The sequence below is a fragment of the Pinus tabuliformis genome, chromosome 7 (genome assembly GCF_031772625.1).
Source record: "Pinus tabuliformis cultivar Carrire ecotype Pingquan chromosome 7, CPIR1, whole genome shotgun sequence".
In the NCBI taxonomy this organism is placed as follows: domain Eukaryota; kingdom Viridiplantae; phylum Streptophyta; class Pinopsida; order Pinales; family Pinaceae; genus Pinus; species Pinus tabuliformis.
The window spans coordinates 385,535,460-385,679,638 of NC_142293.1; the positions used below are offsets into that span (position 1 = coordinate 385,535,460).

General features: G+C 38.7%; 1 protein-coding gene across 1 annotated transcript; it reads left to right on the plus strand.

The window, feature by feature from the left end:
* Nucleotides 1-75,993: 75,993 nt before the first annotated feature.
* LOC149247603 (putative WD repeat-containing protein C2A9.03) lies at nt 75,994-109,920 on the plus strand. The gene is made up of 2 exons (XM_089444707.1): nt 75,994-76,089; nt 109,504-109,920. The coding sequence occupies exons 1-2, from the start codon at nt 75,994-75,996 to the stop codon at nt 109,918-109,920; spliced, it is 513 nt and encodes a 170-aa protein (XP_089300833.1).
* The last annotated feature ends 34,259 nt before the right edge of the window (nt 109,921-144,179 follow it).

Consider the following 144,179-nt stretch of genomic DNA (forward strand, 5'->3'; position numbering starts at 1 on the left):
ACTCTGATCATTTCCCGATTTTTTTGGATCTCTCTTTCCCCCCCCCCAAAGCCTCCTGCACCTTTCAAATTTAATTCCTCCTGGCTGCAAGAATCATCTTTCATCAATCTTTTTAAATCCACGTGGATCCATCCTGACAGAATTACCAATGACTGTAAGAGTTTCTTATTTATGGAAAATCTGAAGAGATTAAAGAAAGCAACCATCTCTTGGGCAAAAGAAAGACAAAAAAAGCAAAATGAAGATCTGTTAAAAATCAGGGAGGAATTGAAGTCATTGGAAAGCATTGATGCAGATGGATACTCCTCGCAGGCCTCTAAGGACTGAATCCTCTCTCTGGAAAAAGCCCAAAATCAGATCCTTCTAGCAAAGGAAGAGGAATGGAGACTGAAGAGCAGAGCAATATGGCTAAAATCAGGAGATGAAAATACAAGTTTTTTCCATAACTATGCAAAAGGGAGGAAATCTGCTAATACAATTTGGAGCCTTAAAGATGAGGAAGGTAGGGTGGTAAAAACTTTCTCAGAACTTTCGGGATTGGGTCAGAGGCACTTCCAAAGAACCTTTTCTGATTCAGGAGAGGCTACAATAGCTGAGGTTATGAGGACAGCTCAATGTTTTCCTAGTTTCCTGGAGGAGGATGAAGCAGCTGAGCTATCAAGCCCTGTCACCAAGGAGGAGGTTGAGGCAGCAATGAAAAGCATGGGAAAGGACAAAAGTCCTAGTCCGGATGGCTGGACTATTGAACTTTTCCTTCATTTTTTTGATCAGATAGGGTCTGATATCACTGAAGTAGTGGAGGAATCGAGGTTGAAAGGGGAAATATACAAACCCTTTAATTCAACTTTCATCGCTCTGATTCCTAAAAAAGACGAGCCGTAGACCTTTGAAGACTTTAGACCCATATCTCTTTGTAACTGCATCTACAAAATCATCGCCAAAGTGATAGCAACCAGACTTGTTCCAATTCTGTCCAGGAATATCTCAATGGAACAATTTGGCTTTTTGGACGGCAGGCAAATACATGAGGCGATCGGTGTCGCCCAAGAGGTACTTCATAGCATCAAACAAAAGAAGAAGAAAGGGGTGGTCCTTAAAATAGACCTCTCAAAGGCATATGACCGTATCAACTGGCTATATATCAGATTGCTGCTCACTCATTTGGGCTTTAACTACTCTTTCATCAGCTGGATCATGGGATGCATTACAAATGTGAGTTTTGTTGTGCTGATCAACGGAGCGGCATCCCCTTTTTTCAAAAGCCAAAGGGGTCTCAGACAAGGGTGCCCCTTATCCCCTCTCCTCTTCTTGCTTGTGGCAGAAGGGCTTAGTAGACTGATCCACAAAGTCAGAAGGACAAACAAGATAAAAGGTATTGAGGTGGCTTTAAACCTCTATATCACCCACCTGCTCTTTGTTGATGATATTGTGATTTTCTCTAATGGATCTTATGACGAACTTAAGGAATATAAAATTATTATTGATCTATTTATGAAAGCTACAGGAATGCAGATAAACTATGGAAAATCACAAGTGTGTGTTGCAGGATATAACAGGAGAGAATGCAATACAATGTCCAATCTTTTCCCTTTCCATTTACAGCCCTTGGCCTCTCCTTTTAAATACCTGGGCTTCTGGTTAAAACCGGATGCCTACAAAAATGAGGACTGGAATTGGCTCATAGCAAAGATTGAAGCAAGAATATCCCATTGGAGCTTTAGATGGCTTTCGAGAGCAGGAAGAACGACACTTCTAAAATCTGTCTTATTGGCCATTCCTGTTTATTGGGCTGCTCTTACTTGGATCCCAAAGGGCATAATGGAGAAGATCAGAAGGCTCTGTTGCAGATTTTTATGGGCCGGCTCAAATGAAAAATCAGTTCTCCCTTGGGTGGCATGGGACAAGATTGCCAGACCAAAGGAGTGGGGCGGATGGGGTATCAAGAGACTACCAGAATTCAGCCTTTCATTGGCAGCAAAATCTGGATGGAGACTTATCACAATGGAAAACCTTTGGACCCGGGTGATCAAAAGAAAATATATTGATCCAACCCCCCTGGAAGACTGGATCAGAAGTTAGGAGAAGAAGTCGAAACAGTCCTCAGTGATATGGAAGGCCACAATTGAAGCTTTCTCAGTGATAGAACAGGGTTTGGCGTGGAAAGTGGGCGATGGGAAAAATGTAAAAATTGGTAGGGATCCTTGGGTTGGATGTAACGAATCTTTTGCCCTCTCCCCTGGCCTCTTGAGACATTTGGGTAGTAGAGGCATTTTCACTCTGAATCAAGTGGAGAAAGTGGGTCAGTCAAACATCTGGGGACAGGCATGGAAAAGTGCAGAAGACCTTGGATTAAATATTAGATGGCATCCTGAATGGTCCTCGTATGTCGAAGAACTCCATCGCTCCCATGTTAGAATAAATAATGAACATGACAATCTGATGTGGGCACATGGAAAAACAGGAATTTATTTTCCAAAAGAGGGTTACTCTTTCCTGATGGAGAAGAAAGGATGGTCTGCCGCGGAGTGGTGGTCGAAAAATTTATGGAAACTCAAATGTCCTATGAAATCCAGGATCTTTCTATGGTGTATGCTAAAGAGGAAAATCCCAACATGGGACACTCTTCAGTCCAGATTCTTCATAGGGCCGGGGAGATGTCCTCTTTGCAAGGCGAATGAGGAAACGATTAACCATCTTTTCACATCCTGCGCTGTTTCCTTAAAAATCTGGGGAGAGATAACAGATCTGTTAAAATTAAAAGTCCACTGGGGATCCGCTCCATTAGAAGATGCGTGGAAAAATTGGTGGAACAACCACCCCGATGGTAACCTCAGAAACCTTCCCCCAATTTTTTTCTGGGGTGTATGGCTTGCAAGGAATAACAGCATATTTCAAGACCAGGCCATATCCACATCAACAATTGCATCAACCTGTGTGGCTATATACTCATCTATCCCTCCTCCTGAACCAAAAAGTGCACAAAACCGAAACAGTCCTCCAGCGATAAAGGAAGGTTCTCCTTGGGCTTTCTTCGACGGGGCATCCCAAGAAAACAGGGCAGGTGTTGGAATATGTATTCATTTAAACCACGATCAGTCTTTTAAAGCTTCTGTGGGTCTGGGTCAAGGATCAAATAACTATGCCGAAATGTCTGCATTACGTCTCCTCATGTGCTGGGCTTTAAAAAAGAATATCTTGTCCATTCAAATCTTTGGAGACTCCATGAACGCTGTCAAATGGGTTAATGGCAAATCCATGTGTCAAAACCAGATCTTGAAGACTATCCTAGATGATATAGTTTCTCTAAAATCTCATTTTAACAACTGTTCTATTTGCCATATTTACAGAGAACACAATGCATCAGCAGACCAGCTTTCAAAAAATGGCCTTCAGCAAGCGACGGGGAGTTGGTCTATAGAAGAAACATGTCAGGGGCAGATTACCACATCACAGCTGCCTCCTTTTGCTCCGCCTCTTTGATGGTTTTTCCAAATACATTTTACAGCTGCAACACGTTTTCTGCTTTATGGTCATCTTCTTCCATGGTGTCGTTTTCAGGAGGGCCGCGTTTTTTCTATCTCTCACACAGGATGCTGAAGCTGACTAATATCTTTATTTTTCCTGCATCCTTTACATTCGTTAAATGTTTACATATATTCGTGGCTGTTTATATGTTTATATGAAGGAGGCCACATAGTCTTTTTTAAATGGATCATGAAGAAGTTTTATTGTGGATCCAGAGAACCAGAACAGATAAATATGCTTCTAGCGGCAGTTCAGATCCTCTGAATGCGTTTTCTTTTGGTTTTGTTATGTGGAGGTTGACAATGGGTCCCTCTTCTCTCTGCTCACAGTTCTAAAATAGGGAATAGTCCTATCAGTTTGGATACCGCTTCTTGGTGGTTCGATGATGATTAACTGAAAAATGTAACTTTTTATACCATTAATAAAAAGTTTTGATTTTTTTCTCCGGAAAAAATTAAGAGAATATTTTAATTATAATGGTCATTATATATATTTTAAATGCTCTATTATTATTATATTACTAAATAATTATTATTAATAATATATTTATTTAATAATAAAAAGATATATAATTGAATTCATTTGTTAGTTTAATATTATTTCAATTATCTACATGGTCAATATATATTAATTGATTTATTATTATTCAATTGCTATCTAATTATTATGTAATAATACGCTACTATTTATAATTTAGTTACAATGGATAATTGTGTAATAATTTCTTAATGGTCCATTGGTAGGTTAGTTCCTTATTATTTAAATATAATGGTCATTAAACCTATAATATATGCTTATTGAATAATCTATAACTACTCACTAACTAAACAAATTGTTAAACCATTATTCTTCCTAGAGTTTCTTATCCTAAGTAACTGCCATAATTAAGGGTAAGGTCCAAGTTAATTCATAATAGTATTATTCCTTTAATGGTCAAATAATCCATATTAGTTCAATATTTTTTATTCAAAAATAAATTATTACTTATAGGGTTGAATGATTATTCCTAAGAATATAACTAAAATCATTCGTTATTATGATCATAAATTTATTAATTATTCCTTGTTAATTATTTCTATGATTAATTGAGTTTCCCTTTAACTATTGTCTAAAACGACCCCCCTTTTTTAATCCTTATATATTATAATATTATAACAGAATTAACTTTAATATTTTTGAATAAATAGAATTTGAATATTGACTATTAATAATCTTACCTTAGATTTTAAGGATAAATTATGATTGACGAATGATTTTAGTTATATTCTTAGGAATAATCATTCAACCCTATAAGTAATAATTTATTTTTGAATAAAAAATATTGAACTAATATGGATTATTTGACCATTAAAGGAATAATACTATTATGAATTAACTTGGACCTTACCCTTAATTATGGCAGTTACTTAGGATAAGAAACTCTAGGAAGAATAATGGTTTAACAATTTGTTTAGTTAGTGAGTAGTTATAGATTATTCAATAAGCATATATTATAGGTTTAATGACCATTATATTTAAATAATAAGGAACTAACCTACCAATGGACCATTAAGAAATTATTACACAATTATCCATTGTAACTAAATTATAAATAGTAGCGTATTATTACATAATAATTAGATAGCAATTGAATAATAATAAATCAATTAATATATATTGACCATGTAGATAATTGAAATAATATTAAACTAACAAATGAATTCAATTATATATCTTTTTATTATTAAATAAATATATTATTAATAATAATTATTTAGTAATATAATAATAATAGAGCATTTAAAATATATATAATGACCATTATAATTAAAATATTCTCTTAATAATATTATTAATATATCGAATTTTAAATTAATTTATTTAAATAATAATTGAATAATATTAAATCATTGAGTATATATTATATAATGACCATTATAATTAAAATATTAATATTATCCTTAAATTAACAAATAAACTCCTTTATTTACCTATTTTAACTATTTCTTGAAATATTAATTAGTTATTTGAGTAGTTTGACCAGGTTCATTAGGTCAAATTAGTCGTTATCTTATAGCCGTTGGAGTCTCTGCACACTCTATTTAATCGAGCTAAGCCTGATTAGATCTTCAACTTGTCCTGACGATGAACCACACTGGTTGGTTCGAAACGCGTCGACAAAAGATTGGTTATGTGATTTTGCCGAAGATTATCTTAACTACATTATTTTTTCTGATTATTTTTGGTCATCCCTGAGGAAGTAACACAGATCATTAGTAAGGGACAGGGTTTGATCTCTTTTGAAAATTTAATTTTGCTAAAGACTTGTTTGAGTGTAGGACATCAGCCTTATGAAAAAGACACAGAAATGAAGTCTTATTACATTACTTTTTTGGGATCTGGTGATTCGTTGGATATGTTGTTCTGAAGTTTGATGGGTAAGGCCACAAGATTGTTTTAGCCATAATCCTTTCAAAAGGGTGTTTCTCATCTATGGCTATAAGAGAGAAGATTCATTAAGGCAGTGAGGTAGCATAAGTGTCTCATTTTTTGTCACAAGAGACACATTTTCTTAATGTAGTCTCGGTGACAAAGATTAGCAAGGTCCTTTTTAAACAGTCCACATGATCATCAAAAACCTTACCCTACAGTGAAGTAGTCAAATAAAAGAAAATGAGAAATACATTACTAAACAGTGGCATGAGTGTTGAGTCCCAAACTTGCATCTTCCCTATATACCTTTTCAGCCTTCTTTTCCATTTACTTGACCACCAAGCTGTCAAATCATTGCATATTAGTTTAAAAAGAGCTTATAAAATGGTTTCCTAACTATGTTTGTGACTGCTGTTTGATTTAGATTTTTGTTCAATCAGCTGCGGAAACTTGTCACTTTCCGCAGCCAGCTCAAGTTTCCACAGCCATTTTGTCAAAGACTATGTTACATGTGTCTAATGGAGAATCCGGCCACATGGGAAAGTTGCAAATGACATGTACATGGAGCGTGTCCCCTTGGTTTAGCCGAATCACTCACAAACAACCATGGTCAAAGATGGTCAAAGTAGTGGTCAAACTAAGAGTTTTGCAGTGGCACGGCTCTGTTTTGCCCACGTGAAGTTTTGCGTGGCAAGATCCTCAATCTCCGGAGGTGTGCTAACACCTGTGGATCAATCCGTGAACCAAATCGAGCAGCCACCACTCCATGGATTTATTTGTCATGATTACCATACCGCTAGATCTCAGGCCGTGGAGATTTACGTGTCTATTTGGCAGCGTAGAATCTAGGAATCAGTTATAGCATTTTCACTTATAAATAACGCGTTATCATATGCTTGATAGTTAGCTTTTACATGTAATCTTGATTGTGTTTACCAGCCCACTGTGTCGTGCTCTATTTCTATGTTTTTACTGCACTTTAATATATGAGAAGACAACATTCTTGAGTTCAATTTGTGAATGAGTACTGATTGGCCGAGGTTGCTTGGGGCCCCTGTACACCAAGGCTCTGTATCTACTGTATAGTTTCTCGCTTTTTTTCATTATGTTACTGCTTTTATAATCAGTTGCTCATGTATATATTTCCTTATATTTATACTAACTGTTGTTCATCTTTTCTTTTATGCTTTCTCATGATTGCTAGCTGATCAGTATTTTTCTTTCAGGTTCTTGTAGGCAGCCTGGACAAATTACATAGTTTTAATGACTAATGACATGAAATCATCTTGTCCTTTTTGCTGATTCATTTACTGAGTTTTAATTTCAGCATTGTCATTTCCTTCAGTTTTGCTTTGCTTATTTACTTTTCTGCAACTTAGACATCATATTACTAATTTGTTTATGATTTCCTTCCTATAGCCAAGTGACTCAAATAGTGAGGAATCAGAATATTACTCAAATGTACTATGACTTAGTTTACTTTCCTGCAAGTTAGTGATTAAATTACTTATGTCATTTTCAAGAATTGAAATATGAATGAGTAGTTAAATCTTAGTTTCATTTTATGCAATTTCATTTCCTGCAATTTAGATATCATATTACCCAGTTTGTTTATGATTACTTCCTATAGCCGGAGCGAGTCGAAAGGTGAAGGGTCAGAATATGGGTTGAAGTAGTGTGATTTAGTTTTCTTTGCTTTCAGTCTTTGAATTGCTTTGAGTTTTAAGTTTTTATTTTCTTTTTATACAGCAGTAAGGATACTGGGCTTCATTGTCACTAGTTCATTGTTTTGGTACATTTTTATTTTCTTTTGAGAATTGATTTCATCACAGCCAGTTTGAAACCTTCTTTTTGAGAACTTTAAAGTTTGGAAAATCATTGTAGAAATCACCATTACCATCCATACTTGACCTTCAATTTTGCCATCTCACACTAGGGAATCCACAGAAGATAAACCCAAAAACAAACCAAAAACTCAAAAACGACAAAGAACTAAGAAATCGGTTATCTTGCATATACAGTGCACTTCACTTCAGCAGTTTACGACTCCCGGATTAACATTTTAAATAGCAATTTAGGACACACTAAATTTACCAAACATTTTGGCGCCGTTGCCGGGGAAGTGAAACTAGGTAGCCAATTTCTTTAAAAAAAAAACAAGAAAATATCAAGGAAAAATTGATAAGTTCTCAAAGTATGCTCTCCTCTTGCACCTAGTGTGACCTGGAGGATCAGAAAAGAGAGAGTTATTGGTTTAATAATTTCTTGAGTATGCTCTCTTCTTGCACCTATAGTGACCTGGAAAATCAGAAAGAGAATTATTAGCCTGACTTGAAGAAAAATAAAAAAAATAAAAAAAAATGACATGCATAGAGCAAGAGATTCTAGGGGAAGGTTTTTAGCTAGGGCCAAGAATTCGATTTTTACAACTCCATCTACTTCAAGGAATAGACAAGAGACACCTCCATCATCTCCAACTCACACTCCTAGCCTTAGGATTCCTGGAATTCAAGAGGCAGTAGTTGAATTAAGAGACTCTCCCACACCATCCATCGAATCTAAATTAGGAAAAGACCCTTTCTCTACTTCTACAAGAAAACGCATTGTAATTGAAGAAGTAGAATCACCTGAAGAAGAAGAAGGAGAAATTCCTCCTCGTTCGCCATTAGTAGAGGAACCAGAGGACTCTGAAGTCTCTAAGGAAACTATCATGACAGAGGAAGTAGTAAACGGATTTGGTAGAGGTAGAGGTAGAGGAGGAGGAGGAAACAATGGAGGAGGTAGAGGTAACAATGGGGGAAATAGGGATGGAGATAACTCATTCGGATTTCCTATAGTTGATGAGGATTCTTGAGCAACAATGAAAAAAATCTCACTATCTGTCCTCCCAAACTTTCATGGGTTAAGAAATGAGGATCCTGAAACATTTCTATTTGAGTTTGAAGTCGTGTGTCGAACTTATGATTATCTGGAAGACTCTCAAAAACTCAAATTGTTTCCTTCAACATTGAAAGGAGTTGCTTTGAAATGGTTCATGGGATTAGTCACTCAATCCATTAGGACTTGGAATGATATGAAACAAACATTTTTGGATAGATACCTGGACTATTGTATGCTCGCCAATCATAAGGATGAGGTATTCAAAATGGTGCAAAGAGAAGATGAAAACTTAGAGGATTTACTTGAAAGATTTCAATACAACCTGAAAAGAGAAAAAATGAATAACTTAGATGAGGAAACCTTGAAATCCCTTCTATTAAAAGCCATTAGAGATGAATGGATAGATATTTTGAACATGATGGGAAAAGGAGATATATCTCAACTTCCACTTCATGATATAGCAGAGCTATGTGTCCATCTCTCAAGGGGAAAATCTAAAACTAGAAAAGGGCCTAGAGATCCTTCTCTCATTAGAGCAAACAAATCTACAATGGGATCAGTAAGTAGGGCTGAGATTGGCAACATGCTTGATGAATTCAAAACTGATATCTTAGGGAGTCTTAGTGAACAACTAGACACCCTTAAAATACAAAACAAGCAGAAATCAGAAGCTGAAGCTTTGGCCATCTTTTGCCCAAAATGTAGAAAGAAACATGCTCTAAGGGAATGTCCCTTGGATGCAAAAGTTGTGGAAACATGTGTGATTTTTTCAGAAAACCATGAGACCAAGTATTGTCCTTCAATTCCTGGGCTCAAAGCTGTCTTTCAAGAAGATCCAAATTCAATTGAGTCTCTATGTTTTGTTGCAAGGAGACCTTGGCAGGGGCAACAAAATCAAGGGTTTAACAACTCTATGAACTTTCAACTCCCACCAAATTGGAATCCTTGGAAACAACCTTGGTCCCAACCTCAAAATCCTTTTCAATCATGGGTACAAGGTATGCAAAATCCTTATGCGATATTTGCTCAATTTTATCAATATCCTCCATCTTTTCAAAATCAACAAGCTCCAAAACTTCCAAATCAAAATCCACAACTATCATTGCCATTTCCACAACAATAACAACCTTCTCAACAGAATCCAAATTCTCAACTCTTGCTTCCATTCCAACAGAAGACAAATCAACTACCTTCCCATCCATTGCCGAACCCCAACAATAAAAACCCTCAAAATGCTTACATGGTAGAAGGACAACAATTTCCTACTTATATGTTTGTTCCTCTCAATGATGTACAACTCAGATCTGGTAGAGTTTTAGATAAGCCTTCTATAGATGCTCAAAATCAAAGCATTTCTGAGGAAGATTCTCTTGAAGCCAATAGAGGTTCTGAAGCATCTCTTCAAAACCCAAGCACTCAAAAAGAAAAAGAAAAAGAGTCAACCCCCACAACTCCTATAGTTGAGCAACCTGCGTCTTCATCCACACCTCCTTTTCCTGAAAGATTGCAAATTGACAAAGGAGTGGAAAAACAAATCTTGTTGCCTGACTATGATTTTCTAGGTGAATTAAAGAATGTCTGCATCAAGATTCCCTTGTTACAAGCCATTAGAGAGATTCCTATTCTAGCAAAAACAATAAAGGAGTTGAGTCTTAAAAGACCAGGAAGGAAACCGAGAGATACAAGAAGAATCCACCTGGTAGGAAAAATTGCAGATATCATGATGGGAAAAATTACTATGCAGAAGTATGTAGATCCCGATAGTCCAATTCTCAAAACACATATCAATGGGGTAGAAATTCCAAATAATTTGATTGATTTAGGGGTTGCTTTCAACATTATGAGTAGACAGACTATGGAACAGCTAAAACTTCCTAATCTTCTTTTTACACCTACTTTACTGCAACTTGCAGATCTATCAATTATCAAACCAGATGGTGTATTAGAAGACATTTCGGTCTCCTTATACTCTTGGGAATATCCAGTAGATTTCATGATTTTAACTCCCAAGAGTAATTTAGGAGGACACCCTCTCATCTTAGGAAGACCTTGGCTAGCCATAGCTGATGCTTTTATCAATTGTAGGTCTGGGGATATGTATATTTCTGATGGTAATTCGACAAAGAAATTCAATCTGTATCCTCCAGCAAAAGCAATTACAGAAATAGTAGATAATTAGTGGGTTGATGATGAGGATACTATACAACCTGTCTTTACCATTTCTGAAATCAGTGAAGATAGTCAAATTCTGAACACATTAGAAAACTTTGAAACATCTTCAGAATATGACCACACACAATTTCAGTTAGATTCTGACATTGAGTATCTATCATCTAGACAAATGTCTCTTTTCTCTATGGAAGAGTTTGGTAGTTCCGCCATTGAGATCTTTCCAGGTAAAACATTGAATATCAACAAAAACTTGGAAAAATCACAACAGGGAGATCTAACCAAAATCTTGCAAAAACATTCTACTGCATTTGCATGGGAGTATATCAATATGAAAGGTATTGACCCTAAGACTTGCATTCATCACATCTATATCGAGGAAAATAGTAGACCAATCAGACAACCTCAAAGAAGGATGAATCCAAACCTTAGGGAGATAGTGAAAGAAGAGCTCCAAAAACTACTCAATGTAAACTTCATTTATCCAATTTCAAATAACCGATGGGTTTCTCCTTTGGTTATAGTACCTAAAAAGAATGGTAAATGGAGGGTATGCATTGATTACAGGGAATTGAACAAAGCAAATTTGAAGGATCACTTTCCTTTACCCTTTATCGATCAGGTATTAGATACTTTAGCAGGCAAAAAGTATTTTTCATTTTTGGATGGTTTTAGTGGCTATAATCAGATTTAGGTAGTATCTGAAGATCAAGATAAGACCACATTTACCTGTCCATGGGGAAATTTTGCTTACCGAGTACTTCCTTTTGGATTATGTAATGCACCCGCAACATTTCAAAGGGCAATACTAGGAATCTTTTCTGATCTAATCCATGATTGTGTAGAGGTTTATATGGATGATTTTATAGTTTATGGTAATTCATTTGAACAGGCATTAGAGAATTTGGAAAAAATCCTTATAAGGTGTAAAGAAACAAACCTTTCATTGAGTCATGAAAAATTCTTTATGATGTTTACTGAAGGTATTGTTTTGGGACATCATATTTCGGGGGATGGGATTAAAGTTGATAGATCAAAAGTTGAAGTCATCTCCAAGTTGCCTATTCCAAATTGTCAAAAAGATGTTAGAAGTTTTCTTGGATTTACTGGATACTATAGAATATTTATCGAAAACTTCACCAAAATAGCATCTCCACTCTTCAAATTACTTACAAAAGACTGTGAATTCAAATGGGATCCTGATTGTCAATCTGCATTTGAAACTTTGAAAACAAGAATATCTGAAGCACCCATTTTGAGAGGACCAAATTGGAAACTTCCTTTCCATATTTCTACAGATGCTTTAGATACAGCTCTAGGAGCTGTGTTGGGTCAAAAGGATTTAGTTCCTTATGCCATTTACTACACCAGTAAAAATTTGACTCCCACCGAGTTGAACTATACTGTGACTGAAAAAGAGTTCTTAGCTGTTGTTCATGAAATCAATAAGTTTAGACATTATATAACAGGCTATGAAACTTTTTTCCATACTGATCATTCTGCAATTAGATATCTAATGAACAAACCTGTTACTAATGGCAGAGTTACAAGATGGCTCTTACTTTTACTAGAATTCAATATTACTGTGTTGGATAGACCAGGGAAACAAAATACAGTAGTTTATTTCTTGTCTAGGATCCAAAATACTAACGAAGATTCTCCTGTAGAGGATAAGTTTCCAGATGAATATTTATTTGCAGTAACTACTAAGACTCCTTCGTATGCAGATATTTCTAAGTATTTGGTTACAGGGAAGCTACCTCCACATTTATTTCCTAGTGAAAAAAGAAGAATTATTCAGGAGAGTTCGAATTATTCATGGATTTCTAACGAATTGTTTAAAACAGGGCTAGATTGTGTGATCAGAAGATGTGTTCGGGAAGATGAAATGCGTGACATCCTCAAGGCATGTCATGATGAACCATGCGGTGGACACTTTGCTGAAAAAAGGACAGCCTATAAAATCCTTTCTTTAGGATATTATTGGCCTTCCCTCTTCAAAGATACAAAATAATATGTCAGAAGGTGTGACAGCTGCCAAAGGGTTGGGAGACCGACTCTTTCAAATGAAATGCCATTACAACCACAGGTACTCATCGAACCCTTTGAAAAAATGGGCTTTAGATTTTAGTGGACCCATTAATCCACCATCTAAACAAAAGAAGTATATATTGGTATGCACTGATTATGTCACTAAATGGGTAGAAGCCAAAGCATTGCCTTCTGCCACTGAAAATTCAATTGTTAATTTTCTTTATGAGGATATTTTTACTCATTTTGGTGTCCCAAGAGAAACTGTGACAGATCAGGAAAGTCAATTTACATCTAACTTGATGGAGAAGCTAATGGAAGAATACAAAATCAAGCACAGAAAATCTACTCCTTACCATCCGCAAGCAAATGGCCAAGTGGAGTCTACAAACAAAGTTCTTGATAGCATCATCACCAAAATTGTCCATCTACACAGAAGAGATTGGGCAGAAAGGCTTTCTGAAGCCTTGTGGGCCTACAGAACTACATGGAGGAATACAACAGGACATTCTCCCTATGAACTTGTTTATGGGAAAGAGGTCTTGCTCCCCATTGAATTTCAAGTCAAGACTTTCAAGATGCCAGTTCAGTTGGGGATGAATCTATCTGAAGCCCAAAAGCACAGAATGGAGCAGCTGAATGAGCTAGATGAGATCAGACAAGAAGCAATTTTAAGAACTGATCTAGTTCAACATCAAAGAGCTAAGTGGCATGACAGATACATCAAAGAGAAAAAGTTTCAAGAGGGAGATTGGGCACTACTGTTTGATTCCAAGTTTAAAGACTTCAAAGGTAAATTTCAGACTCATTGGCTTGGGCCATATGAGATTGACAAAGTCTTTAGAAATGGAGCTGTAAGAATCAATACCATTGATGAATTTCAAACTCCTCTCATTGTGAATGGCCACCGATTGAAAATTTATCATAAGCCACTCCCAAAAGAGGAATTTGTCAAAATGTTTCAAGAGAATTCTGCAATAAGGCTGGTGAACAAGAATCCTTCTTCCCCACTAGTGATCCAGGTGGATGTTGGTGGCCACCCACCAACCCATTTGGACCCCCACAACTGTCTCTTTCAGTCTTTTCAGTTTCCTAAATTGTAGCACAGTTTACTATTTTTAGTAGTTTTTCGGGTCCTGAACTTCCGGAGCCGTTTTGAGGCCCTAAACGACGTTTTTTTGGGAATTTGGGGCAACATGGGTCCACGAACCGATGTTGCCTCCCAAATTTGTAGTGCTCGAATAGATCTTTCTAACGAGCTATTGTACGCGTCAAACGGAGATCGTATGCCAAAGTTACGACCCCGGGAAATTGATGTACCAATTTACCCAAACGGGGCCCACAATTTGGCGTTTCATCTTCTAGGGTTAGATTTCGGAATGTTAAGGGTTTTCCATTGTTTCTCAACAATAAATAGGCCTTTGAGCCTCATTGTAACACAGTTCAGAATAGTTCAGAGGCATGTAGCCGCCACATCTCTTCTCAGAGATAAGCTACCATCGCCCTAGCTGATTTTCTGTTTGTAAGCACATTTCAGTATTTTACAGTAATGAAATGAAGTATTATTTCCGCTGCATCTTTTTTTTCATGGTTATCACATCTCTGTATTTATGGTTATCTCTGTAATCTATTGCGTTCCTGCTTAAATCCGGATCAGTGGTATCAGAGCGGTCTGCTTTTTCTCCCTTTTTCTTTGCATGTCCCCAACGAGGTCGGGATATAAGGAGTTAGGGCTTGAACTGGTCGAACCTTTGCAAGACCAGCCTCGCAAATCCCGACAGCCTCCCATGGCGGATGAGAAGAAAGACGAGGGGGTAGGAGATCCTATCAAAATCTTGCTCGAAGAAGCACTCGAGCGGCAAAGGAACGCGATGACGGATAGCTTTGCGCAGATCCTTCAGCGGCTACCCAGAGGTGACGCATCGACTTCCAACAGCAACTCTGGAAACACCGCGCCGTTTAAGGTACAAGTTAATTTTGAAATCCCCATATTCGAGGGTCAAATAGATGCAGATGCCGCAGATAAATGGTTAAATCTGCTAGATGGGTATTTCTTTGTTCACGAATTTTCAAGTCGGGAAAAGATTGTTTTTGCTCTTCTCAAAGCAGCCCCCCACGTCAAGGACTGGTGGGAAACCTACTGCGAGCAGAAGGATGAAAGTACAGGCTCACTATTTTCAGCCGCACCCACTTGGAATGACTTCCGGGATGCCATCAAGGAGCAGTACTACCCTGTCGGAAGCTATGAGGACAAATACATCAAATGGACCACACTGCGGCAGGGACGAGACCAAGATGTGCCGGAGTTCACAAACATTTTTCATACCCTTTGCACACAGTTGGGTATCAAAGATTCTGAGCTGCATCTGGTACTCAAATACCGCGGCTGCCTACACAGATACATCCAGGAAGAGATGGGGTTCTTGAACATCCCCTCACTCGGCATAGCATACCGATACGCTGTCAAAATCGAGCAAAAGTTCAAACAGAAGAAGCGAGACTTTGGATCTGCAAATCCGAAGCCCAAAGGACAAAGCCAAGGCGGGGTGACCCAAGACAACCCGTCGAAGTCGCAAGAAAAGAACAACACCACGAAGTCGAAGAAGGACACAGGAAAGTGGTGTGAGTTCCACAAGAGTCCCACTCATAACACAAGTGAGTGTCGGACCAAGCAGTCCCTGGTGGCCGAGTTGAAGGCTTCCGAATCAGATGCATGTTCCGACCCTGAGCCAGAACCCGACAAGGGGAATGGCAAAGGGAAGCAGATCATTGATGCGGATCCCAGCGCCACTGTTGCCACCGCCAAGATCCAGAAAGATGAGCCCGAAAATCCAGAGGAAGGGGAGCGTCTTTTCCACTCACAGATGTGGGTGAAGGGTTCGCCGCTACAATTCATTGTCGACAGTGGCAGCCAAAAGAACCTCATTTCAGCAGAGGTTGTGAAGCGGTTGGGCCTACCGACTACACCGCATCCGCAGCCGTACAGTATCGGGTGGCTTCACGAAGGACGAGATCTGAAAGTTCGCCAGCAGTGCCGCCTTCCCTACAGCATCAAACCCTTCACAGACGAGGTATTGTGTGATGTTACACCTCTGGATGTTTGTGATGTATTATTAGGCCAGCCATACTTGTGGAGGCGACATGCTGTGTATGAGTCAAGGCCTCGCGCTGTCATTATTTCTTTGGGTGATTCATTATACAGGATACCGGAGGTAGCCCCACCTACCGCCACATCTTTGATCACTACCAAGAAAGGCAGCAAGCTCATATCACAAACCAGGAAATTCATCTATCTGGTCCACTCCCAAAGTAAGGGGAAGATCGTTGCTACATCCATGACCCCTGCAAAGGGTTCCTCTACGCAGCAGCAGCAGCAAAGGAATATGGTCATGACAGAACACAGGAACAACTTCTCACGCACAGGGGTACCACACAAGCTTCAAGTGGGCGACAAAGTCTGGTTGCATATGCAGAGAGAACACCTTACCAGAACCCATCAGAAACTCAGACCACTCCGACATGATCCTTACATCAGTACCAAGGCTACGGGAAACAATGCTTTGAAGCACAGCATTCCTCCATTCCTTCGCTTGCACCGAGTGTTCAATGTGGACCGTCGTCGACCATGCTTCCCACCATTACTGGACACATCAGAGATTGCAGGACAAGTTCAGCAGATGGAGGAACTCAACGCAATGGGGACCATTGCTTCCTAAGGGGGGAGGAATGATCCAGGTGGATGTTGGTGGCCACCCACCAACCCATTTGGACCCACACAACTGTCTCTTTCAGTCTTTTCAGTTTCCTAAATTGTAGCACAGTTTACTATTTTTAGCAGTTTTTCGGGTCCTGAACTTCCGGAGCCATTTTGAGGCCCTAAACGACGTTTTTTTGGGAATCTGGGGCAACATGGGTCCATGGACCCAATGTTGCCTCCCAAAGTTGTAGTGCTCGGATAGATCTTTCTAACGAGCTATTGTACGCGTCAAATGGAGATCGTATGCCAAAGTTACGACCCCGGGAAATTGATGTACCAATTTACCCAAACGGGGCCCACAATTTGGCGTTTCATCTTCTAGGGTTAGATTTCGGAATGTTAAGGGTTTTCCATTGTTTCTCAACAATAAATAGGCCTTTGAGCCTCATTGTAACACAATTCAGAATAGTTCAGAGGCATGTAGCCGCCACATCTCTTCTCAGAGATAAGCTACCATCGCCCTAGCTGATTTTCTGTTTGTAAGCACATTTCAGTATTTTACAGTAATGAAATGAAGTATTATTTCCGCTGCATCTCTGTTTTCATGGTTATCGCATCTCTGTATTTATGGTTATCTCTGTAATCTATTGCGTTCCTGCTTAAATCCGGATCAACCAGCCTAGCCTTTGTTTCTTTCAGTTAAAAATAATAATAATAATAATTGTATAAGACTGAAAACCAATCACAGATTGGCGGTCTTATACAGAAAATGTAGAGTGAAAATCAGGGACACCTGACACTCTATATTTTCAACAAAAAAAAAATCTCTTCTCTCCTTCTTTTTCCATCTTCACTCCACCTCATTTGCCATTCCACTCCATCTCCATCTCATTTTCATTTCACTTCACTCCGCTTCATCTCACTCCATTTCATTTCATCAATAAAAGTCCCTTTCAGGACCATTTTCACTCAGTTAGTTATTATCTAACTATCTTTGTTCAGCTAAGTGGGTGTTGTGTCAGTTTCCGCAGCTGGTAGCAGTTTCCGCAGCCAGAAGCAGTTTCCGCAGCCACCACTCTGTTTTTCAAATCCACAGTCAAAATGTTAGTGCAATAATCATGAAAATGCAGGTGTGATTGAGCATATGCTATGAAGACATGGAGCATCTCCAGACATCAATGAAGAGCAGTTGGTTAAAAGCTAATGAGCAACAAATGACAAGGTTTCCAAAGGTATGAGCAAATTTTTTTTTCAAATAGAAATAAAAGTCACGATTATGCATAGTTATCAAACCATAAAAAGCTCTACTATGTGTAATGATCATCACGATAGCTCCATTATCCACTACCATTCCATGATATTATTCCGCACACCATGCATTCATTTCTTAACGGTCTCATGATTGATTTTCGGATTTAAACTCATAGTCGACTGCACTTTCATTCACCACCTGTAATCATGAGATGTGACCTATCTCATTACGGCTCCTCTCCACCGCATTTCCTGCAGCCATCCATTAAAATGTGTAACATTTCGTACGCAGCCGTTTAATTCAAAATCCCGACTTCACTCCATTCCCTTACCATTCTATTAAGACCATCTTCTTCACATACATCTACACTTCATCTTGTGAACCCACTACGGCTACTCATCCTCTGTTCCGCCTGTAATTCCGAAGCACTCCCGTTACCTGCTATCCATCTACCGATTATAGCCACTGTATTTTACCATAAACCCTGCAATAGAGCCACCTTCCCTCTGCTAAACCCTCACACGCAATTGAGTTTTCAGTTGAAATTCAAAACAGAGGAAGGAATGGGACGATTACTAAGGGCAAAACTAGAAGGACCTAAATATTTAGAAGGTTACCCTCAAGCAAAAGATTTGCTGAAGAAAGCAAAATGGTTACGCTTCATCCAAAAATTCAAGGGCCATAATAAAGAGGTAAACAAAGCCTTTGCACGGTCTTTTGATGGCCAGATGGTGGAAAATGGAGACTTAAAGCTCACGGTGACTGAAACAACAGTAGCAGCTGCCACATGCTTACCCCAGGAAGGTGAGCGATGGTTTAAAAACAAAAGCATGGACGAACATGCATGGAGAATTATGCTACGAAACCCACATATGGACACCACTGTGTTTACAAAAGGAATTCATGTTCATGCATTGAAAGAAGAATGGGCCAGCCTGTTGTTAGTTATCCAAAAATTTATCACTTGCGAAGGACACTTTGGTTCAATGTACATGTACCATGCTAGATTGTTGATGAATTTCTGAGAGAGTCAAACTCTTAATTTGCCTTATTTCTTACTGCTGAGTTTGAAAAAGATGAGTATCACAATCCAAAAGCACATAGGAAATATAGAACCTCATCTATATCATCATGGACTTGTAAAGATTCTCATTGAAGACCAACTGAAGAAAAACAAAGATACCTGGGAACAATTCTTAATAAGAAACTACTTTCAAGAGCCATCTGAGGCATCTAAAAGTAGTACACCAAAGACACCAAGAAAGAGTATGAGAAAAGAAAAGAGTGCCATAGTCCAAGACTCTCCTACTACCGAAACTCAAGAAGTTGGTCAAAAAGAAAAAGAGAACATAACTAAGGACAAGAAACAGAGAAAAGTGAAAGGCAAAAGAAACATAGAAGAAGTCTACCAATCACCTGAGCCATCTATAGAGGAAGATTATCAAACATTGTCGGAGAGATTAGTGCATCTTCAAGAACAGGCTGCTATAGCAAAGAAAAAGGAAAAAGGGAAACAGAGCATACAAGAAGGGAGTACGAGTCCACCATATTTAAGAATAAGCACCAGGATTAGAGGAAAGGGGAGTAAAACACAAGTAAATCGGCCCCACTTCATTGACTTGGGTGGGGAAACACCCGAGAAACCTCCAACTGGCCATAGTCCACCTCGTCCTCAGCCGAGTATTGAAACTAGTCCTCCACATGTTGATGAAAGCCCTTCTATGCCAGAGCTAGAAAGTAGTCCTCCTCCTCCACAAGACTTTGAACTCATTACAAGAAAGACACCTGAAATAGATCCCAGTCAACAAGAGGTATGTTACTACCTCGAATCTTTAGAAAAAACAGCTGCAGGTCCGAGTACCACTATGCTCCACATGACACTGGATGCACAAGTTCAATCCTTAAAGTAAGAGGTGTTTGAATTAGAGGTTCTAAACAGGCATATCAAGCAAGAAAATGAAGCACTTAAGGAGAAGAGCAAAGTAGATAAAATTATTCATGATAATACTATGCTTCATTTGGGACTATGGAAAAAGAAGAACAAGAAACTAAAGAAAAAGTGCAGAAAGTTGAGCAGAGAATTGATCAATCTCAAATTCAGATGTCTAATAAGGAAACCCAGGATGGTGGTAGCACCAAGGAAGAAGAAAAGAGGACTAGATGTCTTAGCAGAGGCTTCAGAACATATGGATTAAAGGGAAATGACTAAAATTTTGGTTGCATGAGGACATGCAACACCTTCACAGTGGGGGTATGTTGAGTCCCAAACTTGCATCTTCCCTATATACTTTTTCAACCTTCTTTTCCATTTACTTGACCACCAAGCTGTTAAATCATTGCATATTAGTTTAAAAAGAGCTTATAAAATGGTTTCCTAACTATGTTTGTGACTGCTGTTTGATTTAGATTTTTGTTCAATTAACTGTGGAAACTTGTCACTTTCCGCAGCCAGCTCAAGTTTCCGCAACCATTTTGTTAAAGACTATGTTACAGGTGTCTAATGGAGAATCCAGCCACATGGGCAAGATGCAAATGACATGTACATGGAGCGTGTCCCCTTGGTTCAGCCGAATCACTCACAAACAACCACGGTCAAAGACTGTCAAAGGAGTGGTCAAACCAAGAGTTTTGTGGTGGCACGACTCCGTTTTGCCCACGTGAAGTTTTGTGTGGCAAGATCCTCAATCTCCGGAGGTGTGCTAACACCTGTGGATCAATCCGTGAACCAAATCGAGCAGCCACCACTGCATGGATTTATTTGTCATGATTACCATACCGCTAGATCTCAGGCCGTGGATATTTTACGTGTCTATTTGGCAGCGTAGAATCTAGGAATCAGTTATAGCATTTTCACTTATAAATAACGCGTTATCATACGCTTGATAGTTAGCTTTTACATGTAATCTTGATTGTGTTTACCAGCCACTATGCCGTGCTCTATTTCTATGTTTTTATTGCACTTTAATATATGAGAAGACAACATTCTTGAGTTCAATTTGTGACTGAGTACTGATTGGCCGAGGTTGCAGAGGGCCCCTGTACACCAAGGCTCTATATCTATTGTATAGTTTCTTGCTTTTTTTCATTATGTTACTGCTTTTATAATCAGTTGCTCATGTATATATTTCCTAATATTTATACTAACTGTTGTTCATCTTTTCTTTTATGATTTCTCATGATTGCTAGTTGATCAGTATTTTTCTTTCAGGTTCTTGTAGGCAGCCCAAGCAAATTACATAGTTTTAATGACTAATGACATGAGATCATCTTGTCCTTTCTACTGATTCATTTACTGAGTTTTAATTTCAGCATTGTCATTTCCTTCAGTTTTGCTTTGCTTATTTACTTTTCTGCAACTTAGACATCATATTACTCATTTGTTTATGATTTCCTTCCTATATCCAAGCGACTCAAATAGTGAGGAATCAGAATATTACTTAAATGTAGTATGACTTAGTTTACTTTCCTGCAAGTTAGTGATTAAATTACTTATGTCATTTTTAGGAATTGAAATATGAATGAGTAGTTAAATCTTAGTTTCATTTTATGCAATTTCATTTCCTGCAATTTAGATATCATATTACCCAGCTTGTTTATGATTACTTCCTATAGCCGGAGCCAGTCGAAAGGTGAAGGGTCAGAATATGGGTTGAAGTAGTGTGATTTAGTTTGCGTTGCTTTCAGTCTTTGAATTGCTTTGAGTTCAGTTTTTATTTTCTTTTTATACAGCAGTAAGGATATTGGGCTTCATTGTCACTAGTTCACCATTTTGGTACATTTTTATTTTCTTTTAAGAATTGATTTCATCACAGCCAGTTTGAAACCTTCTTTTTGAGAACTTTAAAGTTTGGAAAATCATTGTAGAAATCACCATTACCATCCATACTTGACCTTCAATTTTGCCATCTCACACTAGGGAATCCACAGAAGATAAACCCAAAAACAAACCAAAAACTCAAAAACGACAAAGAACTAAGAAATCGGTTATCTTGCATATACAGTGCACTTCACTTCAGCAGTTTACGACTCCCGGATTGACATTTTAAATAACAATTTAGGACACACTAAATTGACCAAACAATGAGTACAGGACAGTCTCATTTACAAATTGTTTCGTCATCAAGGATAGCAAAAGAGAAGTAAGGGTTGTGTGTTCAAGCATCAAGACTTCAAGGTGACAAAGACAACATTGTAGTACATTCTTCCTACATCAAGGTAAGTCAAGGAAGAGGACAAAAATATGCTTGGGACATTAGCAAAACATCAAAGATTATAGTATTTTGAAGCATTTTAAGCCTTGAAATTCAAAATTATATCTACGATGTATTCAAAATGTCATTGCAGCTAGCAAGGACCATACATCAACAAGGGTAAGTCTGTTATAACAAGGTATGTCCATTCAGTGTTTATATTTTGAATTTTGAATTTCTCTCTGACAGATGTTTTGCAGGATAGTGTAAGTATTTTTTTTGTGTATTGGTTTGGGTCTTGTTTGTTAATGCATGTGCAGGAAGGAGGACACTCTAGGACAACTTGGACACATATTGGAAGAACGTGTAGTACCAAGATACCATCATGTGAAGCAAGCACAACAGTGCATCAGCAGCTACAAGTGATCTAAGAAGAAGTGTTAAGCATCAGGCCTTATCAAAATTCATTATTGTAAAGGATCATTATTGTAAAAGAGTCATCATTGAAAGATTCATTATTGTAATAGAGTCAATCTGCCTAGGGTTGCAAATGCATTGTTGGGAGGTATAGGAGTCTCTGTTGGGATGATGTCATGGTTGGGTTGCAGGCATAGTGTGATTGGGTGTTCGGTCAAAATCATTGTAAATCATATTGTATCATGGATGTTGTCCCTGGTACAAGAATCCACACTCTTGACTCATTTCAGTCAGTATAGGGTGGCAAGGAGGTGCTAGGAAGCTGCATGAAGTCGCCTACAAATTGCAGCCTGTGAACACTTCAAGTTGGTAGGTTGGTCGAGGATGTTGGGGCATCAATTCAGTTGACTACTGAACAAACCAAGGCGTTGGGGCGTCCTTCCAGTGGGAGTTGGAGAAGAATTCTTTTCTATAACTCTAGGAAATTGTATCTTTCATTTCAGTTGGGGCTAGAGATTAAATAATTTATTAGAAAAGCATTCGGTGGTTTTTACTCGAAGGGGGTTTTCCACCTAAAGTTATTATGCCTATTGTGTTCTATTTTTTACTATTTTTACTACATAAACATTAATAATAATTGAATATTAACTAATGCTCTGAAAGATTTTAAAAGTGCTAATTGCTAAGGAATATTGATTCACCCACCCCCCCCCCGCGCATATTTCCAACAACTGGTATCAGATCTTGATTCCTTCAATAGCAGTCTAATAACTAGAAGAAGATCATGGAGTATACTAAGAATAGAGTTCCTTTGTTCAGTGGAAATAACTATGCAATTTTTAGTGGAAGAATACAGGTTCATTTGCTGGTGCAAGGATACAAAGTATGGGAAATCATTGACAAAGGCTTCACACCGACCCAGGATGAACAAGGTAAGAAAAATATGGTATATGATGCAAAGTCTAAAGATCTTATTATCAGTGGGCTTATCGAATTTGTTTATCTTAATTTATTGAGTTTCAAAACTGCTAAAGAGGTATGGGGCAATCTTGAAAATGTATATGCATGTAACTCAAAGGTGAAAGAAGCAAAGCTTCAAATTTTTAGGGAAAATTTTGAGCAAACTCAAAATGAGGGAAGATGAAGATATTGTTGCATACTTTCAGCATATTAATGAAACAAAAAATACATTGGAAGGTTTGGGAAAACCAGTTGAAACGAAAATTGTTGTCTGAAAGATCCTCAAAACCTTGCCAGCAAGATTTAACCCTAAGGTATCTGTCTTGGAAGATAGATCAAATCTGACCAATCTCATCATAGATGAATTACATGGAATTATTACGACATATGAAATGAGGATTCAAGAAGAGGATAGTACATATCACTTAGAAACAACATTTTCCGCATCCAAGAAGAATAGTAAGGACAAGCAGACTCTAAAAGCTAAAACTTGCAATTGTAAGGATGAGGAAAAGGAAGAAGTTGAAGAAGAATTCTTAGATAAATAGTTTGCTTACTTCACGTAGAAAATGAGAACAGGTATGGGAAAATTCAAAGGTAAACTTCCATTAATATGTTTTGATTGTGGTGAGGTTGGGCATTTTGCAGCCAAATGTCCTCACAAAAATGAGGTTATTATGAAAGGAGAGAAAAGTCCTAGGAAGTTCAAAAAGGAAGGTAAGAAGAAATGGTTTAAGAAAAAATTCTTGTCCAAAGAAGATAGCTCCTCATCCGAAGAAGAATTCAACGGAAGAGTATTGTTTATGGCTAAGCACAATAAGAAAGAGGCACCTAATGAAGAAGAAGAAATGACTGAGGTTGAATTTCAAAATGAAGTAATCAAGGTTATCAAAGAGCTCAAGGCTGAGAAGAAGCATGTCAACACTCTTGAATACGAATTAAAGACAAAAAGGGAACAGGTCCTAAATCTTCAAATCAAGGTTGAAGAATACAAATGAATTGAAGAATCGCTCAAGAAATAATTAAAGGAAAGCAGTAAGGAAAGATAACCATTGGAATTTGAAATCGTTTCTTTACAAAAGGAAATAAAAAATGGAAAAAACTCTTCAAAACTATGCCAACAGCTCAAAGACTTTGGATGAACTCATCAGCAACCAGTGATCATGCAGTGACAAGATTGGTCTTGGTTACAAAGAAAAATTCGAAAAGGAGTCAAGACCTTCTATGACAACTAAAGAAGATGGATATGCAAAATCTACCAAGCAGGTAGATCTCCTAGCTAGATCAAGAGATCAAGACTTGCAGGAAGAACCTTGGAAGACAATTACTCGAAGAATATTTTCTCCTAGGTATCACACTATCTTTTACGGTCATTATTATTAATGTGGAAATTTTGGACATAGAGCTGCAGAATGTCGCATGTATGTTTGGAATGAATATAATTCCAAGAGATCTCTTAGAAATGGATATTCTAGAACTCAGTAGAATATTAACAAATTTTATCATTTGAGAGATGATGTCAAATGTTACAAATGTCATAATTTTGGACACTTGGCCAAATATTGCAGACTTGGAAGCTCTTCAAAGGAATTCTCACAAAATCAAAATGAACAAATATGGAAAAGGAATATTGAAAGGTGTGCTCTCGCTCTCAAGGCTCAAAGAAATAGAAATGTATGGTATGTTGACAGTGGTTTCTCAACACATATGACTGGAGATAGAAATAAGTTCATATCCTTGAAAGAAAAGAAATATGGAATAGTGTCTTTTGGAAATTATGGGTCTTCGATGTCATAGGAGAAGGTACAATCACTCTTCGAAGCAAGGATGCATTAGCAAAGGATGTGTTGTTGGTTGAAAATATGAATCACAATTTTCTCAGTGTTAGACAGATCTGAGATCAAGGACACACGATGTTATTTAACTCAAAGAAATGTGAAAACAGGAAAGGCAAGTTTGGTAAAATTGTGGCTACACCAAGCAGAGCTCCAAACGACATATATATTTTGGATGAGACACCTAAAGGGTGTTTCTTGGAAAAAGAAGACAAGAGATGGTTATGGCACAAATGAATGGGACATATAAATTTCGACAATTTGGTCAAGATCAACAAAAACAAAGCAATTAGAGAAATGTCGAAAATCTCAAAACCTACCAATACGATATGTGAATCTTGTTGGCACAGCGAATAGACAAAAGTCGAGTTCAAGGCAAAGGAACAGTTTTCATCATGTCCATTGGAATTAATACATATTGATCTATGTGATCCTATGAGAACAAAAGGTTTAGACAGTGAATTATGTTTTATGTTAATGATAGATGATTACACCAAAATGACAGTTGTTAGTTTCCTGAAGAAAAAGTCTAAGGCATTCAAATGTTTCAATATCTACAAGGAATTGGTCGAAAATGAAACTGATTTGAAGATCAAATTTCTAAGATCAGATAGTGGCAGAGAATTCACGTCCAAATCATTTCAGCAATACTGTGACAAACATGGAATAAAAAGGTAATTCTCAACATCTAGAACACCACAGCAAAATGGAGTAGATAAAAGGAAAAATAGAACAGTACAAGAAATGGCTAGAACCATATTAAAAGACTCAAATTTAGATAATAAATTATAGGTTCAAGCAATTGATACTACCGTATTCATTATAAACAAAGGCCTTCTCAGGAACAATTGTAACATGACTCCATACGAACTACAGAAAGGAAGACCAGCTAATGTCAAATACTTCAAAATATTTGGAAGTAAATGCTACATCAAAAGAGAAGACCAAAAATTGGGAAATTTTGATTCCCATGTTGATGAAGGTATTTTCGTTGGTTATTCGTGTTGTTGGGAAAAGTATCCAATACGGAATGCCCCTATCCCACTCTAAGAGGTGATAGTGCCTTAGCAACAAACAAGTAAACTTATTCGAGTATTCTTCTTTATGAAATGCAAGTGAGGAAGAAGGATCTAACTAACCTGTATCTTCCACTAGTTTGTCGATCCAAAACACTCCTCTCTTCAGTAGCTCCCAGCTTCTTGCTCCTTCACCGGCCCAGCTTCACCGAATTCCTGCAAGATCACAAGAGAGAGAAACTACACAAAGATACAGATATACATTCATAAAAAGCTCAAGATCAGATTAAGCTAAACATGTAAGCATAACAAAACATCATTGGTATACAACATGTAGGAGAAACTCAAATAGTTTATTGATAAGATAATAAAGTCTGAGAGGAGATACAACCAAGTGAGTTCCGATCCAGCATCTACCTCCTAGCAAAGGAATCCCTTCCTCTCCTCCAACAAAGCATAAATCACCCAATGTGTTAATCTCAATCTCAAACCAACAGCAATTCTCTGCAAAGTACAAAATTCCAGCCTCCTGAACCTCTGGGTGAGAGATCCATATATAGATGTGAGCAGAGAGGATGAGTCAGCTCATGTTTTGACTTGTGGCTTCTCTCTGTCAGTTCTTGCTTCCACTTGGAGGTTGAGAACCTCTTACTCATCACTAGTTGAATTCATTGAGGCAAGTGTCATTGGAGAAGATTCTGGAAGCTTCCAAGGCCTTTCCACCTCGTTGAATGAACTTGCCATTTGTCATTTCCCGCTCAGCGCACCCTGGTAGTGCTTCTACCTACATTGTAGTGCACCTAGCCAGTGTAATCTCTGCATTTCAGCGCAGACAGCTAGTGGAGCCTCTGAATTGATCCTGAATTGACTGTTTCTGAGTGGTTTTTGGTGGAGAACTTCTGGGAGAAGATGTCTTTGGTTGACCTTGTTCCTCTAGGGGTAGGAACAACTTATTTAGGGACTTTGGATCCCTTGGATTATGGACATTTCATGCTCAATGTTGTAAGGCACAAAAATGTCTATAACAGTTGCCCCCTAAAGTATGAGGTCGTTTATCGGGTGAAATGCTTTATTAGGAGGATCCAAAGTTCTTCCAATGCTAGGAGGAGACCTGTAATAAGATACAATACAATACATTATTTTTCATACTGCTTTCATGATCTAGCTGAGGCGGGCATTCCCATGCTCAGCTTTATAAATTCATTTTTTTGTACATAGAACAGACAATCATCTGATGGTAGACTGATGATTTTGATGAAATCATCATCCTTTCGGTAGGATGATTATCTCCTGTAATGCTGTACATGTCAATGTCTTTATCTTTCCTGAATATATATCTCAGCCCGGATGGATGAAACTAGATCCGGGGTCTTCAATCTCGTTCGATCTTCACTCTAAGTACAAATCGATCCATGTGAGAGATGTTCTGAAGTCGAACATGGAAAGACATTGCTTGATTACCGGTCAATGAGGTAAACCGTTAACAAGCGCGAGAGGAATCACCGATAATGATAATGACCCTCAAGGTACTGCAGTACAATTCACGTGGTGTTAATAAAGGACTTGGCGTCGAACACCACGCAAAATATTTCGGTCGAAGGTCATTGATGTATACCTGTCGCCGGAAGTGAGACTTGCCATTGAGGCATGCAAGCTTCAAAGTACTGAGGGGGGTGTTCCTAGATCAACTTCTTGGATAATGAGCTGATGTCGACAAGAAGCGATCCGTCAAAGGAGGGCCTTAACGTATCCCACATCAGTGACACGGAACGGAGTAAATGATTTTGATGGAGGTGAAAACGATCTGATGATGTATGATTCAGGGTGGCGGTCATGAAAGAATGAAGGATAATGTATGGTAGTGGATGGGACACGGTTGACTTCTCTGGATGACTTCTCTTGAACATATCGGCGACACTTGTGTGATGGATTGGTAGCATTTACCCCAAAGGTGGATGGTATGGCGAGACCATGGCGATGTGACTGGTGAATGAATCAACCCAACCCAACTCAAGCACGGAGTGGAAGTGTCATGTTCAAGAGCGACTTGCTACCAATAAAGTTCTTTGAGTTTCTTCCCAATTTTTCCCCAGTCATTGCTGACCAGTACCTCTTTATTTTTGTCAAGCTTGAGGAGGATAACATATGCTTGTTCTATAATTTTCCCTTCGGGCAAACCCATCGCTATGTTTTAACGAGCCTAGCGATAGTGAAACTCGTTCTCGTCTAAAGACAAGGTTGTCGCTATTTAATGCTTTTAACGAGTCTAACGACAAAGATAACTCGGTCCTTTTCATTTTTAGAGAGTCTGAAAAGGTACGTAAAGTCAACTCCGAAAGTCCTTTTTCGTCATCTAATCCCTTAAGTCCGAAAAAGTATAAAACAATACAGAAGGGATGAGTTTTCGATAGTTTTAACAAGCCGAACAAAACAAGCGTTCGATCTTTTTGTGCAATAATCCCTCAGGTCCAAAAAGATTAAAATCTAGAGGAGGGATAGCACCTCTGGTCGCTTTAACGAGCTGGAAGGCCAAAACTCGGCAATCTTTTCATATGTTTAGAAAATCTTCGGCAAAATCACATAACCAATCTTTTGTCGACGCGTTTCGAACCAACCAGTGTGGTTCATTGTCAGGACAAGTTGAAGAACCAAACTGGCTTAGCTAGATTAAATAGAGTGTGCAGAGACTCCAACGGCTATATTGCCAACGGCTAATTTGACCTAATGATCCTAGTCAAACCACTAATCTTATTATTAATAAAAACATATAATTAGTTAATATAATAATTAAAATTATTATTTAAATATATATAATCTATATATATTATTTAAATATAATCTCTATTTATTATTATTTAAATGTAATTTATATAATCTATATTTATTATTTAAATATAATGGTCCATATTAAATTCTATCTTCATGTTTATTAAATAATCTATATTTATTATTATTCCTAAATTATATAAATAAATAGTATTAAAATACTATTATTCTTAGAATTTAGTTACAATAGGTAATTGTGTATATAATTTTAATAATTATTATTTAAATCTAACGGTCCATTGGTAAACTAGATCTTCTCTATTTTTCTTTAAAATATATCATTTTTATTAATTATTTTAATACAATGGCCCATTCGAAATTCAATTAATAAGTTATATACAATAATTAAAGTTATTGAATAATCTATAATTACTTAATAATTTATAATTCCAATATTATTAAAAAACATTTAAATAGTATTCTAGTTAAATCATTATTATTCTTAGAATTTAGTTACATTAGGTAAATACCATAATTTAAGTATATGTTTTTTTTTTTTTTACTAATATAACTAATTCAAACTAACTCAATGTTATTGGTATATCATATATTTATATTAATTTCTTGTTTATCATTTAAACCTAATGGTTAATTGGTAACTAGATCTCCTCTTATAATTAATTTAGTAATTTGTATTCATTAAATAATGAATATCTAATCACTAAAATTTTTTTTATTAAAATTAACCATGTTATTAGGTAAATAAACTATAACTTAGAAGGTTTAAAAAAGGGGTTTTTTTTTTTTTTATTAATTAAATAAATAGGAAATTAGTTAGAGGGAAATTTCAAATAGAGATTATGGAACCAAAAAATCTAAACTAATAAGAATATACCCTTTAGAATCATAAACGGGATAATTAGCCCGAAATCGGGATGTAGTGGTCTTAAAAGCGGATAAAGGTGGGGCTTCTGTTATCCTAGATAGAAAGGATTACAGAATGAAGATGCTTGACCATCTCTGTAATAGTGGGAGTTATAAGAAGCTTTCAAAAAATCCCCTCAAAAAGGTTTCCAGAGCGGTCGCTCTTGCGATCAAGTCGTGCAATTCCACGATTCCTCTAGCCCAGAAACTTATTGAGGGAAACCCCATCACTCCTAGGATTTATGGTCTTCCTAAAATCCATAAGGATGGGGTCCACCTGAGACCCATTGTCAATACCATTGGTGGTTTGACTTACCTCCTGGCTAAGTTCCTCGCTGCAAAGTTGAGACCCTTGGTTGGGCAGACTGAGTCCTTTGTCAAAGACTCAGCTTCTTTTATTGAGGATCTTAAGAGAATTAAACTTGAGCCCGAGGACATTCTGGTAAGTTTCGACGTGGTCTCTCTTTATACTTGTATTCCTATCAATGAGGCCATGAAGGTAATTAATAAGTTGACTGACCCTGATACGGCTAAGTTAGTTGAGCTTTGCCTTACCTCCACCTTTTTCAGCTTCGAGGGAGAATTCTATGAGCAGACTTGCGAGGTTGCCATGGGCTCCCCCTTGTCCCCTGTCGTCGCTAATCTCTTCATGGAGGAGTTTGAGTCTAAGGCTTTGGCCTCCTCTCGTCTCTTACCGAAGCTTTGGAAAATATTTGTTGATGACACTAGTGTTGTCTGGTCTCATGGTCCTGACGAGCTGGAGCGTTTCTTCAATCACCTCAATAACCAGTCCACCGCCATTAAATTCACGATGGAAAAAGAAGATAAAGGTTTTCTTCCGTTCTTGGATGTTCTCATCTCAAAGAAGGTGGATGGTTCCTTTTCTCATCAGGTGTTTAGAAAGAAGACGCATACTGAGCAATACTTGCATGCGTCTTCGCATCATTTCCCCGCTCAGGAGTTAGGGGTTCTTAGCATGCTTGCCACTCGTGCTGTAAGAATTTCGGATGAGGAGAGCCTGGAAGCGGAGAAGGCTCATCTCCTAGATGTCTTTGAGAAGAATGGTTACAATAGGCACCTCGGTCAAAAAGCCTTCCTCAGGGCCAAGAAGGAGCCTTCAATCCGAAGAGTTCCTAAAGATCATATCATGGGTGTGAACCTTCCTTACATCCAAGGGACCACAGATAGGATTGCGAGGATTCTGAGGAAGTACGATGTGCCCGCAACTTTTAGGCCTCTCAACACTATCCGTAGCTCCCTCAGGTCTGTGAAAGACCCTATTGACCCTAAGGACATGAAGGGCGTCTATGTCATTCCCTGTTCCTGTGGGACCCCTTATATTGGTGAGACTGGTCGCTCTATCAATCAACGGATTAGCGAGCATTCGGCTGACCTAAGACATGGTAGGACCAAGTCCTCAGCCCTGGCGGAGCATGCGGGGAAGACTATGCATCATGTTTGTATAGAAGAGGCTCAAGTCATTGCCAAAGTTGCGCAGTTTCACCATCGCAAATTTAGAGAGGCCCTGGAGATTGAGAAAAGGCCGAACAATCTTAATAGGGATGATGGCTAGAAGATTAGCAGTTGCTGGGTCCCAGCCTTGTCTTCCTAGCCTCCTCATTCCCCTTGTGTTAGGTCTTAGGGTTTCTGTCTTCCTCTCCTTAAGTTTTATTGTTGACGGGTTAGTCATATTATTATGAAGTGCTTGAGTTATTTATTAAGTAATTTCGGGCTAATTATCCCGTTTATGATTCTAAGGGGTATATTCTTATTAGTTTAGATTTTTTGGTTCCATAATCTCTATTTGAAATTTCCCTTTAACTAATTTCCTATTTATTTAATTAATAAAAAATAAAAAAAAACCCCTTTTTTAAACCTTATAAGTTATAGTTTATTTACCTAATAACATGGTTAATTTTAATATAAAAAAATGTAGTGATTAGATATTCATTATTTAATGAATACAAATTACTAAATTAATTATAAGAGGAGATCTAGTTACCAATTAACCATTAGGTTTAAATGATAAACAAGAAATTAATATAAATATATGATATACCAATAACATTGAGTTAGTTTGAATTAGTTATATTAGTAAAAAAAAAAAAACATATACTTAAATTATGGTATTTACCTAATGTAACTAAATTCTAAGAATAATAATGATTTAACTAGAATACTATTTAAATGTTTTTTAATAATATTGGAATTATAAATTATTAAGTAATTATAGATTATTCAATAACTTTAATTATTGTATATAACTTATTAATTGAATTTCGAATGGGCCATTGTATTAAAATAATTAATAAAAATGATATATTTTAAAGAAAAATAGAGAAGATCTAGTTTACCAATGGACCCTTCGATTTAAATAATTATTATTAAAATTATATACACAATTACCTATTGTAACTAAATTCTAAGAATAATAGTATTTTAATACTATTTATTTATATAATTTAGGAATAATAATAAATATAGATTATTTAATAAACATGAAGATAGAATTTATTATGGACCATTATATTTAAATAATAAATATAGATTATATAAATTACATTTAAATAATAATAAATAGAGATTATATTTAAATAATATATATAGATTATATATATTTAAATAATAATTTTAATTATTATATTAACTAATTATATGTTTTTATTAATAATAAGATTAGTGGTTTGACTAGGATCATTAGGTCAAATTAGCCGTTGGCAATATAGCCGTTGGAGTCTCTGCACACTCTATTTAATCTAGCTAAGCCAGTTTGGTTCTTCAACTTGTCCTGATGATGAACCACACTGGTTGGTTCGAAACGCGTCGACAAAAGATTGGTTATGTGATTTTGCCGAAGATTTTCTAAACAATGTTATGGATCACAGAAGTCTAAATTCCTTAATCTTTTCATATTTTACGAGTCAGATGAAAAGAGCTTAAAGAAGACTCGTCTTTTGAGGAACGAGTGATGAAATGGGTTAGCAGCTGATTCCAGGTAAGGGTTGGAATTTTCCAAGCACGGCAGTGTCACAAGGATGGCTAGTGAAATCACTCTTCGCAGCTGTTCCTCAAAATGGGTAAACAATCATATGGAGGTGAACGATCGGCCAATGAAAAGTGGAGGTGATGGTGCAAACACGACCAAGGCTTTAATGGCTGATAATGTTACATTCACGGTGGCTATTTACCGGAAGATAGTTCATTTTTTAACGAGCTTAAACGCGGAAAAACACTGCTCAATTTTATGTTTATTTTTTAACGAGCATGAACTATACGCTAAAACTGCTCGATAATCCAGTCATATGATAAGAATGTCTCATGTAAGATTCCATTTTTTATGGAGCTTGCGCCTTACAAAGCTATGCCCCACATCCTTTTGTTATGCAAGTTCGGAAACGACTAATCCTACGAGTTTAAAGGGTTAGACCTACAGGTTTAAAGGGAGGACCTAAAAATTTAAAAAATAAATAGCCGCCCCTTGCTTGCACTCCAAAAGGTTTGCATGCCCCCAGGTATAAAATATGGTTTCAAGGTTACCCCTTCTTAGTCCAATAAAACATTTGTTTTACCGGGAGAGGCCTACCTCTTTCAGGTTACCCAAAGATTGTTCTGTTAATCTTTCAAACAAAACACTTCTTCGGCGATGTCCACCGAGATGAACAAAGGTGAGTGACTCTGTTCTGTCAAACACATAACTTTGAAAAAAGAATCTTATTCTAGAACAACCCCTCTTCCAATCACAGACGGGGTACAGACTAGTCATATTCTCCCATGGAAACCTACCCTATACCCAAAGTTTTCCTGCCGAAGCAGACCAGGACGCATGCCCCCTGGGTTCCAGTCATATCCCTCCGAATTACTCGCGCTCATCGGGAGGACGGACCGTGGGTTGAGACATTTCTTGCGTGAAGAGACCATTTAGGGAAGGTATATGACTATTTGCGATGCGTGATCCGGGAAATGAAAGCTGGTCCACGAGCTTGACCACTCTTCCTTCGTGCGGAAAACACATTACTCTAAAGAGTGAGGAGACGATGACTCCCATGCAATATATATAGTCTCGTCTAAGGAGTAGGTTATAATCCAAGGGTCCTTGAACGACCATCACATTCATTTGAACAGTCTTCCCTTTCAATGTTATGGGCACATTGGGGAGGATCCCTAAAGGTCGACTGGTTCCTTTATCAAAGCCTGTCAGATTTCTCATTTCAGGCAAAAGCACTGGCGAACCAAGCACTTTCCAAGCAGTGGAGGAAAGGATACTCACAGACGCCCCTTCATCAATGATGGTGCCAGCCATGACCATTCTGTATATTTGGATGATAATTCTGAATGGTATGCTTGCTGGCAAACGGGGTCTACCTAGTTGGTTCTAGTCGAAGGAGACAACTAGGTTGCTTGGTGGTGGAACCGAGTAAACGGACGGGTATCGCTCTGACGAACTTCCTTCCTGCGATAAAGGAATGGGGGGAGGGCCCCCATGCTTGTCGGAGTCTGTGTTGATGAAGAGAATTTGGATGGTGTCATCTTTATTCTCTTCAGTGACTGTATCATTCGAAGATAAATCCTCTGAAGGCAAGACCGGGTCAACTGCCGCCTCGACCTTTTGACTTTCGTCAGGTATGGATTCAGCTGGTTCATCTTCAATGATCGGCGCTTCAGCTGACCACTTGAGCGGGCCAGCTGTATTTTCAACTAACGAAGGACTCGGCAAGAGTTTTTTATATCCAGGAGGAAGTCGTAACGGTGAAACCGGACGATCATCCAAAACTCTTTTCGCTTCGTCTAAGAAGGGACAACGGTGGATGGCGTGGTTGCCTTCGCACAGTCTACAGGGAGATCTAGCTCTCCCTTTTTGTCCAAGGACTTCACTCTCGCTAGTTGACGGTATGCATTCAACATGGCTATCAGAGGTTGATGCCACCGGATTGTGCAAATGGGGAGACCAGTCCCTTAGTATCCAAGGGATGCAGGGACAATCTCTATGGAAGTGGTCTCCCTTGCATATGACACATGGCGATTTAGGCCTAGTCAGTGTTGTGTGTGGATTTCTGTCAGACGACACTTGTTTGCCCCCAGTCGCTTTTGGCTCCTTCTTCTTCTCTTTCTTCTTCTTTTCCTTCTTCTCCTTAGGAACTTGGTTTTTTGTTTTACCAGTTCCGTCAAGAGAAGAGGAAGGAGGAGAGGAAGAATTAGAGGAAGTAGAAGGCTGGTGGGAAACTCTGGACTGGTCTAACTGTTGATTCGACTATTCAGGAATAGTGGTGTTCTGAACGACATTGGTTGAGAAGAGCCAGACCGGCAAGCCAATTGTCAGTCCTGGAAGTGACAATGTGGCCATATGGGGCGCACCAACATCTCCCCAAGAGGAGAAGGGACTAGGATTTCCACCAAGGGGAATTCCTTGGTTGGTGGGTTCCATTTTCTCAACCTAAAGATCAACGCAGGAAAAGAGGGGTGATTGTTCCATTTAAAATAAATTTTAACAACGCTTTAGACACAACTTGCTTTTTCAATTTTAAAGAGTCGAGAAAAAGCTAAAGATGACTCTAGTCTCCTTCGATGTTTTAACGAGCCCGAAGTGACAAATGCTCGGATGGACTTTTTCCGTTATAGAGTCTGAAAAAGGCCAAAAGGAACTGCTCTGGAGTTCTAGGTAGAGGGTGTGCCAAACTTTTCGCAAAACCGCAGAATACTTTTTAAGGTACGGGCGGTCAATCTTCTTGAATGCTGTGTTCAGTGCATTGCGATCAGTAGGGCGGCCGACACGGCTTCCTAAGGATAAAGGTTTTATGCCTATAGGGGTCTCCCAATATATACTCGACGGTACGTGGGAGCACAATCCGTACTGGCGCTATCGTCCCTCAGGAGGAATCACCCAACCATCAGCGAGATCGACAGTCACCAGGTTTTACGATGCCGGAACACGTCTCTAGCCTAGACCTCTATGTTGTGCGTTATGTTACAAAGCATTGTTAAGTTCATTCAATTTATTTTAGGTTGATCTTTCTTAGAAGTTTGCCTTTTTGGATCACCACGAGATGTATGATACAATTCCTAAATGCAGTCTAAAGATGATAAGCAAGATTTTATATCTCTTCAACAATGAAAATCCTAGCTACAAGGGGAAAAGGAAGATACAAACTTTTCTCAAAGAGCATAGAGCACACTGTAATGCACTTTTCCCTAAATCAAAGCATGCAAACTATCAAAATGCAAATGCACAAATGCATGTATTTGTTTTCGCTTCCTTAATATTGATGCCTAAAAAGAAAGCTGTTGTACAAATTTGAATTCGATTTCAAGTGATAACATAAACAAGTTCCTTTTTCAAAATCAAAAAGACGATTACGACACTTTATGATTTACTTGTTTCGACACTAGAAATGCATAAATTCAAACCAAACAACAAAATTAAAAGCTCAATCAACTGTGAACAGCAAACAAACTCACTCCTAAGATCAAAACGACACTTACGACAGGTCTAGATCTAAGGGCGACAGTATGACTAGTTTACTTTTGTAATGGGAAACTGCAAATGACGTAACAAATACACAAAGAAAAAATACAGTTTCTCTATACAACCGAGGTGGAATTGAGGCAGAGAAAAGGGGTTTCAGATAGGTACACTGACTGATAACAGGCTGCAAAAACAGAGATGAAACTGAGCAAAAGGAATCAGGGAACCACAGCTGCACAAGGCAAAGACTGATCAGCGCACTACCAACATAGAGGTTTTGACATTCAGCGCAGGTAGCCTTCACGGGACCTGTGTTGAAATGCAGAACCTCTTCACAAAGTATGCGTTGAAGCAGAAACGAGAGTTGTTTCTGGGTTCTGGGTTACGGCTTGCAGTTAAATCAACAGTTTTTGGACGGATCAAAGCTATCAATTAGGTACAATTAGGAGGATGATTTATAGGAGGACTAAGATCTATCACAAAGGGCTGTTAGAGCACTTATGGATCAGTTTGTTCAGATCATAAAAACAGGCCCAGTGAGTGGACTAGAGTGGCAGATCTCTACTTTGCACTTGAAAATGGCAAGTGCATTTCGATTCAGCACTCCTGAGTTTATGAGAAGAACAACAATAGAAACACAAATAAACTAACAAGATACTTTCCCCAGCGGAGTCGCCAATTTGTTGTTGGGAAAAGTATCCAATACGGAATTCCCCTATCCCACTCTAAGAGGTGATAGTGCCTTAGCAACAAACAGGTAAACTTATTCGAGTATTCTTCTTTATGAAATGCAAGTGAGGAAGAAGGATCTAACTAACCTGTATCTTCCGCTAGTTTGTCGATCCAAAACACTCCTCTCTTCAGTAGCTCCCAGCTTCTTGCTCCTTCACCGGCCCAGCTTCACCGAATTCCTGCAAGATCACAAGAGAGAGAAACTACACAAAGATACAGATATACATTCATAAAAAGCTCAAGATCAGATTAAGCTAAACATGTAAGCATAACAAAACATCATTGGTATACAACATGTAGGAGAAACTCAAATAGTTTATTGATAAGATAATAAAGTTTGAGAGGAGATACAACCAAGTGAGTTCCGATCCAGCATCTACCTCCCAGCAAAGGAATCCCTTCCTCTCCTCCAACAAAGCATAAATCACCCAATGTGCTAATCTCAATCTCAAACCAACAGCAATTCTCTGCAAAGTACAAAATTCCAGCCTCCTGAACCTCTGGGTGAGAGATCCATATATAGATGTGAGCAAAGAGGATGAGTCAGCTCATGTTTTGACTTTTTTCTTCTCTCTGTCAGTTCTTGCTTCCACTTGGAGGTTGAGAACCTCTTACTCATCACTAGTCGAATTCATTGAGGCAAGTGTCATTGGAGAAGATTCTGGAAGCTTCCAGGGCCTTTCCACCTCGTTGAATGAACTTTCCATTTGTCATTTCCCACTCAGCGCACCCTGGTAGTGCTTCTACCTGCGTTGCAGTGCACCTAGCCAGTGTAATCTCTACATTTCAGCGCAGACAGCTAGTGGAGCCTCTGAATTGATCTTGAATTGATTGTTTCTGAGTGCTTTTTGGTGGAGAACTTCTGGGAGAAGCTGTCTTTGGTTGACCTTGTTCTTCTAGGGGTAGGAACAACTTATTTAGAGACTTTGGATCCCTTGGATTATGGACATTTCATGCTCAATGTTGTAAGGCACAAAAATGTCTATAACAATTCGCGCAAAAGAAAGGCTTATGATGCTACAATCTGAGGCAAAAACAAATAGTCGAAAGTATAAATGTTACTTTTGATGAAGACTGTGTTCTAAAGGATAACAATGAGATCATCTCTTCAAGCAAATCTGAGGTCCTTGAGGTATAATCTATGAAGGATGAAGAAGAAGCTCCAGAACAAGACCAATCAAATAAGGGAACACGAGTCAACCAAGAAGAAATAAGAAATGATCAGCGGGATGTACAAGAAGTTTCTCCAAAAGGTTCAAAAGAATGGTATTAGAAGAATCAACCGTCAAATCAAATCATCGGCAACACAAATGAAGGAATTGGAACCAGATAAGTCAACAACTTCGTTCATCACAACAAGCCCATCTTGCCCTTTTAGTGACTTTTGAGTCTAGCAATTTTGAGGAAGCTAGTCAAAATGAACACTAGGTAGCAGCTATGAATGAAGAACTGGATCAAATTGAGAAGAACAACACTTGGGAATTGGTTCCATGACAAAAGGATAAAAATATTATTGGAACTAAATGGGTCTTCAAAAACAAATTGAATGAAGATGGACAGGTTACCAGGAATAAAGCAAGATTAGTCTGCAAAGGATATACACAAGTTGAAGGAATTGATTTTGAAGAAAAATTTTCTCCCATTGCCAAAATGGAAGCTATCAGGATGTTTCTCGCTTATGCATGCTCGAGAAAAATCAAGGTCTACCAAATGGATGTTAAGTCAACATTTCTAAATGGTGAATTGGAAGAAGAAGTTTACATTGAACAACCTGAATGTATTCTACTCACTGACAAAGAAAACTACGTTTTCATATTAAAGAAGGCACTATATGATCTCAAGGAAGATCTTAGGGCTTCGCATTCTCGTCTTGATAGGTATATACATCAACAAGAATTCAAGAAAGGAAGCGTTGACAACAATCTCTATGTGAAAGTGGATCAAGATAACCTAACGATTATCGAGGTATATGTGGATCATACAATTTGGAAGCAATGATGACAGATTAACTAAATACTTTGCCACAAAAATGCAAAGTGGGTTTGAAATGTTTATTCTTGGTGAGCTGACATACTTTTTTGGGCTTCAGATTTCTCAGCAAGATTAAGGAATATTCCTATATCAAACCAAGTACATCAAGGAAATGCTCAGAAAATTCCAAATGGAATATTTCAAGCGAGTCCTTACTCCCATGACAACAGGTTGCAAGTTAAGCTTAGAAGATTCATCAAAGGATGTGAACCAAAGGTTGTAGAGATCCATGATTGGTAGTCTCCTATATGTGATAGCCTCTCGGCCTTATGTGATGTAGGAAGTTGGACAAGTAGCAAGATTCCAAGAAGCACCAAAAGAATCTCATATTATTGTCGTCAAAAGAATTCTTCGGTATCTTAAGGGCACAACGGAATATGGTCTATGGTATCCCAAAGGAAATGATCTGGTTATCCAAGCTTATACAGATGCAGATTGGGCAATAAGTGTTGATGATTGTAAGAGTACCAGTAGAAGCATTCTATCTAGGTGGTTGTCTTGTTTCATGGTTAAGTAAAAAGTAGTCTTTAATCTTGTTATCCAAAACAGAAGCAGAATATGTCACAGCAACAGCTTGTTGTACTCAAGTTCTCTGGATGAAGCAAACTTTGCAAGATCTTTAGGTCAAATTTGATGACCCTATTCCCATCTTTTGTGATAACACTAGCGCCATCAGTATCTCCAAGAATCCTGTGATGCATTCCAAAATGAATCACATTCCGATTAAATATCCTTTCATTAGAGAGCGGTTCGCCAAAAAGAATATAAAGCTGGAATATGTTGGCACAAAGGAACGAATTGATGACATATTTACCAAACCATTACCTCATGAAGCATTTGACTATCTTCGCCAAAATATTGGGATTCTCCCAAGCTTTCATTAGACTCTTTCTCTTATCTACTCAAGTAGAAATGGGGAGTGGAGGTGTGTACAGGTCCGCAGGATGGCTATTTATCAGCGGGAGTTACCCTTTGCCATTGATGAAAAAGGGGGAAAGAAGGCATTAGGAAGAGGTTTCATGATGGCAGGGGGAGTACTTGTGTTTCCATCAATGCAAAATGGGGCTATTGTTGATCAGTGGTTGTCATTGATGTCAACCCAAGCAGCACCAAGGGCTACCCGGATCTTGCATGGGAATATTGACTTGACAACTCATATTATTTTGTGTCAAAATTATTCTCAATGGATTCTACTCATCGAGATGTTTCCATTGATATATGGTACGCCTCCCAGTTCTTCACGGTTAGAGAGTTATTTGCATTTGGAGTCGAAAAGCCCCATTAGTGGGCTAAAACCCTAGGAGTTGAGACATCACCTTATTCCCCAACGATTTTCAATATATGATAGGGATTCTCACCATAATCTCACCTTGTATAAGTTGATTAAATTTAAATCTAATGATACTAATCCAATCATTGACTTTACACTCGGGTAGGACCATATGCACTAAGCCAGTCATTGATTTCAAATTTTTAGTGGAATTGAAATTTTTTTTTATAAATATTAATAAGGGGTAGTAATTAATTAAATTAAGGATATTTATTATTATTTAAGTAATAATAATAAATATTACTTTGTGGCTGGGTTCTAGATCTAATCTTCTGCTGCTAGATCTAGATCTAACCTTCTACCTTATTTCTCTGCAGTCGGGTTCTAAATCTAATCTTTTGTTCAATCTTCTGCGACTAGATCTAGATCTAATCTTCTGCCTTATTTCTTTGTGGCTGGGTCCTACGAAAAATATGGCTCCCAGTTTCACGAAACTAACTGTTGGCTTAGTTCCGTCCGCTTCTGGAGGGCAACCTCCTGCCCATATCGTCAGTGAAGCCCCGGATCCCACTATCCAGGTGGTCCAGGCCTCACTCGATGAGGCTTTGAAGTTTTCTGAAAGTGCCCTAATCTGTCTATTCAATGGTTTTTGGCCGTGGCTAACAGCTCTCCACAATTGGATCTCGAAGGTATGGAAGCCTGTCATTTCTGATGAAATTAATATCTACCCTTGTGCTAGGGGTTTCTTTATAGTAGATTTTGAAAATCCTGAAAGCAGATAATGTATTCTAGATTCCGGCCCTTGGTTTTGGAAAAATTAGGCCTATTCATGAAGCCATGGAACCCATCATTCAATCCCTCAACAACAGTCATAACCTCAACACCATTTTGGGTGAGACTGCCAAGCCTACCCTTGCATCTCTGGAATCTCTCCTCGCTAAAAGCCATTGGAAATGCAATTGGGAAATTTTACTGCAGGTGCCCAAAAACAGAGGAATATGCCAGAACCACTTATGCACGCATTTTTGGGGAAATGGACTTCAGCACCAGATTCCTACCTGAAATAAACCTAAGTAAAGACTATGTGTGGAACCAGAAACTCAATTATGAAAGTGGCCTCTTCCGATTTCGATCCTACTTTGAGACTGGCCATCTACCCAAAAATTTCCCAAAAGCCTCGTAGAAAAATTCTGCTAGAAAAAACCACCACAGATCTACATGGTGGGAAGGAGCACAAAAAGAACACTACACTGTCATCAAAGAAGAATACTCTAGAGAAAACTCTGAATCACAAGAAATCGGGCAAGAAAGAAACAACTCTCAAGACACGCAGGGAGAAAGCCCTTCCCAACAACAAAAAAGTGAACTCGACGACCCCTCAAGCATCAACAGTTATGAGGATTCGAATACCGCACAAAATAAATCTTTATTTAACAACAAAGCAGATCTCCTAGACCAAACTTATTCCCCGACTATCTTCAAAAGGACGAACACAATAGATTGCGAAGCTAAGACACCAATGTCCCAAGAACCAGAAGAGATGAAGGAGATGCAAGATAAAGGAAGCTGGAAGACTGTAGAGAAAAAAAAGAAAGCTACAGAACCAATCTCGCCAAGAAAGAAGAGGAGCCAGAAAATTAAAAACTAAGAAAATTATAGGTCTGATAGACCAATTTGGTCTCAGTGGACATTAACCACTATCATCATCATCATCATCATCATCAATAAGTATTATGAGTTTTATTAAATCTATTTTTTAAAGTATTTAGTATTTATTAAGAATCACTAAGCTATTAAAATATGAGACCTTTGGATTACATGGCACACTTAAAATAAATTTTTAAATTCCTAATATGCCTCCCTAACATCTACCTCATAAAATTCTCTAACATTCATATTTACAAGCCCCTTCCAATTAAACCTTAGTCTATAAAAGAGACAATATACATCATTCTCTATCAATGTACTTTTATATGACTCATTCGTAAGATTACTTCTGATTTTTTTCAGTCATCCCTGAGGAAGTAATGCAGATCATTAGTAAGGGACAGGGTTTAATCTCTTTTGAAAGTTTAATTTTTCTAAATACTCATTTGAGTGCGAGACATCAGCCTTATGAAAATGACATAGAAGTGAGGGCTTATTACATTATTTTTTCTGATTATTTTCGATCATCCATGAGGAAGTAACGCAGATCATTAGTATGGGACAGGGTTTGATCTCTTGAAAAATTAATTTTGCTAGAGACTTGTTTGAGTGTAGGACATCAGCCTTATGAAAATGACACAAAAGTGAGGGCTTATTACATTATTTTTTTGGGATCTGGTTATTCGTTGGATATGTTGTTCTGAAGTTTGAAGGGCAAGGCCACAGGCTTGTTTAAGCCATAATCCTTTCAAAAGGGTGTTTTTCATGTGTGGCTACAAGAGAGAAGCTTCCTTAAGGCAGTGAAGTAGCATAACTGTCTCATTTGCTGCCACAAGTGACACATTTTCTTAATGTTGTCTCGGTGACAAATATTAGCAAGGTCCTTTTTATACAATCTACATGATCATCAAAAACCTTACCCTATAGTGAAGCAGTGAAATAAAAGAAAAGGAGAACTACAGCATTAAACAGTGGCACGAGTATAGGATAGTTTCATTTACAAATTGTTTCATCATCAAGGATAGCAAAAGAGCAGTAAGGGTTGTGTGTTCAAGCATCAAGACTTCAGGTTGACAAAGACAACATTGCAGTACATTCTTCCTGCATCAAGGTGAGTCAAGTAAGATGACAAAAAGGTTCTTGGGACATTAGCAAAACATCAAAGACAATAGTATTTTGAAGCATTTTAAGCCTTGCAATTTAAAAGTATATCTACAATTAATTCAAGAGATCACTGCAGCTAGCAAGGACCATACATCAACAAGGGTAAGTCTGCTACAACAATGTATGTCCATTTAGTGTTTATATTTTGAATTTTTAATTTCTCTCTGACAAATTTTTTGCAGGATAGTGTAAGTATTTTGTTTGTGTATTGGTTTGGGTCTTGTTTGTTAACGCATGTGTAGGAAGGAGGACACTCTAGGACAACTTGGACACATATTGGAAGAACGTGCAGTACCAAGATACCGTCGTACGAACTAAGCACAACAGTGCATTAGCAACTGCAAGTGATCCAAGAAGCAGTGTCAAGCGTCAGGTCTTATGAAAAGTCATTATTGTAATGGATCATCATTGTAAAAGAGTCATCATTTAAAGAGTCATTATTGTAATAGAGTCAATCTGCCTAGAGTCAAAAAGGCATTGTTGGGAGGTATAGGATTCTCTGTTGGGATGATGTTACAGTTGGGTTGCATGTCATAGTGTGATTGGGTGTTCTGTCAAAATCATTGTAAACCATATTTATCATGGATCGTTGTCCCTAGTACAGGAATCCACACTCTTGTCTCGTTTCAGTCAGTATAGTGTGGCAGGGAAGTGCTAGGAAGGTGCATTAAGTCACCTACAGGTTGGAGCCTATGAACACTTCAGGGTCGTAGGCTGGTCTAGGATGTTGGGGAATCCATTTAGTTGAATATTGAAGAAACCAGGGCGTTGGGGTGTCCTTCTGGTGGGAGTTGGAGAAGAATTCTTTTCTAGAATTCTAGGAAGTTGTATATTTCATTTCAGTTGGGGCTAGAGATTAAATAATTTATTAGAAAACCGTTCAGTGGTTTTTGACCCGGGGAGGGTTTCCACCTAAAATTCTTGTGACTACTTTGTTCTATTGTTTACTATTTTTACTGCATAAACATTAATAATAATTGAAGATTAACTAATGCTCTTAAAGTTTTAGAAAGTTCTAATTGCTAAGGAATATTGATTCACCCCCCCCCCAGTATTTCCAACAACAATACCATGGGAAAATACTATGGGTGAATGAATACCATCAGTGGATGCCACTTACAATACCATGGGTGGATGACACTTACAATACCATGGGTAATTCATTGGGTGGATGAATACCATGGATGGATGACATTTTCCATTAGGATCAAACTGTTACAGCCTTCTTTCATTGCTCCCAGCCCCAACCTTGATTGTGGCCTTCCTCCAAACACCTCTGCTCCAATTTGTTGTTGGTTTGGACTAGTATTCAGACACAAAATAAGTGTCACAGTCTCCCATCTAAGAGATCCAAGGCCTGCGGCCTCCTTTCAAGGCTATCTAGTCCTGTGACATACTTGAAACACACAGCTAGGGATGTGGAATTTTGAAGAAGATAAAAATCCAACCACAATTATTCCAAATGACATATAGAACTCCCTCTTGAATGTGTCTTCCTCCCTATTGCAATTCAGACCTGTGGGGGACCAAAAATCAATCCCAAACACATGAAACAATTTTTACCTTGTTGCACTCTAGCTTGGGCATATGTTGCCTAGAGAGAAGATTTTATTCATGCCTTCACTCCCTCCAAACATCTTACTAACTAGTTATTGTAGCAGCCCTCTTTCTGTAGCCTATAATAGGGATACAACACACCAAATAGCATAGAAAAATACCCAAAAAGCATACCTCTTACTATGGCTCTATCGAGCAAGAAACTCACACCCAAAATCAAGAGATAAACTTGCCAGAAAATCCTCCTAGCCACCACGCATGGTGCCTCAGACCTATGGCTCTCTCTCCCAAGGAAACCACACCCTAAACAGAGATAAACATCTTCATAAACTTGACTCCTTGACACCTGTGTCCTTTCCTTAGATGTCATTCTATTTCAGAGGTGTGGATGATACACTTGGATGTATCCAAATGAGGTGGGAGGACACCTCTATATATACAATTCAATGGGGGTCAAGAGACGTGACCATTGGGCTTTGATGAGCTGACATAGAGGTGAGGCCGATCTTGATAATTTACATGTGAGATAACATAAATTTAAAAACCCATTTCTCCTTATCCAAATTTGATGATATTAGGTCGATTTTGGTCCTCTTGAAAAGAGGAATTCAATGCCATCATTATCTTCTTTAAAAGACATGTCCATAGTGGAATTTTTCCCTAGTTTCCAATTTTAACACTCGCCCTCAACTAGGGAGAATTCCACCTGCCAATCCATTTATTATCATGCCATCCAATCATTATGTGCAATCTATGCATCTAGTCTCAACTATGTTGAACACTGATATAGATAATGAATAATAATTGATCAAGGGTGAGTCACAAGACCTTGCCACTCTCCATTTACTAAATTCATTTCACATAACTAGATGTAAAACTGCAACCAGGGCTGATCCCAAGTGATCAAGTTTGTTGAACATCATTCATCCTAGACATATGGAGTATGCTAGTACACGATGCGTCCATCAGTAGTGCTATGGTCCCAAACTGCTTTTCCCAATTCTTTGGCCAAATGAGAGGTACTTCCCATGTGTCCCGGACTACATGGGTAGGATGATGCAAGAACATTAGCAGGGAAAGAATATATCACATCCTACTCACAACCACATGTAGGGAAAGGAGAAACCACATCCTACAAACACATGTCATAACCACACATAGGGAAAGGATGAACCACATCCTACAAACACATTTCATAACCACACATAGGGAAAGGATGAACCACATCCTACAAACACATGTCATAACCATACGTAGGGAAAGGATGAACCACATCCTACGTGCATGCAAATCACCGAGAGTAGGGAAAGGATGAACCACTTCCTACATGCATGCCAACCAATCAATCGTAGGAAAGATCCTATTTGTAGGGAAAGGATGAACTCCTATTTGTAGGGAAAGGATGAACCACATCCCACCAACATGCCAATTGTTGATCATAGGGAATGAGCATCCTACATATGGGAAAATAATGAGACACATCCCACTGACATGTCCACAAGTAGATGCCTGAATGCATCTCTCACATGGGTATCCACAGGAGAAGGTGAACCACTCATCCTACTCATATGTCATAGGAGAAGGTAAACCACTCATCCTATGCATATTTCATCAAACATAGGGGAAGGTGAACCACTCACCCTACACATATGACAACCACCATAGGGGAAGATGAACCACTCACCCTATGGTCACTCATAGAATCAAGAAGTACCTTATTCCCCAAATAGATCCCAGAGCTCAAAGTTGAAATGATACCCTCATAGTAGGATCTTTCCATGACTCTCGGCCTTTCTTTGAAGGAGGATGAACTTGGCCTTACCAAGAGGCTGCGCATCCATCCTGAAATTATGGAGCTTGATTGTACCATATCCAAATAAAGTGGTGCATGTTGCCAATATGCTTAGAATGGTTGTGGGACATGAGATTCTCTGAATCTTAGTCTGCAATTTACAATAATGGAGGATATTAGCATGTGCAAAAATGGCTAGCTAAATAATTTCCTTAAATGGAATCATAATAAGTCATACTTGCAGCTTTATATGTTCACTTTAATGAAGCTTTTGGAGAAACAGACTTCAATATTTGATTTATAGATAAAGGGGGACCTTAAGAGATGAAACACATAGATGTTCTTTTACCATTTACTATACTATTATATCAAAAACTTAGTTATATAACCCTACTCTTCAACAAATCCAAGCACATAGCATTTCTCCTAGTAGGTCTTCTCATATCATATTAACCTGTCATCAAATATAGACCCTGAGATATATTGACTGCTCAATAGATTATGAATCTCAACAGTAGATTTTATTATTAAAACCTTAGCTTAGCAATACAAGCCAAATCTAGGTTCAATATGCTAGATGAAGGTACTATAATATTGGAAAATTGAAGCCAATACATCAAGTTGTACCATGATTGTCATACATAATCATACTAATAGTAACAGATTATGAATTCCCATGATAACAAATAAACTGATTAATATTCTATTCAGGTGTAGACATATGGAAAATACTTTGAAAACCTTGGTACCTTTGCTTAATCTATCAAGAAAGCCCTCGAACTTTTGATTAGCAAGTCTTCCATATTTCATTTTCTGCCACATGCATCTTGCCATATGAGTTATCAACACTATAAATCACCTTTATAGAATTTGACAAGTCTTGTTCAAAGTCAAACCTTAGGCAACACTAAGAACATTGAATCTCAACCTTTGATGTGAATTATACTACCCTGCAATCATTATTTCACAACTATGTATTCATTAGTATTGACTCATGTATAATGATTCTAATATATCTAAATGTCAAGTCTTTCACAAGTATTAGCCATTGCAAAAGGCATATGACACTTACTCTCAACAAATTTAACTATTTGAAATGTTGACAATAGAATATCTGGAGAAGAAATTGATGTGACCTTTCGAGCTATTGCTTTAGATACAGTGAGTTGATATTTCAATCTCCAGAAGGGATATAGCAAGATTCAGTAGTAGTAAGCCACCAACAAGTATGGATGATCAAGTGAACAAGGTAATCATCATAGTGTTCCAAGGGTGATCTCCACAAGATGAAAAGATTTTGTTAGACTACCTCAGCTTATATTCTTCATATTTGAGCCACATAAGTATTTCAACTAATAAAATTTGATCTTAAAATATTGACACAATGCAAGGGTGTGATCAACTTAAACCCTATATGATTTTCTGAACACCTCTTTCATTTATCTTCACCCTCAGGAATGTGCCACTTATATCGTGTATCATCAACTACAGGCTTTATTGTGCTAGAGATGCAACCTTGTCAATGATACTTCTATGTAAGGTTTTTGACAAGTTATAACCTAGATCTAGGATATATCTCACAGCTACTAATTTCGGGGCACTTTGATAAGGTCGTATTACAGGAGTAAGTTGTCTCTAACTATATTATAGTTTAGACTACTTTAAATAATAGTCACAAGTTTGAGCTTGATTAGCACTAAGTTAATGACATCTGAATTATCTTATATTACGAGGTTACAATAGTACAAATAGGTCATCATTCATAATTGTAGTCACTGTCATGAGATTTGTAGAGTATTATTGTCCATGTGTCATATCTCATCCATCATATCATGGCCAATATGGAGTTTGAGCATAATATTTTACATATCAAGTTGTTATATAGACATAATGAGTCACTCTCACACCGCTAGAGTGATCTATAGTGATTCGTTTGAATACCAAGTGGGCCAGAGCTTATAGAATGCGAGTAATAGGAACAATGCAAGTTGAGGACCTTAGAGGGCTGAAACATTTTTGTAATGTTGAGCCGACCAATTATTGAGTCTTGGCAGATATGCTGAGAAAATATATGTATATATAGTGTGGATATCAGTCATTATATCGGGATCATTGTATATATATGATGCTACCATACATTGTATTGAAATAACAGTGTTGGAATTATACTGCCGAGACTATAAAGGAGACTTAAATTAAGTGAAGCCATATTAATACTATAACTCAATAATGCAAATATCATATATATATCCTAAAAACATTTGGGAGACAGAGAGTAGTCCTGAAAAGTTTTCAAAAGAGTAGAGTCAAGATATTATAGACTTGTAATGACTGCAAAGGAGTATAGTCCATACGAGGATTCTAGATCATGCTGATCTATGCCAATAATTTCAAAATTGTGCTTTCATTTGAAGAGCTAAAGTGAGTTGTACCTCAAGGCCTCTTCAAATCAAACCTATTCAGATCTTCTTTCAGCTCATCTTAGAGATGGAAACTTATATATTGATCCCAATATTGTGATTTTCTGAACAACAAACTCAACTTTGTGTGGGCTATTGAATCAACCCCTCAATTTTAAAGATCAATGCTTGAATTGCCCTCTAAAGTCTTCATTCTCCTTTGATAATATTTTGGTCTAGACAACCTAGAATTTGACAAAGAGCTCGATCTTAGAACTATGGTGTTCTTATTTCCTGGCTAGGGCTAAGAGGAGGCCACACAAAATTTTCAACAAACCTTTTGGTGATTTATTTTACTCTTCTTGGGATTGACCTCTCCTGATCTATGATACCATGTTAATTTTGACTTAACATGTTATTTTCTTAGGTCAGCTACTGCAATATTCCATATTAACCCATTAACTATTTCCATTAGAAAACACAATAGTCATTATCATATTGACAGTAACTAAAGAAAGAACATATACAACAAATGCAGAAGATAAGACAAGAGAAGAGGGCACATTAATATGGCTCAAGCCAAGGAAAAACCCCAAGATGGGGAAAACCCTTGATGAATTCTTCTTATTATAAATAGAAAATGTCTAGCAGAGGGAGAGTACAATACTTTAAAGTCAAAATGACTTCCCAATGTGGATATCCTCTATCACTACCCTTAGATACATATCTATCTCAAAAATATAATTCTAAGAAGACAAATTTTGTTGAATAAACTTCTGTGTTCTGGAGTTTTGGAGAGGATTTGATGGAAAATTGTTACAACCTTCTTTCATTGCTCCTGGACTCCTACCTTGACTGTTCCCTTCCTCAAAATACCTCTGCTCCCATTTGCTGCTAGTTTGGGCTAGTATTCAGGCACAAAATAAGTGTCATGGTCTCCCATCCAAGAGATTCAAGGCCTGCAACTTCCTGCCAGCTTTTCAGCATCCTGTCAAGGATATCTAGGCATGCATACTACCTGAAACACACATATAGGGCTGCAGCCTGCTGAAGGAAAGAAAAATCCAACCACAATAAGCCCAAACAACATATAGAACTCCCTCTTGAATGCGGCTTCCTCCCTACTACAGTTCGAACCTATGGGAGACCACAAAGCAATCCTATTAAATTATGGTATGTTCTATGCTAGAGCAATTTATTTCAATTTTCACAATTAGTTCGATATCTTTTCAAATTAGCAATCACATTAGCATTAAAGTAAACTGTAAATAGAACATAAATATAAATCATAGAAGACAAGCCAAGACAAGAGGACACAAGATGTGGTGCTAGCCAGGGACAAACCCCAATGTGGGGAAACCCTTGATCAATTCTTCTTTTATGTTCTTCAAAGTTCAGCAGATAAAGTGAGAGAGATAGTACATTTACAATATAAGTCAACATTTTAACTTTTTATATTTTTGTGAAATCAGTTGAAGACATATTGCTTCAACTGATTCTCTAAGGTGACTCCTTCACCTATCATAGTGCTGCCTCTCATCCATTTGCTGCACCTTACCGTGTGGCACCATGATGTGCCATCACAGTGTTGGACCTAGATGACTGAGCTGCTCTCATTTGTTCTCATCATCATGTTGCTCTTTACTAACATGCCCATCGTGCTGCATCATACATCATCATGTTGTCTCATATATCAACATGTTGTCTCATGCATCATCATGTTGCTCATTATGCTGCACCTTCTATCATCATGCAGCCTTATTAATGCAGCAATAAGTATATCAGCCTTAGCTGCTTGCTATGGCTTGCAGCCTAGCAAAGCAGCTAGGCTATAGTTCGAGATTCCTTCCAGCAGACCCATCTTAGACAATCCTTCTATTTTCATGCTGTCACTTGTATTGCGGCTTAGGGAAATGTTAAATGTTGTAGCTAGGAGACTGTGCTAATCATTTCCATAGATCCTCACCATGACAACGTTAGGCTACAACCATGATTCCTTTTGGGACAGAGCTTAGGTTTCTATGTGGTTAGATCGTGACAATATTCGAACCCTTGTTTCATGACAGCATCTTAGATTAGGGCTCTTCTGTACAGTGATTAGAACCTTTTTATGACAGCGTATAAGTCTTCATAAAGTCTTCTCCTTTACAGCATTTAGGGCTTCACGTGGCTGTAGTTTAGGGCTGCGTAAAACTTTGGCAGCTACAGGTCTCCTTTTGACTGCGGCCAAATCTCCTTGACATTATTCTGACTGTGGCATCTTCCATGCTTGACTGTGGTTATGACTGTGGCTCTTCCATATGAATGTCACTACGTGTAAGGAGTCTCTCTGCCCTGCATACAAATGACTTCAAGAAAAATGTATAAGGTGTTACTTGAACAGCGTATAAGGTGTCTCATGAACAGCGTATAAGATGTTACCATGACTGCGTTAGATTAGGGCATCATTAGCAGCTAGGGCATCATACTAGGTCAACGTATTCTCTTTTGTCTCTCCTTCTCCAAAAACCCAAGATGTGGAGAGGAGATCACATAAAGAATATGTGTATAAAATGACTTCAAATCCTCTTTTATTTATACTAAAACGTAGATGATGAATAGACATGTCCATTGGGCTTCTGTGTTAGAAAATTATATATTACAGAGCAATGGAACACATAAAACATTGCAGAAATATAAACACAGAAAACGCACAAAACAAGAGAGACACAGATATACGTGGTTCACCCAGTTTGGGCTATGTCCACCCCGAACAGCCAGTCCTTCCTTTCTATTATCCAGCAAAATGAAGAGACACAACCTACAGCAAATCCGCTGTAATATCCTCTGTTTTCTCTCACAGTCTCACCTCTTTGTTTCTCGCTCACAGAATACACATCTATATCTCAGCCTCTAATACAATACCCTCATACAAAGAGAGGGGTTGCCTTCTAGGGCAAAAAACCCTAAACTAAACATAAGTTCTACTGTCAGATCATCCGCCTAATGAATGGCCCAGATTGACTAGAAATTACTATACTTTTACAAGGCAATTTTACATTTGTTTTTAGCTTCGGGGGACCGCTGGCCCCCGGACCCCCCAGCGGGGGGGGATGGGCCCCCCCCCCGGACCCCCGCGGGGGGGACAAGTCCCCCCCGCACCCCCCCGCGTGGAGGGGTGTACAAACTTCCTGGGGTATACATCCAGTTGAAACAAAGACCTCTGAACAATCATGCTCCACACACAACATTCTGAGCCTACTCAAGTTGTTGGTTGACTTGACAATTTGTCTTATAACATAAATAAATTCATAACTCCATGAATACTTATCAAAATCGGATGATATTTAGATCAATCCTACACCTCTTGATGAGAGGGATCCAATAAAAATATCAGCTACCATAAATAAGATGACCTATATAGATTTTGGCCCTAGTTTCCAATTTTAACACTCCCTCTCAACTAGGGAGAACTCCATCCGCTGATCCATATGTAAGACTATACTATCTCTACCATCAGTGCCCTGCACTACTCTACTCAGCTCTACTGGCTCTGCTAGGCTCTACTTAGCTCTGTTGGCTCTGCTCATCTCTATTGGCTCTGCTCATCTATGCTAGGCTCTGCTCAGCTCTGTTAGCTCTGCTCTGCTCTGCTGAACCATGAAGAAGAAGAATTGATCGAGAATGTGTCGTACAATTCTCCACTGACCCAAAGTCAGTCTCAGAGTGTGTGTACCACTGGTCCCAGACCAGTCCTCAACTGACCTGAAGTCAGTGTCATAGTAGGTACAACTCCTACCACTGGTCCCAAACTAGTATTCTACTGACTCGAAGCTAGTCTCAGAGTATGTACCACTGGTCCCAGTCTAGTCCTCAACTGACCCGAAGTCAGTGTCATCATGGGTACAACTCCTACCACTGGTCCCAGACCAATATTCTACTGACTTGAAGTCAGTCTCAGAGTATGTACCACTGGTCCCAAACCAGTTCTCTACTGACCTGAAGTCAGTGTCATCATGGGTACAACTCCTACCACTGGTCCCAGACCAGTATTCTACTGACTCGAAGTCAGTCTCAGAGTATGTACCACTGGTCCCAGACTAGTCCTCTACTGACCCGAAGTCAGTGTCATCGTGGGTACAACTCCTACCACTGGTCCCAGACCAATATCATTGATCCCAGATCAATGAAGGTCATCCTAACATAGGGAGTACGGTAGATACAGCGATGCATCCATCGATACTACTATGGTCCCTATTCTCATTTCCCTACTCATTGATCAGATGAGAGGTACTTCCCATGAGTCCCAGACTGCATGGGTAGGATGCCTCGGCAGGAGAACTAATCATCCTGGCCCACAAGAGAGCGAATCATCCTGTTCCACAATCGCCATGGAGAACACATCATCTAGGCCTCAGAGAATAACTAAGCATCCTGCTACACAATCGTCATGGAGAACACATCATCTAGACCTCACAGGAGAACTAATTATCTTGCTACACAAACGTCATGGAGAACACATCATCCAGACCTCACAGGAGAACTAATCATCCTGCTACATAGTCGCGACAGGGTGTTACAGGGAAAGTTTTGATTCTTTTACCCTGTACATGTACACCACCAGGGGATGGTGAGTCACCCTGTGGTCATATGTCGCTCCAGTAAGAACCGCAAACGCCCAGAGCTCCTAGAGTTTGATGTATGCACCATGTAGGACCCTTTTACAAGGGTCTCTTGATGACTCCAAGTCATTCAGGAAGATCATAGATTTGATCTTTCCCTAGGGCTTTGACAAAATGACGACGACGTATACATCAGTCTCAATGCGATGGAGCCTCCTTGCTCATCGACTTACCATATCCTAGATAAGGTAGTATCTGACGTCTATCTGCTGGAGCAATCATTGAATACAGGATTCCTCTACAATCGAATCCCTCCTCTATTTATCACAGAGAATCACAGTGGTATTCATCATGTGTACAATCATCTCACTTAAGAGCTGCTGCAACCATGCAGCTTCACACGAGATCATACTCGTAGCTATGTATTCGATCTTGGCAATGCTTATAGAAACCGACTTCTGCTTCCTTCTCATCCATGATATCGAAGAAAAATCTAGAGAGAACCAGCACTAAGAAGTGCTCTAATGATCCTCCACACTGCCTGCCCATTCAACATTCGAATAATCATGCAGTTTCATATTTCCAGCAGTGTATCTCAATATTTTATAGACATTTTTGGGCACTGCAACCCCAATCATAAATGTCCATAAACCAAGGGCTCTTAAGTCCCTAAAAGTGTTGTTCCAACCTCTAAAAGAACAAGGTCAACTGATTACATCTTCTCCCAGAAGTTCTCCATGAAAAACTACTCATAATTGGTCAAAACTGGACCATCTCACCTGCTCCATGGTCAAAGTGCACTGCATCCCACATAAATACACACGGGAGGTGTGATGCATCTTGAAAAGCCCTTCTATGGGGTGCGATGGGCGAGAATGGATAAATGGCAGGGTCAATCTACAAGGTGGAGGATCATGGAATCTTCCAGAAACTTCTCCTGTGACACTTGCCTCTCTGCATTCGCCTAGGGATGAGTAAGAGATCATCAATCTCCAAGTGGAATCAAGAACTATCAGAGAGAGCACACTAATCAAATCTCAAAAGCTGACTCACCCCCCTTGCAAACATCTATATATGGATCCCTCATCCCAGAGATCCTGAGGCTGGAATTTGTATCTTGTAAGGAAGTGATGCTGGTTTCTTGGTGCAACATCATAGTGTTGGGTGATCTAAGCTTTTCATGAGGTGAAGAAGGACTTTCTTGCTGAGAGGATGATGCTGGGTCAGAACAATTGGTTGTAATCCTCTTTGCTATTCTTGATTATTAATAAAGCTATTCAAGTTTTCCTCCACATTCTTGTATGATTGATGATATATGCATTTGTGTCATCAATATATATCTGGTCCTATATTGTTTATGATAATAGATCTATGTTCTTGGATAGTATTATGCTGCTTTGATTCTACATGTGCTCTTTGAAGCTGGGTAGACGAGGAAGCTAGTGGCAAAGATCTATCAGAAGGGAGAGGAATCAAGCAAGGAACCAAGCGCAAGACAAAGGTTGGTCTCCTTTATTCCCCTCTTATCTATTTCTCATAAAGGAAAACGAAAGTGGTTTTAGTTTGTTTGTTTCTAAGGTAGCTACCAGCTTTAGTGGGACTAACAGCTCTGCATAGACACTAGATTTCCCGATAACAAAATGGCGACTCCACTGGGGAGCGAATAGATTGTTTGTTTATCTACATTTGTTTACTTTATAAACTTACAAACGGAACCTGAAGTCAAGCCAGCTAGCCTTCGAACTGCATTTGCTATTCAAGTGCAAAGTAGATCAATGCTGCTTCAGTCTATCTCCGTGTTTTGTTTATGAACTAAAAAATCGATTTACAAGCTCTCTGATTGCCCTTGTGGTGGCTCTAGTAACCTCCTTAGATCTACCCCTGTGATTGATTTACTGATTACCACTTGCTCGGCCTAAATCCCTGAACTGAGCTACAAACTGTGACCCAGAACCCAGTTGAAGTCTCGTCCCTGGACCATCGCACTGTCTCTTCTTTGGATTCTGGATGAATCGCACTTCCCGAGTGTATTAGGTGCACTGCATCTCTTTTTCCCTGTGTTACAGGTGCGCTAATTAGACAAGGCCTCTTCTGCTCTCAGATTTTGGTTTCTGTGTTCACTCTTTTCAGCTCTATTCAGGAGTTTTGCTGCCTGTAGTCAGTACACCTCTGTTGAAACCCCCTTCCTTGCCATTATTTCACCTCCATTGTGCAAAGAACTGTAAATGTTTTTATGTATTTTGAGCCATTTTCAGTTCTCTTTTACAAAGAAGTAGCATAATTGAACTGTCGTTTCTTGATTTGAAAGTGTCGCAAGTGTCGTTTTCAGTCATAGAAGAGAATCCGATTGTTCTTGATAGTCGATTATACTGTTACTCTTGTATTTGATTTGAATTAGTAGTTTTTCAAGTGTCGAAAGCAAGTTTTCAATTCCAAATCGCAAAGTGTCGTCATTATCTTCATTTTGTCTTGAAAAGAAACTTGTTAGTAATGTCGCTTTGAAAAATAATTCAGATTTGCGCTTAGCTTTCTTTTTATCATTCACACATTAAGAAAGCTGAAAAAAATACATGCATGTGCATTTGCATTTAGACTGTTTGTTGGTTTGATTTAGGACAGTGCATATAGTGTGTGCTCTCTGCTCTATGTTGAAAGAACATCATCTCTCTTTCCTTAGTAGCTAGGATTTTCATTGCAAAAAGAAGATTAAATGATTGTTTATTATCTTAGATTACATTTTAGGAATTGTACATCTACATCACGCGGTGAACTTGAAAGGAAAATTTCTTAAGCAAGATCAACTGTAAAATAAATTTAATGAATCTAAAAACGCTTTGGAACCTAACGCACAACATTTAGAAGTCTAGGCTAGAGACGTATTCCGGCGTTGTAAAGCCTGGTAACTGTTGTTTTCATTGATGGTTGGGTGATTCCTCCACTTTGAGATGATAAGTGCCAACACAGACTTGTGCTCCCACGTACCATCGAGTATATATTGGGAGACCACAATAGGCTTTATCATTTATCCATAGGAAGCCGTGTCTGCCGCCCTATCGATCGCAATGCACTGAACACAGCATTCAGGAAGATTGACTGTCGTACCATAAAAAGTATTCTGCAGTTTTGCGATTGGTTTGGTAATCCCTCTGTCTAGATTTCTAGAGTAGTCTCTTTCATTCCTTTTCTGACTCCTAAAAGGAAAAGGTCCATCTGAGCACTTGTCACTTCAGGCTCATTAAAAATCGAAGGTGATTAGAGTCATCTTTTGTTTTTTCTCGACTCTTAAAAATTGAAAGAAAAAGTTGTGTCAAAGCGTCTAAAATTTATTTTAATCGGAATAAATATCACCTTTCCTACGTTGGTCTTAGGTTGAGAAAAATAGAGTCCACCAACCAAGGAGTTCCCCTTGGGGGAAATCCTAGTCCTTTGTCCTCTTGGGGAGATGTTGGCGCACCTCATATGGCCACATTGTCGCTTCTAGGATTGACAATTGGCTTGCCCGTATGGCTCTTCTCAACTTCTGTCATTTATAACACCGTGATTCCTGAACAATCAAGTCAGCAACTAAATGATACCAGAGTTACCCCCTAACCCTCTACTTCGTCCAATTCTTCCTCTCCTCCTTCCTCTTCGCTTGATGAAGCTGGTAAAGCCAAAAATCAAGTAACTAAGAAGAAGAAGGAGAAGAAGAAGAAGGAGCCAAAGGCGAAAAGGGGCGACCAGGCATCATCTAGCGAAAACCCACACACTGCACCATCCAGGCCGAAATCGCCATGTTTCATTTGCAAAGGAGACCACTATCATCGAGATTGTCCTTGCATCCCTCGGATCTTAAGGGACTGGTCTCCTTGTTTGCACAATCCGGTGTCATCAACCTCTGATGATCATGTTGAAAGCACACCGTCAACTAGTGAAAGTGAAGCCCCTGGACAAAAAGGAATATGTAAATTTCCTTGTAAAATGTGTGAAGGCGATCACGACATCCACCGTTGTCCCTTCTTAGACGAGGCTAAAAGAGTTTTGGACGACCGTTCGGTTTCACCGTTACGGCTTCCCCCTGGATATAAGAAGCTCTTGCCGAGTCTGTCACTAGTTGAAAATCAGGCTGACACGCCCTTGTGGTTGGCCGAAGCGTCTATCTTTAAAGATAAACCATCTGAATCCACACTAGATGAAAGTCAAAAGGTCAAGACGGCAGTTGACCCGGTCTTGCCTTCAGAGGATCCATCTTCAGATGATACAGTCCCAAAGAGAACAAGAATGACACCGTTCAAATTCTCTTCATAAGCACAGACTCTGATGAACATGGGGGCAGTCTACCCGTTCCTTTACCGTAGGAAGGAAGTTTGTCAGAGTCATATCTGGCTGTCTATTCGGTCCCACCTCCAAGCAACCTGGTTGTTTCCTTCGATTGGAATCTACTAGGCAGACCCCGTTTACCGGCTATTGTACCATTTTGAATCATTGCTCAAATATATAGAATGGTCATGGCCAATACCATCATAGATGAAGGGGCTTCTGTGAGTATCCTTTCCTCAACTGCTTGGAAAGCGCTTGGTTTGCCACCACTTTTTCTTGAGATGAGAAATCTAACAGGCTTTGACAAAGGAACCAGTTGACCGTTAGGGATCCTTCCCAATGTGCCAATAACATTGAGAAGGAAAATCGTTCACATGAACGTAATGGTAGTCCAAGGACCCCTGGATTATAATCTACTCCTTGGACGTGACTATATTTATTGCATGGGAGCCATTGTCTCCTCACTCTTTAGAGTAATGTGTTTTCCGCATGAAGGAAGAGTGGTCAAGCTCGTAGACCAGCTTTCATTCCCAGTTCACACATAGCAAATAGTCATACACCAACCCTAAATGGTCTTTTCACGCAAGGAATGTCTCATCAATCCCCAGTCCATCCTCCTGATGAGCGCGAGTGATTCGGAGGATATCACTGAAACCCATGGGGCATGCACCCTGGCCTGTTTCGACAAGAAAACCTTGGGTATAGGGTAGGTTTCCACAAAGGATATATGACTGGTTGACACACCTGTCCATTTAGGAAAATGGGGTTAGACCAGAATAATATACCTCTGTTAGAAGGTAGGCCTTTCCCGATAGAACAAATGTTTTGTCTGCAAATTGAGGGGTAACCTGGAAAAGGTAGGCCTTTCCCGATAAAACAAATGTTTTGTCTGCAAATTGAGGGGTAACCTGGAAACTCTACTTCACTATACCTAGGGGCATGCAAACCTTTTAGCATGCAAGCAAAGAGCGACCATTTATTTTTTAAATTTGTAGGTCCTCTAACCCTTTAAACTTGTAGGATTGGTCATTTACTAACTTGCATAAAGAAAGGATGTGGGGCAAAGCTTTGAAAAAATGCCGTTTTTATATGAGACATCCTGATTATATGACAGGATTGAGCAGTTTTAACGCGGAATTCAAGCTCGTTAAAAAATAAACATAAGCAATGAGAAAATTTTCCCCCAGAGTTTAAGCTCATTAAAAAATGAACCATTTTCCGGTAAATAACCTTCGTGAATGTATTATCATCAGCCTTTGAAGCCTTGGTCGTGTTCTCATCATCACCTCCACTCTGTATTGGCCGATCATTCACCTCCATTTGATTGTTTACCCTTTTTGAAGAATAGCTGCGAAGAGTGATCCTATTAGCCATCCTTGTGACACTGCCGTGATCTGAAAATTCCAAACCTTACCTGGACTCAGCTGCTACCTGAATTTATCACTTGTTCCTCAAAAAATGAGTCTCCTTTAAGCTCTTTTCAACTGACTCGTAAAATATGAAAAGATTGCCGAGCAATTGGCCTCTCCAGCTTGTTAAAGGGACCGGAAGTGCTATCCCTCCTTTAGATTTTAATATTTTTGGACTTGATGGATTATTACACAAAAATATCGAGCGCTTGTTTTGTTCGGCTCGTTAAAAGTACCGAAAATTCATCCCTTTTGTATTGTTTTATACTTTTTCGGACTCAAGGGATTATATGACGAAAAAGGATTATTGGAGTTTTCTTTACATCCCTTTTTCAGACTCTCTAAAATTGAAAAGGACCGAGTTATCCTTGTCGTTAAACTCGTTAAAACCGAATAGCGACAAACTTGTCCATACAGACAAGAACGAGTTTCACTATCGCTAGGCTCGTTAAAACATAGCGATGGGTTTGCCCGAAGGGTAAATTATAGAACAAGAATATGTTATCCTCCTCAAGCTTGACAAAAATAAAGAGGTACTGGTCAGCAATGACTGGGGAAAAATTTGGAAGAAAACTTGAAGAAACTTTATTGGTAGCAAGTCGCTCTTGAACATGACACTTTCACTCCGCATCCGAGTCGAGTTGGGTTGTTCCGTTCACTGGTCATATCACCATGGGTCCATCACACCATCCATATTTTGGATTAACGCTACCAATCCATCATGTCAGTGTCACCAATATGTTCAAGAGAAGTTGCTCAGAGAATTCACCTGTGTCTCACCCACTGCAATACATTCACGCTCTATCCTTTCATGACCGCCACCCTGAACCTTATATCACCAGATCGGTTTCACCTCCATTAAATCATTTTCTCCATTCCATGTGATTGATGTGGGATTCACTAAGGCCCTCCTATGACGGATTGCTTCTTGTCAACATCAGCTCATTATCCAAGAAGTCGATCTAGGAACAACCCTTTCAGTACTTTGAAACTTGCATGCCTCAATGGCAAGTTTCTCACTTCCGGCGACAGGTTTACATCAATGGCCTTCGACTGAAAGATTTTGCATGGTGTTCGACGCCAAGTCCCTTATTCACACCACGTGAATTGTACTGTAGTACCTTGAGGGTCATCATCATTATTGGTGATTCCTCTCACGCTTGTTAACAACTTACATCATTGGCTGGTAATCAGTCGATGTCTTTCCATGTTCGACTCCAGAACATCTCTCACATGGATCGACTTATACTTTGAGTGAAGATCGAACGAGATTGAAGACCTCGGATCTAGTTTCATCCATCCAGGCTGCGATATATATTCAGGAAAATAAATACATCAAATGTACATCATTACTGCACAGATAATCATCCAACCTAAGGGATGATGGCTCTACTAGAATCATCAGTCTACACTCAGACGATTGTCTGTCTTATGTACATCAAAATGAATTTATAAAGCTGAGCATGGGAATGCCCGCCTCAGCTAGATCATGAAAATATTATGAAGATAATGTATTGTATTGTATCTTATTACAGGTCGCCTTCCAGCTCAAAAAAATTCAAATCCTCATGATAAAGCATTTCACCCGACATCAACAGATTAACGACCTCATGCTTTAGGGGGAAACTGTTATAGCATTTTTGGGCACTGCAACCCCAATCATAAATGTCCATAAACCAAGGGCTCTTAAGTCCCTAAAAGTGTTGTTCCAACCTCTAAAAGAACAAGGTCAACTGATTACATCTTCTCCCAGAAGTTCTCCATGAAAAACTACTCAGAACTGGTCAAAACTGGACCATCTCACCTGCTCCATGGTCAAAGTGCGCTGCATCCCACCTAAATACACACGGGAGGTGCGATGCATCTTGAAAAGACCTTCTATGGGGTGCGATGGGCGAGAATGGACAAATGGCAGGGTCAATCTGCAAGGTGGAGGATCATGGAATCTTCCAGAAACTTCTCCTGTGACACTTGCCTCTCTGCATTCGCCCAGGGATGAGTAAGAGATCATCAATCTCCAAGTGGAATCAAGAACTATCAGAGAGAGGACACTAATCAAATCTCAAAAGCTGACTCACCCCCCTTGCAAACATCTATATATGGATCCCTCATCCCAGAGATCCTGAGGCTGGAATTTTGTATCTTGTAAGGAAGTGTTGTTGGTTTCTTGGTGCAACATCATAGTGTTGGGTGATCTAAGCTTTTCATGAGGTGAAGAAGGGCTTTCTTGCTGAGAGGATGATGCTGGGTCAGAACAATTGGTTGTAATCCTCTTTTCTATTCTTGATTATTAATAAATCTATTCAAGTTTTCCTCCACATTCTTGTATGATTGATGATATATTCATTTGTGTGGTCAATATATATCTGGTCCTATATTGTTTATGATAATAGATCTATGTTCTCGGATAGTATTATGTTGCTTTGATTCTACAGGTGCTCTTTGAAGCTGGGTAGAAGAGGAAGCTAGTGGCAAAGATTTATCAGAAGGGAGAGGAATCAAGCAAGGAACCAAGCGCAAGAGAGAGGTTGGTCTCCTTTATTCCCTTCTTATCTATTTCTCATAAAGGAAAACGAAAGTGGTTTTAGTTTGTTTGTTTCTAAGGTAGCTACCAGCCTTAGTGGGACTAACAGCTCTGCATAGACACTAGATTTCCTGATAACACAATCCATGAGAGATTGTGCCCTGAAGATATCTCAGAAGATTCTTGGCACCAATCTAGTGAGGCTTAACCAGATATGAGCTCATCATGCTAATTGCAAAAGATATGTCTAGACGGAAGTTCACCAAGAACATCAACATGAATGAGTTTATGAAACTCAGAGGCATTTCCCAAATCTAGTCTGACATTTCTACCATATAACTTTTGAAAGTTAATATTCTCGAGGTAGTCATAGGCTTGCAATTTATCATTCCACATCCAGAATCCAACTCCCTATTAATTTTGCAAATGAGAGGGTCTACACCTGTTAGAAATAGGTCGTCCTCATAAGGTGTTGGTATGAGAGGTCTATCATCCACAACCTTTGGATGGTTTGGATCAATTTCACTCCTAGTGAATCTCAACTTCATTAGATAGCTATCGATCCTCTCATACTACGCCCAGGGTGTTTTGATTCAAGCCATAGAGAGATTTCTTCCACCTACATACCCAAGATTCCTAATTACCAATATTAAACCCCTTAGTTTGTTCCACACCTATGGACCTGCTACATGAGGGGAATGGTCCCCTTGTAATATTTTCCTTCGATACATCTCAGACATGTACTTTCATGCTCTTTTTGAATTCAGGCTTCCCTATCACCATATGACTCATAGACCTCCGGTGCTATATGTCAATGGACATGGTCCCCAGTGGACTTCCTGTAACTTGATACAACCCTGAACTCAAAAAAATCTTTGAAAATTATGTTTTCAAACACGTACCTTTTCATCGAAAAGTGCCACCCTGAACCCTTCGACTTCCATTGTTGAAATGGACACCAGGTTCTTTTTGCGATCAGGTACTAAAAAGAGATTCTGTAATTGAATCAAGTTACCCTTATTCAATTGAGAGGTAACATTCCCTACACCCTTTTTAGGATAGGTGGCATTGGCTCCAAGTATAATCCCATGATTATTTCCATCTCTACCAAATTAGAGAGTGTGCCCATCTATCTGATGGAGTGCCTTGCTTTCTCTAAAGAGTCAGCCATTTCCTTGATGACTTGCATTACCTGTCATCCCTCTAACCATTGAAGATGCCCCTGGAATGATTGTTATCATCATCAAGTGATGTGTCCCTCCCATTCAGACACTCCATCGCATAATGGCCAATCTAGTTATCTGTCTTTCCTTCCACCCTGAGATCCGGTCTTCCAATGAAGTGATCTTAAGGTAGGCCATCAGAAACTTCTGCTACACCATTTCGATAATATTCTCTACTTCGACTTCTCCCTCGGTGAATTTGAAGAGGGATGAGGAACCCATTGATCCTTTTGTCCTGTCCCAACTATCTTCGGTGATTTCTCTTTGATTCTTGCTTGGGCATTGTCTTCACCTCAGCTTTGATACCATGTTAAATTATGGTATGTTCTATGCTAAAGCAATTTATTTCAATTTTCACAGTTAGTTCAATATATTTTCAGATTAGCAATCACATTAACATTAAGGTAAACTACAGATAGAACATAAATATAAATCGTAGAAGACAAGCCAAGACAAGAGGACACAAGATGTGGCGCTAGCAAGGGAAAAACCCCATTGTGGGGAAACCCTTGATCAATTCTTTTTTTATGTTCTTCAAAGTTCAGCAGAGAAAGTGAGAGAGATAGTACATTTACAATAGAAGTCAACATTTTGACTTTTGATATTTGCGTGAAATCAGTTGAAGACATATTGCTTCAACTGATTCTCTAAGGTGACTCCTTCACCTATCATAGTGCCGGCTCTCATCCATTTTCTACACCTTACCATGTGGCACCACGGTGTACCATCACAGTGTTGGACCTAGATGACTGAGCTGCTCTCATTTGTTCTCATCATCATGCTGCTCTTTACTAACATGCCCATCGTGCTACATCATACATCATCATGGTGTCTCATATATCAGCATGATGTCTCATGCATCATCATGCTGCTAATTATGCTGCACCTTCTATCATCATGCAGTCTTATTAACGCAACAATAAGTATATCAACCTTAGCTGCTTACTATGGCTTGCAGCCTAGAAAAGTAGCTAGGCTATAGTTCTAGATTCCTTCCAGCAGGCCCATCTTAAACAATCCTTCTATTTTCATGTTGTCACCTACAGCAATTCGATATTATGGCAGTAGCTAGATCCTTAGGTGACTGCGGCTTAGATCCTATTCTTGTTGCTACGTATATATCCTCATGTATTGCGGCTTAGGGCAATGTTAAATGTTGTAGCTAGGAGACTGTGTTAATCATTTCCATAGGTCCTCACCATGACAACGTTAGGCTGCAACCATGATTCCTTTTGTGACAGAGCTTAGGTTTCTATGTGGGTAGAGCATGACAATATTCGAACCCTTGTTTCATGACAGCGTCTTAGATTAGGGCTCTTTTGTATAGTGATTAGAACCTTTTTGTGACAGCGTATAGGTCTTCATAAAGTCTTCTCCTTTACAGTGTTTAGGGATTCACGTGGCTATAGTTTAGGGTTGCGTAAAACTTTGGCAGCTACAAGTTTCCTTTTGACTTCGGCCAGATCTCCTTGACATTATTATGACTGCGGGTTCTTCCATGCTTGACTGCAGTTATGACTGCAGCTCTTCCATATGAATGTCACTGCGTGTAAGGAGTCTCTCTGCCCTGCGTATAAATGACTTCAAGAACAGCGTATAAGGTGTTACTTGAACAACATATAAGGTGTCTCATGAACAACGTATAAGATGTTACCATGACTGCGTTAGATTAGGGCATCATCAACAGCTAGGGCATCATACTAGGTCAGTGTATTATTTTGTGTCTCTCCTTCTGCAAAAACCCAAGACGTGGAGAGGAGATCACATAAATAATATGTGTATCAAATGACTTCAAATCCTCTTTTATTTATACTAAAACGTAGATGATGAATAGACATGTCCATTGAGCTTCTGAGCCTGCTCAAGTTGCTGGTCGACTTGACAATTTGTCTTATAACATAAATAAATTCATAACTTCATTAATACTTATCAGAATCGGATGATCTTTAGATCAATCCTACACCTATCGATGAGATGGATCCAATAAAAATAGCAGATGTCATAAATAAGATGACCTGCATGGAGTTTGGCCCTAGTTTTCAATTTTAACAAGTCCAAAACACATGAAAGAATGCTTGACCTAGTTGCGCTCTAGCCTAGGCATATGCAGCCTAGAGAGGATTTTATTCATGCCCTCACACCCTCCAAACACGTTACCAACTATTTGTTGTAGCAATACTCTTTCTATGCCATGTAAAAAATATACAACAAACCAAATAACACAGAAAAATACCCAACAAAAATACCTCTGACTGCAGCTCTATCTAGCAAGAAACTTGTTGTTGGGACAGGAAAAAGGTATGATTTCTCTTCATAAACTGCTTCATTTATCATTCATCCTTATACGATTATCTTCATTTATAGATTAAAATGAGGAAAATATCGGCTAAAGTTGGATGAAACTATTTGGTGATAGAATAGGAAAATCTAGTACAAAAAACTGATTCTTTGTTATCTTTGTATGCAGAGATGCAGATTGGGCAAAAGTTGTTCAGTTGGCAGAACAGCATGAGGCCATAAAAGGGAAAAGCCACGGCGTCTTGGGCAGACAAGGAAGTGGAAGATCAGTTCGAACATTCCTATTTTATCACATGATCAGATTTTATATTGTGAAATCCTCAGGATCCCCTAATCCTGAGGATTCGCTTTTATCCAAGTTTCTCTTTTATGTTATATATAGGGCCGAAAGGCAATTAGATACAGTTCAGACTTTTAATTTGTAATTATTCTTTTTGAAACATATATGTTGTTATATCAGTGACTCTGTCAGTTGTTACTCGAAATTAATGAAAGAAGGTTGTGTTTGATACATATTCATATTCTGAGTTTTTATTAAGCAGAGGCTTCTGGCGACTCTGGGCCCAGTCACAAGAAGTTCAATTGCTCCTTTGTGTTATAATTTTATATTCAGTCTTTGCAATTGATTTAATGTTCAGTTATTTTATTTATCGTGAAGATTTGTGATATTGATTTATATTATTGTTCAATAACCGATTGTTGTTCAATTACCAATTGTTGATTGTTGTTCACTTACCATTGTTGTTCAATTGAGTAATGCATGTTGATTTGGGTTGTATAAATTGGTAGTGTTGTTTAGTGGTTATAGTTTCTTTACTTGACTAAGTGGGATTAGTATTAAGCTTATTTGAACGATTCTAAGCGTAATTCTTATTTGCATTCAGTTTCAATTGATTTCAGAACAAGTTGCATAGAATTGCAAAGTGCGTTGAGAATATTTCTTCCATGGATAGTTCTTTTAAGAATTGTGTGAATTGAATTGAAGAATTAGCCTCTAGTGATTGAAACGATTCGTCATTAGAAAACCTCTAGATTCACTGCACATACTGTGTTGGCACTATTGAGATAAAAAGACTTACCTCGGGTTGACAACTAATGTAGGGATTAAGATTGCCTATAAAAAGAGATCATAGTGAGCCAATATTTTTGCACAGTTGCCGGGGAGAGTGTTTCAAGTGATTTTTTTTATTTCTTTGTTGTATAAGAACTGGGTTTTAAAAACGGAAGGTAAGAACCTGTGTATCTAGCAAGTAAAGTTCTTGCTTACCTGCCCTCTTTAAAAAGGAATTTATTTTTATGAATGAATAGAAATAAAAAGATAGAAAAAGAGCAGAATCATCCACCAAAACCCACAAAACCCAAAGTATCGGTGAACCTTGGGAGAACAACCTTTATATAAGAAATTATAAGAAGGGCAGAGTCTCAAGCATCAGTATGATTCCAGGCTATACCTGGAAAAAGTTCTACTTCTATCCCTCGAGCAGCAAGCTCACCATTTGCAACTCATGTTGAGATTCAAAGCCAAGTAGGAGGATCGGAACAGAGTTTTCAAGCTACAATAAGTTTTCATTATGATCCTCTACAAGAGGGAAAATCCTGTAACTTAAGAGAAGGAAAAGGAGAAACTAGTGGGGCTGCTAAAGCATAACCACAGCTGTCTGAACAAGGATCTCCTAAGATTCCAGACCTAGGAAGTGTTGTAAAGCCAGCTCGGGTTTCTAACTCTCTGCTTACTCCAAAAGCACCCCTTGAAATCCCTGAAGATTATTGGCATATCTTTGATCAAATGGAAATCAACCACCCCAAGGTCAAACCTCGACATTAGAGTACCCCATAGTTGACCAAGTGGCCAATGCCCCTATGAAGGTTATTCCTCTGCAGAGCATCCCAACCTTCCATGGGATGATCACAGAGGATCCTGATGCTTTCCTGTTTGAGTTTGATGTCCTCTGTAGAGGGTATGACTATACCACCGACCCCCAAAAGCTGAAATTGTTCCCTTCCACTCTGAAAGGGGCAGCTTTGAGATGGTTTATGGGTCTAGGTGGGCGAACCATCAATTCTTGGGATGAAATGAAAACCTCCTTCCTTAAAAGATACCAGGACTTTTGTAAAACTAGGGAACTGAAAGATGATATGTTCAAAATGACTGCAAAAGATAATGGAACACTAGAAGAATATGTAGAACGATTTAATTATAATTTGCAGAGATCTCCACACACTGCCCTACTGAAAGAAGTCTTAAGAGCTATCTTGATTAAAGGAATGAAAGAGGAATAGGTAGAAACTCTAAACTTAATGGGAAAAGGAGATATTTCTCAGGAAGATTATGATGAAATTATTCGTTTGTGTATCAAGTGTTCATAGGGAATCACACGTATCGGAGCAGCTAGCCGAGATCCAATGAGTAGAGGAAGCAAACCACATAGTGGAGGTGTAACACGGATGGAGATCAACAACCTCCTGGAAGATTTTAAGGCAGACATCCTAGGCACTCTTACAACACAGCTGGACGTCCTATAGGTTAAACAAAAACAGGCTTTAGCATAACAAAATTTGGCCAATTTCTGCCCACGTTGTTGAAAGAAGCACAGCCAACAGGAATGCCCGTTAGACATGGTTCAGACGTGTGCCATCTATACTAAAGATCACGACACTGAATAATGTCCATCATTACCCCAGCTGAAAGTAGTATTCAAAGAGGCAAAAGAAGAAACAGAACTGGTATATTTGATGAACCAGCGTCAACAATGGAAAGCTAAACCTACAGGTATGTCACTAGATGCATCCCAATTATTTCCTTCCTCATAGTTTAATCAACAGCAGAACCTTGGGGCAGCCTGGCAAGGCCAATCACCCTACCCAAATTGGCAACCTATGACATCCTAGCCAGCACAATCTTTTCTAGGAAATGGCTGGCCGAATTCTCTTTTTACTCCTATTTGGCAAGGCAATTCCTATCAATCCCAGTGGCCTACCTCCACCTCTCAAAATCCGAATTGGTCTACAAACTGGCAGCGACCTCTAGGGATATCTAATGTACCTATGGGGATAGGCCCTCAGCCTCAACCCGTACTATCAGCTCCTTATACATTACAACATAATTCTCAACCTCTTTTGCACCACAGTTACCAGCTCAGCCGAACCTGAATCGTAATAACAAACCAATCCAGTTGGTACAGATTATTCAAAACCCATAGTATGAGATTGAGCAGAAAGAATGTAATGAGCTCAAATTGAGGTCATGACGTGTCATTACCCTTGAGGAAACTAGGGACCAACCTTCAATTGAAAATGTAACTCCACCTGTACATATTCCATCACCTATACATGTTCCACCACTAGTAAATAATATTGAATCAAAGTAAGGGGAAGAAATAGATCAGCATGATGACCTTGAAAAACTTATAGTCACTTATCCTCCATTCCTTGAAAGGCTAACAATACCTAAACTGATCACCTACCCTGATTTCGACCTTATAGGGGAACTAAAAAATTTGTGTATTAAGATTCCTCTCCTCCAGGCTATTCAAGACATTCCCATCTATGCCAAAACAATCAAAGAATTGTGTGTAAGGAAGCCTGTGAGGAAGGTAAAAACCTCACCCACTATCCATGTTGTAGGAACCTTATCCGATCTACTCTTGGGAAAGGAAACTCCAATAAAGTATGAAGATCTTAGAAACCCCATAGTAACAATTCAGATATATGGCCGCTCTTTTCCAAATACAATAGTTGACCTAGGAACTACCATTAACATATTAACAACGGAAACTTGTCAAGCACTTGGTATTATAGCCTTAGAACCAACCACCACTTTATTAGAACTTGCTGACCGATCAGTGGTAAGACCAAAAGGGACCTTACAAGATATCACAGTTTCTATTGACTCATGGGAATATCCAGTAGATTTCCTGGTTATAAACCCAAGGAGTAGGTTGGATGGGCATACTTTGATTTTGGGTTGACCTTGGCTGGCAACAACTGATCCATATATTGGCTATCGAGAAGGCAGCATGACTATTACAAAGGGAGATTCTGTAAAAAATCTGGTGTTATATCCTCTTGCCAGGTCAAGTTTTCCCATTGTAAAAATATGTAAGCAGCCACCAGCGTACCTAGAAGAGAGCATCTGTTCAGCACTCATAGTAGCGGAAGCATTGGAAATTAAAGATCAAACTGAAGATAACATTATCGCAAATTTTATACATCATCCAGCTAATGTGAGTAATGTATAGTGTCATATGTTAAAAGCAATCCTTGATAACGAAGCCATGGAAGATCCCCTGAAGGATACAGATGACTAGCATATTCAGATGAATGTTGTTCATAACAGCAAACCAGTTGAGATTGAACCAGGAAAAGTTCTAAATATCAATGTTGATCTGGATAGTGAACAGCAGAAAAAGCTTATCTAGGTGTTGCAGAAAAATAAAGGGGCTTTTGTGTGGGATTATCTTGATATGAAAGGGATAGACCCACAGCTATGTACACACCACATTTATACAAAGAAGGATGCGCGACCCATCCGGCAACCTCAACGGAGGTTGAACCCACACCTCAAGGATATTGTGAAAGAGGAATTGCAGAAGCTACTGGATGTAAACTTTATTTATCCTATCTCGAACTGTAAATGGGTCTCTCCATTGGTGGTTGACCCTAATAAAAATGGGAAGTGGCGTATTTGTGTAGACTATTGAGAGCTAAACAAGGCAACATATAAAGATTACTTCCCCATCCCATTCATTGATCAGGTCCTCGATACATTGGCAGGGAAGCAGTTCTTCTCCTTTTTAGATGGCTTCAGTGGTTACAATCAAATTCAGATTGCCCTTGAAGACTAGGACAAAACAACCTTCACCTGTCCCTGGGGCACATTCGCATACAGGGTATTACCATTTGGCTTGTGCAATGCCCTAGCCACATTTCAGAGAGCTATACTAAGCATCTTTGTTGATCTAATAAATGAAGGACTAGAGGTATATATGGATGACTTTACTCCATATGGGGATGATTTTAATCAAGCATTGCAAATGCTAGAAAAGGTATTAGAATGATGCATCGCTACTAGGTTATGTTTAAGCAATGTCAAGTGTCACGTGATGATGACCGAGAGCGTGATCCTAGGAAATTACACCTCTGCAGCAGGAATACAGGTAGATCCAGCAAAAATACAAGTAATTCTTTTACTTCCTACACCTTGCACCCAAATGGAGGTACGTAGTTTCCTAGGATATGCAAGTTATTTTCGTAGGTTTATCAAGATTTTTTCATAGATTGCGGAACCCTTATATGCTATAACTAGAAATGTTGATTTCAGTTGGTCTGACAAGTGTGACATAGATTTTGCAAGTTTAAAGAAACTAGTCTCAACAGCACCAGTATTACGTGGACCAAACTGGGAGCTATCTTTCCATATCTCCACAGATGCATGATATGTAGCTATAGGCGCTATCCTCAGCCAGGAGGACAGGAAACCTTATTCTATATATTATATTAGCAAAAATCTCACTCCTGCAGAACTTAATTACATAGTGACAGAAAAATAATTCTTAGTTTTTATTTATGCAATAAACAAGTTTAGACGCTATATAACCGGCTACCAATTCTTTGTGTACATTGATCACTCTACCATTCGGTATCTAGCTAATAAACCAATCACAAATGGTTGAGTAACATGGTGGCTATTACTTTTGCAGAAGTTCGACATTACTATCAAAGATCGTCCAGGAAAGGAAAATCTAGTTGCTGATTTTATATCTCAAATCCCGAAGGTTAAAGATCCATTGGCAGTAGATGACCAATTCCCAAATGAACACCTATTTGTCGTGGCAGTTAAGACACCATGGTACGTAGATGTGGCAAATTATCTGGTAGTAGGGAAGCTACCTAAACATTTAACGACAAGAGAAAGAAAATTGATTGTTCAGCGCAACGCTCAGTTATCTTGGATAGGCGGATATATTTTTCATACAGGGGTTGACATGTGTATACATAGATGTATCCGCGAGGATGAGATCCATGACATTTTGAAGGCTTGCCATGACGAACCCTGTGGGGGACATTTCGCAAATCGAAGGACAGGACATAAGGTATTACAAATGGGCTATTATTGGCCCACTATTTTTAAGGATGCTAAAAAATATGCCCAGACCTGCAACAGTTGCCAAAGGATGGGCCGGCCTGGCCAATCTAATGAAATGCCTCTGCAACCACAATTTGTCATAGAACCCTTTGAGCATTGGGCATTGGACTTTATAGGTCCATTCCATCCACCATCCAATTAGAAGGCCTACATATTGGTAGCCATGGATTATGTGACAAAATGGGTGGAAACAGTAGATTTACCAAGAACCACAGAGGAAGTAGTGATTAACTTCCTTTTTGGCTATTTGTGTGGTATGGATTACCAAGGGAGGTGATCACAGATGGAGGAAAGAAATTCACGGGGCACAAAATTACTGCCACTCTCAGAAACCATCATATCATGCACAGGACCACTTCTTCGTATCACCCACAGGCGAACGGGCAAGTCGAAAGCACCAACAAGTTTATATAAGCAATTCTGACCAAGATAGTCTCAATGCACCGGCAAGATTGGGCTGCTAGACTACCAGAGGCCTTGTCGTCCTATCGTACGACTTGGAGGAATACTACTAGATACTCTCCCTACCAGCTTGTGTTCGGTAAAGAACCAATTTTTCCAATCAAATTCGAAATAAAGACTCTAAGGACGGCCCAGGAAGTGGGTATGGATTTAACAAAAGCCCAAACTAAGCATCTTCAGTAGATTGACGAACTAGATGAGGCTCGATTTCTTTCTTTGCAACGAACTGCAATAATACAGCAGCAAAGGGCAAAATGGCATGACAGCCTTATCAAGAAGAAAATGTTTCAAAAAGGGGATTGGGCACTTCTGTACGATTCCAGATTCTAGGACTTCCTGGGCAAGTTGCAAACAAGATGGATTGGCCCTTATGAGATTCAAGAAGTACATAACAATGGTACTCTTACCTTGACTACAATAAACGGATCCGGTCATTCCTTTAAGGTAAACGGGCATCGAGTGCACCTCTATCATCAACCGCTTACCAAGGAGTCTTTCTACGAGTAGGTATGCGAGGACCCCTCCATGCAAATTCTAGCTGTAGGGAATGATAACCCAACAGCTTTTTCTTTAAAAAATTGAAATTGCTTGAAAAATTGTAAATAATGTACATACCTTTGTAGGCATCACCAGGTAAATATGAATTTTTTTAAGTTTCATTTTTTTCCTTCTTTGTTTTTGTTGTTCAAACAATTGAATGTTTGCCGTTCAATTGACTCAACAACACTTTTTTCCCCTTCTGTAATTCGATGTTCAAACAATTCAATGTTTTCCATTCAATTGATTGAACAGCGCAGTTTTGTTTTGTCGCATTTTGTTGATCAAACAATGGAACATTTGTCGTTCAATTGATTGAACAACACATTTTTGTTTTTTCTTTTTCTTTTTTCAAACAATTGAACATTTGTCGTTCAATTGATTGAACAGCACATTTTTCTTTTTGAAATTCGTTGTTCAAACAATTGAACATTTTCCGTTAAATTGATTGAACAACATATTTTCCTTTGTTGTTTCTCACTGTTCAAACAATTGAACATTTGTCATTCAATTGATTGGACAAGAACATTTTTTTTGTTTTACGTTGTTCAAACAATTGAACATTTGTCGTTCAATTGATTGAATAGCACATGTTCATTTTTGTTATTCATTGTTCAAACAAGTCAACGTTTGTTGTTCAATTGATTGAACAACACATTTTTCTTTCATTTGTTTTCGTTGTTCAAACTATTGAATGATTTCCATTCAATTGATTGAATAGCACAATTTTTCTTAATTTTTTTCGATGTTCGAACTCTTGAACGATTGTCGTTCAATTGAGTGAACAGCGCAATTTTTCTTATTTGTTTTCGTTGTTAAAACTATTGAACGATGGCACATTTTTTTCTTATTTATTTTCGCTGCCCAAACAATTGAATGATTGTCATTCAATTGATTGAACAACACATTTTGTTTTTATTTCGTCGTTCGAACAATTGAACGACTGTCGTTCAATTGATTGAACAACATTTTTTGTTTTTGATTGATTTCGTTGTGCAAATGATTGAACGATTGTCATTCAATCAATTGAACATCACTTTTTATTTTCTATTTTGATTTTTTCGTTCAAATGATTGAACGATTTCCATTCAATCGATTGAACCACACCTTTTAAGAGCTAAATTGTGAATTTTTCTCATTTTTCTCTTGATCATTATGCCATTTTCTTCTTCTTTTGTATTGAAAATAAGCACCATTTGCTTTGATTTGTGCCTCTTCTAAAGAAAAATGGTACTAACAATATCATTATGACTTCTAAAATCCTTTTGTTGGTTATCTTTATCCATAAGCTAATATAGTGTATCTTTACAATGGTTGTCTGAACATCTTTTCTTTTGGACACATCATGAAATGATTCATTATTCTTAATCCATGCTAGCTTATGTTTATACTTCCAAATGGATAAAACTCATCAATATAATGTTAAGGGGATAAGAGTATAACACTTCCATTGGCATCTTCTTACTTCTTACACCATCCATGACTCTTAAGGAGCAAATGAGCCTCCCTTTTTTTACAAGAAAGATTCCAAAAGAAAATAAATTAGAAAAATGCTTAAAAAATTGTCCAAAGAGGATAGGGGGTCTCATCACGAGCCAGCCTACCATGATCATAAGGATGTAACAGGTGACATTCCAATTTGGCTACCAAACCAAGGCAATGACCTTCTTGATAATTAATTTGTCAGAAGAACAAGGGGTCTCATCACGAGCCAGCCTGATCATTTTTGTTACACCCTGGTGAGTGGAACTATGGTTATCTAGTCACCATGCCAGCATAGTGGTCTCTTTGTGACAAAAGAAAGAAAAATTAACTGTAAGAAGGACTCTGGCTCATTTGGGAGGGTTAAAAAGCAACCCTATCAAGGCTCTGAATGCTTGCTGGTAGCAGTGGCTCTACTTGTGGTATTGGAGTATCATCTTATATTGCCATATGACATCTACCTCTTATCACCTATGACTTTATTTCTAACGAAAATTTCCATTTGGTAGCACTTTTACAAGTCGAATAGAATGGTGACTTTAATCTATATTTATTATATTCCATATGTCCAAGCATTAAATGACAGTCATTAAACATAAATCGCCGATTATGCTGATGTGATTAATTCTCTCACAGTAAAGATCTTTGAAATAATGACTTAAAATTATTGTTCTTATTTGATTTGGCCAATTCATGTTTGACGATGGATATTTCTTAAATGCTTCACTGATTTGTGTGTTGTGTTTTTTAGATTGGTTGTCAACATTTATTTCACATTGGTTTATTTGCATGTTTTCTGCATGTTGAAATGACGTGGACGCCCTTTTCTCGTCAGAGGGGGTATGGCATGTGTATGGACGGCACGTATTCCAGTTATGGATAACTGTGTGACAATCATTCAGATTACCTCCAGTTGATTGTATGATTCAGGAAGCACTTGAAGATGTTATGCAGACTAACCCTACGGAGACCTAGGATGCAGAGGTCTAAACAGATGAAACACCCCTTTACACCCCCTTGGTAAGAGAGGTCATTATCAGAAAATTACAAAATGAGCTATTGATATTTCACCAATAATTGGCTCAGCACAAGGAAAAGGTGGTTCCTCTGCATGAACATCAAGGGTTAAAGAAGAAGTTTGAAGCACTTACCAGGACTGAAGATGAGACTTTTGCTCAATATAAGGTTGAGCAAAAGAAGGTTGAAAAATTAGAGGGTCAATAGCAAAAAGCTAGAGAGAAAATGGAGACTGTCTGCTCTCTCTATTCAGACACTCTATCTTGTCGAGCCCCCACCACAAATTGTGCTTTATTTCTCATGGAAAGGTACCTCTTGCTAAAATTTAAGGCCGTTAAGGCTAGCAAACCGGCAAAAATAAAAACCACTCCTGAATTTATCAAATGCTTTAGAGAACATGATGAGAAGGTTCAGCACCTCCTTTGTGAACTCTATATGCATAATTTTGTTTTAGAGGATGACAGGGATAGCCACCCTGCCCCTTTTATAGGAGACATTCAATTTCAGGCATTCCTCTCATTTGTTGCTAATCAGCTAAAATGGGCCAAGGCTCACAACACATTCAAAAGGCGTGAGTATGGCATTGACCTATGGGTCAAAGGAGAGCCTACATAGCCATTACTCCTATTTGTCTGGCATAAACAGTTTATGAAAAAAGATGGTGTCGTAGGCAAATTGGGGCCACTCCATACTGATATCATTCAGGCCAGAAAGGAATACTTCCAGGACATTAAAGAAGAAGCCTTGGTTGCATCAAGGTAGAGGTGGGAAGTTTCCAGTAACACTGTTCAAGGCTGAGAACCATTCGGATATCGAAACTTCCAAGCTGCCTCTTCCCGTTTTTATAAATATAGCAATATGATTTTAACAATGGGGCCAGATTGGATAGGATGCTGTTACAGAACCCCAATCATATGGTACCCTCCTGATCAATATCGTAGTGATTATAACTTCAAGGATCATGAGGTAACCCGGGATTTCTCTGTCCTTAAGCAAAAGAATGGTTTTAGGAATTACAAGGAGGAAGTATATCCTACTTATTCCCTCTCTCAGTTGCATCTGAATTATACGCTTGCACGAGGATGTGCAACAAGGTAAGTTGGGGAGTATGTTGGGATAGGAAAAAGGTATGATATCTCTTCATAAACTGCTTCATTTATCATTCATCCTTATATGATTATCTTCATTTATAAATTAAAATGACGAAAATATCAGCTAAAGTTGGATGAAACTATTTGGTGATAGAATAGGAAAATCCAGTACGAAAAATTGATTCTTTGCTATCTTTGTATGAAGAGATGTGGATTGGGCAAAAGCTATTCAGTTGGAAGAATAGCACGAGGTCATAAAAGGGAAAATTCATGGTGTCTTGGGTAGACAAGGAAGCGGAAGATCAGTTCGAACATTCCTACTTTATCACATGATCATATTTTATATTGTGAAATCCTCAGGGACCCTTGATCCTGAAGATTTAATTTTATCCAAGTTTCTCTTTTATGTTATATATAGGGCTGAAAGGAAATTAGATACAATTTAGAATTTTAATTTGTAATTATTCTTTTTGAAACATATACGTTGTTATATCAGTGACTCTATCAGTTGTTACTCGAAATTAATGAAAGAAGGTTATGTTTGATACATCTTCGTATTCTGAGTTTTTATTAAGCAGAGGCTTCTAGCGACTCTGGGCCCAGTCACAAGAAGTTCCACTGCTCCTTTGTGTTATAGTTTTATATTCAGTCTTTGCAATTGATTTAATGTTCAGTTATTTCCTTTATTGTGAAGATTTGTGATATTGATTTATATTGTTGTTCAATTACCGATTGTTGATTGTTGTTCACTTATTGTTGTTGTTCAATTGAGTAATGCAGATTGATTTGGGTTGTTATAGATTGGTAGTGTTGTTCAGTGGTTATAGTTTCTTTACTTGATTAAGTGCAATTAGTCTTAAGCTTATTTGAACGATTCTAAGTGTAATTCTTATTTGCATTCAGTTTCAATTGATTTCGGAACAAGTTGCATAGAATTGCAGAGTGTGTTGAGAGTATTTCTTCCATAGATAGTTCTTTTCAGAATTGTGTGAATTGAATTGAAGAATTAGCCTTTAGTGATTGCAATGATTCGTCATTAGATAACCTCTAGATTCACTGCACATACTGTGTTGGCACTCTTGAGATAAAAAGACTTACCTCGGGTTGACAACTAATGTAGGGATTAAGATTTCCTGTAAAAAGACATCTTAGTGAGCCAACACTCGCACCCAAAATCAAGAGATAAAATGCCCAGAAAGTCCTCCTAGCCTCCATGCATGGTGCCTCAGTCCTACAGCTCTCTCCTAAGGAAACCGCACCCTAAACAGAGATAAACATCTTCATAAACTTGACTCCTTGACACCTACGTCCTTGCCTTAGATGTTGTTCTATTTCATAGGCGTGGATAATGCACTTGGATTTATCCAAATGAGGTTGGAGGACACCTCTATATATATAATTCAATGGGGGTCAAGAGACGTGACCAATGGGCTTTGATGAGCCAACATGGAGGTGAGGCCAACCTTGATAATTTACATGTGAGAGAACATAAATTCAAAAACTCATTTCTCCTTATCCAAATGTGACGATATTTAGCTCAATTTTGGTCCTCTCGAAAAGAGGAATTAAATTTCAGAATTATCTTCTTCAAAATACCTATCCATAGTGGAATTTGGCCCTAGTTTCCAATTTTAACACTTCGACAATAAATTTCACCCTAGATTTGGGTTTTAAGCTAGAGGGAAAAAACTATTTTGATTAATCGTGTTTACAAACACAGGTAATCAGTGAGGTTAAAAAACATCTTAGGATGAAATGTGTTGCCAAAATCATAGGTTTACCTAGGTTGTTACATAATTACACGGTCATACTAGCATCATTTACATTACAACTTACAGAATTTGGTTTTACAATGACATGACAGATAGTTGGTTGATGCTTCTGACTGAAATTTTTTTTTCCAACTGCTTCCTTGGACATGTGACAAAATATGTGCAACACAACCTAGGAAGGGTGCTAGATAATAGTGATATATTTTTAACCTAGGGTCTTCGACATAACCCCATGGCATGAATCGACAACATGTGAATAGATGTGTTGATTTAAAGCATGGTAAAAAATAAATTATTATCGGTCAATGAGTTATATTGTTAACATGTGTGAGGGGACCCACAAATGATGATAATGGACCCCAAGGTAACTAGTATAATCCACTAATTGTGAATAAATGAGCTAACATCAAACACCGGTGGAATCACACAATCAGGATTTAATGATGTAAACCCATTGTCGATTGCGAGGAAGCCTCCCGCTGAGGTCTGCAAGCTCCAACGTACTATTGTTTCCTAAATCAAGTTGTTAGATAATAAGTTGGTGTCAACAAGAAAAGATACATCAAAGGAGAGCCTTGATGTATCCCCCATCAATCGACATGGAACAAACTAAAAGATGATATGAATGGATGAATTCATTATAAAATGAAGTACAAATGAAACAATGATGGCCGACACAAAAAGGTCAGCAAGGACTGCAAATAGCCAACACAAGCTAAGACTTCCCTTGAACACATAATGGCACGACACAAAAGTGACTTGGTAGCATGACTAATGAGCACCACATGATATCGTGCAACAGTACAAGAGGCATTGAAGCACGCTCCATATTGAGTGAGAGAGTAACCAACCATAGGAGTAGGGAGACTCATATTATGGTATGACTTCTAGGCAAGTTAAAACCCAAGTATAAGATAATGACATAGACAAGTGTCGTGTTCAAGAAAAACATGATTAACATTTCCAATTTGATGAATAACATAAATAAATGTTCCCTTCCCATTTTCACTTTTTGTTCTCCGTCATGGTTTAATGAGCACAAAAGAGAAGACAAGTATGCTCAATAGATTTCAATTTCATAAAGTTTATCGAGGCCAAAAAAAAGATAAAGGTACACTCATAACTTTCTTGTTAGTTTTTGTAGCATCGAATGGTATTCTAGTCTCAAGACTTTGTGGAAAGGATAAATCAAAGAAGTTATCCAATACCCATAAATATTTCTAGAAATTCCACCTAGAGATGGCTCAATTAAATTAATTAACCATAACTTAAAAATTCCTAACTCAAACTTAGGAAAAGTTCTTAATTAATAGGAATTAATTGAGAAATGTGTGAATCATCTAGAAACTCACGCAGATCGACTTAGAGAGTATCTCATCCATCGATTAAGTTTTAATCTTGGTCATTGGGGTCCCAACTAGAGATTATAAGAAGAGGTCGATGGGTAGATGGAGAACACACCAGTGTAGATACTCAGTTGCCCATGCATTTAGAATTCCTAGTTACAGAGTAATTCAATAGTGGAGATCGAGTCATGAGGTGAGAAGCAAGTGGAAAAAGAGGTTAGCAGTGATCCAGAGGAAGTTTTCTAGTCCTAAAGAGTCATAAAGAGGAGGTCAAAATTTTCTCCAGGAAGAAGTACATGGATTGAGCAGTTGCTTCATCAGAGCAGTTCAATTTGGCTGAAGGGGAGGATATTTTTAATTCCAAAGGCCGGGAAGATTTCCCAGAGGGCTAGAGAATAATTTTCCTATTCATCATTTCTAGGACAAGCATGTGAGGGTCTTCTTGGGTGACACAGGGCATGTGCAGAGTAGGTGGAAAAATTTCTTTCCAGAGGTAGTCAAGTGCCAAGATTGTTCAAAGAGAGGATAAAATCTCTCAATATATTTTTTCCAGTATTTCTCTTGGGTAGAATCACTAGTTTGGTGACATTTTACTATACTTGGAATTTTTGTTGCATAATAATAATATAAACCCTAGTCGTTGCAACTGGTTTCCCCACATTGGGTTTTTCCAGGGACTTTTGTCCAAAATAATTGTGTCACAAATTTTGTGTGTGTGCTAGCATTTCTTAATTTCCAATTCTTTATTTTCTGTAGTATTTTATTTGTGAATATTGCAGTGTGATTAATTTGTTTTTGTCGTAGCAATAAACTACATAATTAATTTTATAGTTAGAAGAATTAATTCCAGTTGTTGCAATAGAAATTTAGTAGAAATATTCACATGGTATCAGAGCATATTTGATAGATGGGAAGCTCAGAAGAAGAAGAGGAGAATTTGGTTGTTCATAGGGAGTAGCAGGCCAAAATTTTCAAGATCTACGCAGTACCTAGCTAGACAGTGTGAATTGTTGGATAGAGGGTTCAATTTTCAGTTGCAGGGTGGCAGAAAAATCGATTTGTCCATAAAATTGATTTCAACTAGCAAAGGGAGAAAAAAACATCTCAGTGTTTTCACTGAGAAATTTTCTTGTCTGGGTGCAGAAGGGTTTTGCAGTAGTTTTCTAGAGCATAATCAACACTGGGTGGAAGAGAAAGTACAAACATAGAGGGGGGAATTTCTAGATTTTCCTAGAGGGTTTCCAATTCCATTTTTCTGGAAGAGATCCATAACTTTCCAGTTATATAAGGTCATGCAAGTTTTCCAGACGATTCTATTCGATTTTTTGGGTTACATATTGTGTGCCATTTTTCGAAGAAGGACATTTTAAAAAGTTGAGTGAGCAGTTCTAGATTTTTGGCATTATGGCACAGGTTTGGAGCTATGGCACAAGTGTTGTCCTTGATGGCAACTCTCTTTGGTAACAGATCTCAGTTCAGGCTTTTAGAATGAAGGAAATGACATATACGTAGTTTCATCTAGGCGAAGACGCGTATACACGCGGGTTAGAGTTTCAAAGGCGCATGTGCGTATACACGCACTTTCATGCAAGGAAAAGCGCGCATATGTTGGAGAACTTACCTTTGGTCCGTGGTAGTTAGTCCTTGGTATTGGAACCTATGGTTTCGGACCATGGTACTATGGAGCGATAAAAAGGTGTCTTTTAAACTCCTAATTACCTTCACATTAATTATCAACCCAGGGACGACTTTTTATTTCAAGAGTGTACTCAGTCTGAGGCAGCTATTTACTCAAGAGTAATGTTTTGTAGTATAGTGCTTAAAATACAAAAGTAAATGAAAGCTTGAAAAAGAAATCTAACAACAACATAAACTCAAACGCTCTGAAATCCAACTATTCACTCAGCAAACATCAATTGAGGATACAGTAGCAGTAACTCATTCCTCTGGATATTGATGCAATTGAAATCAAACTGGAACAAGACAATCAATCTGGGAATGAGGAAGCAATAACCAATGTTCTCTACAGTTGACAGTCCTGCTTTAAAGCAATCAAAAGGAAATTGAACTTGAACTAAAGCTGCCATTGAAAGTAAACTAGGAAAACTCTTTAAAAGCAAACTAGTGCAATTAATCAATAGCAATGAACAACAAAGTAAATGGGTGCATGTCTACAACTTAACTACTTCAAAAGGCTAAATCACACCAAGCATTGCATCAGTCTAAGGTTCGGTAGCAATAACCCATCCCTCTAGAAACTGATGGAAAGGAAATTAGAGCATGGACCATAGGTCTGGGAGCTAGGCAGCGACTGCTGAGGCTCACTACAGCCTTAGACCTTCTCTCACACCAAAGTAGCAAATGCAAGTAAATGGAACGACAGAAAGTAAAATGGAACAGCAAATAGGAAATGGAACAGCAAGTCTAAAATGGAATAGCAGTAAATGGAACAGCAATCAAATATGAATGTACAACAATCCAAATCAAGCACGCAACACACTTATCATTAAAAGGGACAGTAATATGAGCTTCGATACAATATGCATGAATCACAGTTATAAAGTAATAGCAATTGTAACGGGACAGCAATCCCAAATAAACAACAGTCACAATTTAAGAATACATCATACAGTTGTACCGAATTAGGAACATACAGCGCGGTTAATTTGTAATCGAATGTCAATCTGTAAGGAACAACAATGTTATATTAATTATCAAACGGAATAGAAATGCGATACAAGGTTAAAATGATAACATAGCATTCCTGTTGAAAATAACAATAGTATCCAATCAAATATATATAACAGCGCTGATATGTAAAACAGTAAAGTGCATCAGATTACTGAATAGAGTAAAAGAAAGAAATCAAACCACACATGAAGCATAAAGATATAATACAGCAGCAGCGTACTCCACCAGAGGCTGGGCCCTTAGCCGCCAGCGGATGCTGCTGGGTTACTTCAGGATCAAAGATGAAATGGCAACTAGATTTATATTAAAATATCAAAGCAGAGTTACAATGGATTACAACAAGAAATCTCTCAATCTCTCAGCCATTATCCATTCTCTCTGCCATCCTCAATTCTGAATCTTTAATTCATCCTCAATTCCATCATTCGAATCCCTCTGAAATCACCCTGAAATCACCCTGAAATCACCCCCCTCTCTGATCTCTGTTGTGATTTAAATAAAGAGAGATCAGAGAGCAGTTACAATCAAGATAAGTACAACATGATTTCTATTAAAAAATTAGATTGTTTCCAACCAATTGATAAACAAGAAGATATATTTCCATCCAGCTTTCAACAAGAGCAAGACAAATTTGGCTTTGCAGCTGAGATTTGGAGGACGGCCGCAACAACAAATCTGAGAAAATCGTGCTCAAAGAACCCTGCGTTTCTCTCAGTACAAGCCGAATTTGGGCAAACCGTTCTATGTCAAAGTTAATTGGGCCTATTCTGGACAAAACCCATGTTCCGGATTTTCCAGATTCTGCTTCATTTGCTCAGAATCTCAACCGTAAAACCGTCACTTCTTATTCCAGCGAATTTCTGAGTTGGCACTTTTAATGATCAAGTCTTCAATCTGGAAATTATCTTGGAGGCTAAAAATGGTAAATAATGTTACAACTGATTTATTAAAACTATCATTGATAAAATCACGCATAATCATCAATTTATTAGAAATAAAAGAGAATAAATAATATTCATCCATGAGAGCATAAATCATTTATAAAATGGATTTAAATGATAAATTATAATAGATGATATAATAGAGAAGAGTAAAAATGGATGAAATGAGTGTTACAAAGTGGTCGTATTCATGGCCCAACATACCCCCACACTCAATATGTTGCATGTCCTCATGCAACGAAAACTGAATATATTGCATGTCTTCATGCAACCCAAAGACAAAAACCCATGTGTTAACCAAGCGAAAAAAAAATATGTTCATCTCAGCTCATGAAATGGATAGAACAAATGAATTCTTCCTTAATTAATGAATATTCACTTTTAGTAATCTTGATGAAGGCATAACAATTTTTACATTGACATTCAATTATATGTATATATGAAGTTGCAACAAAATATGATATAAGTAACAGCAAACTTCATTAACCATTTTCTCAAAAACTACAAACCAGCTTTTGTTGAAATTTGGCAAGTAAATTTGTAATATATGAATGCCTTTATGATCCAAAAATCAGACTGTTTTGATGCACGGATCATGAAATATAAACAAAATGGTTGTAGGTGAGACTGCATGATTTCCGAAATTTTATGAACCAATTTATCTTGAAATTATCTAGGTATGTGTATTTTAATAGTATGTCTGTGTTTCCCAGAGATCACAAGAACTGAGTTCATAGTTTTAAAAATATTATGGAAATCAATTTCTACACTGAAATTGTATGCCTTAAATGAGAAAGAAAATAGAAAACATCCATCATGCGTAGCAATTCCTCCCCCTCTTTGAAAAATTAGCATGCCCTCATGCGATGCTAGAAAACAAATAGAGGTGGTAGCTACTATCTGTTGAATTCTATGCTTGGTGTAAAACAACATGGAATAAGGGAGGTGTTGAGAATGAATAAGAATAGCAATGGATGATAAATAATATGAATGATGTGGTCATAAGAAAGAAATGAAGGAACACTCCCCCACACTCGGAAATGATATGCTGCTGAAAAAGGGGAAGTGGTAAAGATGTGAAATGAAGGATGATAAATAATGCTTAAAATGGATGTTCATTAAATTCTCCTAAATTTGTAATAAATTAGAAAATTATGCTATTTTACCTCGATTTTTACCTCCAAAAAGAAAAATGGGGAATGACATATAGGTACTGGCATTTGTTGAAGCTAATGTAGGCAAAAAAGGTGGAATCTAGGCAAGCACATCATGTCTGAACAATTGTTCACGTTCGCGAGTTGCTCGAGCCTCTTCTGTTAGTTGCAATAGTGTGGTCATGCTGCGAATAGAATTCTCCATACTTGTTGTTTTCCTGTAAACAAAGCACTAGTTTGCATACAATGTTCTTGAATCCATAGTGTTAGCTTTGAATAGCAACAGATAAGATGCATGCAAAATTTCAATTAGAAAAACTTATGTATACATGCAATACTAATATGTTGTCAAATCAACAAGGATGGCAAAGTGTAGTAATTATATCACATGCAATCCCATAATGCATACATTCCCCCCTCCAATTGGAGAATGGGTTCCATAACCATAAAGCATATGAAAGGGGTGGTGCTGACGGCAAGGCAATGGAATGAACAATATATCAGTAAGTGAAGCAGAGTACACTTATCAATGACAGGACGGTGAAAGTTATGGTTATATTGAGAGCAAAGTTTGTAAAGATAGTTATGAATAAGAGATAGGATGCTTTGGATTGATGATAGTTTATGCAAAACGAAAAAGGACAACAATATGCTAAAAAGATGCTTTGCTGATGGTATTCTAGCTGAAAATGATGTGATTGATCTGAAAACAATTTCTCATGCATAAAGGTTCAAAACAGGGAAAAAGTTAAGGAAATAACTTCTCTGATAAAAAGAAAAAATAAGAAAAGGGTATTATAATAATAATTGACGATAAGATATAACTTCAATACCATAAGCAGAGCCGCTGCTGCTAGTAGGCTTCCATAGCCTTGGCAGGGTTTCTTTTTAACCCATACGAGCCAGAATCCTTAATTTATAACTAGAGAGTTTCAGTGTTGTTCTATAGAAGAGATCAATGTGCTGGCATGGTAACCAGATAACCACACTGCCATTCACTAGGATGTAGCAAAAGTGATCAGGCCGGCTCGTGATGAGACCTCCTGTTCCATGGATAATTTGGCTATCCAATGGATCATAACCCTGGTGTGGTGGCCATAATGGGAATGTCACTTTGTTACAGCCTTATGAACATGGTAGGCTGGCTCGTAATGAGACCCCCTATCCTCCATCTGCGAAGAAAATTTTGTTATTATTACACATTTTTATGATAAAAAGAGGGAGGCTCAGTACTCCTTAAGAGCAGGGATGGCGGAAGAAGTTGAAGATGTCAATAGAAAAAATATACCCATAATCTCATTTATTACAGACAGAGAAGATTATAACCAAGGATGATGGAACCAGCATGGTATTAAGATGATCAATCAATATCATGTTCAACAGAAAATAATGCAGTAAAGTAGTATATAAATAATTGTGTCCCTTTTGAAAAAAATCTATCATCAAGGAGTTGTCCTGTTAAAGATCATAACGTGAATGATATTAACTCGCTTCAAAAGAATCCATAATTCTTGTCCTCATAAAAATAGTGTACTTCATGCCATAAAAGGGAATCAGTAAAATGTGGTTGGGATGAATTAGGAATAATCTCACAAGAGGAAGAAAAGGGTTGCTCTCAAAAATATTCCCAAAGTGTCTCTTTTGAATGAACAGCAAAAAAACTCAAAAAGTGGTGTTCCTTATAGGGAACAACAAAGGAAATGCACACAAAAAAAGCAAGAATACACACAAAAAAGTGTGAAAATGCAAATGTCGTTCCTTTGGAAAAAGGAACAGCAAAAACTAAAAGTGTCGTTCCTTTAGAAAAGGAATAGCAAAAACGCAAGTTCCGTTCCTTTGGAAAAGGAACAGCAAAAATCAAAAGTGTCGTTCCTTTGGAAAAGGAACAGCAAAAATGCAAGTGCCCCGTTCCTTTGGAAAAGGTACAGCAAAAATCAAAAGTGTCGTTCCTTTGGAAAAGGAACAGCAAAAAATGAAAAGTGTCGAAGTGCTGTCCCTTTCGAAAAGGAACAGCAAAATGTGAAAGTGCAGAAGTGTTGTTCCATTCGAAAAGGAACAGCAAAACGTGAAAGTGCAGAAGTGTTGTTCCATTTCAAAAAGGAACAGCAAAAACGTGAAAGTGCAGAAGTGTTGTTCCATTCGAAAAGGAACAGCAAAACGTGAAAGTGCAGAAGTGTTGTTCCATTCGAAAAGGAACAGCAAAACGTGAAAGTGCCGAAGTGCTGTTCCATTCGAAAAGGAACAGCAAAATGTGAAAGTGCAGAAGTGTTGTTCCATTTCGAAAAGGAACAGAAAAACGTGAAAGTGCAGAAGTGTTGTTCCATTCAAAAAGGAACAGCAAAACGTGAAAGTGCAGAAGTGTTGTTCCATTCGAAAAGGAACAGCAAAATGTGAAAGTGCAGAAGTGTTGTTCCATTCGAAAAGGAACAGCAAAATGGACAATCATAAAATGCAAACATGCAAAAAAACAAATTAGTTGTTCACGGCATTGATGCTGAGGATGAATTACACTTTGAATGAAGCAACACCTGAAACACAAAATATAAGAGAAATTAGAAAGGAAACAACATTTTATTTAATTAAGTTACCACAGCTATGATATTATGTAAAAAAAATGATCTTTTTGAAAAATGTTTTGGCAGCAGTGACAAGAGATGAATCTTCAAATCGAAATCAATTCTTCATTTGTTCTATTATGAATCCGTTGGGTAATGAGTTGAATGAAATTCCTTTGTTTTATTAAAATTTGTTTCAAGAATCACTCGTCCATAAATTGACGTTCTTTTTCTCCTAGGACCTGCAAAAAACGAGTGTCTACCTGCAATAAAACATTAAATCATGGAGAAAGAGAGGTGCACAGCTCCCCTAATCCAAGAATTATGCAAAAAACTAATAGGTAGTTACTATGTAGAACAAATCCATGGAGAAAATAACAAAGTAAAATTTATTTGTCACCTGCGGGAGAGCAGTGGCCAATCATGCTAACCTGCAGTGTTTTAATCACAACATCTTTGTTTTTCGTCAAAATTGAGTGATTCCAAAGCAAAATGAGATCTAATTCAAAGGGTTATCTCCAGTAGAAACAGGTTTTAAAAATTCAATGCTACGATATGTCAAATTTGTTTAGAACAACCTGCGTAATAGAGTCATTTTCGATTACCCAATCTAGACCAACGATTGATATTTCAAGCATAGATTCTTCGTTTGATGTCGGATTCAAATGATTCAAATTGGAAATAAAAGTAGATTCATTTATTTATATCCAATAGAAACAGGTTTTGAATACAATAAGAATTGATAGGTCAAACACTGTAAGGAACAGCCAGAAAGACATAGTTTTAAGGGTGCTGATTTACAATAGACAGTCATTATTTTGATCATAACTTCCCCATACGATATCAAAAATAATTGATTCCAATTGCATTATAAACTAGATTCATAGGGGAATCTACCATAGAAACAGGTTTCAAAAATTCATTCATTTAGGCCTCCAAAAACTGACTGTCCCAGCTCTGTTCCTGAGCTGCCCACTAGACACCCTGTCAATGTTTTGTTTCTAACTTTTTCGTTTCAAATCCAAATTGAGTGGTTCAAATTGGGTTAGAAAGTAGGCATCAAGGGCTACCTAGGGTAGAAACAGGTTTTAAAAATATTCACTTTTGGTCCCTCAAAACATGACTGTCCCTACTGTTTTTCCAGAAAGTTCATCAAGCCCGCAAGCCAAAAAAATTATATTCAAGCATTTTTTCAAATTGATAATAAAAATGAAAATGAGTATTTGTAGAACTTATTATTTCTATTATGACACAAATAGATTGAAATATTTATCACCGATGTTGATTTCGATAGCGTGTTGCAACAAAAGAAACAACTAGTTTTACAAAAATAAAAAAATGTGTTTGTTTTATTTCTTTATTTATTTTATTTTCTCCACTATCCTACTCTTCTTTGAGAATTGAATATGTTTATGTATAAGAGTATTTCCAGTGGAACCATGTTATAAATAAGGCCTCATGTATGCACATACCCAAATTCGAAAAATGCATGTTGATAAAAATTAGGGTATGAGAAGCCAACTTCCCTTGAAAAGATGGTTTCAAAAATTGTTGAAGTATGGAGTGATGATGCAAACATGTGATGGAGTGAAACCAATCTTCAATATATCCGTTACTTTCTTGATTTCCCATCATACCATGAAGTTCTTGAGCTTTTAAAATGATTTGTTGGTGCAACCTACAAGGAACCTCATTTTCTTCCATAGCTTCTACAATTTTTGAATTTGAAACACTCTGAATCTCATTGTAAATTTTCTCTAATGGAACATGTGAGATAGAATGGGTGGGAAGGGTGGGTAAATTTGGCAGTTCAACACTGTAAGCATGTTGTACTGGTTTATTGCGGTGAAGGTGTGGAATTAGTTGAGCAGGAAATTCAAAAAAAATGTTGGGCAGTTTCTTACCATAACAGAAGATGTCCTTCATGTGTTCCTTCGAAGCTCCTTCTTCCAATATTCCTGTCAATTAGTTAGTGCAATGGGTGGTGCTTACATCACCACTTGAGTGAAATTATGTGATTTATTTTTCAAAATTTCTATTTTTTCCCTAGTCATTCACACGAAAATTCAAACATCTATTTCTATACAAGAAAGCAACAACAAATCTGTTAGGAAAGCGAACAGTGGAGTAGGGATATTACATGCTCCGTATGCAGGTTCTTACCTTCCGTTTTTAAGATCCAACTCTTCCCTAACAGGCACTCATCAGATTCACACTACTCTTTAGAAATGGCTACACTCTCCCCGACAACGGCGCCAAAATGTGGAGCGATAAAAAGATGTCTTTTAAACTCCTAATTACCTTGACATTAATTATCAACCCAGGGACGACTTTTTATTTCAAGAGTGTACTCAGTCTGAGGCGGCTATTTACTCAAGAGTAATGTTTTGTAGTATAGTGCTTAAAATGCAAAAGTAAATGAAAGCTTGAAAAAGAAATCTAACAACAACATAAACTCAAACGCTCTGAAATCCAACGATTCACTCAGCAAACATCAATTGAGGATACAGTAGCAGTAACTCATTCCTCTGGATATTGATGCAATTGAAATCAAACTGGAACAAGACAATCAATCTGGGAACGAGGAAGCAATAACCAATGTTCTCTATAGTTGACAGTCCTGCTTTAAAGCAATCAAAAGGAAATTGAACTTGAACTAAAGCTGCCATTGAAAGTAAACTAGGAAAACTCTTTAAAAGCAAACTAGTGCAATTAATCAATAGAAATGAACAACAAAGTAAATGGGTGCATGTCTACAACTTAACTACTTCAAAAGGCTAAATCACACCAAGCATTGCATCAGTCCAAGGTTCGGTAGCAATAACCCATCCCTCTAGAAACTGATGGAAAGGAAATTAGAGCATGGACCATAGGTCTGGGAGCTAGGCAGCGACTGCTGAGGCTCACTACAGCCTTAGACCTTCTCTCACACCAAAGCAGCAAATGCAAGTAAATGGAACGGCAGAAAGTAAAATGGAACAACAAATAGGAAATGGAACAGCAAGTCTAAAATGGAATAGCAGTAAATGGAACAGCAATCAAATATGAATGTACAACAATCCAAATCAAGCATGCAACACACTTATCATTAAAAGGGATAGTAATCTGAGCTTCGATATGTTAGCTACCTATACCAATAGGTTTCATATTTCATGATTGGCAAAGAAAGTTCCAAATATGCTCTGCTTTGGTGATACAAAGATCCCATATTTCCAAAAGGAGACAATGTGTGTATATAGCTTCATGTTGATTAAGTTTTGATGGATGGTCCAAAAGCCTAATCTGGATCATGCCATGTTTCAATTTTTCTGTTGTAGAATAGAGAAAGAAGTCTGTCCAAACTGTTTAATCTTGGCAGACCAGTAGCTTAGGTAGAGAATTGAGGTTCCCAACTGCTTAATCTGGGACCTTGGAAGCAATAAGGGTAGCCTTGGATAGAAAATCAAAAGGAAAAAGCCAAAGAAAAGAAAAGGCACATAAGGGTCTGCAAGTCTAAGTGCACCCTCCATGAAGAAACAAAAAATGCTAGGCAAGTAGATGGGTAGGCAGATGGGATTGCAGAAATGTCATTCCTTACAATTGAATGTGTGCTAACCTATTCACAAAGGAAAATCAATGGATTGAGAAGGTCTTCTTCTCCATCATGTTGCAGCAAAGCAAAGGAGCATGTCTAACTTCACATTTTCCCCTTTCACATTCATTACTAACATCCCTTCATCAGTTGAGATTCATGGAAGAATTTGAGGTTTTATGGTGGTTCTTATTCCTTTAAAAGCCACATTCCTTGTCTAAAAATCTTTTCATTTTGATCTACTCCCTAAGCTAAGTTATCTTCACATAAACTTAGTGATTTCACTCCTCATTCACCTTTTCCATCCATATTAACCCCTAACTTCTATTATCTAAATCCCCTATGTTACCCTTTCCCTACTATTATAACACTATGGTGTATAAACCCCAAGCATTGTATAAATATCCCTCCCCTTGGCATTATAGCCATATGTTCACTGTTAGGGATTAAATTGACATCTGGTCAGTTTGAGAACCCTAAGCCTTACCCCTCTTTCCCCTTCAGAAGTCATTTAACCCATTGAACCCTTCATTTGCTAAAAAACCTTGTAAAAAACCCCGTTTTCACCCTTAACCCGCTCAATTGCAAAATACACATGAAAACCCACTTCTTCCGATTTATCCAAAGTCTGGGCGCTATGCGCGATTTTATAAAAAACATTGAAAAAACCACGCAAATGCGCCAATGATCTAAGGTTCCCGCTGGGCGCATTTACCAAAGAAAATATTATCTTAACCCCCGCCCGTACCTGTATCCACCTGGTAGCTCAATGATCTGTCGACCGTCGGATCGGGCCTTTTTAATCCGACGGCCCTCATGCATTTCGGACCGGCCCCGACATCCGTGAATTACCTTCCGAAATTTTTCAGAGGGTGACGTCAGGCCTCTGCCACGCGTCACCCCCAAATCGTATCGGAGCCTCCTCTGACAATTCCGCCTCCGTATAATAAGCGGTGCGATATGATACCGCTTACTGTTTCCGGTTTCTGCCAACCCGCCCTGCCAACGTCACTACCACGTCACTGCTACGTCATCGCCGTGTCAGCGCCCCCGTTAGCCATTTGCTCCACCTGTCCGCCACCTCACCATACCCATGGACCGCTTACAGGCCGCCACGTCACCCGATGACGTCATGCTGACGTCATCCGACCTTGACCCCACCTGATGACGTCATGCTGACGTCATCCAAAAAAAGCGCCAATGTTCCAAAAAATCCATATTTTGGCCAAAAAGCCGTGTTTTTTGCACTTTTCGCAAAAACAACTGTTGTTTCCTCTGCATGTAATTTACGTCCAAACTGTCGCCAACCTGCTGAATTCGACCTGGATACCATTGGCGCGCCAAATCCACCTGCATTGTCACCATTGCCAAGCAAATTTACCAGGTATTTATCAAATTCACCTCCCCTGTGCTCGGTTGTATCCAGAATTGTCTGAAACAAAGCTTAAAAGAGTGAAAAACACATAATTTACCGGCAAATCCCCTGTACCTAGTCTCCATTTGCAACTGTAAGGTCGAAATTCACCTGCTAAGCCTTGTTTACCCGAGTTTTCATAGAACCTGCATTCTGTTCGCGCAATTGTGAACGGGAAATCCAAACTGCACCAATTTGCTGTGAAAAAGAGTTTAAGGCCAAGCATTTGTCTCATCAAAGCTTTGAGCAGTATTTCAATTGCTGCAATTGACCATTCTATCCTCTGTTCCTCAGTAATTCACCTTTCTTTTTCAAAGAATACTCTTTTGTATTGCTCTGCACAGTGACACCAGATTATACAGCAGAATCCTAAACTAACTATGGATACTCCAGTAGCACCTGTAGCCTTGAATGTTGCCCCTTTAAATGCCCCTCAGAGAGAATTGGAATGGCAACCTCTAGCAGACCTGGATTATCAAATATCAGAGGAAATGCTGATGAATACCAAGTTCCACATCCACCTGCTAAATGAATTGAAGGCTAAACATGAGAGTGGAACAGATGTATTGGGCATATGGGACTCTTTTCTCCCTATCTTCAAGCTCCCTCAGGTCAACCAGTTTCCTGATTTAATCCACCTATGTGCCGAATGCTATGACCCTACTCAGAGGGTTGTGCTTGACCCTTCAGGCTCAGTTGTTTTCTATATCACCCCTGAAGCTATCAAAGAGATGCTGCATTTCAAGACTGAGAAGAAATTAGTTCCTTTATCACTAATAGATTTGATAAATCAAGGAGCTAGATTGACAGATGCTCAGGTCACCAAACTCAATCAGCTGTACATTGACTCTGACACTGTGAAGTATCCTCCTCTTAACCAAGTATACCTCAACCAATTGGGCAGAGATCTTGCAGACATGATTAGTCCCATTTTGGGCTATAATTCAATTGAATTTGTTGATGAAACTGTGCTGGTGATCATGCTCATGTTCTCTCCTGGCAAGTCTCCAATCTGCTATGACTATGCCACCTACATCTCTGATAAAATACATGAGCAGTTGATGAACTTGGCAAGAGAAAAGGTGTTCAGATACACCTCTTACATCTACCACTTAATCCTATACTATCAACATGAAAAGTTTTCTTTTGCTGTGAAAAGAGTGGATGCCCAAGGCAATCCAAGGTCAGTGGTCTATTGGTCCTCTGCCTTCCACTGCAGATCTCACTCTCCATATACTTACTGTGAGTTCATAGATCTCTTCATCCACCCAGCCATGTCTCTGATGATGAGCTCACCTCCTCCAAGACTAACTGATGAGATGCAAAGGGTACTTCAGTTGTCTAAATTATACAGCATTGGGGACTGGTACTTCTACCAGAACCACACAGTTATAAGGATATATGGGTGTGAGTTGCCCCCATACAGATTGCCCAAATATGTGCCCATGAGATTGTTTGCCCTGGAATACTTCAGGAAATTTGGGAATGCTGATGTGCTACACTTTTCAGGCAGAGGCAAGAAAGCACAGCTCAAGGTCAGGAACCAATTAGGCCACTTTATCTACAACAAAAGGGAGGAAGGTTGGCAAGAGGCGGATAGAATGTTAGAATCCCTTGGCTTGCAAACCAGTTTCCTTTGGAAACCATATGACCCCGGTCACTTCATAAGCCTAAGAAGGGTCAAATATAGGCTGGCCAGTTATGACCACGTAAGGATTCCTCATATAGAAAAGTATGCAAATCAAACAAAGTGGAGGAGAGGAACCTTAGAGGAGCCTCTCACACAAGAAGAGTTAAATCAAAGAGCACTAAGAAATCTGAAAAAGGTGGCTGACCTAGAGCTTTGTTCACAGGTGTTTACTCTTCCAAGCACTCAAGTGGGAGCAGCTGCCTCTTCCTCCACAGCAAATCAGCAAGCAGCCAAAGCTACTGAGCAAACCTCTACCAAAGGCAAGGAAAAGGAAATGGAACCAGAACAGCCACCTCATGAGGAGGTACAGCAGCAACAACAACAGGTACAACAGCCACAAGAGGGGCAGCAAGAGAAAGAGCAGCCACTACAACAAGAAAAGGCAGCTGAGGCCCCAATTTTCACTGAGCAGCAGCCACCACAAATTGTGCCTCCTAGGTAGGAAACAACAGCTGAAGCCTCAATCCTCCAAACCCCACAAAAGGAGGATATAAGTAGAAAGAGGGACAGAGAGACTCCCCTCACAACAACAACAACTCAAGGGAAGAAAAGACACAGAATGAATCCCCTTTCAGAAGAGGAAATGCCTATGAGGCAATCTTTGGGCATGGGCCCACCAAGTATGGAGGCCTCAGCAAGTTCCTTCCAGCAGGAACAAGAGAGGATAGTGGGAGGAGAAGTCAGCTCCTCAAGCCAGCAGAGAGAAGGTGAACTGGGCATCAAACAACAGTTCATTGACATAAAGAGGAGGAATGAGCCAATAAAAATACAGCTATATAATCATTTGTTGAAAATGGCTCCCACTAACCAGCAAAGACTAATGTCTGCATATGATGTTAATGAAGGAAAAATGATCATGAGTCACTTCATGCCAACTGCATTGCAACCACAGTCCCCTGCAGACTACTTAAGGACCAATCTTGAGGTCCTTGCCAAGGACATCCACCCGATGGATCAGATTGAACTACACAAGCAAACGGGTGAGATGGTGTATGCCTCCTTGGCAGACAAGACTTTGGTGAACTACAGGCTAGAAAATAGCCTAAACAACACCACTGCCCAACTGGAGTTGGAAAGAGCATCCTCTCAAGCAAAGGACAACAGGATCAGGGCCTTAGAAGATATAATCATAGAGATTGGGCATGATCCCAAGGACATCAAGGGCATACAAGCATTATTGAAATTGAGGGATGCAGACATGGCAGCATTGAGGAAAAGGATCAAAGTCCCAGCAACTATTCACCCTCAAACGGAAGAAGTTGCCCAGCTGAGACATGATCAAGATGCGGCAGCTTTGCTGGTGTCTTTATACAAACAGCTGATCCAGACACAAGAGAAGTTGGGAGAATCAGAGGCTGCACAGGCAGCATTGCAAGCAGCATTACAGCAAAAGGAAGGAGGTCAAACATCTCAGCCTCCTCCAGAAATAATTAACCTTGAGGAAGCTCCTCCAACTACTGCTCCCCTCACTCAACAAACAGAACAGGCAGCACCTTCTACCTCAGCACCAGCACCAACAACAGAGCAGGCCCCAAGCCTGGACATGCAAAAGCTGAGAAATGAGATTCAGGCCCTGGAAGCCCAAATGACAGAACTAAATGAGGCCAGGGAGAATTTAGCCAAGGTAAATGAAAAATATGATAAATCAAAACAAAATGTGGCTGAGAAAGGAAGAGAGATAAAGGCTCTCAAAGAAAGGATAAAGGAGCTGGAGAAGGAGCTCACACTGGATAAAGTAGTGGCTGAGCTCAAGACAGTGCTATGGGCCAATATTGGCCAATCCATCACTGATCAATGGCAATATATTGAGACAATTCATGAGCAGTTGGAGCTCATTGCAAAAGCACACAGGGAAATCCAAAGAGCTAGGGCATCTCTAGGCAATATGCCTGAGGTTGCCAATAGAATGATCAATGTGCTTAACAACAGAACAAGTGCTCAGTTAGCAACTATGGGAATCTCCAACAGGACTGAGACTATTTTGTTAATAAAGAGGGTCCTAACACTAAGAAGCCTGGTGCAGACACTAGAAAGAAGGACCCAGGACATGCAGACAGAGGTCAATAGATTCATGGACAAATTTGTGGCATTGCAAAACAGAGGTCTCCCTGGCTTACTGAACAGCGCAGGAAGGCTACTTACACATGAGCAGTATGCCAAGAGGGTCAACACATTCGCCACAAATCAGATCACTGAAAGGCCCAGCACCTCAAAGGAAACAGGGCCAGCAACAGGACAAAGTCTCTACAACAGGGTAGAAAACTTATTTTTTGTCATGGATGAGATCAAACATCTGTTTGAAGTGCCTCCCAACTTCTACAAATACACAGAGGCAGATGAGACATTAGAGGCAATTCTGAGACATCAATTGCCCACACAGGAATACTGGACCAAAATGATACAGTTGATATTATAAACCAGAGCCTGTAAATCAAATTTTCATTTAAATTCATAGGTGATCATGCACAGGAAAATTTGATAAAACCAGCATGCATGAAAAGGAAAAGGCTATGCCAACTCAGCGGAACTAATCGGCCAATAAAGCAAGATTGACAGCTACAGATGACAGGGCCAAAAAACTACAGCACGACAGCCATAAAGGCACATTTTTCCAGAATTAAAGCAGAACGTTCAGACCGACTCAGTGGCCTCCAAAGGTCAAAATATCTTCTGACATACATAAAGAGCACTTATTTTGTATTCAATGATGTAATAACTTTCTTATCTACTATCTTGAAAAGTTGGTGAACGTATTCATTTCTAAAATGACTCAACGCTCCAGATATTTTGTATGACCAATTGTATATATTCCCCCCTCGCATAATCTTGCAGGGGTTGTTGTTGATCTCTCTTCAAGAGTTTCTTATGCTGTAAATTTCCAGACTATTAATACAAAAGCTGATGGAATTTCCAAAGCTCTGCGTTATCTGAGTCATTGTGGTGTTTTGCTGAATGTTACAGGATTCCTGCGTGTTTCATGGCACAATAAGTCCTCTTCAAACTCTCGTTATGTGTTTTTTTTTTATCTTTTCATAGCTCAGTCATGCTTCTATGTTTCATAGTTAATAGCAAAGAAAAAGAATAGTTCCTGGATTTATTCACAGGATACCCTGAACTCAATCTATGCTATTATAAGTGTTTTCTTCAGTTATAGTCATAAAGTGTAATTCTCAATTGCTGCACTTTCAAACTATATGCTTTCACAGTGATTGTTGTTTCAGGAATTCAAGTTTGCTCCTGTGCAACATATCTCTTTCTCACACCCAGCTTAGTGGAAAATTCTTAATTGCCTTTCACTGGTTGAACACACCTCATAATCACAATTTCAGATTTGTTCCATGAGATATTTAAATGGCCCTGCAGTTTCAGCAACTCAACTCAATATTTCAGACAACCTGTAGCCACAGACTCCATTGCCCAATGGACTAATACTGCCTGAAAACTTACACCTTAGATGCAGAAGACATCCCTCAACCAAAACATAAAACAAAACCCTGAACATTATAGCTAGCCTAAAATACTATCAAAATAGAGACAAATCATAAAGAGATAGCCCTCTCTGATTACAGTTTGGCTAGAAAATGTAATCCAAAGATTGGTTAGTGGTTACCACGGCCGTATTCCCTTGGGAGTCAAAGGGAACAACCTGGGTGTTAACACGATACAATATGCATGAATCACAGTTATAAAGTAACAGCAATTGTAACGGGACAGCAATCCCAAATAAACAACAGTCACAATTTAAGAATACATCATACAGTTGTACCGAATTAGGAACATACAGCGCGGTTAATTTGTAATCGAATGTCAATCTGTAAGGAACAACAATGTTATATCAATTATCAAATGGAATAGAAATGCGATACAAGGTTAAAATGATAACATAGCATTCCTGTTGAAAATAACAATAGTATCCAATCAAATATATATAACAGCGTTGATATGTAAAACAGTAAAGTGCATCAGATTACTGAATAGAGTAAAAGAAAGAAATCAAACCACACATGAAGCATAAAGATATGATACAGCAGCAGCGTACTCCACCAGAGGCTGGGCCCTTAGCCGCCAGCGGATGCTGCTAGGTTACTTCAGGATCAAAGATGAAATGGCAACTAGATTTATATTAAAATATCAAAGCAGAGTTACAGTCGATTACAACAAGAAATCTCTCAATCTCTCAGCCATTATCCATTCTCTCTGCCATCCTCAATTCTGAATCTTTAATTCATCCTCAATTCCATCATTCGAATTCCTCTGAAATCACCCTGAAATCACCCCCCTCTCTGATCTCTGTTGTGATTTAAATAAAGAGAGATCAGAGAGCAGTTACAATCAAGATAAGTACAACATGATTTCTATTACAAAATTAGATTGTTTCCAACCAATTGATAAACAAGAAGATATATTTCCATCCAGCTTTCAACAAGAGCAAGACGAATTTGGCTTTGCAGCTGAGATTTGGAGGACGGCCGCAACAACAAATCTGAGAAAATCGTGCTCAAAGAACCCTGCGTTTCTCTTAGTACAAGCCGAATTTGGGCAAACCGTTCTTTGTTAAAGTTAATTGGGCCCGTTCTAGACAAAACCCATGTTCCAGATTTTCCAGATTCTGCTTCATTTGCTCAGAATCTCAACCGCAAAACCGTCACTTCTTATTCCAGCGAATTTCTGAGTTGGCACTTTTAATTATCAAGTCTTCAATCTGGAAATTATCTTGGAGGCTAAAAATGGTAAATAATGTTACAACTGATTTATTAAAACTATCATTGATAAAATCACGCATAATCATCAATTTATTAGAAATAAAAGAGAATAAATAATATTCATCCATGAGAGCATAAATCATTTATAAAATGGATTTAAATGATAAATTATAATAGATGATATAATAGAGAAGAGTAAAAATGGATGAAATGAGTGTTACAAAGTGGTCGTATTCATGGCCCAACAGGTACCTCGTCAGACGTGTTGATCCCAAGTATTGGGTCCATGGTATTGGTTTATTATGGTTTTGGACCATGGTATTGTGGAAGGCCTAAGACTATAAAAGAGGAAGGAGATCATTTGGAAAAGGATCATCTGAATTATTTTTGAATATCTGATAAAGTGGTAGATCTTGAATACTGGGAATTGGGTTATGGTGTAGATCTGGATCTGAATGAAGGAGGAACCTTAGCGCAAAGAGAAGGATAAGTTCTATTGATGGATCATAATCTTTAAGCTTGAATGATAGTATCTTTATCTGTACGAAGGTTCAGAGAAGCGAAGGCGCGTATATACGCTTGTTCATTGAAGGAAAATAGCGAATACGCAGGTTGTTCCACACACAGAAGCATATGCACGCAGGTTTCAGGCTGTTAAAGTAGCGTATATATTTTGAGTTGTGATCTTGCTGCTTCTATTTATTGCTGCAGTGTTCTGGGTTCAGATTTGGTGTGTGGTTACTGTTACTGTGATCTGGGTACAGTCGTCAGAGAAGTGTTTATTTTGATTCAATTTTAATTGGTGAAAAGGTGATTGGGTGATGCAGAAATTCTTGATGCTTGATTGATGTTACTTTTGGATCCAGTCTGAAAATTTATGAAACGTGGTCCCTGAAAGAAAGAGAAGGTTGTAGCCTTCTGTAGGCCAGCACCTATGTACTAGTATCTTGGCTAGTGCAAGAGCAAAGGGGGTTGTAGCTCCCTTCCAGGAGAAGCTGGAAAACGAGAGAGGGTTGTAGCTCTCTGCAGGTTACAACCTGCGTACTGGTAAAGGACTGCACCAGTACAAGTGTAAAAAGAAGTTTCTAATTAAAGAGAAGATAGAGACGAATTGCAGCAAGTGGTTTTCACCCACATTGGGTTTCCACCTTATATCTTGTGTTCTTGTGTGTGATTGTCTTTCTGCTCTGTTTTACTGTTTCTGGTTACTGGTTATTTGCTTCTGAATCACAGATTAACAATCAACATCAGAAAGATAAAGTAAATTAAAAGTTTGCATTATATACGTTGGTTTCCTTCTGCATAATTGCGTATATACATGGGTTTAATTAACAGAAGTAGTGTATATCATTTCATTTTGAAAAAGGAATAATTGACTTGATAATATTGATTCACCCCCCCTCTCAGTATTATTTCCAACAATTGGTATCAGAGCAGGTCCTTCAGAAGAAGCTTGATCGCTTGAAGGAATATCGTTCATCATGAGCAACTACGAGAGGGAAGCATCAATCAGGCCGTCGATTTTTGATGGGACAAACTTCGTTTATTGGAAGGTAAGAGTTACTACCTATCTTCAATCTCTTGGTACAGAAGTCTGGGATATCATAGATACAGGGTATACTTTTCCATCAGCAACTCCTACCGATCCGACTGAGAAGAAGAAATATGAAACAAATGCAAAGGCAGTCAATACTCTATTAGGATGCCTATCTCAATCAGAATTTGTCAAGCTAATGCAGTTTAAATCTGCAAAAGAGATATGGGACAAGATTGTTCTGAGCTATGAAGGAGATGATCAGGTAAAATGAGCAAAACTTCAAACCCTCAGGATTCAGTATGAAAATCTCAAGATGTATAATGATGAAAGTGTGGCTAACTATTTTCTTCATGTAGATTAGATTGTTAACTATATGAAAAAATTGGGTGAAGAAATAAAAGAGGTTGTTGTGGTTGAAAAAGTTCTAAGATATTTATCCCCTAGGTTTGAATCTAAAGTTTCTGCAATAGAAGAAAAGGAGAATCTACAAAGCTTTAAAATGTCACAGCTGCATGGAATTCTAACTGTTTATGAAATGAGGAAAGGAGGTCCATCAGACAAGAGAGAAGTTGTCTTCAAGGCTTCAGGCAAAGGAGAGTACTATGAGTCAGGACATGTGTCAGAAGAAGAAGAAGAATCAAATTTTGTCAGAAATCTTCAACGGGTTACTGGACAGTTCCGAGGTAAGTTACCTTTCAAATGCTTTGCTTGTGTAAGAGTCGGTCACTATGCTGCCAAATGTCCTCACAAGGATAAGATTGACAAAGGGAAGGAATTTGTTAGATGGAACAAGAAACAAAATGCAACTAAGAAAAGTTACTACACTCATGAAGACAGTGATGGCCTATCAAATAGTGACGAAGATGAATGAGGTAATGATTATAAACTTTTAATGGCCTTTGAAGATGATGATTACATGGATGCTATAGATGTAGATGGTTTTTATGAAGAGATTTCTCGACTCAAAATATGTTTAGAAGAAAAAGATATGATCATTGATACTTTGCAATTCCAACTTGATGAAAAAGAAAAATCTCTTGAGAAGTTAGAATGTGAAATTGTTGGCCTTAGAAAAGAAATTGAGAAAACAAAGGCTCTTAATCTTAAATTTGTTAAAGGATCTGAAACTCTGGATGAGATTATCAATGTACAGCATTCTCCACTAATCAAGACAGGTCTGGGTTATAATGGAGAAACATCTCAAGCATCCACCTCAAGGAGTTATCTTGATGCAGCAAGGAGGAATGAGCAAAAGCCCAATGGAGATCACCAGGTAAAGCAGGGACGAATTACATCAAGAACAAATAAAGACTACTAGGTAAACCAAGGGTAATCCATCTTAAGGGTGAACAAAAGCTACAACCAGCCACAGGTAAAAACTTCTCAATTTGCTTCAAGAATGGATGACAATAGAAATTAAAATCATTTGGCAGGTAGATTTGATAATCGCAGAATTTTCTTCAATGGCCAATGTTTCTCTTGCCATAACTTTGGTCATAAAGCAGCTCAATTTGTTGCTTATAAGACAATCATGACTAGAGAAGCTCAAAAACAAAGAAGTATGACTGGGATTACGAAAAGGACCTATAAAAACTTTTCGGCCCTTGAAAATGAAATTGAATGTTCTATTTATAATAACTTCGGTCATGAAGATTCTAAATTCAGGAGCAGGTTTCGGCAGACAAAGGAACAAGCCTCAAGCACCAGAACATGGAGAATAAAGGAACCAAAAACAGAAAGATGTGGGATAGCTTTTTATGCAGAAGGACAAGAAAATCTATGGTACATCGACAGCGGATGTTCGAAGCATATGACAGGTGATAAAGAAAAACTTGAACCATATACTGCTTTAGAAAAGGGAAAGAGAGTTTCTTTTGGAAATGATACCCCTGCAGCCATAAAAGGAAAAGGCACTGCTCAGTTGAAAGAAAAGATCAAAGCTGGAAATGTTTTGTATGTTGATGGCTTGAAGCATAATCTACTAAGTGTCAGTCAGATGTGCAATCAAGGAACAGAGGTAATATTTCGACCAAATGGATGTAGTGTTCGTGATCTTGATACAGGAAAAACAGTGATCAAAGGCAGAAGAACTCCAAATAATCTATACATATTTGAAGAAGGACAACAACAATGTTATTTGAGAAAGGATGATGAACATTGGTTATGGCACCGGAGGTTGGGGCATCTAAGCTTTTCACAAATAAGGAAAGCATGCAAATACCAGGCAATTTGTGGTCTTCCAGATATCAAAATTCCAGACAACACCATATGCAAATCATGTCAGTTTGGTATTCAAACCAGAACTAACTTCCCTGAGAAGGAAGGATCAGCCAGCAAGCCTCTTGAACTAGTCCATACAGATGTATGTGGTCCATTTAGGACAAGGTCACCTCGAGGAGAAGAATACATTATATTATTCATTGACGACTTCTCCGGGATGGTTTGGTTGGGACTTATGAAACACAAGGACAAAGCATTCGAAAAATTCAAATCTTTCAAAGCCTTGGCTGAAAACGTATCAGATCACAAAATTAAGTGTCTCAGGTCCGACAGAGGTGGGGAGTTTACCTCAAATGAATTTTTCGATTTCTGTGAAGAACATGGAATAAGAAGGGAATTCTCTACAGCTAGGACTCCTCAGCAAAATGGAGTGGTGGAAAGGATGAACAGAACAGTCCAACAAATGGCTCATGCTATGCTTGATGAGTCTGGGACTCCTGCAACCTTCTGGGGTGAAGCTGCATTTGTTGCGGTTGTTATTCTCAACAAAACAAATGTCCGAGTGAATAGCACTTAAACTCCTCATGAGCTCTGGTATGGTGAGACTCCTTTGGTAAAGCATTTCAAAAATTTTGGAAGCAAATGCTATATTAAGAATAATGATGAACAGCTTGGAAAACTTGAACCTAGAGCAGATGAAGGCATTCTCCTTGGTTATTCTCCCCACAGCAAAGCATATAAGTGTTACAATAAAAGACTTGGAAGAATTGTTGATAGCATTGATGTAGTGGTTGATGAAAAAGGATACATTCCTAGGCAAGTAAATTATGAAAATATCAAAGAGGATGAAGACTACTCTCCAAATCAGACTGATGATGAAGAAGAACCTCAAGAGGCACCAGAGGAACAGATAAGGATAGAAGAGAAGACTCCATCCAGGTATGTTCAGAAGAATCATCCAGAATCTCAGATTTTGGGACAGAAAGAGGCAGGTGTACAAACAAGAAGAACAATTGCAGAAACCTCATGCTATTTGGCATTTCTCTCCTCCACTGAGCCAAAAAATGTAAAAGAGGCATGCAAAGATGAATGTTGGGTCAAAGCAATGGATGAAGAACTTGAGCAAATCGAAAAGAACAACACTTGGGAGTTGGTTCCTAGACCAAAAGATAAGAATGTCATAGGGACAAAATGGATCTTTAAAAATAAGTTGAATGAAAATGGAGAAGTAATCAGAAACAAGACCAGACTTGTGTGTAAAGGGTATGCTCAACAAGAAGGAATATACTTTGAAGAAGCTTTTGCTCTTGTTGCAAGACTTGAGGCCATCGGAATGTTCCTTGCTCTCTCAAGCCTTCAGAAGTTCAAAGTATTTCAAATGGACGTGAAATCAGCCTTTCTGAATGGAGATTTAGAAGAAGAAGTATACATTGAGCAACCAAATGGTTTCATTCTTGGGAATGATCCAAATCTTGTATGCAGACTGAAAAAGGCACTCTATGGTCTTAAACAGACTCCAAGGGCTTGGTACTACTATTTGGACAAATACCTTCATCAACAAGGTTTTTCAAAAGGGTCAGCAGATAGCAATCTTTATATAAAAATTGAAAATGACAAATTGCTAATACTTGTTGTGTATGTAGATGATATTATCTTTGGCAACAATGAAGAAGCTATGAGTCAAAGCCTTGCCTTGGTGATGCAGAAAGAATTCGAAATGTCTTTGCTTGGAGAACTGACATACTTTCTTGGATTGCAAATCCAACAAAATGAAGGCGGTGTCTTCTTGTCTCAAACCAAGTACCTCAAGCAGATTCTGAAGAAGTATGGCATGGAAGATTCGAAACCAGTATGTACTCCTATGGTTATAGGATGTAGTCTCAATGCAAATGATGAATCAGCAACAGTACATCAACCAACCTATAGATCTATGATTGGAAGTCTACTTTATTTGACAAGTACTGGACTAGACATCATGCATGCAGTGGAAATAGTTGGAATATTTCAAGCAAATCCAAAGGAAACTCATCTTCAAGCAGCGAAGAGGATTTTCAAGTATCTTCAAGGAACTCAAAACTATGGCTTATGGTATCCTAGAGATACAGATCTCACTCTTCATGCTTATACAAATGCAGATTGGGCTGGAAGCTAATGGCAGAAGTGTCCTCAGACACGTAATTTTATTAATCAGAAAAAAAACAATTACATAATTGATTTTGCAAGAGTTTACACCCGAACAACCAAACACTCTTGCAATGAGCTATTTATAAGCTCCATGTCCTAACTACCTCTAATTATGGATCACTTATTAAATAACAAGTGTCCATTTACAATAAATGCTATTCAAACCAACTAGCTAACTAATCTCCTATAATAGAGCCTAAGATACGACACATTTGGAGAGTCATATCTAGTTACAACAATATGCTAATTCTAAAAGTCTCCATTAAATAATTAAACATTCTAGAATAATAATTATTAATTTAATATCTTAAATTAATAATTATTTTATTCTAATTTTATAAACTATGATAAAATTTGTATTTTTGGATCATCTAACATTCCCCCCTATGATCCAAAGATACATTACAACAGATACCAAGTTCATCCCTGAACTTAGTAAATTTTATTCTGCCAAGCGGTTTTGTGAAAATGTCGGAGATCTGATCTTCGGAAGGACAATAAACTGGTTTGAGGACATCTTTGGCAATGAGAGACCTGATATGATGATACTTGGTGTCCACATGCTTTGTCTTTGAATGAAAAACTGGGTTCTTGGCAAGTTTGATGGCTGACTGGCTGTCAATGAACAATGATGTAGCTTCTCCCTGAGAAATGCCCAAGTCCTGCAAAATTCGGCGCAACCAAACAATTTCACATGCTGCTTCCCATGCTGAAATGTACTTTGCTTCTGCTGAAGAAGTGGCCACTGTAGCTTGTTTTTTACAACTCCAAGATACTGTTGCTGACCCCATATTCATTAAATAACCTGATGTTGATGCTCGATCATCAATACTCCCAGCAAAGTCGGCATCAGAATATCCACCAAGTACAAAATTTTTAGTCTTTGTGTAAAGAAGACCAAAATCTTTTGTTCCTTGGATATATCGAAGAACCCTTTTGGCTGCATTCCAGTGGCTGTCTCGTGGTTCCTGCATAAAACGTGAAAGAATACTGACTGCATAAGATAGATTAGGACGAGTATTTGTCAAATAAATCAAGCTGCCAATCAACTGTCTGTAAGTTGTATTGTCCACCTTTTCCCCCCCTTCAAATTTTGAAAGTTTCAAGTTTTGCTCCATGGGGGTGAGAACGGGCTTGCAATCTTGCATGCCAAATCGCTGAAGAACCTCTGCGGCATACTTACTCTGAGAAATGAAAATATGATGTGGACGTTGGAAGACTTCAACTCCAAGATAGTAGTGAAGTAATCCCAAATCTGTCATCTTAAAACTTGCATGTAACTCCTTTTTCACCTGTGCAATATGATCATCATGATTGGCAGTGATGATCAAATCATCTACATACATAACAAGAATTACCAAATATTTTCCCTGTTGTCGCACATACAAAGTATCATCAGATTCACTTTGTTGAAAACCAACTTTCTTAAGGTATTCATCCATCTTTGCATACCAAGCTCGGGGAGCTTGTTTTAATCCATATAAAGCCTTGATCAATTTGCAGACTTTATGTTCTTGTCCTTCAACTTCAAAACCTGGTGGTTGGGTCATATACACTTCCTCCTGTAAATCCCCGTTGAGAAAAGCACTTTTCACATCCATTTGATGAACTTTCCATCATTTTTGAGCGGCCAATGCAAGTGTTAATCGGATGGTGTTCCATTTTGCTGTAGGAGCAAAAGTTTCTTCATAATCAATTCCTTCCTGCTGCGCAAAACCCTTTGCGACAAGTCGTGCTTTATACTTTTCAAGTTCACCCTTCTGATTATACTTAATTCTGTAAACCCATTTGCACCCTATGGGTTTAACATTTGCTGGACAATCAACAAGTTTCCAAGCGTTTTTATCAATTACTGCTTGATATTCTTCAACCATAGCTTGTTGCCATTCTTTATGTTTTACTGCCTCTTTGTATGTGGAAGGTTCAGTAAAATCATTTGTTATCAAGGCAAAATTGCCTTCACTTCTATTTGCCCTTCTGGTGCCAGTTTTATTCTGTTCATCAGGCTTTACATCTTTCAAAAGTTGAACTTCCCATTTCGAAAGTTGGTGCTCACTTGTTTACGCTTCTGTAAAGTCCCCATCATTGTAAAGAGGATTAATATAAACTGATGTTCGTCGTTCAAGTGAGGAATGTGGAGAATCACTGTCAGAAGAACTGCTGCTGCTTGGAGATGCGGTTGAACTGCTAGAAGACCCAGATGAAGTTGTTGATGTAGATGGACTGGAGGACTCATCTTCAGAGGAATGAAAATCAAGTTCATACCAATTTGGTGAAGTTGGTTGACTTTGCATTTTTCCATTTCTTTTACTTCCTTTGGTTTCTAATTTGTGAAGAATATTTTCAATTTCTTCAGCACTCTTACTCTCTGTTTCATCAAAAATGACATCCCTGCTCACAATGAATTTTCCATTGGTCAAAAGACGATACCCTTTCTTCTCATCAGAATAGCCAATCATTGTGCATTTTAAACTTCTTGAGTCAAGCTTAGTTTGTTTTTCTTTCGGAACTAAGGCATAACATACTGACCCAAAAACTCTAAGATGTTTAACTCGAGGTTTGAAACCAAACCAAGCTTCATAAGGTGTGATTCCGTCTAAAGAAGCAGTTGGAGATCTATTTCTTAAGTAGACAGCTGTATGAATTGCTTCTGCCCAATATGCTGGACTTAACCTCTTGAAGGTTAACATGGATCTCGCCATTCCTAACAAAGTGCGATTCATTCTTTCGACTACTCCATTTTGCTGTGGAGTGTAAACATTAGTGAGATGTCGTCTTATGCCATTTTCACTGCAATAAGTTTTGAATTCATTTGAAGTGAATTCTCCCCCATTATCCGTTCTGAGAGTACCTATCCTTTCTTTGACTTCATTTTCAACGAGTTGGCGAAAAATTTTAAACTTATCAAATGCTTCTGACTTGTTCTTCAAGAAGTAAACCCAAGTCATTCTGCTGAAATCATCAATGAATAGTAAGAAATATTTGCAACCACCAAATGAAGTTTGTAGTGGACCACAAACATCACTGTGAACTAGTTGTAGCCGCCTGTTTGCACGCCATGAACTTGTTGGAAAACTTTCTCGATTTTGTTTACCATAAATGCAAGCTTCACATTTTGCATTTTCCCTTTTGAATGTGGGAAGTCCTTTAACCATTCCTTGTTTCTGCAATTGAGAAAGACTCTCAAAATTCAAATGTCCATATCTTACATGCCATAGTCGTATAGGTGAAATACCTGTAGTCACTGCCCCTGCAAAATCAGAATGCCTTGGAATAACTGTCCCTTTCATCCATAACAGTTTTCCATCTTCATAACTTGTCATAACTGTTTTCAAGTTCTGTTTCACTAAATTAATCTTCACTAAACCATCTTCCATAATCACCTGATGTCCTGCTTGTCGAATCGTGAATAAAGAGAGCAAACTTTTCTTGAAACTAGGTACATACCATACATTGGAAATCATTTTTTCTCCAATGTCAGGGAGAAAAACTTTTACTACTCCTTTTCCATAAGGAGTATGTTTTGTATCATCAGCAAGAAAAATTGAATTAAGTTGGCATTCTTGAAAATTCCAGAAAAAATCACGTCGACAAGTCATGTGTTGAGTTGCCTCGGAATCCAAGATCTAGGCATCTTCATAGTCACTTCTAAGATGAGATGAAATTTGTGATGCTGGTGAGGAAGTAAAAACATATTCTGAGTTATCTTCATCTTGATCATTTGCAAATCGTGTTGAAGGCTGCTGAAACTTGGGAATTTTATTAAGTGATGTTCGACAATCTTCAGCATAATGGCCAACTTTGTTACATCTTCGACATACAATTTGACTTAAGTCTCTTCCTCTTCCTGAAGATTGTCCTCTGCCTCTGCTTTGACCTCTATTTTGAGATTGTCCTCTACCTTGATTATTATATCCTTGTCCTTGAAAATTGCCTCTTCCTTGGTTGTTTCCTCTACCTTGAAAATTATTTCTTCCTCCTCTGTTAAAATTGTTGCCTCTGCTTTGGCTTCGACCTCGATTATGTGCTGCTTGATTCTGATTCCATCTGCCTCTTCCTCGAAAACTATCTGCTGATGACTTACTCGTGCTGGCTTCTGTGAGAAAAACATCTTCACCAACTTTCTTCTTCTTCCCAAAAGTTTTATCATGTTGACTTTAACATTTCACAAAGTTCATCAAACTTTAGTTTTTCTAATTTCCCAGTTACTTGTAAAGTCTCTAAAAAATGCGTATAGGAAGAAGGAAGCCCAGCAATTACAATTGTGACCATAAAGCTATCATCAATTGCGGGAAAACCAGCATTAATAATTTCCTGCTTAATATTCTTAAGTCTGGAGAGATATTCAAGAATATCACCATTTTCAGTTAATTTTTGTTGCAACAATTTTAACTGTAGATCAACCTTCTTTGATTCAGGCTGAGTATCAAAGAGGTCTTTAAAATTTTTCAAGGCATTCCATGCATCTGTGGCATTTTCTATATGAACATACATTTCATCATTCACAGATGATTTAATAAGAGCTAAGGCTTTAGCATTCTTGATTTCCCATTTTTCCAGTGGATCTGCATCTGTGGGTTTATTCGGCTTAACATCTCCATCACATATTCCTTGCCATAATTCATTGTAAATGAGTGTGATTTCAATAAGACGATGCCACGTTTTATAAGATTTGGTGCCTTCAAGTTTGTCGGAATCCGAAAATAAGTTAATCAACTTAGACATTTTTAGTGTTGAAGAGACGCACCAAGAAGCATAACAGAAAGTACAAGATAGTCAGCACAACACACCACGCAAAAAACATGATCTATCGGAGCTTGGCCTTGACCCTCGAATAGTCATCAAAATAGGAGAATATTGATTGAGCTTTGCACTTGGCTCTAGTCAATTTCTCAAATTTTTACAAGGAAACTTTCAAAATTTGACTTTTTACAATGGTGCTTTTGCACAATCTGGTAAAAAATTTACCCCCCCTCAAAGTAAAAATACTTTGAGCTACAATGTGATGATCCCAATTAAAAAAAATAACTCCTTGAAACCAAATTCACCCAACACACCTTATTTCTCCAATTTACAAATTACAAATAAAACTCCTTATTACTCCAAAAAAATTACAAATCACCTTATTGCTCCATTTTTGCTTTTTACAACACTCACCCCTTTTAATAAGAGCCCAGAACTTTAATTAAAAAAACAATGCACCATCCCCAAATGTTCAATCTTGAATACGCAAATGTTCAATATTGAATACCAATCTTGAATGCGCGAATGTTCAAATGTATTTTTCATGATACACCATTAATTAACATCAAAAAAACATTGTGACCTTGACCGCCCTCCTTCGCGCGATCCCTAAGAAGATCCTTCACGTAGTCTTCGGGCAAGTCGCCTATGATCTGGCAACGAGCAGTCCAACTCAGCCAAGCCAGATATGAAGAGCTACAGCGCAGGTCTACAATTAATGCTGATTAAATTGCAGATTGATGATCAAATAATGATTCAGTTGTCCAGATTTTTGATACTGAAACATTTTCCGTCCTTGGGCGACATTTCTATCCTTGGGCTGTGAATCACACTTCTGTTAGTCCAGATAAAAAGCTTGTTATGGTTATTGGAGACAACGTTGATGGGTTGCTTGTATATCACCAGACAGGGAAGGTTGTAGATAAGCTAAGAGGGCACTTGGATTTCTCCTTCGCATCTGTATGGCATCCAGATGGTCGCTATTTTGCTACAGGAAATCAGGACACCACCTGCAGGATCTGGGATGTCAGGAACCTGAGCTCTTCTTTGACAGTCCTGAAAGGGCGTATGGGTGCCATCCGTTCATTGCGCTTCACAGCAGATGGTCGTTTTTTGGCAATGGCTGAACCTGCAGATTTTGTACACCTGCGGAAGAGCCTACACATTGAATTTCAGAGCTGTTGATGTTCTCGAATGATGGCTAAAAACCGACCTCACGTCGTTCTCCTGGAGCAAATGGCATCAATCTTTAATGCCAAACAACAAGTTTCCCGTTAAAAAAGACTTTATTAATAATCCCTTGCAATAGAAACCGATTTTTTTAAATACTGAGCTCGAAGATTTAATATATTCATATTGTTCCGTAAACACAAGCTCTGTGTGCTTGACGTGCAGAAAATGTTGTCAATGTTATGCGTCCAAAGCTCAGAACATGAAAATGTCATCCATAATTAAATACAGAGACTTTATAGATCGATTCAAACTTGCAATAACTACTTCCCTACATTCATTGTTCCAACCCGCCTACCTTGTTCATCAAGTCCGCGCAGTGTGAAAACTACTAACGCATGACCCACACTCATTTTTCATTGCTGGTAGGAATGAAACTAGGTTTAAGGGAAAAGATTTTTGGAAGCCTGCAAACTTTTCACGCAGGGTGCTTATGTACTTATGAATACGATGAACTAACCTGTTGCAAACAGTAATCTAATGTGACATAAAAAAACTCAGATCCAAGAACCCACGCAAGATTTTAAATCCAATCCTCCATCGCCAGGCCAAAAATCACAGTAAAAAACTTTTATTTCTTCGGAAGGGGCTATTCAATTCTTAATAAAATTTCTATTCCTTTTCAACAAAAATTGGACAAATACCATACCAAACATTTGCTAATCAATTCAATGGAGTGTTCCAAGAACTTGTAGAGCTGGAATCTCCTCAAATCCACTGCAGCATTACTGGAGCTCTGATACCACAATAATGGCAGAAGTGTCCTCAGACACGTAATTTTATTAATCAGAAAAAAAACAATTACATAATTGATTTTGCAAGAGTTTACACCCGAACAACCAAACACTCTTGCAATGAGCTATTTATAAGCTCCATGTCCTAACTACCTCTAATTATGGATCACTTATTAAATAACAAGTGTCCATTTACAATAAATGCTATTCAAACCAACTAGCTAACTAATCTCCTATAATAGAGCCTAAGATACAACACATTTGGAGAGTCATATCTAGTTACAACAATATGCTAATTCTAAAAGTCTCCATTAAATAATTAAACATTCTAGAATAATAATTATTAATTTAATATCTTAAATTAATAATTATTTTATTCTAATTTTATAAACTATAATAAAATTTGTATTTTTGGATCATCTAATAGAAGCGTGAATGACAGGAAGAGCACAAGTGGTGGTGCATTCTTTATGGGTTCTAGATTAGTATCTTGGTTCAGCAAGAAAAAAAGTTCGATTGCTTTATCTACAGCTGAAGCGGAATATGTGGCTGCTGCATCTTGTTGCACTCAACTTCTTTGGATGATGCAAACCTTGTAGGACTTTCAAATCACTTGTACACCACCTATCTCCATCTTGTGTGATAATACAAGTGCAATCAGCATTTCAAAGAACCCAGTCATGCATTCAAAGACCAAGAACATACCGATCAAGTATCACTTTCTCTGGGAACAAGTGTTGGAACAAAAGGTCAAATTGGAGTATGTTCCTTCTAAGGAACAAGTTGCTGATATTCTCACCAAACCACTGCCCAGGGAGACATTTGAATACCTCAGGCAGAAGCTGGGAGTAGTTGATTCATCATCTTGTTGTTAAAACTCATCTATTTCAGAGAAAAATGGGTGTACGCGAGTTGCCTGAGGAGGATCCGCGTACATACGCTGGTTTGTGCAGAGACAGTCGTGTATATGGAGGTTTGATGAATATCAATAGGGACGGGCTCTGGTTGAAGATATTCTAATATGGGTCTGACAGAGACCATCCGGCACAAGTTCAGGGGGAGCAGATAATCTTCTAATAATGAAATGTTGGCATTATCTTAGAAGATTTTGGTTCTAGTTCAGAGATGTTGTTGGTTTCAGATGGAACAGAGGCAGAGGGAGAACAGAAGGAAATCTTGGTTGTTGATCTGAATGGTGATTGACAGATGTTGCTGCTATCAGTTATTTGTGACTTTCATAAGTCTTGTTCTAGATATTTTGTCTCTATGTCATGTATCTTTATGGTGTCAAGGTCATGTAACGGCCTATCTTTGGTTTCCCCACTATGCCTGGGATGAACATGTTATGATCTTGGTTGTCATATGTAAATTTCTGATGTATCCCCACTTGATTGGGTGATGGTTGTATGTATTGAGTCTTTTGGTGATAGGAAGGTCTTTTATGCTGTATAAGTTATGGTTCTTCTTGAAGAACATCTTTTTCAGATCTTGCCTACAGTTAGGGGGAGCATGGTCATCACAGCAGGGCAGAAATTTCAGCATGAACTTAGGGGGAGCACAACCCTTTGCCCTTGATGACAAAGGGGGAGAATGACTTTGAGGATGTTGGGTTGCCATCAAGTCCAAAGGGGGAGATTGTTGGCATTATGGCACAGGTTTGGAGCTATGGCACAGGTGCTGTCCTTGATGGAAACTCTCTTTGGTAACAGATCTCAGTTCAGGCTTTCAGTTCAGGCTTTCAGAATGAAGGAAATGACATATACGCAGTTTTATCTAGGCGAAGACGTGTATACACGTGGGTTAGATGTTTCAAAGGCGCGTGTGCGTATACATGCACTTTCATGCAAGGAAAAGCGCGTATATGTTGGAGAACTTACCTTTGGTCTATGGTAGTTAGTCCTTGGTATTGGAACCTATGGTTTCGGACCATGGTACCTCGTCAGACGTGTTGATCCCAAGTATTGGGTCCGTGGTATTGGTTTATTATGGTTTTGGACCGTGGTATTGTGGAAGTCCTAAGACTATAAAAGAGGAAGGAGATCATTTGCAAAAGGATCATCTGAATTATTGTTGAATATCTGATAAAGTGCTAGATCTGGAATACTGGTAATTGGGTTATGGTGCAGATCTGGATCTGAATGAAGGAGGAACCTTAGCGCAAAGAGAAGGATAAGTTCTATTGATGGATCATAATCTTTAAGCTTGAATGATAGTATCTTTATCTGTACGCAGGTTCAGAGAAGCGAAGGCACGTATATATGCTGGTTCATTGAAGGAAAACAACGTATCCGCAGGTTGTTCCATACGCAGAAGCATATGCACGTAGGTTTCAGGCTGTTAAAGTAGCCTATATATTTTGAGTAGTGATCTTGTTGCTTCTGTTTATTGCTACAGTGTTCTGGGTTCATATTTGGTGTGTGGTTACTGTTACTATGATCTGGGTATAGTCGTCAGAGAAGTGTTTACTTTGATTCAGTTTTAGTTGGTGAAAAGGTGATTGGGTGATGCAGAAATTCTTGATGCTTGATTGATGTTACTTGTGGATCCAGTCTGAAAATTTATGAAACGTGGTCCCTGAAAGAAATAGAAGGTTGTAGCCTTTTGTACGCTAGCACCTACGTACTAGTATCTTGGCTAGTGCAAGAGCAAAGGGGGTTGTAGCTCCCTTCCAGGAGAAGTTGGAAAACGAGAGAGGGTTGTAGCTCTCTACAGGTTGCAGCCTGCATACTGGTAAAGGACTGCACCAGTACAAGTGTAAAAAAAAGTTTCTAATTAAAGAGAAGATAGAGACGAATTGCAGCAGGTGGTTTTCACCCACATTGGGTTTCCACCTTATATCTTGTGTTCTTGTGTGCGATTGTCTGTCTGCTCTGTTTTACTGTTTCTGGTTATTGGTTATTTGCTTCTGAATCACAGATTAACAATCAACATCAGAAAGATAAAGTAAATTAAAAGTTTGCATTATATACGCTAGTTTACTTCTGCATAATTGCGTATATACGCGGGTTTAATTAACAGAAGTAGTGTATATCATTTGATTTTGAAAAAGGAATAATTGACTTGATAATACTGATTCACCCCCCCTCTCAGTATTATTTCCAACATAGATAACAGTTGAAGGCAAAGCGAGGTAGATAGAGAATTTTCGCGCATTCCAGGAGGGAGTGTGAGTTTCATAATAGGAAACCAAGCAGGAAAACAAGAGGATATTTTAGTTTTTATTTTTTGCATAGATAGCCACAGTCGAGCTTATAGATCAAGATAGATTGAACAGTGCCTCCAATTATATCATTTGGAAGTCCATAATGTCCTTTCTCCTTGATGAGAATGGCCTGAAAACTTATGCAAAGAACGTTGTGGCAAAACCTACTGATGCAGATCAGCTGAAAAAATCAATAAGGAGATGTCCAAGATGAAGAGAATGATCCTAGATGGAGTCTAGGACCATATATCCTCGCATATATTAGCGAAGAATATGACCAAAGAGATGTGGGATGCTCTCGCAGGGTTATACCAGAATCCTTCCACTACAAGGAAAATACCTTTTAGCGGAGGTTATAACGAAGGCTTTAATGTTATAAAATTGGCAAAAATTGTCAAAAAAACCTCTGTAAAACATTTTTTTTGTGATATCAAATGTTTTAGGATAGATTATAACAAAACTTCATCACAACTGAAAAAATTTGGGCGGCTGAAGGTTTTAGCGAATATTTTTTAGCAGTGCGCTTCATGAAAAAATAGCACTGGTGTGCTAAATATATAAAAGAATTGAGCTTATATACATAACTCAAAGCACCAAGGCATTGAATGCAAAGAACATTAGTGTCTGAAATGTATACTACTCAGTGCGTATATATTAAAAGACCCCCAGGGCATTGTTTTCAGGAACGTCACTAGGGCAATCAAAAAATTATTGCAGTTCTGATGCTTTTATTTAAACTCACATATCTGATGCATATGATTTGTATAAAAGCACCAGTGCACTACTGATATAAAAGGTTCGGTGCTATTAATTTGAATAATGCACAAGGGCTAGAAATAATATTTTGTAGCATTAGGGCGTTAAATGCAAACAATATTGATGCTTGAAGAATATAATGCCTCGGTGTTGTCGTTTTCAGAAAAAGGCTTCGAAAATGCAAAAAAGTTATTGTAATGGTGCTTTTAGATAACATAATGCACCGATGTGTGTTTATGTTATGGATGCACCGGTTTTTTGTATGAGATTTTCTCTTTTTTAGAAACACTGACCTATGACAATGCAATTATTGTGATTTTTTAAATCCGTTATTCATTGAAAAATCGACATATATCTTATAGCAATATTCATATAAATTAGATTTTGATTAGCGCATTTGTATATGATTTTTGGATTGATTTGTTATATTATCACATTTTGCATCTCTTCATTATAATATTTAACTATCCATATATTTAATCACTGGTGTGACATTTCACAACGACATTAGATAATGCAATAGAATAAGTTAAAATGTATTTTATTATATATCAATAAGAGGCTCTTTGTCATACAAAATTGGATAGTTATTGGCAACCCATTGTCTTTCAAATGGGACACTATGTCCATTACATTAAACAAAATGTCTAATTTTCACAGACAATTATTTCAAAAAATACAACTTTCATTGATATCCAAATAGTTCATCATTCTTTGTCGGAACCATTGTCAGTGCTCGAGTTACTTCCATCAATTAGGTTATTTGGATGAATATTTTGTTGATTGCATCTATTGTTTTCGTCTTCTTGATCTTGTTCCATCTACAAACATAGAAATAAAGTGTAATGAGTGTATCTACATTGGTGAGAATAATAAAAATCGAAATAAATAATATATATCAATGTAAATTGAATAGCAATGTACCATAGAAAGAAGTGACTCATGAACTATACACATGGTTTCAAAACTAAGTCTCATGCCTCGTTGCAACAACTCTTATGTTGGGGTAGTTCCATACTTTGTTTCCTGCAAGTTTTATACCCCATTATAAATCATAGATTATTATAAAGGATTTTTTTGTTCTATTAATTATAAACTCGGAGAAGTAAAACAACATAGATCCTTACAAATTCCACAATTAAATTTTGATATGCCAACATATACTCACAACCCATATTTAACCCAATGTCAATCAATTCTTTTGATGGCTCTTCTTTGTATGTTATATTTGAAGACATTCAAGGATCATTGTTTTAAAACAACTTAAAATATACAAAAATGAAAACTTGGGTTGTTATAAAGAAATATTAACAATTACTCACAAAATTTGATATCAACCCTTTTATTCCTTCTTGTCCTATTTTATGTGCTGAATGAGTTCCATTTTGTTTTATTTTCTACAAGAAAATACTTGAAAATTAATATTTAATGCTAAATTATTTGTTTATATATACAAATTCAGTCATGATTACATACATTTTAAGCACATTATTGTTGAGATGGCCCCTCCTGTGATGCAAGTATGTCCATTTCTTTGACCATCTCTTTGTACACTTTTTTGGACATTCCTACTAGCATGTTTCGCATACCAGCTCATTGATCCTTTGGGATTTTCATTTTAGGTTTTGATTAAAAGAAAATTAACAAGGGTTTGATTAAAATATTTTCATTTTACGGTTTGATTATAAAACCCTAATCTATCTTTTAATCAAACCCTAACATAAATTGTAAAAAATATTATTAGTAAAATCAACTACAAAATTTAAAATTTTTACTATGCAAGTTTTGAGTGAATCACCATACCTTTCATCTTTTGATCGTCTGAATAGTTGTGTTGCTCCAAAGCATTTCGTTGCTGCATAGTACTCCCAATGTGTCTCTCTTGCAAATCACTCCCTTGAAATTTTGGGAAAAGTAATGAAAAAGTGAATAACTTTTTATTGTTTAAAAGACTTTATGAAATTAGATTTCGAAAAATCAATTGTCGCTCATTTTTCAATTAAAAAAAAAAAAACTCGCACTTTTTGTCACTTAATTTGAACATCAATGTGTTCAATAGTAAAGAGCACTGATGTGTTTACAAGTAAAGCACACCGAAATTGTCGGGGCAATAAATTTTCTAAACGCCCCGGCATGATAGAATTATGTTTTTATTTTTAAAATCCTAAAATGGTGTGGTTAATATTTTAACGCAACAATGCGGTTTGTATTTAAATGCATCAGTGTTGTAATTGTTATAAGTGCACCAACATGGTAGAATTTGTTTTTATTTTCAAAATATCGAAAACAGGTGTGGATCGTTGTTGTTTTTATTTAAATGCATCGGTGTTGTTTTTTACAAGAGAATCGATATATATATATATATATATATATATATATATATATATATATATATATATATATATATATATATATAATTTTTTTAATGTCAGAATCCAGTGCGGTTATTATTTTAACGCCCTGGTGCAGTTATTATTAAAACTCATCGTTGTTTTTAGTCTTGATAAGAGCACTAGTGGGGTTTAAAAGCTATTTGAAATTTTATTTTCACACAAAACAGCATATTCATCTCAAATTATCATTTAGGTTTGAAAATTATATTGAAATTCAGATTGTGGTTATATGGTTCTCAAATTTAATTTTAGATATGTACACAAAATTTTATTTCTGATTTTGCTCAAATTCAAGGAGAAAATCTCATAATATCAAATGGTCAATTATTCAAATTCCAACGTGTTCCATATTGTTGATCAAGGTCCTTCATGGAGTTCTCCCTTTCCATATCCATTAAGTTCATATTTTATTTATATTTTGATTATCTAATTGTATTTATTATTTTAGGGTTTGATTATAAAACCCTAATCTATCTTTTAATCAAACCCTAACAAAAATTGTAAAAAAAATTATTAGTAAAATCAACTACAAAATTTAAAATTTTTACTATGCAAGTTTTGAGTGAATCACCATACCTTTCATCTTTTGATCGTCTGAATAGTTGTGTTGCTCCAAAGCATTTCGTTTCTGCATAGTACTCCCAGTGTGTCTCTCTTGCAAATCACTCCCTTCAAATTTTGGGAAAAGTAATGAAAAAGTGAATAACTTTTTATTGTTTAAAAGACTTTATGAAATTAGATTTCGAAAAATCAATTGTCGCTCATTTTTCAATTAAAAACAAAAAAATTGCACTTTTTTTCACTTAATCTGAACATCAATGTGTTCAATAGTAAAGAGAACCAATGTGTTTACAAGTAAAGCGCACTGAAATTGTCGGGGCGATAAATTTTCTAAACGCCCCAGCATGATAGAATTATGTTTTTATTTTTAAAATCCTAAAATGGTGTGGTTAATATTTTAACGCAACAGCGTGGTTTGTATTTAAATGCATCAGTGTTGTAATTGTTATAAGTGCACCAACATGGTAGAATTTGTTTTTATTTTCAAAATCTCGGAAACAGGTGTGGATCGTTGTTGTTTTTATTTAAATGCATCGGTGTTGTTTTTTACAAGAGCATCGATATGATATATATAATTTTTTAATGTCAGAATCTAGTGTGGTTATTATTTTAATGCCCTAGTGTAGTTATTATTAAAACTTATCATTGTTTTTTGTCTTGATAAGAGCAGTAGTGTGGTTTAAAAGCTATTTAAAATTTTATTTTCACACAAAACAGCATATTTATCTCAAATTATCATTTAGGTTTGAAAATTATATTGAAATTCAGATTGTGGTTATATGGTTCTCGAATTTAATTTTAGATATGTACACAATTTTATTTCTGATTTTGCTCAAATTCAAGGAGAAAATATCATAATATCAAATGGTCAATTATTCAAATTCCAACGCGTTCCATATTGTTGATCAAATTCCTTCATGGAGTTCTCCCTTTCCATCTCCATTAAGTTCATATTTTAGTATTATATTTCGATTATCTAATTTCTAGTACTATATTGTGACAACGACTTGCTGCTAAACCAGTACACTAACACCCCGGTGCATATACAATATAACGCACTGTGGAAGCATTATTTAAAACAACAATGTGCCACCTATATATAATGTACCAATGCTTACACTACTCGATAACACCAAACAAAGGTTAAATTTAAAATTTGTCGATCCTAAAATTATTTTCACCATATCGGTGCTATATCCACTTGAAGCACCAGTGTTGTTCTTGTATTAAAACGCCATGGTGCGTACTTAAAAAGACCACTTCCATAAGGTTTTTAATTAAAAAAAAAATGTGGTGTTGTATTCCCACGAAGTACCGATGTTGTTCATGTATTAAAACACCCTGGTATGTCTTAGAAAGAGCACTGCTAAGGGGATTTTAATTTTAAAAAAATGTCGTGCTATATTCTCACATAGCGCCAGTGCAGTTCATGTATTAAAACGTCTCGGTGCATCTTAACAAAAGCACCATTAAAGGGTTTTTAATTTAAAAAATGTGGTGCTATATTCCCACTAAGCACTGATGTTGTTCATGTATTAAAACTCCTCGGTGTGTCTTAGAAAGAGCACCGCTAGGGGGTTTTTAATTTAAAAGAATGTTGTGCTATATTCCCACGAAGCACCAGTGTGGTTCTTGTATTAAAACACCCCGGTGTGTGATGAGCCCCAAATTTTGGTAACATTTTGGGCTCATTTGGCCTACTTACCTTGCTCAACCCTTCATTTTTTATCACTTATGCATCATTTCTTAGTATATTCATGTTATTTGTAGGAAGGAGGGCAGTCATTATGCCTATGTGGCTAATACATGTTTATTTCAGGTTTTTTTGACATTAAATGGAGCAAAACCACGCAGATGAAGGCAAGGAGACAGCCAAGGTGGCATTGCGGTTTTGTAGGAAGGTTGTCCACAGCCTTGAATGACCTTCCTCGTGATCTCCACCCCAACTCCGAGCTCCAACAGCTATCACCACCGAGCTAGAAGGCAGCCAACGGATTCTAAAGGAACAGCAGTTTACTTTTAGTTGGACAGCCAAGCCCCACTAATTTAGGAGGCCAGCTTGGCCCTCATAATGTATAAATATTGAGGCTGTAGCCTTCGATGGGGACTTTTGAACCTTTGTTGCAAATTCTGAAGTACGAGCTACAACTCTGTTTTGCTCTTTGTAAGCCATTTTTGGCATGTTGTTAGACTTTTGACTATGATCTTTTAATAAAAGGCAGGCAGATTTGAGTTCAATTCTAAGTTCTTAGAGGAGCTATAGCTCTCAGGTTTGGGCCCAACCTGAGAGCAATAGGCCTCCTTTCTTTGTATTGTTACTTGTCTTTCTTTCAGCATTATATTTCTTGTCCTTTACATGCACTTGGAAACACAGTTTGATGATTCGGATTTCTTGGTGTGGTTACATAGGTTAGTGTTATGAACAAAGTTGCTTTCAATAGTTTAGATTAGAGTAAGGATTGGAGTTAATCAGAGTTCGAAAAAAGGTTGAATGCACACTCACTTTCACCTCTGTTTGGGGACCGGAAGTGCAGACCGTGCCAACTACCAAAAACACAGTTTTACATGTTCATGCAAGCTTTAACGTAATATTTTCAGTTGTAGAAGTGTCCATGCATTTAGACCTTGTGGAATAACTCTTTGTTTCAGCACCATGCACGATTTCCCTTTAACTTACGTTGATGTTCTTTGGTTTTTAATAAAACAGTTAGAGTAGATTGATGACATTTCGGTTATATTCAAGACAGAGGTGATTTGTTTCATTTACACTGCGCAACACCACTCTATCATTTCCTTATCCTTCTCAGCCGTGCCTAAGCCATCTACTTACCTCCCAGCTAGATCATTTGCCCACCAACTCTTCCATTATCCCCGTTGTTTTATCTTTTCGGCCTTCCATTGCCTCTACCCTCCTATCGACCAACCAGCTTTACACACACCCTCTCCATCTCATCTCTCTATCCATAAGCCATCACAAGCTCCCCTCTCATCCTACCTATCCACCCATACAGCTCATTCACTCCTCCATCACCCAAAACTCCGATTGCAGAACATCCTGTAGAAGTTAGCAGACTTCCTGTAGAAATCCTGAACTTCCTGTAGGATCCCCTGCAGACATCCTGTAGAAGCTTGCAAACACGGTTGCCAGGCATCTGAACGTTGTGAACTTCTGTGGAATGATGTTAGGGATCCCCTGGAACCTCTCAGAGTCCTCCTGACCTTTTCCGAGCCTTCCTCCCCTTGATCTACCCCTGCACAGTCAAGACCCAGTAAGAAGCACAGTCATAATAACTCCACCAACTTGAGAAAAAATACAAAAACATGTTCTCTTCAGATGAAAGTAGTTTAGACCCATGCATCTCATCTCAATAGAAGTAATGGCATCATTGTTAGAAGTTGCATTCCCACCATTGCATCGTAAGGATTAAGCTGGTCAAATTAGGGTTTACTAGGGTTTCTATGTTTTGTTGGTTTTCAGTTCATTCTTGCAAAGTAGGATAATTCCCTTTGAGATAGATTTCATTCATCACTTAAAAAGCTTCTTCTGCGAACATATAGAAGTTGGCTTGAGCCCTAGCGGACTTGTGTCAGCTGACCAAGTGACAGTTGCGACAAGAGCTAGTACTTGTGCATATAGCACCGTCGCTTCCAAGTTTGTTACGAACTACCGGGTTGATAAAATTAGAGAAGGAAGCTCCAGGAGTTGTAGCATTATTGCTACAATACTGGAGCCCACCAGTGTGTATTAACAAGAGCATCGCTATAGGGTTTTTAATTTAAAAAAAAAAGTGGTTCTCTTGGAAATAGTACACATTGATGATGTTATAATAACGCACCGAACTAGGGTTAAATAAAAAAACCTACTAGCTGTAAATTTCAGTTTTACCATTTCTAGTGCTATAGAGCTCTGAAGCACCGGTGCCACTCTTGCCTCACACTAGCGCCTTGCCATCAATGCTTCTCTTTCTCACCATCCTTCCATATTGTGCTCAATGCATGGCTTTCAAATTTTCTCAAACGATGGTGAAATTTGTTTTTCTCATTTACATGTCAACTATGCCTCCTCGACGACCAAATGTCTAGGTAATGTCTATGTTCCTCTCTAATTTATTTTTTTAGAGGATTAGAATTATAAAATAGATCAAAAAATCGATTTGTTTTTTATTTTTATTTTTCTTGCACGATGCATTCGAAAAGTTTGACTTGCACCAATAGCGATGCAACATGTAAATTTACATGGTGCACCATAATTTGGTGCATGAACCTAATGCATCGTGATATTGTCAGTGTTTTTCATAAATTACAATGTGCTTGGAAAAGCTATAAAATGTACGTCAATGTGTACATTTTCGGTTACTTTTGGTGCGTTTATATTTACCAAATGCACTTCACACATAATATTAAAAAAATATAGCTTAGTGCATTCGATAACCTGAATTTTTTGTACTGGTGTGGAAATGTTTGGAGGTATGTAGTCATTCCAAATTGGTGAATCTAGATGTAGTCGAAGTTGAATAGGTGGTTGATTCATACATTCTTTGTATGCTTCCTCTTCAAGTCTTGCTCTTAATGCAACCTTCTCTCAATTTGATGTTGTAGTGGGGTGCATTGGAAGATGGTAGGTGGGTTGCTCATTATCACTAGGATCCTAAAAAAAAAAATATTGAACATTAGTACATCAATGATATTAGTAATGCCATTGCAATTGGTTTGTTGATATTACATTATAGCAAACAATTATTACCATCGTTGATCTATGATTATAGCTGGAAGTTGCCATGTTCCAATTGGTAGGGTGAAGTGGATGTCCATTTTCATCTACCAACTTCTTGCAATATGTTGCTCTTGATAAGACCTTCCGACGTTTTTGAAATGGAGGAATATTTTTTGCATCTAAAATCGATTATGAAATCAGGATCCTGCAAATTTGGATACATTTATTCAGATTGAAATAAATTAAAAAATAATAAATACAATTAGATAATCAAAATATAAATAAAATATGAACTTAATGGAGATGGAAAGGGAGAACTCCATGAAGGAATTTGATCAACAATATGGAACGCGTTGGAATTTGAATAATTGACCATTTGATATTATGAGATTTTCTCCCTGAATTTGAGCAAAATCAGAAATAAAATTTTGTGTACATATCTAAAATTAAATTCGAGAACCATATAACCACAATCTGAATTTCAATATAATTTTCAAACCTAAATGATAATTTGAGATGAATATGTTGTTTTGTGTGAAAATAAAATTTCAAATAGCTTTTAAACCCCACTAGTGCTCTTATCAAGACTAAAAACAATGACGAGTTTTAATAATAACTGCACCAAGGCGTTAAAATAATAACCGCACTGGATTCTGACATATATATTAATGTCAAAATCTAGTGCAGTTATTATTTTAACGCCCTGGTGCAGTTATTATTAAAACTCGTCATTGTTTTTAGTCTTGATAAGAGCACTAGTGGGGTTTAAAATCTATTTGAAATTTTATTTTCACACAAAACAACACATTCATCTCAAATTATCATTTAGGTTTGAAAATTATATTGAAATTCAGATTGTGGTTATATGGTTCTGGAATTTAATTTTAGATATGTACACAAAATTTTAGTTCTGGTTTTGCTCAAATTCAGGGAGAAAATCTCATAATATCTAATGGTCAATTATTCAAATTCCAACACTTTCCATATTGTTGATCAAAGTCCTTCATGGAGTTCTCCCTTTCCATCTCCATTAAGTTCATATTTTATTTATATTTCGATTATCTAATTGTATTTATTAGTTTTTAATTTATTTCAATCTGAATAAATGTATCCAAATTTGCAGGATCCTGATTTCTTAATCGATTTTAGATGCAAAAAATATTTCTCCATTTCAAAAACGTCGGAAAATCTTATCAAGAGCAACATATTGCAAGACGTTGGTAGATGAAAATGGACATCCACTTCACCCTACCAATTGGAAAATGGCACGTTCCAGCTATAATCATAAATCAACAATGGTAATAATTATTTGCTATAATGTAATATCAACAAACCAATTGCAATGGCATTCTTACTAATATCATTGATGTACTAATGTTCAATATTTTTTTAGCTTAGGATTCTAGTGATAATGAGCAACCCACCTACCATCTTCCAGTGCACCCCACTACAACATCAAATTGAGAGAAGGTTTCATTAAGAGCAAGACTTGGAGAGGAAGCATACAAATAATGTATGAATCAACCACCTATTCAATTCCGACTACATCTAGATTCACCAATTAGGAATGACTACAACAATAGTAGTTCTTCATCACAAGTTGGCAATGGAGGCAATCAAATAGAGTTTGGTATGGAAGATTACTTACATGATACGACTACCATGGAGGCAATCTTATTAGTTGCATTCTAGAATGATGAGCTAGGGGAAGGTTCTCATATCACGGATACTTTATTTGAAAGCCTCACTAGCCAGTAGCGCCAATTCCTGGTCGAAAATCTTGGTCGAATACTCCTGCAGGCCCCTCTTGGGCATCATTTGGCCCCACATGTGCATCCGCACCTAAGCCATCATTCTAGGAGGGTGATAGTCAAATGTAGGCCTCTTATTTGTAAATATCTCAAAAAATAAACAAAAATATCTAAAGTGAAAGGTAAGTTCAACCTCCCATTTATCATCGCACTACATCTATCTAAAGCCCTACAAAAATGCCTTAAAAAAATGGTAGACCATCTTGTACGTCATGGAGCTTACATCAGTACATAAAACAAAATAGGGAAAATAATGTATTACCCATCACTGGTATAGTGTGCAATGGTATTCACTAATAATGAGAGGCACCTAATCTCCTGTGAAACAAAATAAGCAATTCGTAGTTGTCCACCACATACCTGAAAATCTATTGTATGGACTACATGACCCCAAACATATTTCTGAGAGTAGACAAGTTGACTCTCTATTGCGACCCCATGGGGGACATTAGGTATCTCAAGAAAATCCTCCCCTATCCTGGATAGGCTAGTGATAAAATATATGTCCTCCTCAAAGGGCATATACCACATCTCAAGACTAACAAAGAAATATTGTTGGTAGACATTACACCAATGGATCAATTGTTCATGTTAGCTACCTATACCAATAGGTTTCATATTTCATGATTGACAATGAAAAGTTCCAAATATGCTCTGCTTTGATCATGCAAAGATCACATATTTCCTAGAGAAAACAATCTGTGTATATAGCTTGATGTTGTCTCAATTTTGATGGGTGGTCCAACAGCCTAATCTAGATCATGCCATGTTTTGAATTTCTAGTTGTAGAATAGAGAAAGAAGTCTGTCCAAACTGTTTAATCTTAGCAGACAAGTAGTCTAGGTAGAGAAGAAAGGCTCCCAACTGCTTAATCTGGGACCTTGGAAGAAATAAGGGTAGAAGTAGATAGAAAAACAAAAGAAAAAGCCAGAGAAAAGAAAAGGCAAATAAGGGTCTGCAAGTCCAAGTGCACCCTCCAAGAAGAAACAAAAAATGCTAGGCAAATAGATGGGTAGGCAGATGAGGTTGCAGAAATATCATTCCTTACAAATAAATGAGTGCTGAAATACCCACAAAGGAAAATCAATGGTTGAGAAGCTCCCCTTCTCCATCAGGTTGCAGCAAAGCAAGGAAGCATGTCTAACTTCCCAAATTTCCCCTTTCACTCTTATTACTAACATCCCTTCATCTATGAAGATTGATGAAAAGATCTGAGGTTTCATGGTGGTTCTTGTTCCTTTAAAAGCCACATTTCTTGTCTAAAAATCTTTTTATTTTGATCTACTCCATAAACTAAGTGACTTTCAAATACACTGGATGTAATCACTCCTCATTCACTTTCCTCATTCACATTAACCCCTAACTTCTATTATCTAAATCCCCTAAACTGCCCTTTTCCCTACTAGTATAACACCATGGTGTATAAACCCCAAACATAGTATAAATATCCCTCCCCTTGGCACTATAGCCAAATAAGTTGTTTAGGGAGACTCCAGTCCACCAGGGGCTGTGGTCAACCCTGTCTTGGGGCTGCTCTAACCTCTGGTTATGAGCAACAACCTTTCCCCTAAACCCTTACCTTCCCCCTGCTAAACCCACTCCTAAACCTCTTTTCCCTTATAAAACCCTTGAAAAACCCAAAAATCCCCAAAACAAATGCAAAAACCCATAACCCTAAGGTTCTCCGCCCGAAAATATTTAATTTAATATTTTAAAAAGGCCAGCGGAACCCCCCAACCTGCACGATCCGTCGGAGGACAAGCCAGCCGTCAGATCTCCGCCGCCCAGATCTAACGGTGGGCGGTAATTATCACTCCCCGACCTGCCTACCTTTAGCGTCCGGGGAAAGTGGTTTTCCGCCCCGTACAAGGGACGCGTGGCAGGCGATGGGGTTGTTCGGAGCCCCCCTCCCCTATACCACCTTTGGCCCAAAGGTGGTGCGGGGAACCCGCTTACCGCTTCCCCATTACCACCCATCCGGCGCACGTCACCCTCACGTCAGCCTGACGTCATGTCGCTTCCGCCCGACCCCTCGTCCCGTGGCCCTCCACGTAGCCCTGCCACCACATCTATCTGCCACCGTGTCCTGCCACCCTGGCCTACACCTCAGCAGCCACGTCACCTCCGTACCCAGGCCCCACCATGACGTCATGCTGACGTCATCGGCGGAAAAGCGCCAATAGCATGTTTTTTCCAAATTTGTCGTTATAAATGACCAAATTAGCCATTTGCGGTCATTTTCACGCACAAACGACGTAGCCGTTGCGAACCAGCTTGCCGCGAAATCTGTTTCCAGCCATCAAATTCAAGATTGAGACCGCTACAAGTCAAGAATTCAGCTGCATTAAGCCTCCACGGCCCGGCCCGCAGGCTTCCAAGCTAGTTTATCCAGGTATTTCACCAGATTTCCCCATTTTGCCCATGCATTCCATTTCTCTGTAAATTCACCATTGAAGACTGGTCAAAATCCAAAGTCTAGCTCTGTCTGCTAACCAAGAGTCAGCTAAAGTAACTTGCATTGCCCCCAGAACTAAAAATTGGCATTAAAACAGTCGTTCCGCGGGCCAGAACCATAAAATTGTCCTCGAGGTGCTCGGCATTGTTCCCTTTTGCCGAGTACAGGCCAGCTGCAATTTCTACCAAAGGAAACCTCATACCCTCTGCAACTTACCCTTAGCAATTCACATCCCTGTGAATTTGCAAACAAACTACAGAAACCAGCTTGCATTTTCCACTGAGAAAAACACTTCAGACTTGGTCTACATTAGGCCTATTACTTAAGCTCTTAAAGAACTTTGCAAGCCATTGCCATCACCTTATTCCAAAATCAAGTTTTACAATGGCTGCTTCTACATCCTCATCCCTTAGTGTAGCTCCATTAAATCCACCAAATAAAGAGCTGGAGGCCTTGGCATTTGCTGACAAGGACTATCTTATTGAAGACTTTGAGGGTAACAGGGACTTCTTGCAGACCTTCTGTCAATTAAGAGAGGACTATAAGGATGGTCATGGTACACATGGGATATGGGAGTCAAACCTACCATACTATTGTCTCCCAGCTGTAAATGTCTTCCCTGAAGTCATTCACCTATGTGCTGAAAACTATGATGTGCAGCACAGAGCTATTAGCACTCCATCTGGGAGGATCCTTTTCTACATTAATGTCCATCAACAAAATGTTACATTTTGATCAGACAGAGTTGCTAATCCCATTTTCCATGAACTATTTGCTGGACACTGGTGCCAAGATGACCAGTGAGGAGATTCAAAAGGTCACCAGGACATTCATGAGACCTGAGTGCCAGCCTACAGAGCCACCTCCCTACCTGGCTGTCCATTTCAATGATGTAGGCAGGCTTTTACTGGACATGATTGCCTATGTGTTGGGATACAAAAACAGTGAGCATGTGGATAAAACAATGCTGGTATTGCTATCTGCTTACAGCCCACGCCAACCCCCTGCCCGCAAATATAACTTTGCTAAGTTCATAGCTAACAAGATTCATGATCAGTTGAGCAGAGTGGACAGACAGGGGGTCTTCAAGTACTCGGCCTATATTTACCACCTGTTCATGTACTATCATTCTGAAGCCTTCCCATGCTACATCAAAAGGCTGGATCACAGAGGGGAAAGAAGATCTGTCATCTTCTGGACCTCTGTCTATCACAAAGTCACAAATTCACCCTACACCTACTGTGAATTTGTTGACCAATTTGTATACCCAGTCTCTTGCCTGTTGATGAGGTCCCCTCCTCCCCGAATATCAAATGAGATAAAGAAAGCTCTGCAGCTTTCCAAAAAATATAAAATAGGTGACTGGTACCTGTATGAGAACCATACTGTCATTAGGATCTATGGTTGTGAGCTCTGTCCATACAGGCTCCCAAAATATGTACCTATGAGGTTATTTGCCTTGGAGTATTATAAGCAGTTGATTCAGTCCAACCTCACCCATTTCCACAGCGCCAAAAAGAAGGCCCACCTCAAGTTCAAACACCAGTTGGGCCCCTTCATCATGAACAAGAAAGAAGGGTGGGAAGATGCAGACCTAATCCTTAAGGATAAATACAAGTTGTCCTATAGTTTTCGGTGGGTCCATTATGACCCTAAAGGTTTCATCACTGCTAGGAGAAACAAGTATAGGCTTATAGGCATTAAGCATTGCCAGTACCCACACATTGAAAAATATGCCAACCTGCAAGAATGGCAGATGGATACTCTAGTTGAAAATCTAACTGAGGAAGAGACAAAGCTAAAGAATATGAAGGAGATTGAAAAAACTATTGACCTAGACTATGTGCAGCAGGTACCTTTCAGACCGCCTTATTCAGTGGGAGAAGGGACCTCGGCCACAAGGACTGCACCACAGGCCCCCTCTACATCAGCACCGGCGACAGACAAAGGCAAAGGCATAATGGGTGCAGAGGAAGAAGCAGTGAAAGAAAAGCCCGCCCTCGTAACAGAGCAGCAAACAGGGCAGCAAACAGAATAGCAGCAAGGGCAAACTGTCCTTCCACAAACTGAGCTACCAGCAGCTCCAGCACTGCAAATTCCACCCCCACAAACTGAGCCAGTAACTGCTGCAATTTTACAGACCCCAGCACATGAGGAAAGGGGGACAAAAAGAGATAGAGAAGAGTCCACTCCTCTCAGTGGATCCTCCCACCAGCCAGAAGCCAAAAGGCAAAGAGCAGACTCCCCAGAGGTAGAAGACATTACTGAAGATGTCTTGGACAGTGCAAGAAAAGATAGGGAGGGCAGTCAGCATACAGGTACAAGCTCCTTTCAGCAGGAGCAAACTTTACAGCTCGGTTTGGAGGTGTCCTCTTCTTCCCAACAAAGCAAGAAGCCCAAGAGCACCAAGGCTTTTTTCAAACAAATAAAAGCTCAGAATGAGCTGCTAAGGGCTGAGGTCTATAAGCAATTCATAGATGCAACACCAGCCCAGCAAGAAAGGCTAATGTCGGTATATGACATTCAGGAGGAAAAATTTCTCCTCAGCCACTTTAAGCCCAAAGGGCCGCAGCATAAGACAGTTGCAGATTTTGTAAAGACAAGGGTGGAGGTTCTAGCCAGAGATATACATCCCATGGACCAGATTGAACTCCATAAGCAAGCTGGGGAGATGGTCTATGCAACCTTGGTGGAGAAGGCCACCATGGCACATGAGCTGAAAGAGTCTCTCAAAAACACCAATACCCAGTTGGACTTTGAGAGAATGTCCTCTCTGGCCAAAGATAATAGAATAAAGTCTCTGGAGGAAATCATCATTGATCTAGGACATGATCCTAGTGATCCAAAGGGTGTGAAGGCCCTTATGAAGAAGAAAGATGATGACCTCAATGCCTTGAAGAAAAGATTGAAGCTGCAGCCCACAGAGCACCCTCAAACAGCAGAACTTCAAAAGCAAAAACAGGCTGAGGACCAACTGGACCTCCTAATGCAGCAAGACCAGAGGATTAGGGAATTGGAGAGAGAGCTAGAAGGAGCATTACAAGATAAACAGGCATAATCCACTTCCCAAGCTCCTCCAACTACTTCAACAACAGCAGCAACTTCAGGGGCAGCAGTGGCCCCCACAACAGGAGCAACAAGAATAGCAGCATCTCCAGATGCCAGCCCAAGTGTAGAGGAATTGACCAAGGCCGTCAAAGCAATGGAGATCCAGGCAGATGAAATAAAGAAGGCCAAGGAGAAGTTGGCAGAACTGGATGCCAAGTATGACAAGTCCAAAGTGACTGTAGCAGAACAGGGCAGAGAAATAAAGGCCCAAAAAGAAAGGATAAAGGCCTTAGAGAAAGAGCTGAATCTGGAGACTGCTATGGCCGACATAAAGAGAATCCTATGGGCCAAAATTGGCCAATCCATCAGACAGCAATGGAGGTCAATAAAAATAATGCATGAGCAGATGGATTTAATGGGTCAAGCTCAAGCAGAAATTCAGAAGGCCAAGACAGTGCTAGGGAACAGAGCAGAGCAGGCAAACAGAATGATAGACTTCCTGAACAGGCAAGAAAGGGAGGAATTGGCTGCTATAGGCATTCCCAAAAGAACAGAGCCTGTCCTCTCTGCCAAGAAGGTACTAACTCTCAGGAACTATATACAAACAGTGGAGAGGAAGTACTATGAGATGCAAGCAGATGTGGAGGAATATAAAGTTAAAATGGGAGTGCTGCAAGCAAAAGGCCTGCCCAGCTTACTAAGTGGTGCAGGAAAACTGATCTCTCCAGATCAAATGGCCAACAGAATGGCAACCACTATTGAAAATTAGATTATTGCATCTGGCAGTTCATCTCAACAAGCAGGGCCTCCCACAGGGCAGAGCTTATATGACAAACTTGAAGGCATGTTCTTCATTGAGAATGAAGTGAATCACCTGTTTGAAACCCCTCCCAATCTTTATAGACATACAGAGGCTGAGGAAACATTGATAAAGATGCGCAGACATCAAATGCCTAAGGAGGATTGGTGGCAATTCATGCTTCAGACTTTTCCACGGTAGCTTCAGTCATTCGGCCACTGGCAGCTCCAAGTCACTACAAGACAAATAACATGACAAATGTCAGCAGTTAAAGCAGCTAAAAAAGTGACTCATCACATAAGACAATGACAGCTATCCAAGTTTCAGACAACACATCTCCAGCCGACTCTAACAGCCATAAATTCCAAATATCTTCTGACTATTTTGACAGCTGAGGCATTAAGGAATTACGGCAGCATTCACTCCTTCAACTACTGCATTCCAGAGATTAGCATATCATAAATGAGATATTAACTCATTCGCTGATATTTTTGATGTAAATTTTGTATATATACTCCCCTGAGTAACTCATAAGGGGTTGGTAAATTTCTCTATGAGACAAATGTACTGTACACTTTCAGAATTATCTAATACAAAGGGCTGGATGAGCTCAGTGATTTCCTGAAATCTTTGATGTCTGGATGATGCTACATGTGCTGATGCAGAATTCCTGTGCTGTCTGATGAAATAACAAGTTTTCTCCAAACTCTGTTCTTGTTTTACTTATGTTTGTCAAAATCATACTCATCTTATACTAAACTAGCAGTAAAAAGAAAGAATAGTGTAGGACTTGTTTCGCTACACCTTGTACTCAATTTTTACTACTGTAAATGTTTGTCTTCAGGATTACTATGCACATGAATTCTTAATTGCTCATGTCTATATTGATTCTATAAGTACGAATACTACCTAGAAATTCTTAATTGCTTCTAGGACAATATTCCCCTCGTGTTTCTTTAGCAGTTCACTGCAAGATTCTTCACTGCCTTGCATAAACTGGATACACCCCACCCAATCACTATTATAAACGTTTTTCTCAGACACTAAACTGGCTCTGCAGCATCACTACAGCAAATCACTCAGCACCTCAAAATAACTAAAGGACCACTGACTCCATAGCCCAATGGACTAGAACACTTTGGAGAATGCATAAGCACCTTGACTGAAATTATCATCCAACCAAAATACAAAACAACTCTTGAACTCATAGCTAGCCTAAAATCATTACAAACAGAGATAAATCTTAAAGAGAGAGCCCTCTCTGATTACAGTTGGGCTAGAAACTGTAATCCAAAGATTGGTTAGTGGTTACCCCGGCCGTATTCCCTTGGAGTCAAAGGGAACAACCTGGGTGTTAACATAAATGGCGACTCCACTGGGGACTTCTTAGGATTTTCCAATTTCTATACATCTCTCAAAGCTACAAATCAAGCCTGAAATCAGTTAGGAGGCCTTCAAAATTGTTTCTGTGTCACATTGACAGCTTTAGGGAAGAGCTTTTTCAGTGAGTCTTCATCTCAGCTTTGAAATATATATAGCCATTCCAAAATCTTTATCCTGTCCTTGCAGATGTAAAAACTTCCTATAAAATCCTAAAAAACAGTTAGAAGCTGGCTCCCAAGAAAAATCCACGGCATACTAGGGAAAATCCTGACCCTAATCCACCCATCATTGTTGATAATCCAAATACTATCCCTAGAAACATTAGGAGGCAGCAAAGGCAGGAGCAGCCTGCTGATTTAACCTCAGATTCAGATCATCCCAGCCTTATCTCTACTCCATGCAAGGTCCTTTTCCGGTCTACCCCTAGCTCCCCTAGTTCACCATCCACATCTCAAAGTCCTCCTCTCACATCTTCATCCACTGCACATATCCCCTTGACCAACACTCTAGGTTCACCCTTACCTATTACCCCTGTGGTACCCACTGTTCCTATTATCCCAGCTGCCCCTGTTAATCCTCTAAACCCTGTAAATATGGCTAACAGATATGCACCCTTGCAAATACCAACTAATGCTGCAGCTCTACCCCAAGATTACCAAACCAAAATCTCATATTTTGACTCCAATGGCCCTCTGACAGCTGTTCAGCATGCCAAAAGGATGCAAGACCATTTTGAGACCTATGAAATAGACGATGACAGTGTCAGAATGAGGATGTTTGTTCAAAGACTAACTGGGGATGTAAGAACTTGGTTTAGATCCCTGAATGCAAACTCCATCACAACTCCTGATGAGCTTTATCAAGCCTTTACTAGCAGATGGGAGAAGAAGAAGGATCCTCTGCACATACTTGGTGAATATGACACTATCAAAAGAGGTCCCCAAGAGACTGTTTTAGAGTATTGTGCAAGATTCAACAATGTATATAACGCAATCCCACAAAATTTAAGACCCCCTCTTGATTTAGCTTTGTACAAATTCCCTGATGGTTTTGACCCTGACATGGCCTATCAGTTAAAGGAAAGAGACCCTCAAACCCTTGCCGAGGCCCAAAGGGTTGCTTTCACAGTGGAAGCCAACCTGATTGCCAAAAGAAACAGAGCAAGGTTGGAAAAGAGGACTGTTTTCAACGAGGAACCCTTTGCTTTTGATCAAAAGATGGATGCAATACTCAGTGGAATGAAAATATTGGGTGATAGAGTGGAATCGGTTGAGAGAAAATCATCATGGGAAGCACCACAAAACAACCCTATCAGGAATCCCAATTTTAGGAGAAATCCAAACCCAAACGTTGGCAAGGCCAATGCTGATCCAGAAATCAGACCTCCATTTCAAGAAAACTATGCTGAAACATCTACTTCAAATGAGCAAGAAGATGACACCCACATCAACCTCATGGGTTTGAATGATGGGCATCAAGTTTTCCTAAGTCAAGAAGATCACAAAAATGATGATATTCCACAATTCCAAACCAAATCAGGTGAGTCATTTGACTTCAAACAAGGCTATGACACAGTTGTTTATGAAGTTCATAAACAGTACAAATTAAGGAGCAGAACTGTAAATATAACACAGCCTGAGAAACCAAGGGATAGGCTGCAGCCTAAAAGGGCCATAGTCACTGAACCAATCAACATAACTGATTCACCTGCAACAGAGGAAATTGTGGAAGAGATTACTGAACAAATGTCCTCAACACAACAGCCACTGGCTGTACCTTCTTTGCAGCCTAAACCAACTGATAATCCTCAAAAAATGAATGACAAACATAGGCCCCAAGATCAAGACAAAGATCAAGAAGAAAACGCAGTGAACAAAGAAAAGGTTGCTACCCACCACACTAAGGTTCAAACTGAAAAACCTTTTGACTTGGAGGCTGAAATTGGCAAACTGAAAGTGGCCATTCCTCTCTCAGAATTAGCCAAACATGACATCTACAAACAGCAGATCAAGAAATCCCTTCAACTCACTCATAGTAAAGATAATGTCAATGTGTTGGATGATACCCCAGAATTGCTGTTCGGTCCAGAGGTTGATGGAAAAATAGCTGTCACAGGGATATTACCTTTCTATGTTAGTTTACATGTGCATGACAAGATACTACACAATGCAATGTTTGATTCAGGTGCTTCTCATAACCTTATGCCTAAATCAGTGATGGAGAGGCTCAACCTAGACATTACAAGACCATATAAGGACCTATTCTCATTTGACTCCAGCCAAGTCAAATGTTTAGGCTTGATAAAAGACTTGTGTGTATCCCTTGTCCAATACCCAAACAAAACAATCCTAATGGATGTTGTAGTTGCTGATATCCCACCCAAGTATGGGATGCTGTTATCAAGATCATGGGGGGCTAAACTCCAAGGTTCCTTACAGTTAGACATGTCTTATGCCACAATCACAGTCTTTGGTCAACCCAAGAGACTATATAGAGAATCCCTCATGAAATATATGGTCAGCAGTGAAGAGAAACCTCAAAACTTTCCCATATATGTTGTCCATTCTGATATAGATTCATACATTCTCTTCAATGACAGTTCAGGTCTAACAAATAATGATGAAACCAAGACATCAAAACAAGAGCAGGGCTGTAGTGAACAAGATACTGTTGTCCTAGAAGTAAAGCTGATCCAAACAAGTGATGAGACTGTTCTAAAGGATGAACAAAATACAAAACCAGAACTTCAGCTCACAGTCCCTGACCACGGAGAAGTTGCTAAGTCTCCCCTAGACCAACAGATCCTATGGTTCATGGAGTTTGATGGGTCAGTCAACAAGTTAGGGGCAGGAGCTGGAGTCTGGATACATAATAAACAAAACAGTCATGCAGAGGGCAGAGCTTATAGATTGAACTTCAGATGCACTAACAACATGGCTGAATATGAGGCTCTTTTACTAGGTCTCAAGCTAGTAAAGTCCCTACAAGCTATAAAAGTTTCAATCCTAGGAGATTCAGACCTAGTTATCCAACAAGTCAAGGGTAATTTTGTCACCAATGACAAAAGACTGAGGTCCTATAGGTCTGCTGCTGCTGAATTATTAAATTCGTTTACTGAATTTCAGATTACCAAAATTCCTAGGACTCAGAACCTTCATGCTCATAGCTTGGCCACATTTGCAAGTACCTGCAAGCTACCTTTTGAGCCCCACCATTGCTTTACAGCTGAGATAAAACACAGACCATCTGTCCCAAACAATGTTAAGGATTGGCAAGTGTTTGATGATGACATGCAAATAAACAACTTCTTGACTTTGCAGCAAGAATTTTCAGGACTAAGTATTGAAAATGATAGAGCAAGTCAATCACAAATACTTGAAAGAGCAAGTCAATCACAAATACTTGAAAGAGAAAGTCAAACACAAATACAGGATCAACAGAATAACAAAGCAATATCACCTAAAACAGCTAACCAAATGCTACATCCTACAATTTTTAACAAAGACAACATACTAGAAATTCAACAAATTGATTGTGAAGAGACAGCTGATGATGAAGCTGAAGTCATACAATTGAAGGACAATTTTCTTCCCACTGGTTTAGCCCCTCTAGAAGAAATTTTTGATTCCAATGATGTTCCCAGCAAACCAAAAATGCAGCCCCTCAACACTGCCATAGAAGAGTGCAACATTGGGACTGCTGAACAACCCAAAATCATAAAGCTGTCTGCTGCTTTACCCCCTGATCAAAAGCCTAAATACATTGACCTTTTTAAGGAGTTCCAGGATGTCTTTGCCTGGAGTTATGAGGATTTAAAATCCTATGACACCTCTGTAATTCAACACACCATCCCTCTCAAACCAGATCAAAAACCCTTTAAACAAAAACTTAGGAGAATTAATCCTATGCTTCTCCCAGCAATGGAACAAGAAGTACAGAAAATGTTTAAGGCAGGTATCATAGCACCAATCAGATTTTCTGATTGGATTTCAAACTTAGTCCCTACAAGAAAGAAAACCGGTGAGATAAGGCTTTGTGTTGACCTAAGGAACTTGAATCAGGTTTCCTTAAAAGATAATTACCCCTTACCTAAGATGGATCACATCTTGCAGAGAGTAGTGGGGGCCTCGAGAATTTCGCTACTTGATGGATTCTCAGGTTTCAACCAGATCTTAGTACATCCTGATGACCAGGACAAAACAGCATTTACAACCCCATGGGGAACCTTCAAATATGTTAAAATGCCTTTTGGGTTGAAAAATGCAGGGGCCACATTCCAAAGGGCAATGGATATTGCTTTTGCCAAAGAGATTCATGACTTCCTTGTCATTTATCTAGATGACCTCACACCTTTTTCCAAATCTGACCAAGAACATTTGAAACATTTGAGACAGATATTCATAACTTGTAGGAAATATGGGATTTCCTTAAATCCTAAAAAATCCTTGTTTGGTTTGGAGGAAGGTAAACTGTTAGGTCACATCATCTCTAAAGATGGAATTAGGATTGATCCAGACCGAATCCAGGCCATCTTACAAATGCCTCATCCAAGAAATGTGAAGGAATTACAAGCCTTCTTGGGGAAAATCAACTTTCTAAGGAGATTTATCCCAAATCTGGCCGAATTAAGTAGGTTACTCAATAATATGCTTAAAAAGGATTCAAAGGTAAAATGGTCAGTAGAAGCAAGTCAAGCATTTGAAGGAATAAAGGTGGCCCTCACCCAAACCCCAGTTCTAACAAATCCACAATTTGATAGGGAATTTATCATATTTTCCTTTGCCTCCCAACACACAATTGCCGTTGTTTTATTACAGAAAGATGACCAAGGAAATGAGAAACCCATTGCTTTCTTTAGTAAAGCTCTTAGAGATGCACCCCTGAAATACCAGATCATGGAAAAGAAAGCATATGCCTTGGTCAAAGCTATCAAAGACTTTAGGATCTACATCCTGTACTCCCATGTTATAGCCTATGTACCAAGCCCAATTGTGAAAGACATACTTACTCAAGAGAACTTGGAAGGTAGAAGAGGAAAATGGATTGCCAACATTTTGGAATTTGATATTGAAATAAAACCTACAAAACTGATAAAAGGGCAGGGCTTGGCCAAATTAATGTCTGAAACAAATTTCCAAGCCTTGGACATCAATCAACTGGACAGTGAACCGGAGCTGGCGACTCCAAAGATCAATGTAGCCTTTGAACAATCCCCCTGGTATTCTGATATCTGTTATGTGTTACAAAACCTGTGTGCTCCCCCAGGACTGTCCAGAACTAAGTGTAGGTTTGTGAAAATGAAAGCCTCTAAATTCTGTGTTATGGATGGAAATTTATTTTGGAAAAACCATGAAGGGATATTGCTAAACTGCCTAATTGAGAATGAAACTGACAATATTATAAAGGAATTTCATGCAGGTGACTGTGGTGGACACTTGTACTGGAAGTCCACTGTGGATAAAATACTAAGGGCTGGTTACTACTGGCCCACCATGTTCTCTGATGTCAAGAAATTTACCACCTCATGTCATAAATGTCAAGTGTTTGAGGGAAAGAGACAGTTGCTGCCACTTCCCTTGAGGCCTATTGCAACAGAGAGACCTTTTCAACAATGGGGCTTGGATTTCATTGGGGAAATTCATCCCTCATCTTCAGGCCAACATAGATGGATCTTAACAGCCACAGACTACTTCACCAAGTGGATTGAAGCTGTTCCATGCAGACAAGCAAATGATTCCACAATCATTCAGTTCTTGGAGAACAACATATTGGCTAGATTTGGTTGTCCTGACAAAATAATAACAGACAATGCTGCTGCTTTCAGATCCAAGAAAATGGTGAATTTCTGCCACAAATTTCACATTACCTTAGGCCATTCTACTGCATACTATCCCCAAGGTAATGGCCTTGCTGAGTCATCTAATAAAAGCCTAGTAAACATCATAAAGAAGGTGCTGGAAGAAAATAAAAAGAATTGGCATAAGAAGCTTGTGAATGCTCTATGGGCAGATAGACTAACAACCAAGAGATCAATTGGGACCAGCCCATATGAGTTGGTTTATGGATTAGAAGCCAAATTCCCTTCATCACTAGGGGTGCCTGTTATGAAACTTCTTCAAGAAAGTCAAGCAGAACCAAATGATATGCAAAGAAGGATCAATCAAATAATATGTTTACAGCAAACTAGAGATCAAGTGTACAGCAGAGTTCAAGTGTTACAAGAAAAGCTAAAGAAGGCCTTTGACAGAAGAACTAAGGCAGAAGACTTTAATGTTGGAGACAAAGTCCTCAAATGGGATTCAAGAAGGGAAGATAAGGGAAAACATGGAAAATTTGATTCCCTTTGGAGAGGACCATTTGCTGTCCAAGCGGTACAAGGAAACAACACTTATTTCCTTAAGAGTCTTAATGAAACTGATTTGGATGAAGGTCCTGTGAATGGCAGGATGCTCAAGCACTATTTTGACTACCACCCATAAGTGCAGCATGAGTTTTCCCTTGTACATATCCAGATGTATATATTATTTTCTGTTAAGATGTAAAATTGCAGTTTTTCAAGTTTTCTTAACTACCAGCAAAAGGTAAATAGGATCAAGAAGTCTACCAAGAAGGGAAGTACACAATTTTGACATTTCAAAGCAGCGAGCTTCAAAATTTTGATAAAGGCAGTCAATGGGCCAAGGTATTCTGACCTATTGTTCTTGGTCTTTCAAATGAAAAATCGTCCCCATGTGGAGCCACTATTAGCTACCTATACCAATAGGTTTCATATTTCATGATTGACAATGAAAAGTTCCAAATATGCTCTGCTTTGATCATGCAAAGATCACATATTTCCTAGAGAAAACAATCTTTGTATATAGCTTGATGTTGTCTCAATTTTGATGGGTGGTCCAACAGCCTAATCTGGATCATGCCATGTTTTGAATTTCCAATTGTATAATAGAGAAAGAAGTCTGTCCAAACTGTTTAATCTTGGCAGACAAGTAGTCTAGGTAGAGAAGAAAGGCTCCCAACTGCTTAATCTGGGACCTTGGAAGAAATAAGGGAAGAAGTAGATAGAAAAACAAAAGAAAAAGCCAGAGAAAAGAAAAGGCAAATAAGGGTCTGCAAGTCCAAGTGCACCCTCCAAGAAGAAACAAAAAATGCTAGGCAAATAGATGGGTAGGCAGATGAGGTTGCAGAAAAATCATTCCTTACAAATAAATGAGTGCTGAAATACCCACAAAGGAAAATCAATGGTTGAGAAGCTCCCCTTCTCCGTCAGGTTGCAGCAAAGCAAGGAAGCATGTCTAACTTCCCAAATTTCCCCTTTCACTCTTATTACTAACATCCCTTCATCTATGAAGATTGATGAAAAGATCTAAGGTTTCATGGTGGTTCTTGTTCCTTTAAAAGCCACATTTCTTGTCTAAAAATCTTTTTATTTTGATCTACTCCATAAACTAAGTGACTTTCAAATACACTGGATGTAATCACTCCTCATTCACTTTCCTCATTCACATTAACCCATAACTTCTATTATCTAAATCCCCTAAATTGCCCTTTTACCTACTAGTATAACACCATGGTGTATAAACCCCAAACATAGTATAAATATCCCTCCCCTTGGCACTATAGCCGAATAAGTTGTTTAGGGAGACTCCAGTCCACCAGGGGCTGTGGTCAACCCTGTCTTGGGGCTGCTCTAACCTCTGGTTATGAGCAACAACCTTTCCCCTAAACCCTTACCTTCCCCCTGCTAAACCCACTCCTAAACCTCTTTTCCCTTATAAAACCCTTGAAAAACCCAAAAATCCCCAAAACAAATGCAAAAACCCATAACCCTAAGGTTCTTCGCCTGAAAATATTTAATTTAATATTTTAAAAAGGCCAGCGGGACCCCCCAACCTGCACGATCCGTCGGAGGACCCGCCAGCCGTCAGATCTCCGCCGCCCAGATCTAACGGTGGGCGGTAATTATCACTCCCCGACGTGCCTACCTTTAGCGTCCAGGGAAAGTGGTTTTCCGCCCCGTACAAGGGACGCGTGGCAGGCGATGGGGTTGTTCGGAGCCCCCCTCCCCGATACCGCCTTTTGCCCAAAGGTGGTGCGAGGAACCCGCTTATCGCTTCCCCATTACCACCCATCCGGCGCACGTCACCCTCACGTCAGCCTGACATCATGTCGCTTCCGCCCGACCCCGCGTCCCGTGGCCCTCCACGTAGCCCTGCCACCGCATCTATCCACCACCATGTCCTACCACCCTGGCCTACACCTCAGCAGCCACGTCACCTCCGTACCCAGGCCCCACCATGACGTCATGCTGACGTCATCGGCGGAAAAGCGCCAATAGCATGTTTTTTCCAAATTTGTCGTTATAAACGACCAAATTAGCCGTTTGCGGTCATTTTCACGCACAAACGACGTAGCCGTTGCGAACCAGCTTGCCGCGAAATCTGTTTCCAGCCATCAAATTCAAGATTGAGACCGCTACAAGTCAAGAATTCAGCTGCATTAAGCCTCCACGGCCCGGCCCGCAGGCTTCCAAGCTAGTTTATCCAGGTATTTCACCAGATTTCCCCATTTTGCCCATGCATTCCATTTCTCTGTAAATTCACCATTGAAGACTGGTCAAAATCCAAAGTCTAGCTCTGTCTGCTAACCAAGAGTCAGCTAAAGTAACTTGCATTGCCCCCAGAACTAAAAATTGGCATTAAAACAGTCGTTCCGCGAGCCAGAACCATAAAATTGTCCTCGAGGTGCTCGGCATTGTTCCCTTTTGCCGAGTACAGGCCAGCTGCAATTTCTAACAAAGGAAACCCCATACCTTCTGCAACTTACCCTTAGCAATTCACATCCCTGTGAATTTGCAAACAAACTACAGAAACCAGCTTGCATTTTCCACTGAGAAAAACACTTCAGACTTGGTCTACATTAGGCCTATTACTTAAGCTCTTAAAGAACTTTGCAAGCCATTGCCATCACCTTATTCCAAAATCAAGTTTTACAATGGCTGCTTCTACATCCTCATCCCTCAGTGTAGCTCCATTAAATCCACCAAATAAAGAGCTGGAGGCCTTTGCATTTGCTGACAAGGACTATCTTATTGAAGACTTTGAGGGTAACAGGGACTTCTTGCAGACCTTCTGTCAATTAAGAGAGGACTATAAGGATGGTCATGGTACACATGGGATATGGGAGTCAAACCTACCATACTATTGTCTCCCAGCTGTAAATGTCTTCCCTGAAGTCATTCACCTATGTGCTGAAAACTATGATGTGCAGCACAGAGCTATTAGCACTCCATCTGGGAGGATCCTTTTCTACATTAATGCTGAGTCCATCAATAAAATGTTACATTTTGATCAGACAGAGTTGCTAATCCCATTTTCCATGAACTATTTGCTGGACACTGGTGCCAAGATGACCAGTGAGGAGATTCAAAAGGTCACCAGGACATTCATGAGACCTGAGTGCCAGCCTACAGAGCCACCTCCCTACCTGGCTGTCCATTTCAATGATGTAGGCAGGCTTTTACTGGACATGATTGCCTATGTGTTGGGATACAAAAACAGTGAGCATGTGGATAAAACAATGCTGGTATTGCTATCTGCTTACAGCCCACGCCAACCCCCTACCCGCAAATATAACTTTGCTAAGTTCATAGCTAACAAGATTCATGATCAGTTGAGCAGAGTGGACAGACAGGGGGTCTTCAAGTACTCGGCCTATATTTACCACCTGTTCATGTACTATCATTCTGAAGCCTTCCCGTGCTACATCAAAAGGCTGGATCACAGAGGGGAAAGAAGATTTGTCATCTTCTGGACCTCTGTCTATCACAAAGTCACAAATTCACCCTACACCTACTGTGAATTTGTTGACCAATTTGTATACCCAGTCTCTTGCCTGTTGATGAGGTCCCCTCCTCCCCGAATATCAAATGAGATAAAGAAAGCTCTGCAGCTTTCCAAAAAATATAAAATAGGTGACTGGTACCTGTATGAGAACCATACTGTCATTAGGATCTATGGCTGTGAGCTCTGTCCATACAGGCTCCCAAAATATGTACCTATGAGGTTATTTGCCTTGGAGTATTATAGGAAGTTGATTCAGTCCGACCTCACCCATTTCCACAGCGCCAAAAAGAAGGCCCACCTCAAGTTCAAACACCAGTTGGGCCCCTTCATCATGAACAAGAAAGAAGGGTGGGAAGATGCAGACCTAATCCTTAAGGATAAATACAAGCTGTCCTATAGTTTTCGGTGGGTCCATTATGACCCTGAAGGTTTCATCACTGCTAGGAGAAACAAGTATAGGCTTATAGGCATTAAGCATTGCCAGTACCCACACATTGAAAAATATGCCAACCTGCAAGAATGGCAGATGGATACTCTAGTTGAAAATCTAACTGAGGAAGAGACAAAGCTAAAGAATATGAAGGAGATTGAAAAAACTATTGACCTAGACTATGTGCAGCAGGTACCTTTCAGACCGCCTTATTCAGTGGGAGAAGGGACCTCGGCCACAAGGACTGCACCACAGGCCCCCTCTACATCAGCACCGGCGACAGACAAAGGCAAAGGCATAATGGGTGCAGAGGAAGAAGCAGTGAAAGAAAAGCCCGCCCTCGTAACAGAGCAGCAAACAGGGCAGCAAACAAAACAGCAGCAAGGGCAAACTGTCCTTCCACAAACTGAGCTACCAGCAGCTCCAGCACTGCAAATTCCACCCCCACAAACTGAGCCAGTAACTGCTGCAATTTTACAGACCCCAGCACATGAGGAAAGGGGGACAAAAAGAGATAGAGAAGAGTCCACTCCTCTCAGTGGATCCTCCCACCAGCCAGAAGCCAAAAGGTAAAGAGCAGACTCCCCAGAGGTAGAAGACATTACTGAAGATGTCTTGGACAGTGCAAGAAAAGACAGGGAGGGCAGTCAGCATACAGGTACAAGCTCCTTTCAGCAGGAGCAAACTTTACAGCTCGGTTTGGAGGTGTCCTCTTCTTCCCAACAAAGCAAGAAGCCCAAGAGCACCAAGGCTTCTTTCAAACAAATAAAAGCTCAGAATGAGCTGCTAAGGGCTGAGGTCTATAAGCAATTCATAGATGCAACACCAGCCCAGCAAGAAAGGCTAATGTCGGTATATGACATTCAGGAGGAAAAATTGCTCCTCAGCCACTTTAAGCCCAAAGGGCCGCAGCCTAAGACAGTTGCAGATTTTGTAAAGACAAGGGTGGAGGTCCTAGCCAGAGATATACATCCCATGGACCAGATTGAACTCCATAAGCAAGCTGGGGAGATGGTCTATGCAACCTTGGTGGAGAAGGCCACCATGGCACATGAGCTGAAAGAGTCTCTCAAAAACACCAATACCCAGTTGGACTTTGAGAGAATGTCCTCTCTGGCCAAAGACAATAGAATAAAGTCTCTGGAGGAGATCATCATTGATCTAGGACATGATCCTAGTGATCCAAAGGGTGTGAAGGCCCTTATGAAGAAGAAATATGATGACCTCAATGCCTTGAAGAAAAGATTGAAGCTGCAGCCCACAGAGCACCCTCAAACAGCAGAACTTCAAAAGCAAAAACAGGCTGAGGACCAACTGGACCTCCTAATGCAGCAAGACCAGAGGATCAGGGAATTGGAGAGAGAGCTGGAAGGAGCATTACAAGATAAACAGGCATAATCCACTTCCCAAGCTCCTCCAACTACTTCAACAACAGCAGCAACTTCAGGGGCAGCAGTGGCCCCCACAACAGGAGCAGCAGGAACAGCAGCAGCTCCAGATGCCAGCCCAAATGTAGAGGAATTGACCAAGGCCGTCAAAGCAATGGAGATCCAGGCAGATGAAATAAAGAAGGCCAAGGAGAAGTTGGCAGAACTAGATGCCAAGTATGACAAGTCCAAAGTGACTGTAGCAGAACAGGGCAGAGAAATAAAGGCCCAAAAAGAAAGGATAAAGGCCTTAGAGAAAGAGCTGAATCTGGAGACTGCTATGGCCGACATAAAGAGAATCCTATGGGCCAAAATTGGCCAATCCATCAGACAGCAATGGAGGTCAATAAAAATAATGCATGAGCAGATGGATTTAATGGGTCAAGCTCAAGCAGAAATTCAGAAGGCCAAGACAGTGCTAGGGAACAGAGCAGAGCAGGAAAACAGAATGATAGACTTCCTGAACAGGCAAGAAAGGGAGGAATTGGCTGCTATAGGCATTCCCAACAGAACAGAGGCTGTCCTCTCTGCCAAGAAGGTACTAACTCTCAGGAACTATATACAAACAGTGGAGAGGAAGTACTATGAGATGCAAGCAGATGTGGAGGAATACAAAGTTAAAATGGGAGTGCTGCAAGCAAAAGGCCTGCCCAGCTTAC

What these genes read in the sequence shown, in the direction of transcription:
- LOC149247603 (XM_089444707.1), top strand. Translation starts at nt 75,994, where the DNA reads ATGGGGCCAGATTGGATAGGATGCTGTTACAGAACCCCAATCATATGG. An exon ending in ATAACTTCAAGGATCATGAG is followed by an intron (nt 76,090 to 109,503) that starts GTAACCCGGGAT and finishes TCAGTTGTCCAG; the next exon opens with ATTTTTGATACTGAAACATT.